Source organism: Solea solea, chromosome 6 (assembly GCF_958295425.1).
Source record: "Solea solea chromosome 6, fSolSol10.1, whole genome shotgun sequence".
Lineage (NCBI taxonomy): Eukaryota > Metazoa > Chordata > Actinopteri > Pleuronectiformes > Soleidae > Solea > Solea solea.
In genome coordinates, this window is record NC_081139.1 from 23,895,493 (window position 1) to 24,039,671 (window position 144,179).

General features: G+C 41.6%; 1 protein-coding gene across 5 annotated transcripts; it reads right to left on the bottom strand.

The window, feature by feature from the left end:
* Nucleotides 1–3,372: 3,372 nt before the first annotated feature.
* On the bottom strand, nt 3,373–98,867 carry celf4 (CUGBP, Elav-like family member 4). Of its 5 annotated transcripts, none has more exons than XM_058631442.1 (14): nt 98,136–98,867; nt 74,557–74,639; nt 27,262–27,310; nt 21,767–21,892; nt 20,894–20,973; nt 19,283–19,423; nt 18,703–18,841; nt 17,107–17,259; nt 16,748–16,858; nt 13,369–13,431; nt 12,943–13,023; nt 11,599–11,682; nt 8,628–8,821; nt 3,373–3,457 (listed from the first exon to the last, which is right to left on the bottom strand). In XM_058631442.1, exons 1-13 carry the CDS (start codon nt 98,410–98,412, stop codon nt 8,694–8,696), a joined length of 1,515 nt encoding a protein of 504 aa, XP_058487425.1. In that variant the 5' UTR covers nt 98,413–98,867; the 3' UTR covers nt 3,373–3,457; nt 8,628–8,693. The 5 variants fall into 5 exon arrangements, with proteins under 5 accessions (XP_058487425.1, XP_058487422.1, XP_058487421.1 ...); XM_058631439.1 differs by having other exon boundaries at nt 11,539–11,682; XM_058631438.1 differs by having other exon boundaries at nt 11,539–11,682; nt 12,943–13,020; nt 21,767–21,895.
* Nucleotides 98,868–144,179: the final 45,312 nt, after the last annotated feature.

Here is a 144,179-nt window from a genome sequence, read left to right on the forward strand (position 1 = left end):
CTTATTTCGCTCGACATGGAGACGTGAGCTCGGTTTGGAGAAAGAAGTGAGGGATTGCTCAAACAAACCATTAGGACAGCGGAGAGCGCGTTGACACATTTTTTTTCAATTGTCCCAGTGACGCAGTAGTAGGGGGGGTCAAAAGAGGGCACACAGTGTGGCGACCGGGGATACCAGACACATGACATTTAGCTGCAGAGTTGTTTTCTCAAATACAGCTCAGGGTTGGATGTTCAGGAGAGGCTTTTGTAAGGGGGGGAGAAATGACCGTGATGGTCATCTGGTCACACACAAACATAAACGTCCCCGGGTGTGACGGTGGTGTCTTTAAGTCTCGCCGGATTTCGGGAAGGTAAATGTTAAATTATTCAAGCTGTGAAAAAGGTTAGCCACCGACACGAGGGAAATGCCATAATGAGCAGTTTACAGGAAAACTAGTTGCGGCACCCAACAGGAAGCATCGTCTTCCAAAGTGTCATATAGCCTTATTAATATTCATATATATATATAAATATTCATTGAGTAATCCACAGCAGAAAATGTGTTGAGCCCCGGGTCCAATAAATCCAGGTCTATTGACCTTTTGCAGGTATGTAGTAGGTGTCCTTACCGTTTTGGTATCGACTATTATGAGAAACTGTACACTAAAACAATATGAAACTAGCCTCTGTGTTACAGCAGTTGTAATGGATAAATGGCTTTTCACACTTATTGCTTCATTTTACAGTTTCATTATGCTTTTATGTTTATATTTAATTGTATGACATATAACATAAGGCCAGGCGATATAACATCCTCTAAAGACGATAGGCTTCGTGTCAAGTACCAACAAGCGGGAGACGCACATTTACGGCCGGACGGGAGAGACTTCTCAAAGGGGACTCACTCGTTACGTTCAATGTTGAACCCAGGCGCTGGCCAATCGTTTCAGCGTTACTTTAGGTTGTCGCTTAAGTTTTGCTTTACGACTTGTTCCGTGGAGCTCCTCCGGGTAAAAGTTGTTAGAGACGATCATAGCGCCAAGTAAGCAAGTTGGCTGAGCTCTGCATACGTCGCCAGGGTCATTGGGCCGACTGGTTGCAGGTCTATCCAATCGTCCCGAAGGCTTGAAAGTCACCTTTTCCCAACACTCGATCTCAAATGAGAATCAGATGCAGTCTAGCCAGACTAACGGACACAGCCAGCACCAAAAGTAAAGCCTGCCCAATTTCAAGCTTTAACGTGACGCACACCTGTGAGTCCCCTTTCAGTCATTCAGTGGAAAATCAACATCTGCATCAATATTACATCACTTTCATCAAGCCCAGTAAGCACTTTCTGTCAGTTGCAAGTGTCACCTTCGCCCAGTGAATAGATATAGTGAGTACCTGTGCGACCAGGTGACCTAATGCCCTGCTTTTGTCTGACATGTATACACAATGTCTACCATAGTTCTGAATGCATTTTTCCCCCCAGAATACAGTGAAGAACAGTGGTCAAATGAAGCTGAAGCTCTCTACATGGCTGAGATATGACATGTGGTTGTGGCTGTGGTTTTTGACATCATAATAGCGCGTTGGCTGCTTGCAGTAGTGTGTTAGTGTGTGTGAGTTTGTGTTGTTGTTGTTTTTTTTTGTTCCTTTCTTTGTTTTCTGAGAGCACAGTGCTGGATGGCAGATTCTGCAGGTGGCAAGGCACACCCTGACATGGTGACAGCCCGTACGCTACATGCACTTTACTAAATGCAAAAGAGAGCAAAGGGTTGTGAGACGTATTCGTTTTGGTTCAAGTTTCAAAGAGAAGTTTGTGTGTGTGTGAATGCATGTGTGTGTGTGTGTGTGTAAGCTCAAAAGATATGTTTTGGAATAGAGTCGAAGATAATTGTCCTTTTCCTCTAAAAAAAACAAAAAAACAAACAAAAAAATCACTCAGCCTGATTCTCTTGAAGCCTGCTACTTAAGATGTGGCTTTTTGCATTTTCAGATAATATTTACACCGTACGTGTCTTCTCACACATGTATCTTTTAGCAATATATCGTGTGTCAGCATATAGCTCATCAGAGATAGGAATGCCTGCAGTTTTTTGGGAGCTGCCAGATTTTGCGATTCTTCCCAAGCAGAGCAACGTTTCAAACTCCAGCTAAAATCTACAAAAGAAGTACAGCTCAACATAGTCAGTAGCCGCTCTATATACAGACACACATATATAAAATATGTGCATATAAATACATATATTTGTTTGGGATTAATATCTATTGATCCATATATACTGTATATATATGAATACATTTTGCTTGAATGCTTGTTATACATATATATATGTACTGCAAATATAAACAAGTTCATATATTTCAAACGCTTCAGGATGTTGTTCTATCTATGAGGTTAGGATGTCAAGTTAAAAAAGATAAGGCTGTGATACGGAGCAGCCCCTCCCATGCACTCGCCCATCCCTCCCGAGACAAAACAAAATGAAAAAAAGAAAAAGAAAAGAAACACTTTTGAGTAATTGTAAACTAGCGAAGTGAGAGACCCCATTTGGTCACTGGAAATAGTTCCGCCTGTATTCAAAAAGCATATCAGCAATATATATGTATATATACATGTGTTGTATATATTCGAAATGTACACTTCTTTTAAGTGCAAGCCCTCAGCCAGCTCACACTGACTGAAAGGGATGCAGTGGTCCGAGTATATTAGAGCTACAAGTCCTCAGCAATAAAAATGTTTGGTCTTTTGGTCCCTAAAACAACTAAGGAATGACAGGTAAGACTCCCTAGAGACCGTTGCTATGGCTCTCCTTGGCAACGGTATCCCCTGGAAACGGACAGGCACTCCAAGCTAAAGATGGCCATCCCAAATCGAAGCCAATTTGTGTCCTAAAAAATAACACATTCCCTACTTAAGTTCTGTCTCTGGGAATTTTGTCCCTTCTTGTTTCAAGCCTTAAAAATTGGTCTCCAAAAGTCAATTGCCCCCAAACTCAAACCATCTTACAGAAAGATCTCCTACGGCAATCCTCTATTCAGTTTTTAAAAGGTTTGTTTTGTTCTTGTTGGACTTTTGACATCCATTTTCCCAACAAGTGTTCAGTGGGGTTGGTCATTGTAAGTAGATTTGATAAAAGTTTCTTTTACTTCCCGTTTGTTCAAGTAAAAGTTTTTGTGGTCCATAAAAGGTAGCTGTCATTCAAGCAGGGTTTTGTGGGGAAAGAGGTGTGTATATGTGTGCAGAAGAAAAAAGGATCCTGGGGCAAACCAGGCTGGTACAAATGCTCTCTGAGTTCCAAAGTTTCAGTACATCCAAAAAAAAGGAGGTGTCCTTGACTTGGTCATCGCTCTCTCCCTCTCTCCCTCTCTCTCTCTCTCTCTCTCTCTCTCTCTCTCTCCGCTCTGTTTCTGAAGCAGCCTCAGTGGTCCAGATGCTGAGTTTGCACTCGGGCAGCAAGAAGTCAACATAGGATTCAGCTCAACAAAACCTGGAAAACAAAAAAAGGAGTTTTTTTCAGTCAAGTACATCCAAGTAAAAGCAGTCTTGTGTAAAGTACCCTAAATGGATACTTCGACTTTAATGCCCCTTTTCCACTAGACGCTGTATCCATTAGTGATCGTACCTCGTACCTGGTACTTTCTTTTAGTACCTGCTCTGGTGAGGTTCCAAGCGAGCTGAGCTGACACTATGCGTGATGTCGTCAGACTGCCAGCATCACGTACCCTGTATTCCAGTCCTGTGCTTCGGTGATGGAGGAAGTACTAAACAAATACTTTTAATGAACTGACTCTAATGATTCAGTTACACTGAAAAACAACTGCTTTATAAGTCACGAGTTTGTGTGCGTTTCATGCAGCCGTGCAGTGATGACACCGCCCATGTTGTGGAAACACAACCAAACCGCGTAGAGTCGAGGCGGGGTGAGGCGAGCTGGGAGCGTGTATAGTATATGACATTTATTGTAATTAAGTATCAAAAGTCATTTTCTGAAGCTAATTCCGCCCTACGTCTTATCTTGAAAAATGCCAAGAACTGTGTAGAGATCAGCGGGAAGGCGAGTGTGGAGCAGTGCAGGGAAGTAACATCTGACACCAAGTTGACACGAGCCTCTCAATCGCTTACACCGCGCTTCAAGTCTTCAAGAAACGACAGCTCACACATTTATAAAAAGGGGGAGGAGTCTTGATCCCCCCCCCACCCCTACTAGATACCCATATACACTGGTTTACACCTGAAACAAAGTGGTTTAGGGGTTTAGTTACACTTAAAATATCATCATTATCAACCATGAGCTTTATTTTCTTTAACATGCACTTTATAGGTTTCCTTGAATTCATTTTTGATATTGTTGTTGTCCCAAGGACAAATCCTTGATCATTTATCCACAATTACAGGATTTGAAATTTAATTCAGAATTTGAAGCAATTCAATTAGGAAATTGCAAATTTAATTATATATTTTGTTAATGTTCTATGCCAGTTTTTTTTGTTTGTTAAAGTTCTCATCCTTGCATCACAGTACAAGTTAATATACCTTGATTGTACATTCAGACTCCCCACTTCTGGTGGTTTAGCGGATTTCAAAATAAAAGCTCCGCTTTATATACGAATGTTGTAAAAACATTTCTATACATGTCTATAAACGTATTAACATATATCATATTCAGGGCAGAACATTGAGTGTTAAATATTACAAATGATTACAATCTACTTTATAGTAAATATTGAACTAATAATAATATATAATATTATTTCTATATATAATATATTTCTGAATAATCACAGTCAGATTGATCAAATCATTCAGCCCCATTATCCAACAGGACCTCTTGGTTGTTTCTCTTTTGTTGTGTGTGTGTGTGTGTGTGTGTGTGTGACAGACCATTTGTGGTCCTCAGACGACACATGCACATTTTAATCGTAGTTTAGAAATGATGCTGGGAATTTACTTAAGACACACTCAAACCTTTTCCTGTAGTTAGAATAATCTGCACACAACCCTGTTGTCTTTATATAAACCCATCAATCTAAAAACTCTGTACCTTTATGAGGTTTTTATTGTTTTTGTGTATGAGGAAAACACACATATAGTATGCAAATGGCATGCAAATGCCAACAATTGTGGTTGTTTGTTGCAATTTCGAACACAAACTCAGGCCAGAAGAAAGAAGTCGTGGAAACATCGTCTTAGACACTATGAGTTGATTTATCGGAAGCAACTGTGCGACATATTTTGTGACGCATTCATATGAGATCGCACTATTCTTCCCGCAGTGATTTGCCTCGGGACACTGTCTGGCATGGTTCAGTTAGTTTGTGAGTGGGTGATAAGTTGCCCTTGAATGAAGTCATCAGCGGTGAATGAACGACACAGCCTAAACTCTCCATCACACAGATGAAGGGAGAAGACAAAGAGGGACGGCACAATTACCCGCCTGAGGGGTAATAAATGCTTCTCCCCGAGGAAGCTATTCCTTCCCTGCGCACTTCCCACTGATCTTTTACCTACAGGAAGACACACAGGGTCACCCACTGCAAAACTGTTCTTCAAGCAGAGTAAATGCTGCACACGTGTGTTTGCTTGGACTTTTACAAGTGACAGCAAAACAAGGGCACAACAACAAGAGATTACTGTTCTCATATGTATATGTTTTTCCCTTTCTGCCCTTGTGTCACTATGTCGCTATTATAATAATAATACTAATAATCATTGTCTGTATTGTGCTCAAGCTTGAGCACAATGTGCTTTCCAGATGAAAAGGAACACAACATTAATGAATTGAATTTAGAAGGAGACAAATCAAAAAGTCATGCACCCTATTCCCCTGAAGGACATGAGAACACATCGCAGCTCTGAGCACATGTTCAACTGATATTAGGTAATTATGTCAATCAATAAATAATCACATGTGCAAAACATAACGTCAAGACTAAAATGTCTACATTAGGAATAACTCGTATTAAAAAACAATACAAATGCAATAATACAAATCAGGATAAAACACCATAAAAGGGGACACAAAATATAATACTATGGTGAAGTGGCATTAATTCTTATACAACTGCATTTTCAGAAGATGTTTAAAACGATCGTTTTTTTCTTCTTTTCTTCTTTTATGTATTCATTTTCAGTCGTGTTCACTGTCATAAACCTGACACTTAAACTGCGGCATGGCTCCGGCACGGCTGCAGTTCCTCACTCAACACTTTGAATCAGCCGATGCGTTCACGTACTAAATAAATTGAAAAGTCGGGAACCCAAAAAAATAGATGGTTTTTCCTGCAAACGATGACATCATCAGTGGGCGTGTCAATGAAAGCCGGAGACACAACAACACACTGGTGAAAATGTACGAGCACAGTTTTCTGAATGAACAGAAGTTTAAAGTCAGAATTCTGAGTTTAAAGTCAGAATTCTGAGAATAAAGTCAGAATTCTGAGTTTAAAGTCAGAATTCTGAGAATAAAGTCAGAATTCTGAGTTTAAAGTCAGAATTCTGAGAATAAAGTCAGAATTCTGAGTTTAAAGTCAGAACTCCAATATGTTTTTCCTCTGTGGCCCTAATCCTCTTCCGTATCTTCGAGACTAGAAACACTGTGACACTGGCACTCCCTCATAATTTAGGCCACGCCTACTTGGCACAGGTGCGGGCAATCACAACAATTAGCCCACACCTGTTTGGAGGGAGCAATCAATCACGGGTCATCTGACAGTTGAACGTACATAGGAACAGAATATACTAACACGAAAAGGATTTCAAATGTAAAACTAAAGGAGAAAACACTCATATTCAGTGTTCAGTCCCAGTGAAACCTCCTCTTCTGGGGAGTTGTATGTTTTCAATACCAAAAAACCCAGAGAGAGGAAATCAGATCAGTTAAATTGTGCTGCTACTGTATTTTTTTTATTTTTTGCAACACAAGGGCAAGTAATAAGATATATTACAGATGTGGTGATTTAGGATTGTATTCATATGAGGATGTTTGAAGCCGTGTCCTCAGCTCCTTTGTCTTAGTTGTATCTATCGAGGTGTGTGAATGTATCCGGGGTGGATATGGTGTTTTTTTTTTTATGTAAAGCACTTTGTGCTGCATTTTATATGTATGAAAAGTGCTGTATAAATAAAGATTAATGGATTGTTGCAACAAAAACGATATTTACATTTGCTATAACAACCGCAGCAGCAGTTATGAGTAGATGTTAAAGTCCCTTGAGATGGTGTTGCAAACCATTAGGGTTTGTTCATTAAATACATCCGTGAGGTGACCATCAGATTGTTCTACACCTTTATACTTCTTACACAGTGGTTTTTGTTGTTCAAACCTTGACCCTTGTGGTAAGTCATATGTTGTTTGGTGTATAGTTGAACAGAGATCTTCTTTCTATCAATATATTATCTATTCTGTCTCTATGTATGTTAACCTCTCAAATTAGCCTTGATTGTTTGCTCCCTCCCAGCAGGTGGAGGTTAATTGTTGTGATTCCCAGCACCTGTGTCAAGCAGGAGTGACCTCGAAAGCCTGCCCCACACGAGAGGATAATTGGCCAGATTTCAGTCCCATTCTGTTCCTTCGGACGATCCTGGGTGACTTCCATTTTTAGGCGGATTTGAACAGATTATCTGGCCAAATTGTCCCGTCGTGTGAGTGCTTAACGGACGTGATTTTAACATCATCGGATGCATCAGTCTTCTCAATTACAAATCATTAAGTATTAAGCGTGTCTACGTTGTCTGTTTAATCTGAAGTCACGTTAAATCACGTGAGTTTCTGTGAGATCCCAAATCCCTGGAATCTCCTCCCTGAAATTGTTTGATTAAAGTTCAAGTGTGTCCTGTGTCTTGTCTTTGCTTTCTCAGAATTAAAACATTGACAATTTCGTTGTGTCTGTGGTCGCCCACGTTTTTAAAATCAAGTGCATTTACACTGCATGGCACAAAGATCCAAATTGGGTTTCTGGTCTTTTCCTCCCATGTGACACAAATCAGATATGAGCAGAAAAAAAGCACATGGATTGAAATATTGTCATGTCAGATTCAGGCCTCATTCATATGTGGGATTAGGAATCAGATGTGTGCGTTTGCATCTACAATCTAAAGAGGCAGATCTGATATATCATGCTGAGGTTTCATGTCTTTCAAGCAAGGATTTCTAACCACTTCCATTTACCACGCCCACCCTGTGGTTTGTTCCCCCCCCATGTGTTCACCAGTGTATGGTTCACTTTTGACAGACTGATATAGGCAACATGTCAGAATTGAGCACCTGCAGTGTAAATGCAGCCTACATTAATGTTGAACAAAGACAAAAACGCCACTAAAATCAGTAAAAAATTCATTCTTATAGAGAAAGAGTGTCCAAAACTTTCTACCCGTTTTCAGACGTGGGTGGACTTCCACATTTCCAGCCGTGCTCAGAGGAAAAACTTCATCACTATTCCTTACAAGTACTTTGTTTGCACATGATCAGCTAGTTATTGGGCAGCTGCAAATGCTTTATGACATTTATAAAAGGTTACTGAGCCCACATCAGGCTGTATAAGTGGGCTTGCCATTTGAACATTTGTCAATATAATATTGCATTTGTTGCGTAAGCGTTGGTTCAGTTAATCGCCCGTGAAAGTAGCGTGACAATGAAACACAGTTCCTCAAAGTCTGACCTGTCTTTCCCTGTGTGCGATGGCTGCCCCGGCCACCAGGTTGGCGGCGGCTGGCTGGGGCGGGGGCTAGTAGGGGCGGTTGGCATCCTTTGGCCTCTTCAGCTGCACCTTGAGGCGTTTCATTCCAATCTGGAAGCCGTTCATGGACTGTATGGCAGCCTGGGCACTACCTGGGTTGTCGAAGCTCACAAACCCTGGTGGGAAAGGCCAAAAAAAGAGGGAAGAAACATGGTTAGACGAAAGAGGCACGGACAGTTTGGGGTTACAGAAGAATGAATAATGGGGATGAGAGTCAGAAAGACGAGAAAAGTCTCTCGCACGAATGAATAAACCTTCACCGGCGTCATGAAATCCTGTCATCTGCACATGAAAATAAAAACAATGAACATCCAAAGTCTCTCCACAATAAAACGCACCACGGACCATAAGCGTGAATATACCAAAAAATATACAAAGACAACAAGAGCATTACAATAAACTCATGCAGTCAGAACCACAGCATGAACGTATTAATGGAAATCTAAAACCATAACATCGACGTTGTTGTGCTGTTTCTTTTATTTTTTAATGCTTCATTTATTTATATTTCCACTTGAGAGTGAAAAAAGGCATCACATCACAAATTAAAAAAATCTGCATCTCAAAATTGCAACATGAATAATACAACATTAACATTCTGTTGTATTAATGAGCAAAAGCTACTTTGCAAATGGGTTGCACCTGACGGACTCTCCATTAAATACTCTGCGCGATCCATTTGTAATTTTCCACATAATTATACGTTTGGATAAATTGTGCCGTCAGTGTCATAAAGTGAGACAGCGGTTCTTTATCTCCTGCACTGAGGAGGCTGGAGAGTCAGAGTTTGTGTTATAAATGTGCCAATAAAAAAAATATAAAAGTGATGAATTCCTTCCCATAGTGAACAGGTATTAGATATTTACATTGCATTCATAAAGGATTTAGAACTCCTTCAGTCTTCTCACATTTTATGCTGCAGATCGTTTAAAAAAAAATTTTTTCCTTCATTAATCTACACCTTTATATTCCACGATGACAAAACTGTATTAAAATATATTCAAAAGAAATTAAGTATTGAGTATTTTGTAGCCCTCGGTTCAGCATCAACACTTTGTCTATATCGGGCTACTGTAAATACACGGTGGTCCAAAGTAGAGCTGACCCTGCTCCTGATATACAAATAAGTGGTTCATGCTGGGACGATGATTTAGAATGACACACTGTGGTTCATTTGAGGCCTCACAGAGGATAAGTATTGCAGCTGCCTGCAGGTGGAAGGCATGATGTCTGCACAAGGGTATTTAAAAAGTTGCTCCATAAGGTTCGTAAATGTGCGACATGACCTGGAAGCATCTCAGTTCCAGCTATAATAAGACGGGTTTAATTTCTATCGTTTAAATGCTATAAGCAAGTGAGCTTCATTGCTTCATTTCACATCTCCTTCAGCAAAGGATACACTTGACCTTCCTTAATGACAGGAACGGAGATAATGTTGCCCCACAATCCAATACAGAAGTTTATAAAGCAGTGGCTAAAGTGCTATGGACAGGACTGAGGTTTTTTGGACTATTTGGATTTACCCTTAATAAATGGGGGATGAGGGCAAGAACACAGTGGCACTTCTGGCTGAGCTCCTGTGTGGAGATGGAAGAAAACCTGCAGAAATACAGCATCACTGAGCTGCCAGATGGAAGATGTGAAAGCAGGGGTCTCAAACTCACGGAGCATCTGTCTGGTCAGGAGGGGGCCAGTTAAAAAAAAAATACGACTGTCTGTTCGTGAGGAATTTCAGAATAAAGGTGTTTGTTTTGATACGGAATGAGTTGGGACAGAAACAACTCATTACAACTTGATATTAAGTGGTGGACCTCTGCTCTCAAGGGCTCCAGAGAGTGTGGCAAACATGAATCTAATGAATGGAAACCAGTGCTCAGAAAATCAGACTGGACCCAGGGTTCACCTTCCAGCGGAGAACGACCCGAATAATCACACAGCCAAATTTAGGATTCTGTGAGAACTTTGTGAATGTCTTAGAGACCTCGTTTAAAACCAGTCAAATATCTCTGGAGGGAAGGCAAAAAAAAGAAACATGGCTGTCTACCTGTCAGAGCTGGAGAGGCTCTGCAGAGAACAGTGACAGAAGGAAACCAGAATCCATGTTTGCAAAGCTGGCTGCAGCATACTGAAGAAAACTTAAGGATGTGATCTCTTCCAATAGTGCTGGAAGTACGTGGAGTATTAGTTCTGAAGACTTGTATCAAGATGACATTTCAGTGTTTCCCTTTTTTAATACATTTATTTTGAAACAATAAACAAAACACCACGCTCATGGCTACAGGATATGCTTCAGTTCCAGGAAAACAAATAAAAAACAACAACCCATAATTATCACACTCACTTATCTTTAATACATTTTTATAACTACTATAGTTTGGCTTTTTCATTATGGGACATTGAGTTTTTATGGAGGCAAAAACATTCATTTTAAAGATGATACCATAAGGCTGCAGCATCATAAAAAAGAAAAAAAAAAAGGTGAAGGAGTCTGAATACTTTCTGAATGCACTGAACAGTATATCGCTGACATAGTCATGAAAAATAAGAAATTAAGCAGAGCTTCAAAAGAAAACAGCTTGAATGATTGATAGACAAATCCAGAAATGCTCATTCTCCATTCCAGCTTTTGCACAACTGCAGAGAAATCCTCCAGTGTGTGTGTGTGTGTGTGTGTGTGTGTTGTTTTTAAAGCAAGGGTGTGGAGAGGTTAGGAAGGGGGGTGGGGAGTGGGAGTCGACTGCAGTAAAGAAGGTGATTAGTAAAAAAAAAAAAAAAAAAAGAAGAATAAGAATAAATAACCAATAATCTTTTGGTTTTGTTCATTTTTACCCACCAAAGCATTTACTTTGGTTTGTCGCCCGATCCACAAACACTTTGGAGGAGATGACATTACCGAAAGGTAGGAACATCTGCATCAGCTCTCCATCCCCAAACTCCTGAGGGAGGTGGTAGATGAACAGGTTACAACCCTCTGGTCCTGCACACCACAACACACACACACACACACACACACACACACACACACACACACACACACGGAGAAAAAGACAAGGAAAGAGCAGAAAAAGATAGAGGACAAAGGTCAGACAAAGAAAGAAAAGGGAGACTGTTCAAGCTTGACAGTGGTAGGAGGAGCAAGAGAATGTGAAATCACAAAAATATTTGTATAATAGTAATAATAATACTACAGTAGCTTGTAATTATCATGTTATTACATTTAACATTACATACATTACAGCTTGTTTAGTGTTTTTATTACAGTTGTCCACATTATTATTATGATTATCTATCACTGTAACATAAAAGCACTTTTACTTTGAAATGATGTGAAATATCATCAAAAAATATCTTTACTGCAATATCATGATGGGATATTGTCTTATAATGCTAAGCTCACTCTAAGGACACAGTCAATCACTGGTTTAAAGTAGACAAACTTTGGACGTATAGCATTTGTAAATGTAAGTAGCCCAAAATAAGTTGATTAATTGATCGATGGGAAATTAATCTGCAACTGTTAGATTGATAGATAACTCACACTCCGAGCCAACGTGGCAACAATCACTCACTGTCAACAGGCGCAGCCATTAATGGACAATAACTCTGGCTCCTTTCAACTGTTTGACAGTTTGAGCTTTAATGAAAAACTCAGGTTTAGTATTCACAGCTTTCAGGTATCTCTAATTGAATGACTAAATGCTTAAATGGTAACCCCTGGGACGCCACAGCTGTTCCGCTCATTTGTATTATGTTGTTTATTTTCCACAAGGGGGCAGTAAGGTCCCAAGCATTGCTGTCCCATACCAGGAGGTCATCCAGTTCAAAAGTAGTTTTACAGCTCAGTTCGAAACTCTGTGTGTAGAATTAGTGAAGTTAAAGTTAGGGAAGCTACAGCCAGCCCCCATACTCACAACATCACACCAAGAATTTCATTTTAAATTGATTTAAAGATGACACATTTGAGACACCGTTTCAGAGTGACGCACATGCATGTCATTCAACATGTCCTATATTATTCTTTCATGTGTCTTCACTGAATATTTTTGCTTTTGATAGATTTTCCCTGACAAGAGGTGAAATCATGCCCGGAAACAAAATGAGGCCTGGGAATTGCCGGGATATTTCAAAACGTGCCCGTGTCCTCCGTGGCTACATGAAAGATGAATGTCGAGGAGGTAAATATGAGTATGTGTGTGTGCAGCATATATGAATATTAAAGGCGTAAACGCGGTGTTACCTTCTCGCTGCTGCTGTGGAATGATGGGTGGAGGGTGGGGGAAGGCCTGGCTGATCTGGCCATATGCAGCGGGGTAGGCTGCTGAGACACACACGCACACACACACACACACACACACAGCGCGGATCAGATAACAGTCATGACCACTCACACGTACACTTGGATACGTATAAACAATGCGATATATGCAGGGCCACAGCAGGCAATTGATCAGGTAACAGACAATAGAGGCTGCGTGTCACACACACACACACACACACACCAGCAAGAATAAATTGATGCAGTGACACTGAAACACTTAATGTTACATGATCAAAATTCAAATTAAAACAAAAGGCAAAATCTTTATCTCGCTGCTTTCATTGCTCTCTCTCTCACACGCGCACACACACACACACACACACACTATGAGAGTGACAGACAGACCTGCATACTGCTGGACTCCTGTGTAAGCCTGCTGGAGAGGATCAGCTGCAGTGGGACTTTGAGCTGCTCCAGCAGAGACACAGAGAGGAGAAGAAGACGAAGGAGGAGGAGGAGGAGGAGGAGGAGGTGGTGAAGGGGAGTGTGGATGGTGGGATGATGGAGGGGTGCATGTGTGTGTGAGTTGGGCACAGCGAGACGAAGGGAGAATGCAGATGTGGCGAGGGCAGGCGAGAGGAAGGCGAGAGTAATATGGAACATGGGTGAGGAGGGGGAGAGATGAAGGGAGAGGAGAACAGATAGGAGAAGAAAAGCAGAATGGTTAGAGAACCGAATGGCGCAGCCTCAACTCTCTTCGTTTTCAGTGTGTGAGGAACTGAATTGAGAATTTCTTTCCCTCTTTTACTGGGCATTTTAATCAATGCGCCGTCTAAAGCATTAAAAGTAGAAAAGTGCAACTTTCAAGGGCCATACTTTACAACAAAGAAAAACAACACACGGCCCCACAGTCACCACAGGAATGGAAAAAAAGCGTCGTGCCTACTGGCTGCTACACACAAACTCTGAAGAACAATCGACGGAAACATGTAGAACACGACGAGCACGACACTGGATGCACCTGTTGCTAGGACGTCACATGTGAGAGACACAGATAATTATTTAAAAAAATGAGAGGTGAACATTTCTCCCCGCAGCCGAAACACACTGGGAACTACCACAGATGCTGCGCCACACTTTACACACTTTACAACCGCCCATCTGTACACAGAGTATACATGCACATCGAGTACACCACTGAGAACACACACACACATACCAAGAAACCCACCGTCACCAAAAAACCATAGAAATACTGAACACACCGTGGATTAACAGGACGGGCAAACACAGCTCAGATAGCCGAGGAATGACACGTACAGGCTCAAATAAATGCTCTGTGAAATGTTGAAGCCTGTGCCATCATGTTGAGAAATCATTTTAAATGAAGCAATTGTCACCGTCCAAATCGCTCTCTGCAAAGCTGTCAGAAAACGCGCATGAGTCAGTTTGTGAATGTGTAGACGAGATAGAAAATAAAGTATCTAACTCTATCTCACCAGGAATAAAAAAACAAATCTCCTGTGCTAAAGACAAGACAGTTTGTACGCAACAAAATGAAACAAATAACTACATAAATAATTAGTCTGACCTTATCTCTCGCTCCATCTGAATCTAATTTCCGTTATACCAGTGTCTGAAGTATATGTGAGGAAGAGGAGGATGATTAGAGGGCAAATTATCTTAGAAATAAATTTGCCTCCTGTGAAATGTCCATAGCTGACTTCACTGGGCCTATTTACACCGCTCTATTTTAACGTTTACGTGTTTCTTTGAGAGCTTCGGATTTTCTCAGGTGAACCGCTGCTGTAGAGCATGGACCTTATATACAGCATACTCAATACAATTTCAAAAGAATAAAATACACATAAAAAAAATCACATTATCAGCATTTTTCTATAAATTCATTGAGGCTAAACATCTACAACCAGATGTTTCTGCCTCCAAGTCGTTTAAGAACACTTTAACCCTGCTCCCTGTGCTGCTCTGGTGCATGCAGATCAGAAGATGTGATAGGAGCAGAATCAAGACGGTCTTATCAATTAAAATATAAATATATTAAACAAAACTCCACTTAAAATCCCATGTAGATACTTGAAGACAGATGAAACGCGACGCTGTGTTTTGCAGCGTGCTTCTGCTGCCTCTTCTGTCTCACTTGCTAATAGCTTGTCAGAAATGTGAAATGTGAAGAGAAGCGCTCGGCGTTACCAACAAACACACCTCCACGTTGTTCCGCTGCTTTATCCCCTCACTGAAAGTGTAATTATTAGCACATTTAGTGCAAGTGAAGTGAGGCGTTCCAGTGGGAGAACCACCACAGACTCCAGCAACGAACCTCCGTCTCTTAAATGAGACAAAGATAAATTAGCGTCATATAGACACAATCCAAGGTTTCAATGTGTGTGTGTGTGTGTGTGCTGTTTCAGCACATTTAAATAACAATAACCATGACGTCATGACACAAAACTGTCTTCTCAGTCATCTTCAGGTATGTTTTACTTTGAAAGTGGAAGTGGTATCCTCCAATCTCCAGTGGAGGGAACACCTTTGTGTGGAGAGGAGCTCTGTAATTGAAGATTGTCTATAGTATATCTTTGGGACAGTTATGTTAACAGTGAGGTTTGACAAAGAGATATGTTTTATGTGCTTAAATATTTGTGTGTGTGTGTGTGTGTGTGTGTCCCTTGCGCCAGTGAAACAGCTCTGAGCCATTGGTCACATGACTTCTAGGAGACAAGTGTCTATGGCACACAGAGATAGAGAAAAGCACCTCATGCTGCTGTCAAATTAAATACAATTTTAACCTTTATAAAAAAGAAATGACGTGAGAATCAAGTGTAAATATTGCGTTGGTGGCTGTGGATAAAGCAAAGTGTAAATGCTACTACTGTGAAATCACAGGGACGTCAGCTGCGGCGGTCTGAACGGCATCCTGAGGACGAGGACACATGCATCCTTAAACATCGACAAATGTGGTTCTGGATCAGACCTGAGGACACATTCATGACCTGAACTGGGTGCGTTCAGACCTGATCAGAGTTTAAGAATTGAATGGCTTTGATACCTCGAGAGTGGCGATTTGGTCGGTGCCATGTTGAGGTTTGATAACCACAAATTCACAGATGTCACTTGCAACCAGGCACCTATTGGATGATACCCGCTGTCAATCAAACCGGAGTCTACCCGTGCCTCTAAATGGGCACATACCTGGCATCTTGTGCCATTAAAGAAAACCTGAAACTAGTGATTCAGACAAGTAACTAATGTCCCACTGACTTCCATTCAAATGTAGCAAAGTAGCCCCCTGCTGGCCATTCAGTATATTCTTAATTACAGGTAAGTCTCAACTGGCAAATGTTTTATATATGGTCTATTTTCTCAGGTTTAATTTGTTTGCCACATAATGTCCTTTTTAAATATTTAAAATATATAACTTACAATGCGGGGAAGTCAGAAGGTTATGAAGAGACACACTTAAATCACTTAGGATGCATGTTACTAAGAGTCTAAACAGAGCCAGTACATCGTGTTCTGCTTTGCATGGTAAATGTTTCCCCACCCTCCACATCTACAAATCTTTTCTACACATTCACAAACTTCAATTCCTTGTGCAAGTTTACCCAGATTAGAACCACACGCTTCGAAAATGATTTCCCAACATTATTTTTACGAGCTCAAGATCTTATTTGAGCACATTGATTAAGAGGGTGGTGAGGTTGGGAGAGGGAAGAGACGGGAAGGGACAGGGAGAGGGAGAGGGAATAGGGGCAGGGAGTGCTACCTTCAGAGAGAGAGGAGAGGAAGCAGCCACCCTGAACCCCAAAACAACTTCGCGGAGCCACGCCCAAGCCGTTTTTCTCCGAGTCCTCCCTAAAAACCACCTCCTGTAACACTGGGGAGACAAGAGTGTAAAGAAGAAAGAAGAAGACAGTTTTTCTTCCACCTCATCACAAACAGAACCAACAAGGTACCGACCACGGCTCATGACACAAGCGCATATTTAGGCTCCAGTAGCCGATAAGCACCTCTGCCAAACACTCATCTCCTCATGCACACTTCCCTGTTACAATACATATCTATTACATATCTATCCATCTCTTTTTTTTGTTGCATACATATCAATAGATTTCTCAGACTTACCAGGGTAATGGTGTATTCCGTTAGTGAAGACAGCCTCTGCAGGCGGCTGCCCGTTTGCCTGGGGGGGCGGCATGCCAGTAAAACCATTTACACTAATGGGGGAGGGAATGCTGGTCACTGTGGGGGCACTGATGCCTGGAGGGGTACTGCCACCTGCAGCCACGGGCAAAGAAAGAGAGACACAGCAGCATTTTCACTGATTTCCTTTTTTTCCCTCGACGTTGTGGAGAAGTTTTACTTTGACCGGCTATCCACTAACTCTGGGAAATGTCAGAGGAGCCGCTTCAGTGGGTCGGTGAAGACACTAAATGTCAGGGGTGATTTCTCGTCCCAGTGGGGCCTGGTACTGTGACACAACAGCTTAGCCGTGCTGTATGAGCAATGTGAATACGGCGCTGATGATATCAAACGGGCGCCAATTATGTCTCTGCCGCAGATGATTGCGTGTGTCATGCCACAAATGTGTTGTGTTCATTCCTGCGACACATGGGGAAATATTCACAGCGTGGCTCCTTCGTCGTGGTTTAAATTCACGGCCCGTCGTCCCCTTTTCCCTTTAACTTCACAATGACAATGAGTAATTAAATTATTTACATATTACATTTTTGCTGGGCAAAAGGCTTTTCGTCGGGGATTAATATCTGATGCATATGCATGTTATGGCGGTGCAGTTTATGCTGACGTCTTAAGATGTTTCATTTAAAATTCAAACTACTGTGTAACCGTGAGAAAAAAAAAAAAAAAAACCTCAATTTCATTTGCAATTATTTGCTCTAATTCATAATTTCCAGCTATTTTAGAGCAAGACTTTGCCCTGCCTTGCTGCAATGGGGGCAATTCTGGAAATGGACTCTAATCCTTTCACATTCCCAGTTGCCAGATCAGCGCGCGAGGCTATTGTTGTTCTCCGTGCTGAACGCAGAATGGAGAACATTAATGACCTGTGCTGAACAGATAATCGCGACACACACTCAGAGTAAATGTGAGGACACAGTTTCATTAGATTTAACTCCACAGATGGAAATATCATGGGTTTCCTGCCCCTTTAATGACATTAGTTTGCCGCACACAGACGCAGCAGAGACTCAGCAACTGAATGGAAGTTGGTTTTTTTTTGGTTTTTTTTAATTTGACAGCATAGTTTAGGAGTATGTTTGTGTTCTGGTTAATTTGTAGCAACAATTCTTCATTTTGAATTTAGTTAAAGGTCCAGTGTGTAACATTTATGAGGGTTTACTGGCAGAAATGTAATCAACCAATGTATATTTGTGTATAATCACCTTAAAATAAAAATGGATTGTTTCATATAGCCGTAGAATAAGCCTTTAATATGTACTTATGGTAAGGGCTTTGCTTTACAGAGGCCGCCATCTTGTGCCAGAGAGTTGGGTAAGATTGTTTAAATTACTTTCTGGTATGCAAAGGATACTGTAGTTCCATGAGATGCCACTAATTGTTACACACAGGACCTTTTATTGAAAGTTAACCTTCAAGTTCCTTCCTTGTAATTGCACTGCCAGCTTAAAAAACAAGAACAACTTTGGACTGGAGTAAGAAAATTGCCTAAAGTCCTTCCACCTATTATCTAGTTTTTACCTGACGTGGGGGTCAGTGGTGCTCCTGGGAGGCCATTGATAGTCGCCATGTGCTGCATCTGGGCGGCAGCGAAGGCTGCCATTGGACTGAGGTAGCCTCCCTGGCCGACAGATGCCATCAATGCTGCCTGCTGCTGCACCTGTGCAGGGGAACAGATGGAGTTGTTAGGACGTTGGAGAATAATGAAACTCATGAAAGGAAAGAGGAGAGAGAGTTAGAGTTAAGACAGAAGGAACAGGGAAGGAGTGGGAGAAGTAAAGTGAACCAAATAGAGGCAGGAAACTGAGTTACTGAAGTACAGAATCCCATGATGTGTTCTTTTTGTAAACCACTAAAATCTAAAATCTAAATCATGACAAGAGAGAGTCTGAGCATAATATAACATTTCATTGTATTCTATATATTAAAGGCTGGGGGAAAAAAAAGACCCCCAGAATATCTCAATGGGTCCAGACCTTGTTTTTAGGAGTGATCATATCATAGGATAGAGACGACTTTCCCTTTAATCTTCATGGTGCATTGAATGAATTAAAGTAGAGGGAAAAAACAAAAGAAAGAGATGCTTTGCAGGGCGTCTTGCCTGAGCGTAGGCTCCGTAGGCTCCAAACTGCAGGGCCATGGGGTTGAAGATGCCCATCTGACCGGCCATCTGCTGCATGCGACGGATGGTGCGCTCCTTATCCGTGTCGGCAAACTTGACCACCAGACTGGAGGAGGCTCCCTGTGCACCCACACATCCAACCACCCACACAGACAGACACACCAAGCAGCGCATGTTAGTGACAGACACAGGACACAGGCCTGTGTTTGCTCCTGCACACATCCTCTCCTAAATAAACAACAGTGTCCATCACAGTTGGGAAGTAACCAAGTACAAATACTTGTACGCAGGTATCTGTGCTTTATTTGATTTACTTTTACTCCTGACATTTAAACACAAATATTTGCACTTGTAAGGCTTTATCACTTTATCCTCCACGTGAGGGCAAAGTCATCCTATAGAGAGGAACAACCACTCACTCTCACACTCACACTGCAGTTAACATAATCTGCATGTTTTGGGACTATGGAAGGAAGCTGGAGGAATCTGCACACAAACTTGCAAACTCCACGCAGAACTGGGATTTGAACCAGTGACCCTCAACAATCCTAGCCACTGCACCACCATGTGCCCCCTTGGGAGGGGTATTATTGATTGTTTTTTTTATTTGGTCTTCTCTGATTGCTGCCTTCGTAACAGTAAGACTAATTTCGGCCTACACAGATGATGACCTGAGACTTATTAAAAATAATAATAACAATAATAATAATAATATTTTTATTATAGGGAGGGAAAGTCAACTGCAGATTAAAAAGAAAGTGTCACTGACAGCAAACTGAATAAAGAAAATAAGCAGAACAGACTCTTTTCACAGGTGCATATTTTTAATAAACAAAGAAAATATCCTTTTTTTTTTCATTCTGCCAAGCTATCAAAGGAGGCATCGTAAAGTCAAAGGGTCATTTTTGCATTTTACTTTTGTACTTCATGCTGCAGTGGGTAACTTTTGTTGTTGTTATTGTTGTTGATGTTATTATTCTGCCACTGTTTGGTCTCAGTGAACCGAAAACAATTCAACATTATTTGTACGCCGCTTCCTTTTATCTAAAAGAAATGGGCTTTGTCAAGCAACGCGATCCGACCTGACCCAGGGAGCTTTTGTGCGTATACAACAGCAGTGCAGAAGTGGGTGGGGCAAGAAGCATTTCTCCTGTCATACTCCCGTTTGACGTAAAACAAATCACAGCCAGCGACATTATACTGAGAAACACAGTGTTGGGAGCTGATGAACTTAATCAGCATTGTGTGAACTGAATTTGACATTAGTTTGAATGCAATGGAAAGCAATTAGCTTATATTTAACATGTATGCACTACAGCTTTAAGCCTGTTCCTTCTTCTGCTTGAGTTTTTACACAAGTATTCATACTTCTATTTAAGTAAAGAATTTCTTTTGCCACCTCTGGTGTCGGTTACAATGAAATACCTGGTATATAAGGGGACACATTTCCTCACAGGGATTAATAAGGTATAGCTTTACTTAAGAGGGTAATTAAGTGCTGTGTTACGGTCTCTCTGTGTGACTCACCTCTCACATAACTCTACATGCTCACACACACACACACACAGAGTTACTGTATAATGTACTCACAGGCATTGTCTGGCTGCCGTGTAGTGCACTGATGGCTGCCTGAGCTTCAGCGTGAGAGGAGTATTTTACAAATGCACAACCTGGAGAAGCAAATGAGTGCAGGTTAAAAAAAGAAAGAAAGAAAATATAACAATTACTACAAAACATTGCCAGAAACAAGAAGGGAAAGCTAATTATTTTTTTTTTCCCTTCTCACTTGGGATACACTTGCAGCAGCGGCAGCAAACATTTCGCCCTCTTGGCTGAGATGGTTTGCATCAGTGGTGATCGACAGTCAATAAGTGAGCTTAAAACGTGCCTCTCTGACACCGCTAACGACTCCGGGATCGTCCGATGTGACTGAGAGCGCCACGGCATTCTGGTGTCGCTTACAATTGACAAGCCCCCGTTGATGAATTTGAATGATCAAGTTCCCAGTAATTATTGAGCTAAAGCCCACTTAGCAGAGTAAGCTGGCTGATGAGGCTCTGGTAATGGAGCTTCACGGACGAATCAGAATGATCAAGCCCACTGTAATCATTAGGCTTAGTTGTCATCGGCCTCATTGATTGGTTGCTAAGCCCACTGATGAACTTCATGCGATGAACTTGTGTCGACAACAATTGTCTGGCATGACATGAAGCATGATGGTTAGTTTTTTTTCTTCTTCTCTTTTTCAAATTGCCTGCTGATGATCTTAATGAACTTCATCTATGAAAAAAAAGTAGTGTTCACAGGAGTGCACATAGCCTGCTTTGACATCATTCAACGGGTAGAGTTTAAGAAAAATCTTTCCAAAAGTCACAATCGTCGAAAGGTCAAATCATTTCTGTGCCGCGGCCCGTGAAGAAAAGCGTCTCCCCGGCTCAAAGTCATAAAGCGCCGGGAACTCACCTTTGCTGTTTCCGTCCGGCCCTCTGAGGATGGTGCATTCCTCGATGCTGCCGAAGGCCTCAAACAGGCGCCGCACATCGTCTTCTGACTGTTGCTTGTTGAGCATACCCACAAAGAGCTTTCTGTCTTCTAAAAGGAAGAGGGAATAGGTCATGATCAGAGGACGAGCAAGGCTTTATGATATCTCACATAAAGACACTGAATGTTGAACAGAAAGTTTTGTGCAGCTTTAGTTTTGGTGCAAGGAAATACAAAATACAAACTTCCACTTGAAAAGATGACATTTTATTCACCCATTCATTGATGCAAAACATGTTTTTTTTTTCTCCTGAGAAATATCTGTAGCTGCTTCGCGCTCTACCCTTTTCAGCAAAATAAATGTTCGCCCTCGCCCATTTGTTGCCTCTCACATACGGTCCACATAGGTTGATCAGACCTGACAGCACCAAAACACTTATGCTGCAGGCTACAGAACCAAAAGCAAATATTTGAAAGACGCTCAAAAACTTCGCCGACCCGAGACCAACTGTGGAGCTGAGAGATTCCGCGGTTAGTCAGCGCGGATGACCCCCCTGCGCGTTACACATAATCGTTTTAGCTTAAATCCTCATAAGCTCTATAGTCAAAGGCCAAAAGTTGTATTCAAAAATTCTAAATCAGTAAAAGTCTGGTATTTACGGTGCATAAAGTGAGCGAAGTAAAATTTGTTAACTTTAGGATCAAATATTAATAGAACTAATGATGCAGAACTCGCCTCGCTCAGAGACTTCCTTGAAGATCTATGGCAAAGTACAATTTTAAATAGAGTCACTTTTGTCCCTTGTGCATTAAAAAGCATATTTACTGGTATATACCGTACATTTTACATAATCATTTTGTTTATGCATATCAGGTCTGTAGCTGCGAGGATCTTTTGTACAGTTCCTGCCCTGCAGGGAACACTGTTGGCACCGTGCCCTCAGCAGACGCTCTTCATATTCATTAGTCACCAAATAAATGTATGTTTGCAACCATGTCTTGGAGAAATAAACACTGTTATGGGCTAATATTTCACTTACAGTCAAAAAGCTATACTGTCACGTCATTGCTTATAGCTGCAGAGCCCCAGATACTGTCCTCTATTGCACAGAGTGAACGTTATTCACTTATTTCTGCTCATTTATTCCAGGCACAAAGCCACACCTGTGATTTCACAGTCTTTGTAAACAATAATAGGTTTTTGCTTTTTCGCCTGTTATTTGTGGACGAGGGGAAAACCCTCCTGATGGATTTCACAATTCTCGTTATACTGTAATACACAGAAGAACTACTAAACTGTATGTACACTGCTATGGTAAATAATAAATGCTCTTTGTCTATTTACCTTGTTTAAAATTAAATGAGCAAATACAAATAATAGAGAGACAAAGACAATATACAGTATATATATATATATATATATACTGTCTTTGTATGTATAAATATACATATATACATATATACATATACATACATATACACACATATATACATATATACATATATACACATATATATGTATATACATACACACATTTTATGAAAAGTTCATAAATCATTCACATTTCATTGGGTGATTACCTTTGAAACAAAAACAAGTTAAGAACAAATAAATATATTAGTAGTATCCCTTAGTCAGAGGTTGGCCACCAAAACCCAGGATGAATCACACTTTCTCCCAATTTTTCTGTATCTTAGGTAAAACATCAGGGTCAGAGTTAATTTCCCAAATGTTATGAACACACAGCAACGAGTGCTTTACATTAAGCAACTATTATAAGTTCCTTTTACTGGACACTTCTGAAACATTTTGGTATCTATCACCCGAAAACAGTGTAGCACTTCATGCTCGACGATCTATAGGTTATTTCCACATGCTGCCGCCAAAAGGAATTCGAGGATCATATGATGAACAAAGTCTATATGTGCGGGCCTACATAATGAGTCTGAGCATTAGTTCATTAGTGTGACAGCATGACAGCGTGATTGAGTCACTGAATAAGTGTTTGTGGGGAGGGGGGTGGGGGGTGGGGGGGGGTGCAATCGTGAGGCAGATGGTGAAAGCGTGTTAGTGCACAACATCAGCAGATGTGTGAGTGTGCAGGGGCCGTCTGTTTCTACGTTACACGGATTCTTAGCTTTGTGGGAATGGATGTATATGTTGGGAAATTAATGAGCCTCGGCACAATTGCCTACGCGCTCCGCGGCTTAACAAGTGTATAGGTGTGGGTAAATATGTGCGTGCGTGAGTGCATGCATGAGGGTCTGCTCCTCACTGCCTGCGCCGCCTGACAGGGTGTCCTTGCAGAGTCAACAAGACTAATCTGTGCTCTGGCCTTGCTTGGGGTGGGTGGGTGTGTGTGTGTGTGTGTGTGTGTGTGTGTGTGTGTGTGTGGTGGTGGTGGGTGTTTACGAGAGTGGAGCACACATCACAGGTGGAGGACACACGCATATGCACACACACACACACACACAAATCTTTGTCTGTTTGTCCCCCCCCCCCCCCCCACACACTTCCCACTCCGTCCCACACATCTACACATTAATAGTACACACCTCATTGGAAGCCAAAGTCTACAGTTCCCAAGGGAGGACACCAATAAACATTACATCTTTCTTGGGGAAAGGACACACACACACACACACACACACACACACACACACACACACAAATCAATATACAACAACAATGTAAAGCTCTCTCTCACGCAGAGACGGCGCATGACAATGACTCCCCCTGATTTCCCTGTACTGTAATATACAGAAGCAGCAGTTGGACCAAATATTAGATTTTATAATTCAATTTTTTATATCTTTTTTGCAGCATTTTTTTTACAATAGTATTTATCATCACCATAATGTTATCAAACCCTAACCCTAATCCATTTCACAGTCTATTTGTAGCTGATTACTTCCTGTGCAGCTTGTCCACAACATTTCATTACACTGCATATGTGTATACAGCAGTTATTATTAAATAGAAATGGATTTTGTATTAAATGTATAACATGGTTTAAGGAAGATTAAATCAATGGCTGTCAATCTCAGATTGATGGTAGCTTTCCGAAGGACTTTCCCATTGTAACTCTGCTCTCAGGTGATTTCCTTTAAAGGTCCAGTGCGTGACAAATGCTGAAATCTAATGGCGAGTACTGTACTCAGGAAACAACTCCTCCTCTCACACCCCGGTCTTTGTCTTTCTCCTTTGTTTGTATATTAACTTCAAATCCTAGGTTTGGCAACACAACATGGCAGGAAGCACGTATAAAAGGCTTATTCTAAGGTTACAAAAACCAACCAAATTTGATGGTATTAGTATTATTATTTTAATTATGCAAACATACTTGTAGTACTTACTTAAATGTTACACACTGGACCTTTAAATCATTGTTCAAGGCCCAAAGCTGTCCCATTTGTATTGTTACTGTGTGAGAAATGAGTCCTTGAAGCGTCTGGACTACGTTACTTACTACGCAAGTAATATTTAAATTTACAGCTCTACTCTAATAACGTACAATAGATCTACTAGTGTAATAACAAATTGGTGAGGAGAAATTTTATTGCAGACAGAGAACTTTATACTTTAATTACTTTTTATTATTGATACTCTTTTTTTACTGGTAGAGTTTGGAATGTAGGACTATTATTTTTAGTTTTAATGGTGCTCCTAAAACCTGAGTAATATCTATCTGCAATTAGGCTATTGTTTTAATGCCTGCAAAAAGAGATAGAAAGACATTGTAGAGACAGAGGGGTGGAAGTGGGCTGAGGACTGGAGTTTAGACCCAGGATGCAGACAGACGTCCTGCATTGCCCTCACTTTCCTTCCTCCAGCTCGGTGCTCGCTCCGTTCCATCCCACTCCATCAATCATACTCACAGCTGCACCAAACTAAATAGAAGAGGATGTCGCACCATCTCGCTTCTTTTCCTTAAAGGTTTTTTTTTCCATCGCGGGCTCACACCTCTCTTTCATGCCCTTTGCTTCTCCCTGCTTATCAAGCCACAACTCCTTGCATGCTCTATTTCTTCTTCTTCTTTCTTTCTTTTTTTTTTGCACTACATCACTCTGGTGCCAATTATATTCACCACTGCAAAGTTTGAAAGACTTCAGCCAAAAGACAAAAAAAAACACACAAAAAAAAACTGTTCAACTACATCAATCTTCTCTTGTACAGTCCATTGATTGGTGTCAGGAGTGGGTCACTCCATGTCTAGACATAGAAAATCAGCTTTAAGTTGTCTTAGCTGTCAATACAGCGCGACATGCACGCAAATACCTCACCGGGCACACAAGCACACACTCGTTTACACAGATGTGTCATTAGAATAAAATTACTTGATATGACCTTGTGACATGAGTCAAATAGGATTTGCTTTGCTGCAGTTATTAAAGCTGCAGTGCACAAGTTTGTCGTGATTTTTGCTGTTATTGTGTTACGTTATGTTATTATTCTGACCCTGTTTGGTCTATTTGAATAGAAATGATGTAATGTTATTTGTATGCCGCGTGCTTCGTGTGAAAATTGAGCTCCATCAAGCAAACCGGACTGAGGGACAGAGGGAGCATTTGTTCCAGTGTTGGGCCCAGCAAACAGCGGAGCAACTGGGTTCCGTGAGATGTTTTTTTGCATGCTACTGTGTGTTTTTTCAGACATATGTGCGGTGATGTCACCATGTGAAGATCTCAACGCCACCGATTGAGGAACACGGATTAAATAAATCTGCTAAATTTATTTTTCGGGAGCCCTGAAATGCTACTTTTTGAAAACGGGTCTCAGAGTGGGGTAAACTTGAAACGCCTCCCTTGCGTTTTTGTTTATGCAACCAATAAGCTACTTAGTGAAAACAATGATGTCATAATCCCACTTCTGTCTTGCGCTTGCATTCGTAGTCGGCTTGTCTTCGTTGTCATCAACTTTTATTTCCTTTCTTATTCTACCCCGGCTTTCTTCATTCTGTTCCGGTGACTGTATACATTGTAATTTATACTTAATTAGAGCTTTATTTAGAGTCACTTTGTAGGGTTTCATTTGGATGAATTCACATCCTGAAACGATGCAGCGTTTACAGAAAACGTTCTGTTTCTTACCTTAATCAGCATTGCGTGAACTTATTTGACGGTGGTTTAAATCTAACAGACATTTGTTGACACACTACAGTTTTTAATGTGTTTGACAAATAGCAGTGATCTGTTTTCCCTGAACAAGACACACAAATGTATCCCTATATGTGTGTTTCAGGGCAAATGATGAAACTCCCAAGAAGCTAGAAGCAAGAGGTTGTGTCTACTGAGAGCGACGCTTAACATGCTTTGTTCTAAATACTGAACAGACTGCGTAGAGGCACAGGGCTTTGTGTTTTCGGACAGATAATTGTGAGGTTGACATGTGCAGGCAGCGTGTGTGTAGGGCTGGAAAGAGGGAAGATACAATAAAGCCAAGATAAAGAAAATAGGAAGGAAAGGGCGGACAGTACCTCCTCGACTCTCACTGTCTGCTGGCTTCACCTGGATCGGTCTGTTCATCTGTGACAGAGATAGAAAGAGAGGCAAAAAAAGAGAAGAAAACAAGAGACAAAAAGCCAGTTACAATCAAGTCCTCCTATAATGACACATGTTTCCACCCTCCGCCCATTCCGAAACAACTTTTCTTTTTTTTTTTTTTAAATTCACTCAGCCAAATTGTGCGTAAAGTGTATTGAAAATCTCCAAAGCTGCACTCATAGCCATTGGGGGAAAGCTGGTTGGGAATACGGGTTTGATCTGAGATGAAAGGAAGGAGAGAAGGGTTGGAAAGACGGATAAGCAGAGGGAGGAAGGGAACGACGGATAGAGGGATGGTGGAGAGGTAACTCTGGGTCAGCAGAGCTACTGTGACCATGTATCATCTCTGTGGCTGCTTCTGGATCTGCTGTCATGATTCATGATGCGGTTTATGTGGATGAGACGGATATGACACGAATGCATGCGTGTGGGACAGTGCATTGACTTCCATTGAGACTTATCCCCAAGCCTTAACCCAAACTAGTTCATACTAATCCTAACCCAACCACAATTAAAATCCTAGCCCTAAATCTAACCACTTACTGCTGCCATGTTGATATTGTCAGAGAACTAGTGGAGGGAACAGGAGCTGAGTGAGCACAGTAAAAAGGACAAATCAGAAACCCCCTGGAAGAAGTGGGTGTGTGTTTGCCTGTGTCTCATTTGCATATAAAGGGGCCATGCACAAAACCGAGCGTTCTGAAAGGGGCGGTTTTGGCAGGGTTATTGAACTGCTATGATGCTTCATCCTTATGGTATTTTGACCAAAGCATGTCACAGACATGTTCATTAGGACACCAGGGAACTATTTTAACTTGGGGAAATAGGGTATAATATGTCTCCTTTAATTCTAACCCAAACAATAAAACCATATACTGCCCTTTTAAGGTGTGACAGAACATAAAAATGTCATCTTTTTTTTTTTTCTTGTAGTTTCTTTGTAGTTATTTGGTACACACAGAGATGTACAAGGACACACACATATTTCAAATTCACAATTCTAGATGCTGGCTCTTTAGAAATGAGGTTCTGACTCATTAGGACCAGGTCTGATCCACTGGTCTCCATGAGGACAACTGGTCCTGACAAGATCCTTAGTGTTTCTGCCAGAAAAAAACCTCCTCAAGAGGCAACAAATTGAGGACACACACACAGGTTCTGGTGTGAGCTGTCAAACTCCTCAGCCGTACTACAAAATTTTCTTTGCGCACACACACACACACACACACACACACACTCCTTCTCTGTCTGTGTCCCAGTGTGTCCGCCGCCAAGGCCCTCCTTTCATTTCAGTCCTGCATGTCAAACCTTCCCTCTCCACCTCTCCACTCTGCTAAACGTTCGGCACCAATCAATTTTTAATAATGCCAATCGCCACGCTGCCAGGAGGAATGGAGGGGGGTGAGTGTGTGTGTGTGTGTGTGTGTGTGTGTGTGGGGTGAGGGAGGGTGGATGGTGATGTGAGGAAAAGGAGAAAGCTAGAAAGCTGAGGGTGAAAAGGGAGGAGGGGGAAAAAAGGTCAAGGTTCTGTGTGACGCAGCATCATTGTTTTGCTAAATGTCATTAAATCTTTTATTCCGCATTTGCTGATACAGTCATCATCTTAATGAACGCTGGAGCTTTCCAATGATTCACCAAAGGGAGGAACCTTCGAGCACGGGGGGGCAGCGCTGTCACGACACAAATGCAATTAACGCTCGGACCTTCACCCCTGTCTGGAGCTTTCCTGCTGCTAATATTAAATCTTCATAATACTCCAGAACACTTATTTAAAACGAAGTTATCCATTCCTCGCTCTCGCTCGTCTCCTCCCTCCGTTGGACAGCTGAGAGAACCCTACTAATGTTTTTAATGCGCGGCGATGCATTATTTATCAGACCGTCTGTTGATATGAAAAAAGGATGAGAGCGGATAAAAAGAGGGAAGAAAGGGAGTTAAAAATGTGTAAAAAAATTATAATAAAAAATAAATAAAAGGTAGGAGAAAGGAAGAGCAGGAAAAAGAGGAAAAGAAGCATTTGAATAAAAAATGGGACGGATTCGGAAAAGAGTAAGAAGGGTGAACCCAATGAGGGTGAGAGAGAGGAGAAAATAATAAGAAAAAGTAAAAAAAGAAAAGGGGGGGGGTAAGAGGAAAAGGGAGAGACAGAGTGGAGGAATGAGGAAAAGAGGACATGGGGGAGATGAGGACATAGATCAGTGTATGGGACAAGGTCAACCCAGTGCTCCCAGGGGAACCATAAGCCTGCATACATATGAGCGCTTTTACCGTGACCCATACAAATGGTCTGGCCTCAATCTGACCTAATTGTGTTCCACCTCCTGGTTTTATGTATGCAAGCGCTGGTGTTAACCTGCACAGTATGTAATGACACTGACTTTCTGAGGTCCCGCTTAATTCACTTAGATCTCCGTGCTCTCACATTTTAGGGCTTCTACAGATTTTCTCTACAACTTTTTAAAGTTTATATACAGAAAACTGCAACACGCTCCTCCTCTTAAATCTTAAGCGTCTTTCACGTTAAAATAACAGGGTTTTTGAACTTGGGTGAAGCCGCAAAAAAAATAGGCCATTAATATCATTCTTTCTCCCAGTGATCGTTCAGAGCTGTGGTGTTTTATCCTAAGGATACTAAGGATTATTAGTGGTTATCATTATTATTATCATTATCATCATTATTGGATATAACACGCCAAGATCCTCCAAAATGACTAATGATTAAAACAGTAGGCTGAATAGGCTGCTGCCTCCCTAACATTTATGCTTCCGCTCTCTCCAACTATTACTTTTTAATGTTTTCCTTTTCACAATGAAGAAAATTTACGTCGCACTTCTGCTGCGACGTGAGTATGAAAAATATCAGGGAAAAGTATATATCAGTATCAGTCATCAGATATTGGCAAAAAACAAAAACAACTACAACTACAACTAAAAACAATACCATGGTACTGTCCAAGTAGTTAGTATTTTGTATCTTTTATTTAGTCCTCTACTTTCACTAGATCCGACCATGCTGAAATAAAACATATTGGGCACTGCCCCAAGTTGTAAAACATAAGGTTCCCTGCAAACATTAATAGCTAATGACTATGTTTATAACTGTGTTGCAGCAGAAATGACACATCCCAGACAAAATGTAAGCAGATGAAGACAAAATTAGCACTTACGTTGCTATTAATGCTGGTGTAAGTTGATAAAAAAACGACCTGCCTGGTGGTAATTTGACACAGGAGCGAATGCCGATTAAATACAATTCCCCTGGTGATTAAACAGGTTTTTGGACCAGTGGGGATGGTAGTATTAGAATTACATAAAAATAAAGACGTACTCATACCCCATGTTGTATGTTTTTAGCTATGAGGGAGTTTTTTTTTTAAAACTACAGTTTAATTTTGCATTTTGTTTAAATATTTATTTCAAACATCTATAATCTATTACCCTCCTATATTAGCCCCCTTAATCCCTTATTTTGTCTGTAGTTGTTCAGCAGAAACATGTAAAGTGTCTCATAGTATTAACTAGCTACACTTCAAAATGATGCTGAAGGGCGAAACCATTATTTTCCTTTGTCAGACAAAAGCTGAGTGCAAACTCCATGTGCTCACTATCAGTGCTCTCCGTTATCCCTTGCACATAAACTGCTTCCCGGTCAGTTTTTATCATCCTGCTCATAACAGGGTGTGTTAGCACCAGCCCACTGGACACCTGATCCCAAAACAGTTGTTAAACCCAGACGCTGACTAGCATGGATAGCTCCCCGAGGACGTCTGTGGTGGAGTTAGCCAAAGCCAGATGGCAGCATTGAGCAGTGGAGGCAATGCAACATACACACAATACAACTTTACTTACTCTATAATGCTGCTATGAGAATAAAATACCTTATATATATATACATACATACACACATATATATATATATATATATATACATACATGCATATATATATATATATACATACACATATATATATATATATATATATATATACATACATGCATATATATACATACATGCATATATATATACATACATGCATATATATATATAGCGCTTCACAAAGCTTACACACACACACACACACAGGCTTGCCTCACACACACAAACATGCATACTCACAAATTGGCCTAGGCATTCAAGCCATGGAAACATACAACAGAAATCAAATTAGTAAACATGCAGGCTAACACAATAGATATGTAAATGTGTCCTCATGAGCCGACATGTGCAGTAAATTGGCTCCTCTCTCAGAACACCTCACATGTAGCATGCTCTGTTTTTACCCTCTGCCTCGTAAACGTGACTGTCTATCCGTCCGCACACCCGCACACACATGCACACCCGCACACACATGCACACTCGCACACACATGCACACTCGCACCGTTGTTGCTGAACGTCCACCTCAGCAGCCGTGTGTCAGAGTGGCCTTGGTACGCCACATGATCGACAGCTCAAAAAGAACTGCGGCCAACACGAACGCATGGGCGCACGCACACACACACACACACACACACACACACACACACACACACACACACTTGCTACGCTTCTCTGTTGATTATGTAACTCAATGACAGCGCTCTGCCTCAGTGCTGCCATAGATTCCCTGCTAACTAGAAGCTGAGGGAATTCATGGTCTGCATGCAGTCTGCGCTGTACCAAACTGGTGAGTCATTCTTCTGAATCAGTCTAGTACGACCCAAATGTCTATAGCGAGGCCCACAAGATTAGCTCAAAACAGCATGGGACTATAGTTTGCTTTATTGGATTCTGCCCCTGAAATGGGACAAAATTGAAGTCCTCGATCTAAGTTGTGCTGCTTATGGTATTGATTCAGCTGCGTACCAAACCACAAAAGCAGCGTTGCGAAAGCGGCGTTACAGTGACAACTCTGTGGGATTTTTTTGATTTTTTTTTCATTTTTATCCACTGAATTTCTGTGTTGTTACCTTGTTATGTCAAATGTGCTTCAGATTCAGTTTATTACCAGCGCTAGCCTCCCAAGCAGCGCACAAACAAACACACGCTGCACAACACTCGCAGGGAGAAGACGGCACACAGTCACTCACACTCATATCATTCTCTGTGACACAAAAAAAAAGAAAAAAGAAGAATATTGAAAGTGTGCTTTATGAAACGCGGGAGACAAGGTAGGGTTTTCTCATTTTCACCCTTGTCTAGCAGATGTGTTGCTGAGAGAGAGAGAGGGAGGGGGACAGGAGCGACGCAGGCCAGGTCATTTCATTATCACAGTGAGAAAGCACTCCATGAAACTCTCCCAGGGAAGCAAGGAATGCCTTTATAATGTTGCCCCGTCTTCTATTGTCAAAACTTGCTCTATTTTACATTCTGCAGCTGCAGAAGCAGCTTTTTTTTTCCCCTTTTACTGTTCTGTCATTCTGTCTTCGTTCTATTTGAATGTTTTTTTTTGTGCTCTCTGTTCATCCATGTATTTACTGATTCTTAACTGTCATGTATTTAAAAAAAAACAACAACAACAACAAAGAGACATGACAGATGTTGAAAAGTTCTTCTCTTGGCATTGTTCCATGTAATTACATATTTGGAAGTAGTTTTTTGTTGTTGTTGTTGTTTTTTAAAGCTTCTCAGCAGAAGCAATTCCAGTGGGTGTAAGTGTAACCAAATGCCCACATTCATACTGTCAAATGAATCATTGGCACTCGACCCAGATCTGCTTTCCGAAAGTATCTCGGCGCGCAACGCACAAGACTCATCTTGGGATGGAAACATGCCAATGGAAACATTAGCTGAACAAATATGGTCACAACCCTGAGACATTTTTGGGAAACTGGGTCTTTGTATGGAGAAAAAAAAAAAACCCACCTGATCGCAAGAAAATCTAACATTTAGCACATGTAATAGATTTCACTGGTGGTCACAAAGAGGACAACCTATTTATAGTATTGATTTTTACATTATTTCACAGATGCCTTAAGATTGCATAGAATACCTCCCACATTTCACACAACGCTCCTTCACTAAAAATAAATTTCCATTTCATTTTGACTTTTGCAGCCTCTTGAGTCACCGAAGTATTTTTACAAAGGGCAGCTCACACCCTTTCACCACTGTTACTGTGCCACTGCAGACTGCAGAGAGAAGTGCTGTAATGTGACTAATGGAACCGGCTTGTGCGAGGCGGTAAGTTATTTCTTTTTCCCATGGCACTGAATGTGTTCATCAGGGGTGAAATTCAGGTCAATCAGTCAAAAAGCATCGCCTCACCTCATACTCACTGATCCTCTTAGCAAGTGCACAGACTAATCTTGGTAACAAACATTTCTTCCAGCCAAACAAGTCACTTAGAAAGCAGAACTAGAGAGGCATTGTGTTTTTTCTGTGAATAACATCAAGGTTAGGAATATCTAATAGTCTAACGCTAACTCATGTTCTATTCAGGGGTGCTGCATAGAACATGAGGCGCAGTGACAACATGTTTGTGCAGTTCATACATGCACGGCAAAATATGTTTTACGACACACTGACATCAACATCAGGCTTGTGGGAAAACTAGGTTCAAAACAGGGCAGCACACCTTTGACACACGATGTTGTGGAATATCGAAATGACGCTATTTCAAAAATTAGGCCTTACATTAGCTATACGCCCTTTGCGGTAATCAGCTGACTATAATCTATTTGTCACACACCAATCACAAACACTCTAAAATCCAAATGTGGTCCAAATGAATAAATAACACTTGTCCTTCACGCATTTCTTGCTACACCAATGCTGCCTCACACCGCTGCTGCTGGCATAGCTTTGCTACCACTAGCCCAGCCTTTGTTGCAATAAATGTTTTTTTATTATTATTATTATTATTATTATTATTATTAATAATAATAATAATAATAATAATAATGCATTATCAATGTTGCTGACTGAATTTTGTTAATGATGCCTATCAGGACAGGGATAATGATCAGAAGTAAATCACAGAGTCCAGCTTTAATCTTGTCTTCGATATGAAGGTTGGTGTATGTGTCTGTGGGAATATTCTCCATCTGCCGTGGTCTCAGCCAATCATTTGCTACAGTGGTCATTGTTGATGACACACCAAAAAATAATGCAATGAGAGTGAGGGTTTTACTTGTTCAGATGATCAGTGAGGAGGATATAATGAGATTTCGAGGCAATGAGATGAAAGTTGTAATATCCGTCAGATTAAAGTGACCATTGGAAAAAAACAACAACTTGCAAATCGATGTTTTCCTGCTATGGAAAAAAAACACAATCTTCAGTCCTTCCTTTTTTATCTTCTATATATTTTAATGTGATTGTAAAGCACTTTGGCCAAACGTGGTGTTTTTAAAAGTACTTTATAGCTACAATTCGATTGGACTGGATTGTTACCTATCTTCAAACAGCTCATTTAATGCATTGCCCACCCGACTGTGACTTTTCTGTGTCATCCACTACAGTGGGTATTTTTCCTCTCTCCTTCCCCTGTAGTACTTCATCTTGACATACGGAATGGCCAAACAGCAAACCTCTCTTTTTGATGTTAAAGGAAAACATATTTTAGAGAGATCAATGTCTCTGTATGAGGGTAACGAGACCTATAAAACAAAACATCCCAACCCCTTTTTTTTTTTCTTTTGCTGCATTCCCTTCTGTTTTATCCCTTCTCATGTTTACTGGAAAAACAGAGGTGGGCAATCTGTTCCACGTCAGATCTGAGAGGCTCTGGCCCAGTTGTTTGGGCTGGGACGGGGATGGAGTGGCAGTGGAGTGCTGCAGTCAGGCCGAGTGGACGGGAGCAAAATAAATAAGAAAAGCACCCAGATGAATTATGAATTGGCACAGACTGTGTCATCTTTGGCTATTATGCTGCAGCTCGTGGAACAACGATGTGGCAGCAGTGTCCATGATGACATGTGACATGATGACAAAGATTAATATGAGCGCAAATGTTTTAATGACTAGTTACACTGTCATTTACTAGGGATGGCTCCATGTTAGTTTTTTGGTGTTTTGTTGATTGTGTACCGATACTGATATCAGTCCAATAGAGCTCCAGACGTCACATGACTCAGTTTGCTCACAGCGATACCATGACGGGCAAAAACGAAGTCAAAAAGAATGGGGTGGGCTCAAACTGTCAGAGTTCATGGCGTACTTTAAATCCACAGAGACTGTTCGATATTCACGAAAACTTGACAGACTGAATATAGTTGCCTTATACTTGCCCCCCCCCCCGCATGCTTTTTCCGAGTTTGGAGAGCACATTATTCCAGACCTGCAGTATCCTGACAGTAACTTCCCTTCATCTTACTTACAGAGAGTCAGTGAAAATGTACAAGAGACTGGAGGGAAACAAACGGACGCAATCTGGCTTTGTGACAAACATTCATCTCTGGAGCGTACCAGCAAAATATAGCATTGTTGTCACTGGAATTGTCACGTAAGCTTAACGCAACTGGCAGCGTAATGTAAACAACTGCTGGGTTAACGTTGCTGAGCAGAGCAGCTCTTGGTAAATCTAGTCTGACTCCGTTATTTACCAAGAGCTGACCACAAAATCTGTTGCTTGTGGTTCAGTACTGTGTCTTCTTCTTCATTTCATAGCGGCGTTTCACCTGCAGCCGTCTCTCTGGAACTTTGGGGTTCCAGTAAAATGCCAGTCTCCGTCTGTTTTGGCATCCTGGGGCACAACCTCTATCCACCGTCTTCACTTTAATGATGAAAACAGTGGGCAAAGTGATGAGTTTTCTGACATCGGGCCTGATTTGTGTGTTGTCTAGTATATATATGTCTATAGAGGTGAACAGTGTCATTGACTGCCAGAGGGTGGTTGCTTGAACTCAGCTAGTGGATTTCTATACAGTCTTTTCACAAAATTACACTTATAGTACCTTTTTTTCCTCCATATAGCTCACATGATCACTGCATTCTCTTTATAGCCTGTGCTTCATGAACCATTTTCTTTAGATTCAGGCCTTGGATTTGTAAACATGTCCTATCAGAATCTGACCAACTGTTCCACATTTTATATTGCAAGTGATCAGAAATCTGATCTGTGTGTGTCCATATTGACATTATCTAGTCCAGTCTTTTCCACTTGGATTTCTATAGTTAGATGCCACGCCCCGGGAAAAAATGGTAAATGGTTTGTATTTATATAGCACTTTTTTTATATATATTATTATATAGCACCATTCACTCACTCTTACATATAGCGCATCTATGTACAGCACATTTTCTATCACACGCCGTCAGGAGCAACGTGGGGTTACGTGTCTTGCCCAAGGACACATCGGCATGTAGACTAGCGGAGCCGGGAATTGAACCCACAACTTTTGAGTTGAAAGACGACTCACTCTACCACTGAGCTACCGTCGCTCCCAAGAGTAGTGTAAACAAAATAAAGACAATGGACGATAGAAATCTGTGGCCGTTTCTGTCTCAAATGGTAATGCGGAGCCACAGCGCCAACTTTCTCCTGATTTTTGAACTAATGTCTTCCATTGTGTCCACTTCTGTCTCTCCGGATCCACGTCGTTATTGTTGTTGTCGTTCGAGCCAGCTCATCACGATCATTTACTAGATGTTAAATAAATTTGAATGACAACAGCGCCCACAAAAACGTTGTCAAAAAGCAAATCGAACAGACATTATTTCCATGTGATCCTGAAATCATACGTCTGAGGAAAAAAAAAAAAACACTCACTGTATTTCTCTGCTTGTTTCCATATGCTAATGCTCGCTCTGTGGTGCGGCTGTCCCAGTGGTGTCTGCTGAGATCACTACGTCTTCACAGAGGCAGGTGAAAGGGAAACACACACAGCGATCTTAAAAGGAGGCAAGCCTCGCTGTTCAACTCTGATCATCACTGATTCCTTCGTGAGGATTCCTTCACACGCGCGCACCCCCACACACACACACACACTCACACACACCTGAGCGAGGAAGTTCTTCATAGCCAAATCAAAATCATCTCCACTCAAATGCAAAACACTTTTCATGTCTTCCCATTTATCTCTTTTCATTCCTGGCCCCATGCTGCTTTTGCTTCCTAATTAAAGACAATTTCTTTTGTACAACAAAGAATGCCGTCACTCTGAAAATACTTTTCTCAAACTTTGTGAAGACCTGGTGTTTGTGAACGTCGTTACAAAACACAGACAATCTTAAAGCCGCAAGTTATCACGCACCCCCACCGCTCCTCCTCCACTCCCTTTTCTCATACGCCCGCCGTTGGTTGAGAACAGCATCGCTTTTTCTCACAAGCATTGTTTGATCCATTTCACACCAACCCACCTCTTCTTTTTTCCCCTCCTGTTTTCTTCTTCTTTCACTCACATGTGATATGGTGTGATGTGGCGTTCAAGCAGTTTTGAACGAGAGGTTAAAATGCAAATGTGGAGCCCTCGCTGTTTTCCTCACTATTTTTGCTCTGCATCTTATTATTTCCCCCCCCTCGTTATTCTCCCTCAACTTCTCCTGTTCAGATTTATTGTCAAATACAGTAAATGAGTGTGAAAGCTACTTTTTTTCTCCCCCCCACTGCAAGTTAATGCATAATACAGTGTTTTCCTTGCCTCCGCTGTCTTTTCAGCGCTCTGTGTGGGTAAGAGTCGGTGTTGAATGAGAGGAGACAGGTTAACACTTCTTGTTAATGACTGAGTCACAACACAACTGCATCACACAAAGTTCCTCTGTGTCCCCGAATGATTTTGACCAAAATCCCGCTAAAGCCTCACACTCGAGGATCGTCAATATCACACCTTTATAAACCTCACTGTGCAGGTGAGACAAACATATTGATGCGTCGACAACGCCGATTGAGATAGTGTCCGTGAAAAAGCACAATTCACCTGACTGCATGCACCGTGAACACAGACTGAATATCACACCACAGCTTGACCCAACGGTAAAAGAGACACGACACCGCTGGAGTGAGAAAATAAGAAAAATATAGGCTGCAGTGTACGCACACACACACGCACACAACCCCTTTGCGATAGTTACATAATTAGACGTACTGCACCTTGGCAATCAACAACTCTGATGTTGCCATGGGGACTTAAGCTTTGACTATAAAAAGAAAGGATCTATACGTGGAGGCGGCTGAGGGCGGAGGTGCGGAGCGAGGCAGTGAGAGAAAGAAAGAGGAGGAGATGCAGAGAATGAAAAAGTGTGAGAAAATTGGTGTGAGAGAAGTAAAGGTGTCGCTGCGGGCTGTGCAGCTCTCATTTAATGTGCGAGCGTGTGCCTGTGTGCATAGCGCACCTGCATGTACAAAACCTGTACGCGGGTGCACTTAAGCGCATGTCGGCGAGCCTAAGAAGAAGAAAAAAAAAAAAGCGACAAGGACAAAATGTGATGGAGTTGGTGAGCAGGTGAGAGGAAGAGAGAGAGAGAGAGAAAAGGAAAAATAAATGCTAACAAGAGAAAGCCTTACCCCCCCTTTCCCTTTAAGCTTACTTCATTTCTTGGGCTTTGCAGCATATAATAAAGATTAGGCAAGACGAGAAAGCCATAAATTCCACTTTTCTCTTTTCAGAGGTGAACATAAATCATGTCTGGCACTGGTGTACCATCACTTGGTTTTTGCTTTTCACTTAATGGAGAAAAAAAACCAAAAAAAAAACAACATGTTAAAAAGTTGTCATATATTCAGAGCTTGGCAGACTGCTGTCACTTCTATCCAACCCCACCACTGTTGTCCTTTTCTCCAGCCATCACTGAGGTACAGACGACGAATGGGTTTCCAAAAATTGCTGCCGAAGTATTCATGAGCTGCATATCACTGGACTCTGCGTGTGTGTGTGTGTGTGTGTGTGTGTTTGAGAGAGAGGAAGAGAGTGAGTGCTGACTTGAAAGCCCTGTGCATATGAAAGGTACCTTGCAGCATATGCAGATGTAAATATAGACACAAATACGAGCACGGGCAAATAAACAGTCCTTGGCGAGGAAGTGTGGTCGCTCTCATTTTCCAATTTTTCACTACACATGCACACGCATGCACACGCATGCACAACGCACACTCCCATCTCTGTCTCATGAGAAAAGATGCTATTGTAATGAGCTGTCACTCACTCATGCCCTTGTATTGGAGAAATACAGGGAGAGAAACAGTTATGAACAACAACAAGAAAACTATATAAAACCCTTTGTTCAGTAATGTCTCCAACAAGGACACATGTGAGCATGTGTAGGGAATGCACTTTTTTTAAATCAAATCAATATTTTCTGTTTTCTAATAATTGGAACAGGACAAATATGTAAATGACCACTCCTAAATAGGGATTTGGCTGCATTACAACACAGCGGAGGTAATTATGAAGAGCCAGCGGAGTAGATTTGAAGGAAAAGTCTGACAATCTGCAACAAGCACAGGCCAGTGGACAGTGCTGCGGAGGCCCTCTCTCCAGAGGAAAGGGCTACTTGAGCAAATAAGCCTCGACGAAACCACATGTTGATTAGTGGGCTTTAAAGGCCCTGATAGGCTTTTTCATTACATTCTCACAGACAGACTCTCCCATCATTAATTTATAGTCTTATACTAAGCTACCTGGCCGCTGGCTGTAGTTGTATATTTACCAGACAGACAATTGACTTTCATTGATCTTCAATTTGAGCTCTCAGCGTGAGAGTGAACGTGCATTTCCCTAAATGTTGCCGTAGTTGAGACTCAGCTCTGTGTTGTTCTTGATTGTCTATATTGCTTTTATTTATATATTTATTCAAATCTATTGAAAAGTGATGGGTGTCAAAAAAAAATACAATCAGACTCTGAATAGACATATTTTATCCTCATCTTTTACTCTCCACATTAGACATTAAAAACTGTATAGACTTGTTTATTTCATTACATTGTAATAGACCATGATGCATAAGTCCATGTGTTGCCAATGATGATGGATGTAGTGCAACTTGGGCCAAAGCTGAAGTCTCTACTTTTCTTTACCAAGTTATCTGCACGGCCAACTATTGCCACTCGTAGACTTTATGGACAAAGTTTTCTGGTTTGAAAAGTGAAGCCTAAGATGTAGCAGTTAGCCACCAGGGGGCGACTCCACCAGTTGCTAAAGAGAACTCCACTTGAATGGAAGTCGATAAGAAATTATCGACTAAGATTTACTTATTTTAATAACCTATTGATATCAATGTTTGTATGCATATTTAATTGTTTTTTTTTTGAACGGCACCCCTGTGGTACTTTCGTCCCTCTCAGCCTGTGTACATATGTACACAGGCTGAGAGGGACGAAAGTACCACAGGGGTGCCGTTCAAGTCTGTGGTGTCTTAAACCCCCGAGAGACCTGTCCTACAATTGATTAACTTCCACACTACTCTGCTCTCTCCAAAACTCTGAGATGAGGCGACCAAGACAGATATAGTGAGAGATCAACTCTCATTTTGTCACACGCTCCTCTCATCTGCATATTTCCATTAAAATAATCACTGATTCTACACTCCCCGGCTGATTAAATATAGAAAAGACGGGAGGAGAGGACGAGGAGGCAGAGATGAGCGTTGGTAACAGAGGAACAGAGCAGATCCAAGGAGAAGACGGGAGTTAACAGTGAAGGAGTTCGGAGGAAGTGATTCAGTCAAATCTGCCAGTTAGTCTCCGCCAAAGAAACAACAGGGAGTTTTTCACTACAACGACTTCACTGGCTCGCAGCTCCGGCCCAGGTGGGCAATGCGAACGTTCTCTCAATCCCACGCGCTTACGACTTAAAAATACGCACACGCATGTGAATGTGAATACGCGCAAAGTGGCGCGGATGTATGCACACACACACAAAGGTAATGTGCCGACACAATGTCAGGAACAAGACATACTCAGGTGCAGAGAGAATAAAAAAAAAAAAAAAAAGGAGAAAAGTATTGTTCGTCCTTTTCAAGCTCCAAGGACAGAACAGTCAAATGTCAGTTCGTGTCTCGTCTTTGTCTTTTATTAATCTTACTCATCCTCATATTCACACTGATGGCTTCAGCTATTCAGTGGCCTGTCATAATGTCCCCGCGTTAATGTCACATGCACGAAAAATCAGAGGAGATGGAAAAGGAAGACAGGTGGCCATGAAAATGAATGGAGCACTGAAAGGGAAATTGAACTGTGGTTACCATAAGAACTGCAGTTTTCCAATCTTTGTTTTTTTTTTATTATACTCCATTTTGCACTGGAGGTAGATTGTATTTCTTTCACCCTTTATTTGTCTTTCTTCATTTACACCCGTTTCATTTGTCACCCTCCATTTGTGTCTTCCTTCCTGCAAAAATGAAAGTTTCACAGGGGATAAAAGGAGGGGAGCGGAGAAGCTAAGTGCGAAAGTTTCAAGCAGCACCGCCAGGTTCATTCCAGGGAGGGTGAGAGACGAGGGGAATACAATTTCATTATTGATGGAGGAAACGTTTCTTCCGAGTGAACTTGTAAAGTATCTCCAGGTGCCTTTCCTTTGGAGCAGAGGCAGACTGGGTTAGGAAAGGGAGTGGAGAGTATATGAATGAGGAACTTGCAAGAAGGGAAGGAAAAGGTGAGATTTATATCGACTTCCTATGTCTTCACATTGCCTAGTTTTGGATTAGAGCCATTTATTACTGCTCCTATAATACAGTCAAACCGGGGGATACAGGTCTTTAAAGGCATCTTCAGTGCACATCTAAATCTTTGAAATCGGATTTTAAAGGACTAATAAAACATCATTCTTCACCAAAAGTTCAATTCATCAGCATTTAAATTGACAGAATCAACTTGTCTTGTACAAGTTACGGTTCTAAACAAAAGTACACAATATACGTTTCTCAGTCAACTCAATCTCATTGGTTATTGCGTAAATATCAAACAAATATTATTGCGTAACCTTCACACTACAAGATAATTTGGCCAGATAATCAGTTCAAATTAGTCTTAAATCTGGCCAATTATCCTGTAGTGTGGGGCAGGCTGTTTTGCCCATTACAAGAGATAGGGATTTCTTGAAAATGTGACTTGTTTTTTAATCAGGGAGTGATTCTTACCAAAATTGAATGGGAACATCACCTGGTGATCAACTACCCATCACAGAAATTCAGATCGATCCATTAAAAATGTAGACAGGAAGTTGAAGGACGAAAGGCAAAGAGTACTGATATATTGACCAGTCACTGATGTCACCATTCTTATCTTTTTGTCATTTATGTCAGGTTAGTTCGCAGGTCCATTGCATTTAAGCACCCGCAGGGAACACCTGACCCATCGTTTGAGTTCAAATTGAGTTATTTAGCGTGTTCACAAGATGAGGACATTTGGATATTACCCTGCCATGTTTAGGACCGGTTAACTCTTGTTTTCTGAGAGCTCAGAGTTCAGGGTGCACTGTATGTTGTGATTACAAGTTCATGTATTCCACTTAAATGTAGCAGCAGACACAGAAGATTGTTCAAAGCATCCTGCTGCATGTGTATTTGCTAGTAGAGCTCAGGTACTACATATAGTTCTGTTAGCAAAAGAACATACTTATCTGTACTTGTGTACACCTGTACATCATCAGCCACTATCCAAGTACTGTTCCAATTCAAATGTACAAGTTTATACTTGCATACTTGGGTATTGAGAAATGGCCTAGATGTAACTACAGCTGATACGGTCTCTGCATTTTCTTGCTAAGTTTATGACAATTCCTTTTATTTACTTCTTGTTTCGCTTTGGTGATAAGATCATTGAAATGCTGATGGTTAATGGTAGTACACCAGGTAAAAGAATACTATGAGTTTGTTACCTGACTCAATATCTTAAGTTTCATAACATTAGCAATCGGCACCATGGGCAAAGCCGTCATACAAGACCTAGTATTTGAAGGCTGTAATAGCAAAACATTGTGTGGTGTATGTAAATGTGCAACATGTTTTATTTATTAGGAATTTCACTTTATGCTGTGTTGGTACTTTAACTGTTCCCTTACTGCATGTCATGACAGTGTACTGTTTTCAAGCAGAGTAGCTTCTGCTTTTGCCATTCTCCCTTGGCACCAAGTCCTACAACGCTTTGATGTATACTTTTGGAGGAATGGTGCCAAAGCACATGCTGCTTTTTAAATTTATCTCACCTTGCGAGGCAGACCCCTGTTTCATCTGGCATGAAATGACTCAAATGAACTTGGATTTTCCCCAAATTGAGCTTAACCACATAAAAGTGGATATGTCCATGCAGCCACAATAAACCTGTGACACTGGCACTGGCAGAGTAAAACCAAAAAGAGTGTTCAGTTTACTCGGTGATAGACACAAACAGGGTCAAAATACAGTACCCAGGGTTCAGTCCAATCAGGCAAACAGATCCAAAATAAAGCAGACTAGAATCCAGTGGTCAAAGCAGTAAACAGGTCAGAACAGGCAGACTAATGAACTCGAGAATACTGGACAGATGGGAGTGCACAGAGGACAATCAGAGGCAGAGGTAAGGTGAAAAAAAAAAAAAAATATATATACACATCTGAAATGACAGTAGTGTTAGTGATTCATATTATATCAGAGAATAAAAACTAAGAATTACTGTGAACTGTTCCAAAAAGTCAGCTATAATGATGCAACAGGGTGAAGCCCACAAAAGGTTTAAAGTTCAAATATGCATGTAGAGAAAGAAGTTTTAGCTTTTTTTTTCTTTTTTAAATATCTCAAACAGCAAACAGGAAAATAATTATGTTTCCTGTTTGAATCCTATTGCCACTGTCCTACGCACAAGTCTCTTCAAATAACCGTGCAAAGTATGTATTTGTTATTTATAAAGGTCTGGCAGTAGCTTACGCCATATGATATGCCCACCGATTGCTTACTCTATAAGACATAAAGCTATAACTAGGAATTAGCAGCACTGAACAGACCCTCGCACTCCCCATGCATGTTGGGGTGTGGAGCAACCGCAGTTGCCATTGGGTGGCTCTAGAGAGAGAGACCACCAATCATTTCTTTTGTAGAGTATAGCGAAAGTAGACCACAGCCTGAAAGCTTCGTGTAAATGAAACAATGTTTTTTTACTGAAGGCAGATATTCTGTTTTGGCTTTGCAGGACTGATTGGCCCTAAAAAGAAGATGAAAAGAATAGAGCCTGCTGCATGCTATTCCTGCAAGCATACCTTTGGCCACCACCATGGTATAACTCATACAGATCAAAGGAAGGCGAGAGTGGTGTCTGTCTGGGGGGAAGCCTGCTGCAGGATTAGTGGGGACAAATTGTTTTTTTTTTTATTTTAGATACTTTATAATTTCCCTAAGGGGATTAATAAAGTATCTAAAATGTGTAAAGTACTACAAAGATTCATCAGATCAGCGTAAAGCTTGATGAGATCACAACATGTCCTGATGTGTGATGCAAGTTTGTTGAGATTTCGCACAAACGTGTGCTCAAAAGGTAAGTGAAAAGTAAAAAAAATAATCCTTTCACTTACCTTTTGTGTGCAAAATAAAAATGCACACAACATTAAAACTTTCCACACTGAATGGCTTGTTTGTTATGTAGTCATGCCTTTTCTGAGGGAATGTGACAGACTGATTAACTAGGATGCATTACACCACAATGTAAAATAACAGGTTTATATCAAGGGGCCAAATAGAACCTGTGGATGTCTTGGCTGTGAGTGCTGAAATCAAGAGTTACATCTATAGCATGTTGTTAGAACTCCTTAACCTTTAACATCCACCCACTCTGAAATCTTCCCCCGGGATATCCCATATGTCAGGGATAATGTTTTATGTTGTATGAGCTAAAGTTAAAGTGCTTATGCAACTCTGCAGTGGTGCTGCCTTTATTTTCATTACCTGTCAGGATAGGTATTATGTCATTCTTATGACAGCGCTGGCCAATATGTCAGCCTCTTTAGGCTGAGTGCATCCATCTGTGTTACTATATATCTGACTGTAATATCTTGCTGGCTGTTGGCCAACTGAATCTTGGTTTGCCAGGTTGCTACTGTATCTCACTGTATCTCCGCAGCTCTAATGGCGATAGGAAAACAGATGCGTTGGCCAGCTTTTTACACCCATTAAAATCCACGAAGAGAACCGACTGACCATTTTGTACATTTCCAAGAATTTCTGTGGGAACCACACTCCAAATCCATCTCGCAATGCACAAGTTTGTACTTCCAGTGGTTACAAAGTCATTTAACAAGAAGAAATCTGTAAATATCCAAGTGAAAACCCAGTGCTTGAGAATGCTGAGGCAGAATGACTGATTTCAGACGATAGTTTCTCCCCAGCATTAAGAAGGCCTACTGGCCCTTGGGAGCAGCATGTCACAGCTAGAGAAACTCCTGCTGGGGCCACTCTGTTGAGGTTTTCAGCCGGATCCCAGGGGGTCCCCATCACCACTTACTCGTTGAAACAAAAATCAATGGCTTAATGATCCAAAACAGGAAATAGAATGAGAAAAAAAAGAAAGTCCCTAAAACAACAAAATGTCTTTTGGCAAGGGACATTCTGTCCTGAGCCTTTGTGTGTGCGTCTGTTGAAAGAAATTTGCTGGGATGGTAAGTGAGTATGTATGTGTGTGCGTGTACATGCACACATAGCTTTGAGAGAGTGAGCTTTCCCTAGCTTAGTGGCGCAAAACATATTGATTTATTGATTGCCTGTTTCACCCCCTCACCATCTCTCCCTCTCTCTCTCTCTTTCTCTCCTCTCCTCTCCTCTCTCTCTGCCTGTTATAAAAGGCTCCCGGGACTCGAGACTGCAGCAAGGACTAAAAAAGGGACGTGAGTTTTGGAGAGATGGAAGAGGAGAGGGAGTCCGAAGGAGAGAAAGAGACAGAAAGCAACAGAGGGATGTCCCATTTGAGAGTTGATCCAGCAGCCTTTTAACCAAGGCCCCTACATCATTCAGATTTATGAACTAAGGTCACGACCAAATCAAAACCTTGACCCGTCTGTGACGATGCCGATTTATAAGCACCATGTGGTGGGGGGTATTCTTCTCCTTGGCCTGGCTTCCCTGTGGAGACAGCTGGGTGAGGACTGGAGGAGAGGCTCGTTGTAATGTGTGATTAGTGTAAAGACAGTACGTGCAGTTTGATATCCTACCCTTGGTTTGTTGCAACTCATAGTGCAAAAGAATGTCCCGCGCCATTTAAAGCTGGCTGTCTCACTAGAGCAGAGCAGAAAGGAGCAGATCAAAATTCCAACCCTGTGTTCAAGTCACTATAGTTATTAGCATGCGTGCTGCAAACCCTTACTTGCCCAGTTGAGCAGCCATCCTTGACAAACTGCTAACCAATTCCACAAAATATCACTGACACATAATGACTCTTGGCCAAACAGTGGTGCAGTGACTAGCAGTGTCACCTCACAGCAAGAACGTCACCGATTTGATTTCTACTTCAACAAAGGGCCTTTCTGTGTGATGTTTGCATGTTCTCCCAAAATTGGGGATGGATAGGTTGTTGGACACTGTACATTGACTGTAAGTGTGAGTGTCAGAGTGAATGGTTGCTTGTTTCTCTACGTTAGCCTTGCGATGGTCTGGCAACCTCTCCAGGTTGTACCCTGCCTGTTGCCTATGTCAGCTGAGCTCCAGCCCCCCCAGTGACCTAGCTGCAGGTGGAGGATAAAGTGGTAGAAAATGGACGGATGGATGGATAATGACACTTGATGGGATCTGCAAATGTGTAAGATGGGAAAACAGCGAGCTGAGCAGTAAACAGAAACATGAGTGTAGCTAATAGAAACACGTGTCACCATCGATTTGTACCCCCCTCCAGTTGCTTATGACTCATGGGGGATGCTTTTTATAAGCATCCCGCATGTTAGCCTAATGTCCCTTCCTAAACCTTGTCTCTCCATAAATTATGGACAGGATGAAATACGAGTCCCTGTTTGACAGCCCTTCATTTCCCCCTCCCAGAGAGACCCAGCGCAAATAAACATTTGCTGTTTTTCTTGCTTGTCCTTCTCAGAACAAGAACAAAGAAATGGACCAACAATTTGCCCCCAAAGATGAACAAAAACTGCAAAGTCACTGAGACGGCAAGAGAGTGAGAGAGGGAAAGGGAGTGACAGGAAGACTGAAAAGTAAGTCTTTTCATTTCCCCCTCACCAGTTGCCTACTGGTTGTCATGACAACTTCTTATCCTGGGGCCGGTCTGCTCCCTCCGGAGGCAGCTGGAAAATCAGGTAGGGGAGGGCTAGCGGGACCAAAGCAGTTCTATTCTTAAATACACCGCATCAGATAAATGCAATTACAAACCCGAGGAGGGCCAGAGTCTAATCTAATAAAGTAGTCATGGTCCACGTGGTGAAAGCCTGCCACTTACATGAGATGGCACAAACAGGCATTGAGCACTGCGGCCTCTCCCCCCGTGGCTCTCACTGACCCCCCGCCAGGTCCTGGAAGGGACTGTAACATCCTGATTAATCTGTTGAGTGACTGGGACTAAACTTTGCAGCAACCGCCGTCTACTCAACGTTTCCTCTCTATTGTAGAGAAACGCAAAATATTTCTGTGATGTTCATGCATGAAAAATCTATTTCACTGAGCCATTACTGCACAGCGTCACATTATCCTGGTTCCATGCACTTAAGCTAGATCGAGAGTCACGGAAAACCTGTCCACTAAGACGGGTTAAAGACTCCGATTGAGTCCCGGACCTCAGCTCATCATCAGCAACAACTCACTTCAGATTACAAATGAGAGATCTGATGATGTCGACTGTGGCCAAACTTTCTCTAATTAAATTCACAATGGTTAAAAACACTGCAATACTGATTTGTCTTTGCCAAGGGAAGTCCACTCTGCCCTTATTAACGGAAACCTAGTGAGGAAAGGTTAATCGCACAAAGCGCTCTGATAGAAGTGACGGTGTAATCCTATTAAGCTTGTGGAACCATGGTTTACACATATATCACTTAAGCTGCACGTCTATCACTTTTTCCCTCGATATAACTGTTCTGTTACTTCTTAAAAACCCCAGCATTGCAGGATATTAATGTTCTAATTGTTGCTCTTAAAAATCAAATAATGGAACTACCATCTTCTGGAGAGGGACAACTTAATTCTCCTAATTTCTCACAAATATAACAAAAATAAACAAATCAGTTCAGGAAAGGGACACGTTTTAATTATGCAGATTTAATTTAATACCAAAATACATGATAATTCTAGGGAGACGCTCAGTAATTATGCTGTAGAACCGTAGTTCTTTATCTCCCTCACAAAATATTTCAATTCATTCACATGCTATCTGGTTTGTCCACACAGGATTTCAGTGTTGATGTGAAACATATATTTGCCAAACTTTCAATTCTTGTTGTGTTGACCGAGATGAGTGAATTCCAGTCAGGACTGACTGCTGATTGATAAACAGACACACGACAAACACAGTGGGACCGATTTGCTTAGGCTTTTCTACCTTGTTTCAAATGGATTCTGTGCCTGGAGACATGCAGGTTATTTATCAAACAAGCTCAGTGGCCTGGAAGAGCAGTTTGCTTGTCATCAGAAAGCCCACCGTGCATGTAATCGCTTTCTCCTTCACGGGAATGCATTTAGAGCACGATCACAGGGGAAAAAAATATAGACCGGATCAGTCCATAGTCTAGTGGCTTCACTGATTGGCACACATTGAATGTATACTCATATATGTGATAGTTTTATTATTGCTTTTGAACTAAAATCATTGCCCTCAGACTGACACTTTTGTTTGTAATTTAGGCGTGTTGCTCTACAGAGGTCACCATTTTGTGCCACCATGTTAATATGGCAGCTTGAATGGATGAACCAGCCAGTGTTTGGCCCACAAAGACCTGATGCATACACAACAAAAGAAGTAGGGGAGTGGCAATGTTGAGATAGTTGTTACAGAGAGTTTTTATCCTTTCTGGTGTGCAAAGGCCACCGTAGTTCCCCGAAATGCTTGGGAAAGGAATGGGTTAGCGTGGAACCATTAAGCAACTTGTGTTTTGCGTACAATTTCATCTTTCAGTGAGCAGAAGTGTGCATCTGGTTTTCTAAACGTGCCAACTGTCTCAACAGCTCAAAATATGGCATATCCAGCAAACGCAGCTGCATTTGGAATTAGATGTCTCTTGAAAGACGATTTATACTCTCCGTGTTCACGAGACCGAGCAGACCGTACACGCTGACTGCACAGGCTCAAGGTAGCACAAAATCATGCAAAGTGGGTCCAGGTATGACTTGGAACCACAGGAGTGTATGTGCAGAGCTCATCTCTGCAGACAGAGGATGGGGAAAGTATGGCGAGGCAGCAATTCCCCTGGTATTCTGTTGCAATAAACCGATAGGATACAATCACACCGTTGATGAGTGTGCTTCTTTTAACAGCCTATGACAGCAGAAATCTCAGTGAACAACACAGTGTCACATTTTCAGAGTGCACTTGATAAGTTATGCAAACACTTGGCTTAAAACAATAAACTCTTTTTTGAAAAAGGGCTTGAATCATGAATACAAGTAGTCAGATAAATATGACCTCATATATGAATTTCTTTATAAATGCAATTGAAATTCTTCTTTCTTTGAGGAGCTGCAGGTCCTAGCAACTAGAAAACGTGGCTATAATTGTGGGTTTTTTTTTGTTTGTTTTCTTCAAACTCCCTAGTGTGTATGTCGCCTCCATACTCTCTGTGTAAAGTACAGAGCACACAACAAATCACTGTGTGCATGGCCACATAATTTTTGCCCTGAGACCCAGGGAGCAGTATTAAAATACTGCAATAATACAGTTGGATCTCTGGTTTGTCTTGTCAGAGACTGTGCGGTTCATGTGGTTAAGGAATGTGCACAATATACGCTAAAGAAGACAGGTCTGGGAACTGGATTTTGACAAGACCTATTAATCAGTATAGTGCATTGTCTTCATCGTCGGATAGTCAGATTTTGAGAAAATTGTTGAAGCTTTAGAGTAAATGAAGCTTTGGAAGTTGATGCAAACATTTCCTCCAGGAACCATAGTGTTTGATTAATAGCCTTCTTTTAAAAACCTCAGTCTGTATGAGCAGTGTGGGGACAAGCTGTGTCACTGCACAGTCTGATGGATTATTAGGACAATGCTGTGCTATGGAACATATTATTGTATTCTGCTACAAGACTGGTGGAAAAAAAAAAATACCGGTATCTATCAAAAGAAGACAGACTGGTTCATCAGAAGTTCACTCCACGGCAAGATAATGAGCCAAAACATTAGAGGAAAGAGCAGCACAGTCTCCACACTTAAACCATGTTGAGCTGGTTTGGAAGCAGCCAGGCCAAAGGTGAAGGCAGACACATCTTCAAGTCTGCAACAATGTTAGGAAAAACACTATTATTTCCATTGTTTGGCAACAGAATGAGTTAAAAAAAATCTTTTGTCATTTATCTAAAAAAGAAACATATCCAGGATGTCTTGCTTTTCCTTTTTGGTGTCTTCAATCTGCAGTGTTAAGTACAGATGTTTTTTTTTTTAATTAATATTCCAGCATTTTATTACCAAGAAAGGCAAAATTGTGCAAGAAATTTTGTTTCTGGTTTTAAATACAGAATAATGTCGAGTGCATTAGCGAGAAGTAACATCCTATTAAGTGAAAAAAAAATGTAATTGTAGTGAGATGTTCCCTCTCTTAAAAGAGGTCAACTAAAGTGTAGCTTAGGAGGGGAAATCGCTGCACACAGCTGGAGGAATGAAATAAACTTTGTTTGCCTCTGCAGAGGATTGAGAGCTGACAAGAGCTGAATGTTATTTTACTGACAACTATTATGAGACTGATTTGAACCAAGGAATTTTCAATAGAGACTACAAAAGCTGCATAGGCTGAGGGGTGCAGGAGGAAAGCACTCGAGGGAAGGAGCAAAAAAGCAGAGAGAGCTGAGGCTGACAAGAGATGATACATGCTTGGTAATAAATGAGAAATAAAGGGAGAAGAAAATAGGAACAGCCTTCTTTCCCCCCAGTTAAAAGTGAGATGCATTGTAGGCCTCGGTTGAGTTATGTTCAGTTTACTTTGAACACATTTTGGCACACCATATTTTAAGTTTGTCTTTTATTTTTACACTTTGAGAGTAAAATGACCCTGTGCTTGCTAATTTTCCTATGAAGTAATGTAATCAGTAATCTGTGCGCAGGAGGCCAGGAGAAGACAAAGAGCTCCCAACATGTGGGCTCGATGAACTTGCTCTCTTGGAACCTTGCCTGGGCAAACAGGAGAATGAGCTTGTAAGGTCTGTGCATCAACACACCCGACACCAGCCAGGACTCCGGTCTGAAACACATGTAGGCTCTGGCAGGGCCTGAAGCCGGAAAAAGCAGGTTTTGATTAGGGATGGGCATTAGAATTTGATTATAATAACTTGATCAGTTACTGTGTATATTCGTAATATATATTAAAAAGACACAATACAGGTTTTTATCAATGATTGCATTCATAAAAACTAATAAAAAAATCATTATACTCTATTATCACAAGGTGGCAGCAGCAGCAAGCATTAGTTATTGGACTTTATGGGATTTAAGAGATTTCTTGAATGCATCTTAAACTGCTACTCTAAGCTCAACACACTGTAGATTGCCCTGCAGAAGTGATGGATATTTACAAGGGTCTTTGAATGCATCTCATGAGCTACTCCCATTAGCTCAACACACTGTGGACCCTGCATTACCGTCACTCGCTCTCATGCACTGGAGTTTAGAATATTCAAATATTCTATGAATACAACCGTTAAATACTCACATTGAAGCACATGAAGGAATAAGAGTTCTGATCACATGTGGACAAGGTGGAACACAATCCATTGTGAATGTGTCCTCAGATTCGATCAGAAAAAAACACATTGGGAAGTGGTTTGGGAACAGTGTGTGTGTGTGTGTGTGTACACAACCCTTCCACAGAATGCATTAGAGCCCGCCCCTTCAGTGGATGTTCATTGACCTGCTGCAGTGAACTCATATGTTAATCTATTATTTGTAGCAACCACCCTAATAATAACACTGATCGTCACATGATTTCTTCTTCAGTGGTTCCCAACGTATTTCATGTCACAGCAGTGTGAGTAGAGCTTTGATTCACTCGGCTCATCCAGACTATTTTCTCTCTCTCTCTGTCGCTTAATGCACTCAAAATGATAAAATCATTCTTTCACTCTCCTGTCGTTGTGTGTTTCAATACAAGTGCATGTGCCAGAAACGATCATATGGTGATCATGCTTTGCTTTGCTAGTCTTGATGACTCAAAGCTGCTTTACGCTACTGTTTTTGCCATTCACCCGTTCGCAACTATTACACACTCACACATTCATCCAATTCCAAAACTCATTCATAGATCACATCTATGTGCAGCGCATTTTCCGTCACTCATCTTTCATACATCCATTCACACAGGACAGGAGCAACGTGGGGTTAAGTGTCTTGCCCAAGGACACATCAGCATGAACACTAATGGACACTGGACTCGAACCCCACTTCCAGTTGAAAGATTACTCGATCTTCCACTGAGCTACTGTCGCCCCATGTAGTCACAGGAGATGCATCGCAACACTGACTACTTGTGATCCCATCTCTCTGGACAGACGCTTAATTCCAGCTTATAAGTGTCAGCTGAGATTGGCACAGCACCCCTACGACCCTCCTGTGTAGGATAAAGTGGTAGAAGATGGATGGATGGTGCCTGAGAGTGACATTTTTGTTTTTTAGAGGTCTGATATTCATTCATTCATTCATTCATTCATTATGTACCAGTTATTCTTTAGTATGGTCACAAAGGCCTCACAGTCAACAATTCACAATTCAATCACTTTCACAAAAAGAGTTTATGTCTTCACTGACACGAATCCTACAATCTTTCCTCCTACCTTCTCACCTTTCCTCTGCTCCTTTCTTCATCTCCTTTTGTCCTCATTCTCTTCTTTCTCATGCCTCTTTTCTCTGCTAATGAGCAGGGTAATTAAGGTTGGTCCAGGCCAAAAGGAGAGGGGGAGAGATAGAGGGAGAAGACAAAATAGGAGGAGCGGAAGAGGAGACCCTGTCTTGTCTAGCCTGGTGCTCCAGATAGCATTAGTTCTCTCACTTTCTCTATCTCTCTACCCCACCTCTCTCTCTCTATGACACATAGCCCTACGCTTAATTAAACATGCCTCAGAGGGAGGGAGAGAAAGTGTGTTCATGTTGGAAAAGAGGAAAGGAGAGGAAAAGAGGAGTGAGGGTGATGTAAATGCAATGGAAGAGGGCAGATAAGAAGCTGGTGATGGAGTGTGAGTGAGGGCGGTGGTGGGTAGGGTGAGGGGAAAGGTGGGGAGATATAGGGCGAGGAGGCTGAAGGGTGTGTGTGGTTAGTGAGCGAGATGGAGATAGAAGGAAGAGCTGGAGGGGGGGTTCAGAGCGAGGTAAGAATGCTGGAGATGAGGACACGTGCAGAGGGAAGAATACATTTGGTCTGATGAAGGCAAAAGGGAATTAAAGACTGAGGTAGAGCGCCGGGAATGGGATTACTATAATGGATGAAAATAATAGCGGAGCGACTCCCATGAGAGTGTGCCGTATACACTCTAGAGAAATCTAAGTAGTGAAAATTGCACCAAGAAATAATTTATCTGCATTCTCATTTCAGGACACAAAGCGAGACAAAAACATGACAGCAATCTCAAGCCTTGCTAGCGCCCAGAGGCTGATGAGTTTACAACTCATCAGTCCAAGTGTATCACGTTCGTGACACGGAGTGAATCCGGCATGATTTGAAGTGTGGAGCACGCGGCAGACACATCCACTGGGTCCAACAAGTCTTCCAAGACTAAATGACAAAATATGTTATGGCACACGGACAATGTGCCTTCCAAAACTGTTTCAAATCACTGCTGAGGAATAAATCTGCATGATGTGATGATACAATTGGTTTAGTTTGGTGAGATTTCAGCACAATTGTACTGTAATGTGGTTTATGGAAAGGTAGAAATAAGCCAAATATTCTTATATTGGGTTACATTTTCTTGTTTTAAGAAACATAGTCTGCCAATGTGGTAAGCAGCTTAAACTACTTCGTAAATGTAACTACTTCCAGACTGAAATGTGCCTTAAAGGAAAAACAGGCCAAAAACGTATCACAAGCAAAGAAGAAATGTTGACTTAAAATGAGTCTACCTTTATTTGATCAAGTTGACTTCAAGGATGTACTGTATACTTTTTATAAACCTTTTTAATTTCTTATCTTTGTACACGCACCAATCTGTGATGATGAATTTAACTTGGCAGGATTAGTTGGAATTAGTTGGCTTGTTAGTGGTAATTAAAGCTCAAAGTAGTAGTATCTTAAGACAATTTTGTGGCCGAGACAAAATTTGATTATTTTTCTAATGCAAAATGTGATGATTTTTTTCTATTCAGAAAAAAAAATATATATATATTACCAATTTCCCACAAACAGCCATTTTTTATTCACTAAATTGCACTGAGGGTGCAAGTCAAAGATCACCTCAGAACAAACACTTTTGGGCCGTTAATTTGTGTTGCCATTGATTGTTTTGTATTTTTTTCCACTTGCCTAAATTACTAATTGATATTTTGTCGTTACTTTGTGGGTCGTCACGATAGACAGTCTCCGGGGTGTACTAATCTACAGACCAAATATGACCAAATTAGCTTGTTTTCTGGACTTTATGGGTCACATGTGGATCATCAGTTGTGTTCAAATGCTGTATCTGAAGCCACCACACGGACGACTCACACAGAAAAGACTCAATGCAGTTTTGAGGCCTATTATTTCCTGCCACGAAGGGACTCAGACCAAATGTGCCACAAATGTAACATTTATTGAAAGAATAGAGGTCAGGATCGTCCCCTGCGGCGCAAAAGTATCTACAGACAAAATGTATAGAATTACAGCAATTACTCAAACCCAGCACTTCAGGCCACTTTGTCGGGACCTCAAGTGCTATTACGGGGACAAAAAAAAGGAATGACCACCTCCATATTTCACTCCACATACACTGGCTATTCGATTTATAACCCTGTTAGATTTGAAATTGATTTTAAAATTATATTGCTAACTTTTAAGGTCCTAAATATGTCTTAGATTTATTGACCTGGTATTCGCCCTCACGATCAGTGAGATCTGTGGATGGAGCTCTGCTCGTTTCTCTCGTCAAATCTTGTAGTAATGGTTATTGGAGCACCCACATTGTGGATGACCCACTGCAATTAAGACCCACTATAGCTCCTTAAATGGCTTTTTAAAACGTTTGTTGTATTTACATTGAAAAATCCTGTTTAATGCTTTTTCATCTGTGTGATAGCGTTTACTTTTCTTGATTCCTCATCTTCACAGTCTTATTTATTTATAAAAATTTGAATTTGAAGCACTTTTGACACATTATAAACAAAAATGTCCATCAACTTGATTAAATATCACTATGTAAATTTAGGGCAACAATAAATGCACCAAAATGTGGTTTGCTGTCATTTAAATATACCTTCCAAAACGTATGAGTGGCAACACGCTGCAGACCCATGCCAATTAGTGGGCTTTTGCTATTGTCAATAATAAACCAGGCTAATCATGTCTCTATTATGAAAGTGTAATCACATTAAGGGAACGAGAAGACTGGTTTCAACCTGGTGATGACGACATGCAATTAGAGCGCAACTGTTACCGTATCGCCGGGATCATATCAATAATTCATCACCACCCGCATTATGTGTTGCCAAAAGATGACACTCGGTGATTAATAAGTCGATACACGTATGTCTGTCTGCTCGCCAAACACTGACAGCTGATGCCACATAATTGGAGGAAGCCATTCCCACAGTTCTAAAGACTGGAGCATTTGGAATATAACTAAATAAACCAACAAAAAAGAAACACAAATAGTTGTGGATTTAATTAGGCGAGTATCCGCTGCTTGTTGTTGTTAATTTTTTGCAAAGGCACAGCGTTTCGAGGTTGACTGTTTTTTTCTGCCAATATAAGAAATCAGTGCAACTGATGACCAATATATGATGCCAATTTGTTATAATGTGGCATGATGTGTTTGGGAAATGTTCTTTTTTTCATCTGATAAAATACAATAGTTAAAATAACGTGAATAAATGTCCCCGTTGATGGACCTTGTTATCTTTAATATAACGCTGTGTGTTTATTTTTGCATTTGTCCATTATATGCATAAACTAATGAGTAAACTTTTGCATGAAAGAAACATATTGAGTGACTGAGCCGCATGTAATAAGTTTAACCTACATAAATAAAAATACTTTACTAATTAAATAATAATTGGCCAATGATGGTAAAAACTGGGCCAGTTCATCAGCCTGACACTTGGTGAAAAGCATATACATACATTACACTGCTGAAAAACATCCCAGCTTGTGACCGCACAGCCCAAACACTCCAATGGAGTCAGCCTCCATTAAAAGCACTTTATTTGTTTTTGCTTCCAGTGCTTTATTATGTAAGTTTATCTTCTGAAAACCAAGCATACTCGATGAGTCAAGTTTGGCGGTAAATGTTTCTTTGCTCAGGGCATGAGGTGTAAAAGAGGGAAAACATCCATTAAAGAGCCCAAAACATAAAAAAGCACTGTCAGCTTCCTCAGAAAAGGGAAATAGAAACTTTCTCAAAGTTTAATTACAGAACAGGAGCATTGTCCTCAAAGACTCAAGTCTCAACATCTGGGTTCTGAGCAGGAATTCTATTCTCAGTAGGCGAAGACAGGCAGAGAAAATGGCTTACACTTTCAGATCCTCAGCATGACACAGAAAAACAAAAGGACAGCAGGAAGAAGGGGGAAAAAGCAGAGTGAGACTGCGACTGACAACGGAGTGTTAAACTTTAATGAATACAGCCCTTCAGACATGATGTAATGAGATCATGAGAAGGAAAATAACAAAGAAATCCCAACGAGACGGAGAGTGAAGTTGGGGGCGAGAAAGGAAATAAATGCGGTGTCATTGCTGTTGACTCATCATTCAATGTGTAAACACACCGGAATGATAATCCACTCATGCTGTGCAGTATCCAAAATCTCTGATGGCAAGAATAAAAGAGCATTTCTGTGGTTAGCACATAGAATGTATATAAAAATGGATGTGGCCCTCTGATTTGAAAAGTGAAGTCTACAGAAGTAGCAGTTAGCCACCAGGGGTGCAAAAAACAACTCTCTTTGAGTTCGGAAATAAGCATACTTCTCACTTTTTTGATAATGTCAATAACATTTTCTTTTCTTTTACGCTCTTCAACGTCACATGATGGGGGTTTTACAAATGTTGTTCCCATGTAGAGTAAAAATGACAATAAAGTTAGTGTCATTCAATAGGTGCCTTGTTGTGGGTCACGTCTGTTGTGAAATTGATTTTGCATCCATAAGACAATGTCCATTTTGATATAAAGTCTTCAATACCACAGCAAGTGCCTCAATGCAGTATAAAGTGAATACATATTATATTGTTTCAGCAGCTAATAATAAGCATAATTATATCAGGGGAAGGCTAGATTTTCACTCTCTCTCTCTCTCTCTCTGTTCATGTGAATAATCAAAATGCATGTATCTATGTATGTATTCTGTCAGATATACATCAAAACTGCCGTAAAATCACACATGAGCGACACGCATCCAGTGTGAAGCAGGCCTATGTTCAACATGGCAAACTGAAGAAGATATGGTCACAGTCCTGCGTCATGCAACTGAATAATGACCAGGATTGCTGTTGCAGAACATAATGTTGTATAACCTCATCTACTGTACGTCATGACTTCATAGCTCATCATTAGCATGTGAATTCTAAAGGCGTGTTTTAAAAAAGGCCACTTGACTTTGACTTGAAGCTGAAATTTGGGCCAAAATTTGAAGAAATTTCCTCAAGGTGTTCCTGAGACACCACGTTCATGAGAGAGAGAGAGAGAGGGAGAGAGAGGGAGAGAGTATGGAGTGGACACATTCAAGCACAGAAAACCAGAAAACATAACGTCCTTCATAAAAAACAGCATAAAAACATAATTCGCTCAGGGGCAGGTAGGCTTAGAAAATGAAGCAGCTCTCTTTGCCTTTAAGGAAGAGTCAACATCAGTTTCTTTATGAGATTAGAGGGGGGTAAAAAAATCTATGATGGCGACTCAGAGATGCAGATTTCTCTTGAACTGACTGAACTTTCATTTCTTAGCCGCAGGCCACACTGACTTATATTATTATTTTGGACCAGTGCCTGGATTGAGATGCAGTTATTCAGATGTATTGCTAAGTACTAATGTACAGTGGCTCGCCGGGAAAACTTACTCAGCATCAGATGCCTTATCGTTGACATGTTGTCATTATTGGTTAAGTATCTTTGAGGCAGCTGTAGCTTAGCTGCAACACTAACACCAATTATTGTGTCGTTGTGTTTAATCTAGTGATGCAGTGCAGATGTTGCGTGTCTCTGTGGACACTGTCATGCTCTTAGACACTGTCTTAAATTCTATTGAGTGTTTGCTTCACTGGTGTCAGTTGTTAATTTGCCGTTATCATGTTTGGGATTAAGGCATGCTGCCGTTAATCTGGGCAGAGGATTGGTGACAAGGCTTAAAACGAGTCACTGGGAAATGCAGTGTAAACGTAGCACCGTCCCGCTACCAAAGGTGTCCCCTCCCCCCTCCCCCCAAATCAATTAAAAGATAAATAGTAATCTTAGAGATTAGAATTTAAAATGTACCAACGTGAAGAAGCAGACAGTTTAATTATTTGTGTGCAGACAGAGCTAGTCACAGCAGCCAATAAAGGAGAAAATATACACTTAGGTAGCTTACCACTAAGTGCTCCTGCAAGAGCCATGTCAAACTTTTAAGTCCTTTACTGCCCAGGAATATGTGGTACTGTATGGTAAATTAATTATTGGTTGGAATGGATCCGTGCCAAAGACAACGTTGTGGAACAAAGGTGTTAATTAGGTCTGCATGTGCTGAAGGGCTAACAGAACTCCAGCCATTGTGTCCTGTACAGGTGCAAATGTTTGGCTAAGTATTTCAAAATGCTCTGCCCTTTTAACGCAAGCCTCGATTAAACAACCTGTCAAAATACAAATGTTGGTGACCATCTATTTTGTATTTATATAGCACTTTTCTGCACTACTCTAGCTGGAAATGGAACCCGTAGCCTGCCAGTTAAAAGACGACTCACTCGACCTCTGAGCCACTGTCGTCACTGGCCTTTAAGTCTTTGCTCTTTGCCACAAAGTGCCGAGACTCCATTAAGGAGGTCGAGTCCGTGCATCTTTGGCCATCATTTATTCAACAATGGCAATTAAACTCTCCCCCACCCAAAGACAGCATGTGGTACTGAAACCTCTTTTAATTATTGGGTAGTAATTAGTTCCTGCGAGCAGTATCATCAGGTATCATCTCTGGTGCCGTTTTCGCAGCCAGTGCACGTCTGAGATGACAAAAGGAGACAGACGAAAAGAAGAGAATCATCTCTGTAACAGAGAATCTGTGTGAGTTAGAATCCTGTCCAAAAACGTTACAAGGTTGTCCCACGAGAAGCATAATCCATCAAAGTGATTTTTCTTCTCTCTCTCTCTCTCTCTCTCTCTCTCTCTCTTTCACCCCCTCCCATCTTTGCAACGTAATCATTTTCCTCTCACAGGGTGTGACATTCATAAAGGATGCTGGTGCAGGTGCCGCATCTTGCCAAAGTTTGGGATGAGTTTTAGAGGTGTACTTACAGTATCGGAATTGCCAGAGGTGAGTTACAATACTCCTTGTCATACTTACCCTCCGAAATGTCCTTCTTGCCTAGTTTCTTTTTCCCTGCTCTTCTTCATTTCACCCTTTTGTCCTGTCCACCATTGATCCGTTCAGAGAGGATCCCTCAGCTGTACCACATCCCTGCTCCTCCAGGATTTATCTCTATATAATACATATTAAGTTGATCGCAGCAAATGGATGGAGTTGAACGAGTGGAAAGGAAAACTGAGGATCTCATTCAGAAGATGAACTGCTTGATTGAGAGACTAGATTGTCAGGGTCTTGACCCCCAGTGAAATAGTTACCAAATAGTTTGGCCAACTGCTAAGGCCACGCCACCACATCTGACTTGCATCAAATCCTCAGGAATCAGGATTAAGATTATCGACATCTCAAATCTGTCTTGAACTATACTGGTAGTAATAAATACCAGTTATGCAGCAGGCGAAGACTGTTCTCAGTGAAACTGTGCAAGTCTTTGTGCTGCTTCTTCGTAGGTAAGAGTGTGTTCCTCTGTGAATTCTGTTGTGTTTTTCCATGGCAGGAACGCAGATGTTCAGTCCCTTAAACACCTTTGGTTTCTGCAAAACATCCTCTATGCAAAGTTTCCAGGGAGCCCCAATGGAAATGTTGTTTACTTTTACTCTTCATATATATGCCGACAAGCTGTCTGAATATACAAACCTTATCATCACATAAACTTTGTAAGTCGGGCTGCCACCCCCCCCAATCCCCCCCAACTCCTTGCAGATCCCTATTTCAATAATGACCCAACAAATTCTCATTCTGTTGACGTGCAAGTGCAACGCAAGTCAAAACTTTGTCAAATACATAGACGGAGTTAAAACACACACACACACACGACCGCTGAAGTAGAAGTACGGGAACAAGGCGGAAAACAAACATCAGCTGACACGTTTGTGGCACATTTGGTTCAGACAGTGTGATTCCCCTCAGGATCTGAGAGAGTGGTAGCAAAGAGAGCAAGCGTGGGAGAGGAGGGCACGGAGAGGAAGAGGGAAAGAGGGCTAGAAACAGAGTGAACACTGTCAGAGCAATTGTTCTTCCAGGTGGAAAGGTGACAAAAGGAAAGTGTGAAAAGTATCATAAGAGAGAGAGAGAGAGAGAGAAGGTTATTGGAGAGAAGGATGGAGGGAGGCCTGAGGTGGAAAGAAAGGAAAAAGGTTGCAGGAGAGACCGTAAGAGAGTGAAGAGGATATACTCTAAGGATTTCAGATGGTCGTAAGCCAGTCGAATTTTCAGTGTCTGCACACAGTACTCACATAACACATGACTTCACTGAGAGAAATAGAGAGCAATAAAGTCCTTTCGCTTGGTTGTCGTGTGTATGGCAGTTGTTGGCGGTGCAGCACATGTCCTCATGGATAGATACACACACTCTAGTTTTATAGTAATTTTTAGTAATATGATATATATCATAGGTGAAGTCTGTCTATCTATCCATCTATGGTTCTTTTTTCTCTGTCTGTCTGTTTGTGAGCAGCACAATCTAAAAAAGTAAAGGATGGTTCTGGATGCAATTTTCTGGGGATGTAGGTTGTGGCCCAAGGACGAAACGATTTGATTTTGTTTGTAATCTGGATCCAGATCTGGATTCCAAAGAATAATTACACTGTGGGAAACTGAGCGGCCTTGGCAGAGGTTTTTCTTCTTTAAGTGCTTTTTGTACTTTCTGTACTTTAGAAATGTTTCAGTTGTGTTTCTCTCTCTCTATAACACAAAAAAAAAAGTACCGATGATACCAATAGTTGATGCTCCTATAGCAGCATCATATCAGCCATAATGATGGTGTGTCACACACAGTCTGAAAGTATAAACACACACTTTCTGTTGCCTTCCTCTCTCATCCATACATGCACACTCTCTCTCACAAAACACAGAGGAAGGAGCTTAAGTGGGTGAGTCAGAGGGACGCTCTTCCCGAATCTCACACACACACACACACACACACACACACACACACACACACACACACACAAACACTCACCCAGCAGAGGTGAGGCAAGCAGCAGAACCCCTGCCTGGTTATATGGAGGGACAGAGTGTTCTGAGTTACTGCACGGCGCAGCCACTCTCCACAGCAGCACCATGCAGAGTCCATAAAGCATGATGGATGACCCATCATCATTTACCTCTTTGGTGACTTCTCAATGCTGTCACACTCAGCCAAGCACATGCAAGCGAGGTGAGACACACCAAAACAGACAGACAAGCAAAGGCAAGAGTGTAACGACAAAAAAAAACAAAAAAAAAAAAACACAACAAAGGCGATGCAGACAAATTGGTGTTAAAGGAGGATTAGAGAGAGTGACAAAGGGAGGAGAAAGAGAAGGAGAGAAAAGACAGAGAGATGGATGAGGGTGCATCTTTGATGTTTGCAGGGATTAATGCACACTCTGTCACATAAGCAAACACTTGTCCACACACACACACACAAACACACTATCACAAAAGAACTGAAGCATCTCCTGTCCCGTCTCTCATTTTGATGACAGCAGCCCACACACGTAGAGGCTGTATTTAGAGCATGCAAAATCTCCTGTCTCCTCCACTCGTCTCTCTCCTGCTCCTCTCCATGCCACAGCAAAGGGAGTGAGAGCGAGACAAAGACAGAGAGAGAGAGAGAGAGAGAGAGAAAATGAATGAATGGCAGATGCAAAGTGATGACAGTGAGTTTAAATGTCAAAATGGGTGAGATATCAACAATAGGAGCAAGAAAAGTGAAACAAAGGGAAAGTGTGTGTGTGTGTGTGTCGGGTGGCAAGAACAGTAAATAACTTCCATTAGAATAACGCAGCCATGGAGCCAGAGGGGGCACAGGGCTTGCAGTCTGTGCTATAGTGGAAAGTGAAGCACTCTGTACATTGTGATGATGCTGGATTTCAGCTTCTGTGCTATTTTAACCTCCTGATCCTGAGGCTGTCTTTCATTCACTTGTGTTTCAGCCACATATTATGCCATGGACTCTATTTTTATTTTCAGTGGGGCACAGTGGTTTAGGACTGCACTTCTGAAAAGTTAAGAGAGTCACAAAAGATGCAGACCTTATTTTCTGCAATAAGTGAATAGTACAGTACATATATTGCTATATAATACCCTTCAATACCAAAACAATCTTTACACAGTGTGCAAGCACATTTTGAGACGAACGTGCAATTGATATTGAATGTCTTGCTCCAGATTTGTTTTTAAAAGCACAATTCACTGGCATTATCTGGCAATTTATCTGACATTTTATTCTTATGATTGTCAATACTTGAATTGATTTGAAACCTAGGGTTGTAACACAGGCTTTATGTAGTAAATCATTGACGTATCCGAGCTCAACTGAAGATTATCCCAAATGTGCCATGACAGGTTCTATTTGTCAGACATGAGAGAGCTTAACATGTGGGGTTTATATGTCCTGTGTGCACGCTCGCTGATGGGGATTTCACCGAGTGGATGAATAACCCGAGTGAGAATCTCCACAAAAAAAATGGAAACAATCACAGATGAGGTTCAAGTCAACATGCAATAAGAATTGTTTCTGCAATAAACATGAAAAAACATTAAAGGAAAACTCTAGTGATTTTACACAAAAAGTCTATTAAAAAGGCTTGGGGAGTACTGCTCTGTGTGTGGAAATAAATGTATAAAAGCCTTTTGTGGCTGCAGAGGAAGCAGAGTAAAGTGTGATAAATTGTCTGAAGTTTTGTCAATTGAGTCAGCGTCAGTTGGGGCTAAAGACTTCAAGTGCTGAAGAATTAAAGAATCTCGGGTGTGGAGTCGAGCCTTCATCTCTGCTGCAGGCTTGTGGCTTGAAGCAATAGCAGCAACTACTGTAGCGTTAGCCACTAGCAACACACTCAATACTCTGACCAAACTGTTGGCAGCTGACTTGCATCATTAATAATGTAACTGCCAGAATTTGACAAGAAAAGACACAGACATTGAATACAAAATGCATTGTTCGTCAATGCTTATAGCCATTTAATCCACCTGCTCCTAAAAACCAACATTTTCACTATCGTTGAGTCGACTAAAATCACACACAACAGCCACAACAAACAATAAATTGACCCAGTGTGTAAAAACTAGTGACATCTATTGGTGGGACTGCAGATTGCAACACATGGAGAACTCCATGCCTCTCTTTTCCATGTGCGTCACAAAACTACGCTTTTTTGCGTGGCTATCTTACACTTCAAAATGCAAATCGCTCTATGGTTGGGTTGTCCGTTCACTCTGCTGAAGAAACATGGCAATGCAAGACGGAGGCCTCTTACATAGCAAGGCCTTGCCTAAAGAGCGTAAGGCTCTTTCTAAGGCAACAAAAAACCAAATTAATTTATTTTAAAGTGATTCTACACTTGTACAAACACACTGTGCTTACTCAGTAGAATTCAATATCTGCCAATAAACCATCCTAAATGTTGCACACTGGACCTTAAGAGCTTCACATGCACTTTAATTAAAAAAATACAGTGTTTTTAATGTTATTTGTGTCTGGAGTATTGAAGGTGTTAATGTTGGTTGTGGGTGATCACAGTGATTTACTGTTACTCTTAAACCAAAGCCAGTAGGGGAAAACTCCCCACAGTGTTGCTGTATAGTGCAGGACACGGAAAGGAAAGTGTTTCCAGCGTACAAACAGAAAGATAGCAAACGTGAGAGAGAAAGAGCGAGTGGGGGGGGAGGGAGGGGTGCACACTGCATCTCTGGACAGTGCCTATTGATCGCCACCCAGCACACATCACCACAACTTTCACAAATTGCTATTGAGAAGTGACCTGTAATGCAATTACTGGCCAATCCGGGGCCTTGGCTGCCATCAATTATTAAAAGCTGCCTGAGTCGTGGCCCCCGCTATCCAGCCTCGGTTGGTGCGTTGTGTCATTATCACATCCCCCGGCCACCAGCTCGCCAGCTGCTACAGCTGGGTCTGGAACAAGATTTGTGAGCGCCGCTTCCCCGCTCCGATGAACATATCAGATAATGTAGGCCAAATGAAGAAATTGAAATCTCTGTATTATATATTCCGGGGGCTACAGTGAAGGTGAGGTGGTGAAGGTCACAGAATGAAATGGTTTGTGGTTCTTCTTGGCGTATTATTATCGAGCATGAGAATTGTATTTACAGTGGAGTAAAAAACCTCTTTGTAAAAGCTGTGGGGTTAGTTTATGCTTCACAAGAACTTTTAGAAGTGGGAAAAACAACATTAATATTGCAGCGAGACTCACCACCGGGTCCTAGTTTTAAAAACGGTAATGCTGTCAACAAAAGCAATGGCTACCGTTTCTACCTCTAACCTGCTCCGTCTCACTGTCTTTTAATCATCTCCTGCATATTCCCTTATTGCTACACTGTTAGCACTTCTGTTATCACTTATACATTCCTTGAGTGGTTTCTGCCATCAGGGTTATGATGAAAGAAGACAGAGAATACAGCTATGCAAGCATTGCATGATAATTGCCCTTTGCTTTGAACCGACACAATCATTTTTCTTTTAGTTGTTCTCATTATAGAAGCGCTTGTTTAAAGTGGGCTTGTGATTCCCCCCCCCGCTACAGTCACTGTGAAATAATGTATTTCTTATATAGCATAACACCAAAGCAGCATTTTAAATGACTGCAACCAAAGACGAAGCATTGCAGAAAGGAACTTCAATATCAATTTTGAAACACTTGAACAGTTTTATTCCAAATGACTATGAAACCATTTTTGAATAATGTTCATTGCAGTAAATGTCCAATACAATCATTTTTGTTGGGGACGTGGGAAAAAAAAGTGAACTAATTTCACACTAGCGGTTTGTCCGACTTGAAACGCTCCATTTGAAAAAGTGGAAAACTTTGATTAATAGAAAGATCCGCAGAGCAGTAAAGAAAGATATAGTAGCTACAAGAGGGGGGAAAAAAAAAAAGTGAAATCACTGAATAAAAATGTTCTCTGCTGTTTAAAAAAACCCCGTCCTGCACTGACATCTGAGGGAGAGACAGGGGAGTAGAACAGAGTAGTCAAGCTGCACTAATGCATGACAGAAAGGAAAGGTATACAGTATGGACCATTATATTCTCCAACGATCAATAAAACACCGCTTTAATATATAAATTACGTTATAGGTGTGACTGATTTATTGCATTTTATTGTTTTCAGTTATCTGTTCTCTGTTCCTCGACATTTAATGTGCACGGTAAATTAACTGAACAGGCTCCAATAAAAAGATCAGACAACACTGCACTTACTGTTGTGGAAAGATGTACGGTACTGTATGTGTGTGGGGCTGGAGGGCATGGGAAAGATAAGGTGATACAGCAGTGTGACATACAGCTACTCCAGCTCGACAGAAAAGAAATAGACTGGCAGAATATTTCAAGGCAGCTTTGGTCAGGAAGCCTCCATGCAGCAGGAGGAGGTGAAACTATGGCAATGACAAAATGACTATCACAACCCGCCTATGATGCTTAAATCTGTGGAGTACACGCATGACCAGGGCTGAAGCCGGGCACACAGTGGTTAGGACGCTATTAAAGCTTCTTTTGGAGAAATAGCTTCAGCCGCAACAGCCCATACCTCTGCGCTTTCCCCCAGTGACAGTCCAAAGCAGTTTTCTCATAAAAATGTGGAGTGTATCAGGTCAATCCATTGTCTGGAGTTGACCTTTCAGACTTGTAGCACACAAGCGGGATTTGTCTCACCCAGACAATTTCTCCAACTACTGGAAATACTCCATTCGGATTAGACGAGTTGCGGTCGCCTACATGTCATTAACATGCTCGCTCGCTCGCTTGCTGCAAATCCTCTGGACAGTTTGATCACACGTGTGATCAATGCTACATTGAACAGATGTTTCCATCCTGATACAGTTTGGTTTGGAATGGTAAAGCCCTGGGTCACGCTTGCATTGCAACTAAGAACACTACCTTTACTTGGCAGGCAGAGTGTGGGCTGAGCCCCATGGCTGCGTCAGCGAGATACATACAACGCTATTTAAAATTGCCTCAACTTCCATGGGATATTTACGCCCGTGGCAAGGCAGTGACATTTTTCTGTCGCCCAATCAGCTGACTGTCTTACTGAACCATTTAACTCTGGTACCCCAAGGGAAGGGTGCCAAAAATGTAACTGTAGAAGCTGGTTACTTTGGTACTATTTCTAATGGAAATGCAAAAAAAAGAAACCATGCAATGCATGTACCAAACTGAACTGTTCCACTTGATGGAAACCCAGCTGTTGTAGTAGGGAGCTGGCAGAGTTCTGGTCAAATAATGGTCGGTCCATGAGATGTGTGCGTTTGCATTCTCGCAGCTCCTCCATGTAATGTCTGGATACACACTTGTATATGTTGCAGGGTTGCATCAGTCAGTAAGTACAGGCCAGTTGAGTTCATGAAACAGAAGTTTTCATCAAACTTCCTTTTTTTAATAAAAAAAGTGAGCAAACTGCCAGGAAATTATTTGCCTCCCTCTTTCCACGCTGGTTTATACACTGAAGAGTCCCAGTAGTGGCATTAACACTTGTAAATGCTCAGTGAAGTGAGCTACTGAGAATGAAGACTCATCGGTGCGTCGTAAGGCTACGCTTTTGTGAATCAATACAACCTCAGGGGAAGGACAAGTTGATTTTAGACAGCGACAATAACTTGAGCCAGCATTCGATGCTGGAAAGAGCTATGATGCATCTGAAATTTCTGAAGTGGGGACATGCTCACAGACAGAATACAAAAAACATTCGAGTTACCCAAGTAAGAGCACTTAACAGAGGTGTTCATGTTGTCCAATCCATTCTTCAGACATCATATCACACTTTTTGGGAATATTGTTGGCTGAGGGCACTTTTATGTCAGCAGTTTGTGGTACATTTATCTTTAATGGTGTATAGTATAGCATTGAAGTTACAGTATAACTTGCATAAATGCATAAATGTATCATGACTCGACTTAACGCTAAACAGCACATTATGCAAAATTATTTTTGAATCTTATAAACTGTGCAGTCCTGGCCAAGACTCTAAAGTCCCCTTCTTTAAAATGAGATTAACATCAAAAACGTAGGTTACTGCAGTGACACAGCATGCTCTATAAAATTGCCCTGTAGTATAAATGTGTGTAATTTCACATTTGGATCATCAATCTATTGACCCAGTGGGTAGCATCATGTGCCACTTCTGAAATTAGTTGGATTACTGGACTAAAGGGAACTGCTGCCTGCAGACAGATGAATCTTCCTCATTTGAACAATCTGCTCGAACTCCACTTGGCAATGGGAGGTTGTAACATCAGGCCTCAAGCCCAGTGATAATAGAAGCATTCAGACTTATATGACAAAGACGGTGTGTAGGGTTGTTGTAATCCTTGTTGTAATTATGATACCATTCATGCATCTCTCTGTATGTATGGCCAAAGGTATATGTGGGCATCCAAACATTACATTCACGTGTGACTGCAAAACACTATATTTTAGAAGTGTGACTATTTAGACCACATTGGTAAAGGTAAAGGTGAAGTGCTTCTAGCTGAAAGAAACACAACCTAAACAAACCTGACATTACTTGTCACCCATTGCATGAAATGGGTGTGCATGTTAGATTGTGGGTTTCAGAATGTTATGGCACATTCACAGGTGAAAGCTACCAATTGTACATTGGAAAGATGTTTTATGTTTTTTTATTTCTATTAAATGCTATCTAGCTATCCAACAAACACTTCAGTTTCTGATAGTTTAAGCCCATATGGCCCGGGCACCATGTGGTGCAAGGCATCAAACAGTCAATTAATCAATTCAACCAAAGTCCTGGAAGTCAAAGTGCTGTTATCATAGCCCCCACTCCTCTTCTAGAAAGGATTTTCACAAGATTTTACCAACCTTGCCACTGTGATTTGCTCCCATTAAGCCACAAGTGCATTCGTGAGGAAAGGTGTTGGGTGGTGATGCCTGTGACTATGATTTTTGATGAGGTCCAGCTATCTGCAGTCAAGATGTTTCAACACCAGAGTGTTAAAATCCAGGCTGGAATCCCTCCGGAAAATGTTACTACAAAATTGGAAAGCCGAGTTTTGTCCGTAACAATGGCCTGAATGATGAATTAAATTATCAAAATGATTTCATAGATAGATGAGACTATAGGTAAAAAAACCTTTATGGCTGACATGGTAAAAGTTCTGAGCAGATATTCAGTTTAGCGTGCCATAAATGTGGAATGAGGTGCAGTGCTTATGTCAACTCCTTTTAAATGAGCAATGGCTTATGGGGAAACTAACCAGTGGGGTAACTTCATCACTCAATCAGGGACAGATGTTGGCTGGTATTACTGTTGATGTTCAGCCAAAAATTTTAAACAGAACCATGGGCCGCTCGTTGAAAGGTGCAAATATCTGGTTCCCTTCAAAGCTCCATCATTTTCATCACCCGACTAAAATTAACATTGCATGCTGTAACATTAGAATATCCCGATGAGTTGAACTGAATGAAATCAGTGTTACTCTGGATTCGTTCCAAAAACGACTTCCTGTAATTCTTTCTGGCTTCCTACTGTCTGTTTTGGAGACTCATTTGAATTTTTATTGCAGGCTTATGACCTGCCAGATTCAGGGAGCATATACTGCCTCACTTAAAAGAAGTGCTCCAGTTTTGGACATGGGATAGTGTTAATTTTCTGTTGCACTGACTTCTGGGTGTGAAGAAAACAACCTTTAGTATTCTTAAAGATTCAAAAAAATTGTCTTGTAATAAGTTTTTAAGCCGAAGGGAGGTAAATGTTGGCACACTAATAAAAGTTAAATGCAAAAGAGTGCAATTAAAATAGTTTCAATGAATAAAGAATGGCGTTCAGAAATCATGTGACTGCCATTTTCTGCATTTTACAGCACTGGAAAAATAAGGCAGCAATGGTGGGAGAGCGGAGGTATGTGTGTACTGTTGGGGAAACCAAGTTTGTTGACCTATAAGCAAATGTAGCTACAATAACAGATGGGAAACGGCAACAAACCATCACCATGTATCAGGAGATACTGGTACTGTATATTTATATTTTTTATTTAATTTTTTTTAAATAAGGGTGATTAAGATTGTTGAAGAGGGGTTGACTGCAGCATTGTTCATGTGGACATGCAGCTAAGCCTGCTACACACTGGCTGTACCACTTATCTAAATCTACAAGTAGGAGCGGACTATTGTGCTTGTGCACGCTCAGGGGAAACAAAGTCATACCTGAGCACCGCCGACACCCGCCCAACAAACACCCCTCCACCCGCTTCACCTGAGGAGGCCTGGCAGTTATCGACCAACTTTGGGCAACTTATTGAGAAAAAGCTGCCATGAAACTGGGTCGCAGAAGCCAATCAATGACATGGATTTCTTGCACTGGCATTTTCTCAACTGAGGGGGGTGGAGGGGGGGGGGGTTGATAAAAGAAGCAGACACAAATCAGTCAGTATGGAGGCACCCGACTATTCCTCTCCTCCCACTCCTGCCATCCACCCACCCTCTCCAAACGTGCCTTCATCAGCCCCTTCCTCATTCCACCCTCCTTCTATTCATTTGCTTCACCGTCTTTTCTCATGTTTGTTTGCCCCCGGGCTGCAAACTCTCTATGCATGATCTGTGTGTGTGTGTGTGTGTGTTTGTGTGAGTGAAAGAGCTCTGAAATGATGCATTGATTCACAGTGTTCTATATTTTCTCATCTGGCTCACTATTACAGTGCAAGTCAATCAACTTCTCTCTCTCTCTCTCTCTCTCTCACCCCTTTTACTTTCTCTCTATCCCCCAATCTCTCCCCCTCTCTATCTCTCTGTCCATGAGTATCAGAGTATCACATAGTGGAACGGAAATGTTTACAAGGAGTGTTGTATCGCTGCAACAAGACAATGCTTCGGAGTGTCGAGTTTACGTGATGCAAGTATCAGTTGTGTGCACCCGTGCATGCTTGTGTGTATTTTTTTCATTTATACCAGAAACACGCTGCACCGTGCAGTATTCAAGAGGGCATGCTCCTTGTGCACACTGTGTGGGGGCATATGGTAGAATGGAGGCCTGTACTGTATATCTAAGTGTGTTTGAGTCAATGCCAGATCATTTTTTTTTTCACTTTATTTATTTATTGCATGTGAAAGTATGTGTGCGGGAGGATCTGCTGGTGGGTGTTTGCACCCTGTGTAAGCTCGGGCTCTGCAACTCCACCCTGTGACCCTCATGCACGCACACACAGGCACAACCACACTCACAAAAGCACATCCTCCCACTTGTGAGGATTTTTGCCAAAATCAATAGAGGCTTTTTAATGCCTCTTGCTGTAGTATAAGCCTGAAACTGGAGCGCAGGATCACAAATACACCAGCCAAGGGCCTGACGTTTGGGACGCGCCCCATTTTTGGCCTGTCTCACGTACCATCTTCCAAAAAAAGACAATGAAGGGATAAAAAAAAAAAAAAAAACAACAGCCCTCTGTTTATCAGCTCTGTTACTGTGGACTTGGAGTATTGAATCTCCTGAGTTGCATTTCAGAAATTTCCCAGTTTGGGATCAATAGAGTATGTCTATCTTGTTATCACAGTTACAGACAACAATACAAATGAAAAACAATTCAAAGTTGTTTCCAAAACCAGAGGCACACTTTTCCATAGATAGGAAAAAATAAAAGGAACCTATTAAAGAAACTTTGCAGCGTAGTTGAAAGTGTTGGTGCGTGTTGACCCTACTCATTTACTAACCAACGGAGACCGACGCGCACAGATGCATGCGTTTGTAAATGGGATGCAACAGATGTAGTTCCTTTATCCATGTTTCTGGTTGGTGTGTTCAGGGGTAGGAGCTGTGGTCGGCAGCCAAAAGAACCATTCACTTGGTGCCGGTGTGACTTTAATGGCAGTGCTTATCGTATTTATGGCCATTAAAGGACTCAGATAAGGATCAAGAACAAAGAGACACAATTAAAGCATAATTGCAATTCCCTGAGCCCTTTGTCTTTTTTCACACAAACAATTTAAGTAAAAGTGGGTCTTGCTTATCCAGCCCAAAAAAAAACCCTTGGGGCAGTCAGTGGACTGGACATGTGCAGAGAAGGTCTGCTCACTCATGCATCCATTCTTCCAGAGAGTGTTCTCTGTTGTGCTGGTTTATCACTCAAATGTTTCTCCCAAATGTAAATTAATGTCCTCAAACTATGCTCTGGTATCACAGTTTCAGTGCCAGCATGGTGGATTTAATTACATTAGCGGGTATTTATTTTCCTATAGCATAACCCTCTGTACTTGCACTTACTAAAACGGTAATGGAATGAAGGCTGTGAAAACAATTTCTCATCCGTCGTGAGCAGTTCAATGTCAGTGTCACTTTAATACCAGTATTTTTGCTTGTCACTTGTTTATCCAGTCTCTCCTGACACTGCTCTCATTCAGTTGTGCAAGCACACTCACACACACACGCACACTCACACACACACACACACCAGCCCATAGTATTTTGTCTGAGCTACACCAACAGCCTACAGCCATGCTTACAGGCCATTTCCACTCGGAAGCCAAATCCCCTCTTCTCTCGGCTCACCTGGCAACGAGAGAAAAAAGGCTGCAGAAAACTTTTTAAATGTAAGGGTAGGGGAGCAACTTTGACGATAAAAAGCACATCAGGACGTGAAGTGAAGGGGAAAGAGGCTTTAAGGGGGAGGGGGGGATTTCATTTGCAGGGTTTTGGGTTGTGTTGGCCAGCGAGTGGGGGATTGATGGAGGATGGAAAGAGGGGGAGAAAAAGGTAGGTGGGGAAAAAAAAAAAAAGAGGGTGTAGTGCTATAAAACGTGCCACTGCCTTTCCCAGGGCCAAGTCCTCGCTCTGTTTCTAATGAACTCATTTATTCTGTTTTGCTGGCTTTACCTCCACCAGCAACAAAAGACAGTCTCCTGCATGGCCTGCCTCTCTGAATGCACCGCTTCAGGGTCTGTGGAGCATCTAGGTCTGTCCTGTGCCATTACTTTTGTTTACTTAACACTCAACATCGATCAAATGCAAACCTGAGACTGTCCTCTACTGGCAAAGGCATCGCTAATTAGCATTTCCTTCTAAAACAACGTTGATCGCAAGTGAGTGATTGAATGTATTTGCTGTTGATGCATTACGAGCATGCAAAGCCAAATACAGTCTCTTTCCCTTGAAGATGTGAAGACAGAATCCTTAAAAAGGGTTGTTTTTGTGCCTGTATATTCTGGTCCGTGTCAAACAATAGCAACAAAGGCAAAAACATCAATCGGCAGCACATTTTGTGAGAACACAAAATCGCATTCTGGTTTAGGCCAAATATTTAATCTCTCCTCCTCTCCCTCTCTCTCTCTCTCTCCCTCTCGCTCTCTCTCTCTCTCTCTCTCTCTCTCTCTCTCTCTATGTGTGTGAGTATCTGCCTCTCCCTCCCTTCTGTCTTTCTGAATAATATGCCACTGGGAAGTTTAAAAAAAAGGAAAGCATGGATCCCCACTCCTCCGCTCTTCTCAGCTGCACGTCTGTGATGTCATAATCACTCACATCAAAGGGTGTGCGCTCAACACGGCGACTGTCAGCTTCCCTGGAGGCGTCATTAAAAACGAACAGAGCAAACTGAGCCAGGCTTGACAGAGACGCATCAAAACTTCCCAACATGCACACACGATGCACGGGCGGGGTGCATGTACCAAGTCAACGTGCACGCTCACACACACACACACACACATATGCTTGTGCATGCACCTGCATGCACAATATGCATTTCCGAAACATGCATTTAAACACAAATATGTAACCATTTAATTAAATAGTAAAGAAAATGCTAACCATTCATTACTCCTCTCTCTCTCTCTCATGCACACACACACACGTGATACCTAACACTCAAATATCTGCCTCTTCTCAATGACTGTCACTTCTCCCTCCTTTTAACATGCATGAGTAGGAGCTGAGCGTTAAAAGCGATGCATCCAGCTGCATCGTACACGTGAGCACTAATGCTCGCAGCATCTGTTGTGGAGACATGCACCTCCATGATGTACACCCATGTTGTCGCCCATGCAGGGGCCACAACACAGCGCGTGCACATTAATGTACAAATAGCCAACAACCGCCCGCCCGCCCATGTTTCATCCGTCTCTGTCTATCTCACAGACACTTGCCCACACACACACACACACACACACACACACACACACACACACACACGTGCACAAGGCACACACTCATTTACACAAACGGGAGGAAGGACTATAAATAGTTAGCCTATGATGTGATGCTGTGTGTGGTTTCTCCCCATGGGTTTGTGCGTGTGACAGTCAAAGTGAAGAACGAGGGAGGGAGGGGAGGAAAAGGGGGGGGTGGGGTGGGGACAGGGGAGGCAGAGGAAGAGGGAGGGGTATTTAAGAGGAAGACGGGCTGTGAGTTCATCTCTCATGCACAGCCGTGATAAACAGTACACGACAAGCGCGGTGAAGACATTGGGTCGCCTTTGATTTTATATAAAGCATTATACTCAGAAATCAGTGTGTGTGTGTGTGTGTGTGTTGTGTTTGTCTGTGTGATTCCAAAAATGTATTGATGTAGGATTTCGCCTCTGGGTCAACATGGCGTGTAAGACTTACCCCTGGCAGGGTCTTCTGCTCATGCAATGCATTCTGGGCTTTCAGGGCCGACTCTCTGGCACAGTAGGTAAGGAAGGCACAGCCTGAAATACAGAGAGAGAGGGGTAGAGAGAGTTATGTGGTGTGACCTGGGAACAGCAGCCATGTGGTGGGGGGTGGGACTTCAGCAATCATCAGCGAACAGTCAAAATACAACACACACACACACACACACACACACAGCATGCCTGCAGCCACAACTCTGAAACTCTGTCTACATGGTTGCACAGGGAATTTGCTTGTGTTTGCGAGTGTGCGCCTGTGAGTGTTTCTGCACAATGAACAGCATTTCGGCAACTGAATAAACTGAATATTCCTGTGTATATAAACACAATCCATATTCTCAGCCAGAGAGAAATGAAAGGTGGTCCAGGGGGAAAAAATTCTGTTGCATACACCAGCCACTGCCCCGCAGAACACACTGCATCTGAAAGCGCTTCCTCCCTGACAGTCTGAAATCGTAGTTATCCATTTGTCCATCGCACTGCTCTGGCTGCTGTGACAGCAGGGATAGACGTTTCACTGACAGCTTCTCTCTCTTCCTTCCCACCCCTCTCCTCCCTCTACCCTTCATTTCAATGTCTCTCTGGTCCATATGTTCCAAGACTACCCACAATCCTCGGTTTTGTTAGCACCTGGGCTGACATGTGGGGGTTGGAGACGCGGGAGGCGCGGAAGACGAAGAAGCCGTGGGGAATGCAGAAGCCGTTCCCTCGCCGTCCCCTGTTGACAGTGAGGCACACGCCACTGTCACAGCGCTGACAAACTGTCAATCTGCAGATCAAGGCTAATGATTCATGTGTTTGACAGTTTAATAAAATACTTACAGAGACAATTGCACAATAGGCTGCGGTGACATGATTCAGTTCCAGGCAAATGTTCCTCTTTCTGAATATTTTCCCTGTAAATGCCCTGATGCAGACAGTCAAGTAAAATATATGGTGGCAAAGTAAATGTATGGATTGAAAAAAGCTCATGGTGTGATTCATTTGCTAATATGAACTGATGAGTAAGCACTATATTTGTAAATCACAGAGGAGTATACATGCTTCAATGCAACTAAAGCCTCTTTCACACTCAAATTAGAAGCTATACGCTTTGGAACCCAAGTGTACGCGCTAAAGAAGGTTAACACCATGATTAACACCATTGCAATAGCTCGTGTTTGTTCTGCCCTGCAGTGTTCTTTCACCGCTGCGTCACCTGTGCGTGAAATGTGATGTTACAAACTAGTGTTGTTTTGAAGGTCTCGTCTCGGAATCGACTGCATTTTTACTCGGTCTTGTCTCGGTCTCGGACAAAGCGGACTCGGAAGACTTTTTGTGCATAAATACCTCCAAAAGAAAACACAGAGCAATGTGTAAATTCTGCAAAGCGACGCTAACGGAGATGGCTGGGACCACGTCCAACTTTTACTGCCTCGGTCTTGGTCTTGTCTCGGTCTCAACCCTTCAAAGTATTGGTCTTGTCTCGGTCTCGACACCTCAAAGTCTTGGTCTTGGTCTCGATACACTGTGGTCTTGGTCTCGACTTGGTCTCGGTTTAGGTGGTCGTGACTACAACACTATTACGAACACACCGGAAACACAACGAGTTGGAGGAGAAGAAGAAAACAAGAACAGCACTGGGGAAGGATGAGGTTTGCTAGCCTGGCTAACACCAGACTGCATCTCCTTGGAGATTGACTCCAAATGTAGATAAGAATTGTAGATCAAATGCTTTCAGTTGGTCAGACCTACAACCAATCAGACCAATGATCCAGGAGATGGAAAACATGTCAATAATATGTATGTTTTCTAGGGGATGACTATCTAGTAACGGTTTGTTTGGCTGCTGGTCTACCTCTGTCTCTGTGGCTTGTAATTCTGTTGTTTTTGACCATTGTCACTCCACAAATGGAGTCTCTACTGGTGTATGATCGTCAAACGCTCTTGGATTTTCTGCCGTGGAACAAGTTGCGTTTGATTATGATGGACAGAGAAACTTTGCCCTCACTCCTGTCAGGGATCCCTGCTCACCTTTACCGGGCTTCAGTTCCACCCTCCCGGCGGAAGCGTCACCGTCGCCGCGGCACACGCAGCGGATGGCTGGTAAAGCTGAAGGTCTACCTGGCGTGCTCTTCTACCACTTCCAGATTTCACGACGTCACATGGATCCCGGTGATGCCTGTCGGATACCGATAGCCGGCTTCGATGAGGTGTTTCCGCCGCCCACCTGCTCTCCCCGACTCCGCCAGCGCGGGGTAAATCCCCGCACCCTGACGCGGCTGTGCCGGGCTCCCCGGTCCGAAGAACGCCAGGTTTTGCCTGGTAAAGGCTAGATCGCTGGCGGACTAAACTTTTTATCCTCAGGGATTTCTTCATCTCCCGTGATCTGGATTTTCTCTGCGTGACAGAGACATGGCTGGGTGTCGGTGAGTCCAGCTGGTTGCGATTGTTTTAATTCCCCGCGGACGTCCGGCAGACGAGGAGCTGTTTATAAAAACAACTATAAATGTAAGCAGCGCCCTCTCCCGTCTTCATTCCCCAGCTTTGAAATGACTTTTTAAATGACTTCTCAGAACTTTTGGCTGGAATTGTTCCAAACTATGATGGTGTTGTTATTATTGGTGATTCTAATATTCATGTGTGCTGTCCTGATAAGCTTCTTTCTGGTGAAGGACTTTTTAAACCTCATCGACCACTCTTTTAATCTGGTTCAGTCTGTGTCTGGTCCCACATATGGACATGGGCACACTTAAGATCTTGTTCTCTCCCATGGTTTGTCTGTTTTAAACCTGGAGATCTGTGACAGTGTGCTTTCTGATCACAAGGCTGTACTACTCCACGTTGGATTCTCCTATTATCCTACACAGGAGTTGAAATATCTTATTTATCTCTGTTGTACAGCACTTTGTTTCAGCTGTTGTTGTTGTTTTTAAAGTGCTTTATAAATAAAGTTGGATTGGATTGGCAAATGCGTCATCCTTGCCAAACGTGTCTTCGGAACGAAAGCAAATTGGTGTCCGATTTGACTAGATTCACAGAGGCTATGTTAAGGGCTATGCTAAAGGCATGAAGATGAATGTGCATCTCACATTGCGTCAGAAAGGACTGACGAAAGGGAATCTGCATCGTTGCCGAAGATGAAGCAGATGAAGAACAACATTTGTCATTCGACCCATTTTAATTAAACACATTCCTACTGGTCAAAGACCTTCTTGACCAGTGAAAGTGGTTATAAGCATGGTTTGCTTTGAGAATGAAGAGAATGAACATTAGATAATTATGACAGGCCCCTCCCCCCCAACTCAAACACTGCAGTTTATAAAAAGCACACAACTCTTACAGCTCTTCCCAGTTGTACTTTCTCTTTGTTCTTTTTGCATACTGGGGGCTATTTATTGTTGAGAGCAGCACTATGTGCTGTATGCAGAAGCAGCATGCCTCCCATCCTCTTGGCTCTATGTCTTTAACCCTGGGTCGTCCTGATGGCGGGACGCTGGGGAGCTCCGCCTGTTGGTGTTTTTAATTAACGGGCTTCTCTCTCATTAGGCGAAGTGGGAGCTGGCCGTTGACAGCTTGGCTACCTCCTCATCCTCTCCGGGCCTGTCGTGTTAACGCTACATGCCGGCGTCGTCCCACAGGAAACACACACACAAGCCTCTGATTCACATGCCTAACACTCACTCACATTTGGAGTATAGATCCCCACCCCCACTCTATTCTGTATATGCATGGGTGGAGGATGAGGAGCGGAGCATGACAGGCTCACGTCTAGTTTAATACGTAGCCCCAAAGCAAAATGAAATCTGACCATTGGTTCAAAATTATTGTTTCATTTTGTTGACATTAGAATCAAAGGTTTTTCCAGTGGAGATTATGGCTATCTCTTTTATCTAGCCATAAATCAGAAATAACCCTTGAGAATGAAACGTTCTACAAATCAAGCTGTGAATTTTATATATAAACACACCCCTCAGTAAAAGTCTTTGGTGTACAGATAGTAATTAACGTGGTATATCCTTCTGAAGTGGAGATTTCCAAATGAGGAAAAATACTATTTTTGAATAAAAGGTCTTTGAAGATAGAGTAAAATTCAAATTACTAAGATAACTTACTATTTACAGATGGGAGTATGAGGTTTTAGCATCAGAGCCTCTCAGAAACCATACGCTAGAAAAGGAAAACACGCAGAACACAACTTCTTCGCAATTTTTAGGAATTGTAATATTTAGCTCTGGGGAGTTTCAGAAAAAAATACTCATCTGTTATTTGTGCATCACCTCACTTAGAGAACTCAGCAGCCAAATCCAGACAGGTCACAGGAGAGCCAGCTTCCATTATGGCTGCGCCAGGGATCAGCTTATTTCTCTGGGGTCTTGTTTTTCACACAGTGCAATATTCCAGGCGAGCCACAACCTGGTCAATTTTGTTTGCAGTTTTCTTTTAATCCAAAATACTAACTCAACCTTGAGATTATTGCCTAATTTTTCCATTCTAAACTCTTTTTAGAGCTCACAGGTGTGACTGATTGATCAGCTCCCTTGCCCCTTCACTTCCTGCTCAAGTGAAAAAGGGCTGTTCGGCCATTTTACCTTATTTTCTGACACAAAACGAGAGCTAAAATATTTTAATAATCCACTCCAACCTCAAAATGACTTCACAAAAGTAAAAAGAAAAAGAAATGGTGAAACGTGCAAAACATTCTTGACTCTTCTACTCATTTACTATTATCCATGCACCCTCAATTGCAGCACATTACGTTCAACTGTTATAGCCGGGGGCATCCTGTTGACCTCTACATTTAAAATGCTGACATGCATTTCAGCTGTGGACCTTTGTTACATGTTTTTCCCCATCCTTCCTCTGTCTTCATACTACGTCAGCTCCACTGTATCATGCATGTGACATGGTAAAGGGAAATAACACAAAAGGCAAAATAATGCATTCATTTTGTGCGTACAAAAATTGCACACATGCAGAACTAGACCTTCTCCTGCTGTGTGCTTGGTAGGGCATGGCTGCCCAAACTCAATATATAGATGTTGTATACATTTATCATGGACACTGATCAACACGGTGTAAGAACTGTGACTGGTTTTAATGTAATGACTGGTAGGTGGCCTTCTACTTAAAATGTTACTGTCATAGTTGAAAAATGACCCTCATCACACCCCCTACCCATGGTTGCTCAGATGGGAGTATGTTGGTGTGAAACTAGCAAAGGCACTTTTGTGACTCTCAGTGCAAGTTAGGGCCCATCTGCATATCTAACAACTGAGCAAAGACAGATCATGTAGTCAAGGTTTCACATAGTTAACAAGGTCACATCTCTACAGCAGTCATTTAATGAAGGCTGGTGACAGTTTCACCACCAAAGCTTGTCTTTCTTCTTTCTCCACCATTAGGTGTTCAGAGTATCCACCATTCCCTTGTCTGCTTTCTTTCATCTCCTTACTTTTTCTTCCTCATATACCCATCTCTCTCTCTCTCTCTCTCTCTCTCTCTCTCTGTCTGTCTGTCCCCCACTCTTTTTCTGTTTCTCTCTCTCTTGGTTGGTGTGTGTCCCTTTAGGGTGTCTGCAGCAGTTGAGATAAGAAGCGAGTGTAGGACACAGGGGGATGGTGTTCACAGAAGCTAGGTGATCTTATCTACTTTCTCTCCCTCTCCCTGTCTTACTGAGCATTCCTCACTGTTGCTGCTTTACCTTCTGCTGTTCTCTCCCCCCCCCCCCCCCCCCCCCCTTTCTTTCACAGATCCCCCTGCTCGGCTGTTGATTTGAATTTGAAGTGATGGGAAACCAAATTGGCAGCATTGACAGCAGAAACAAACAGCTTATCTCTCTCTCTCCTGGGCCAATACGGGTCTTAGTCAGATACTCGCGCTGCTGCCAGCATCTGACTTGTAACAATGATGATAAATTGAACGTTTGTTGACTGTCACTTTCTGTGTGTGTGTATATGAGAGAGAGAGAGAGAGAGAGAGAGAGACTGAAAGAGGGGGAGAAAGTGAGAGAGAGTCTGTGTTAGCATCTTCACCAGTCAGCCATGACATTAAAACCAAGAGGGTAGTTTTAATGCCAAGGGTGATTGGTGTTTTTCATTTACTTTAGGACATTAGCCAAGATTTTATAGCTTTTCCTAAAGTTACGCCCTTTAATTGTTATTTTTCAAAACAAAAATCTAATCAGTTTTAAGTGAATATGCTTAACATGTTAGAGAGCAGATACCTCACGCACCGAATGTCAAATAACATTATCTTCCACTTCGTCATGTTTGTGTCCACTGAGTAATATAGGATATTTAAGAAAGTAAATGTACTATATGCTCGAGCTCACCGTGTCTGTTTGCCATACACAAGCAAATGTTTAAGTAGCTGCTAAGTAGGGCTGTCACTTTTTCCCAAAAATCAAGTTTGAATGAATTTATAATGACCCATAAACACCCACACACCAGTCCCTATTACCCCACAAATGTCAAAGTTTTCATTACTTTTTACTTTATTCTGGTATTAAGAGTATTCAAAACACACAGAACTCAGTAGAGCAGGACGGACTAAACACTCCTTGAACGGAAAATCACTGACAACAGGAGGAGCTCCAACAAGTAAAATATAATTATGGTACATCAACAGCCCAACTTAATTTCTGATATTTTTTTGCCAGAAACATGTGTATCAATTTGATTGTTTTAATTCATTTAGTCTTTTTTAATTTACAATAATACCCACAGATGATGATGAGATGCATTAAGAGTGCCAAGATGTCCAGGGCATACACAGCTCACATGTGCCGCATTTCCATCATGGTATGGTTCGGTTTAGTATGGTGTGGTACTGTTCGGAAGGGTAACGTGCTGGGTGAAGCCGATGGCCGCGTCAGTATGAAATATGGCATGATGTCGTACCAGTGCGATGACATTGAACGCAACACAGGACAGTTTGTGGCAGTGTCTCAACAAGACTTGGTAAGACGTGGTACGGTCCAACAAGAATTCGTACTACGGCTCCACCTGGACCATGGAAAAAAAATGGAATGGTTGGGGCCAAGTATTGTGGTACTTTTCTTAATGGAAAACTGAACTGTTCCAATGAAAACATGGCAACATGTGCCCTTTGCTGGATTCTACGGGATACTACGTAAATAGGTGCTGATGAGATACAGCCTGCATTTTAAGCCCTACTGCTGAGTCATGGTACCTGCAGTTATGTAGGGCTTCTCTATTCTTTACAATCACTCAAAGCACTTTGCACCAAGAGTCCAATTCACCCGCTTACTCACACATTAATGGAACAGTGCTTCTATAGATGTGACCACTTTCTATCACCCATACACTTATATAATGAGGCTACATCAGTGGCAATTTGGGGTTCATTATCTTGCCCCGCAGCTAATTTGAGACACAGACTGGGGATCAACTGACCTTCTGATTAGTGGAAGCCTCTCTTCCTCCATGCTTGAATAATGCTGATGAAAGCCGCAGAGTAAACATCAAGCAGTAGCTATGTCTTAACACCAAAGTTATAAGTGGAAAGAGTCTAAATGACTGCATAGCACCTAAGGGGAATGATCTCCATGGAGAGACAAGAGAGACTTTTCACATTTAGTCAAGTGAGACATATAAAAACAATGATTAGAGCTGCTACATGCCTTGGTGGGAATGTTGCATGTCACATACATAGTCAATTGTTCCATCAATGAATGAAACCCCACTATCACACTTTAGTGCCTAAAGACAGTCAAATTTAAAGACATTATGTCGCAACATGTGCCATTTGATTTGTGTGTAAATCCATCCTCAAGTCATTAAAACTCATTTATTCCCAGAAATCACGATCTCTGTGACCTCAGTGTGAGGTACAACATCTCTAGATGGGGCCGCTCCAGTTGTTCACTTGTCCTCTGAAACTAATTATGTTTTTACTAAAATCATAGCTACTAATGCAAATTGAGTTAGTGCTATTCAATGTTATGTGAACACATGAATGATTTTTACCAGTGTGTATTGCCTGATGCCACCCAAACCTTTGGGAGAATGTTTTTGCATGGACTTATCTAATTATCCAGTGCCCATTAATTCAGGGATTGTACAGGCTGCCCCTCCCCTCTCTGTCCTTTTATTTTCAGCCACAGACAGGCAGAAAGTCCTGGTCCCAGTGATCATTTAAATATTTCAGAACATCTTGGTAAGAGAGCCTAAAAATTAAATTAAAAATCTTTATCCACAGCGCTGCTGTAACTCCACGCTGCATAGCCCTGGAACTCTGCCTTGAAAAAGTCTGGCATGCAACTCTGTTTGAGGCTGTAAAATTTCAGTCAGTCAATAGAAATCTCCACTTCTCCCACTGCCTCAGTTCTTTTAACACTTATCTCTGCCTGAAAGGGTTGGACAAGGACAGCATTTGGTCAATAAACAGAAGAAGGTTTTTTTTTCTCACCTTTTTAAAATATTGACCTTAAGACAGGAACGTTCTAATTGGATTTTTGTGAATGCTACGAGGCTTAGATAACACCTTTTCATTCAATCTTGAAATGGGTCCGCGTAAAGAAGAAAACTCTTGACTTATTGTTTTCGGACAAGTAACACACAAAACCTTGGTCTTTTACTCATGCAGTAAAAACAAGTACTGCTAAGTGCTGTATGAACAGAGTTTCTTAATTTAAGACACACTTGCCCTTGTACTAATTGTGCTTTTTAAAATACAACACACTGAATGTGGTATATATATCGTTTTGTGCTGTGAGGAATCGTAATTCAATAAAGTCAGCTGCAGTCACTCATATTCTCCTCACCTTTGCTGACCTTTCAGATCATTACTCACCAAGGAAAGAAACAGACAGAGGATCGTGGCTATTTTAGGGGACGTGGCCAAGGGCTCCAGGAACATGCCAACTTTCTCCCTGTATCATCTTAAAATCTGTAATTGGCAGCTATAAACCCCGATTAAATGAAAATAATAAAAAAAAACATTATAGAGAGAGAGAGAGATGAACTTTCTTTCCAAATTAAGGATTTTTTTCTTCACAGTGTGAAACAGGCCTTAAAAGTTCAACAGCTGTTTCAAGGATTAATGAATGCTGGCCTTGAGTATGATATTATTTCAGTGAGTGAGGCAGAACAGTATTATGAAAGATAGGTGAATTCATTTATAATGGAGCATAGGACCAGTCCTAGTTCTCTTATAGGCACATCCCCTAGTTCTCCTCTTCAGTGGAATAAGGATTGCGCTGCAAAAACAATCAAAAGTCAATAACCAGAGATGATGGATCAAACTTCCAACTGTTACTTTTATTCTTAGCACATTCTGTATACATTCTGTCTGCTAGCAGTTAACTAAACTCTTTGAGATGACAATATGAAGTTATTATCTTGTATCCTGGGTGAACGCTGTGTTTGGACTGGCTGGGAGTTGTCAAATAAATTCTCATAGTTGGGCTTGTTCCCTGCACAATTGTTACATCACCTTGCCAAATTAGTGCACACCCAGGGTTTGAACTGTTCTTTCAGCAATGCAGTGAAAAGTAACCTGAATAAAGCTCAAGCAATGTGTAGGTGACTACTGTGGGAATAAAGACGACAAAGCACAAAATAAATGATCAGAATATTACAAAAACAAAACAAAAGTGCTGATTATATATCCTGAAAACTCAAAAACCAAAAATGATATGGACTAGAATATTTCAATATTGGCAAAATCCATTTGAAAAGCATGTAGTAATCCAGCAATTACAGGTAGGCCTATGTCATGGTCTGCTTCTGGACATGAAAAGAAAGAAAATAAGTCCATAACTGAAATACAAAAAGTAATAATCACAGAACTTTGATTGCAATCACTGATGAAACTAAATCTGTCATTCTAGGGGACTTGTGAGGACAAAAAAAGCAAGTCTCTATAACGTCAATGATTATATTTTAAGGTGAAGATATATTGTATTGTTAGGGTTGGATTAAGGTTTGGGTCAGGGAAGTAGTAGTAATGGTTAAGGTTAGAGTCAAATGTAATGTCCTCTGAAGTCATGGAAAGCAGACTGTGTGTGAGTGTGTGTGAGAGAGAGAGTCCCTGAAGATAACAAGTCCCATCTCTCGTCCTGCTTCCAGAGTGGCCGTCTCTAAGCTGTGCTAATCGATTGGCGAAGGAGGAAAAAGGGCCAGCTTTAATGTGTTGCATGTGAAGGATTTACTGGAGAGCAGAGCCACTGAATCAATGGAGTAGAAAATGCATCATTAAGACAGTGTCCCACCAACACACACACACACACACCACCACCCCATGGTCCCTCGAAGGTCGTGACAGAAAACACACTCTAACATACACACTTGTCCATGCACATAAAGTGGACTTTTCATGCTACAAAGTAAAACACCTTTGTTAAACAACACTTACCGAGTCCATAACAGTTAACACACATTGTGCTTGAGCTCACACACGCATACTCCCAGTGGTGAACACACACACACACACACACAGTGTCTACAGCTGTCCCCATTTGTCAGGCAGGCCAATCACCTCACTCTCATCCTACCTCAGCCATTTTGTCGGGAAATGTTTGAGAGACCCAAATTTGGCTTTTCAAGATTTGAATTATTAAATGTGGTTTGGGAGCACTTTCATGCCCAAATTACAGCAGTCTGCGTATAGTTGGGACCTTTTAAGTGGAAAAACCTCAGAAACAAATTCCCTTTCTGAAAACCAGACTGCACAGCACTTTAAGGTGGAAGGTTTTCAGCTGATTTGGTTTGGTCTCGCGTACATACTCACAAGAGCTTTACAGTAAAGGTCCAAACATGTACCAACACATGTATGTGTCCCGAGGAATTACATACGTCCGTATTGGACATTTCTGTACGTCGAGACTTATGATATGTTCCGTGCCAATACAGAAAGTGATTGAACTTATATACTGTAGGCAGTGAGGCATACATTTGGCTGCTCAGGTCGAGGCTGTGGGTGGATTTGTATGCACGGGACTGGAATAGTAGGTGAGTCACTATACCTCGACTAAAAAAGAACAATAAGCTGTTGTTTTTTTTTTTTTTATTGTAGGTATGTGTCAGTAAAAACAAAACTTGACATAGCAGAGAGAGCAGATGAACTAAAGCTTCGCAAGAAACTGGCAGCAGACGAAAACAGCAGATTAGTTAAGAGGCTGTAATCTGAATGAAATTAATAAATTGAATGAACAAATGTTGTCTATCTCCATAGATAGATAGCTAGAGTGTCAGGCAAGGTCCAAGCATATCCGATTAATCACAAATCTGTCTGTAGACGAGTCATGTATCACGAAGGAGACAAAGTGCTTTACTTCTGTCATGGGAGTGGTCCCGTGTCTCGTCCCCCTGGTAAAACACTTACAGGATAAACACTCCCATTAATATTCCTCTGTGCACCTCTCCTCTCGACTCCACTCTCCTCTCCTCTCGTCTCCTTTCCTCTCCCTGCCCTATTATCCTGCCTCTGCGGACATCCTGTCCTGTCCCGTCCACCTTGCCAACCTGCAAGACGGCGAGATGAGAGGACGATCCGAACTCAGAAGGGGGAACATGAATCATTACACTTCCTGTTGTTGCATGCTGTCCGGGGAAGGAAGAGCGAGGACGCCCCCGGGTCTCCAATTGATTCCGGAGACTTAATTGGGTTTATTAGCCAAGATGTTGGGCCCCACGAGGAGGCTCCCAGAGGCCACCGAGCCCCCCGCCCCACCCTCCTCCTCCTCCTCCATCCATTCCCAATCTTCTGAAGGAGAAAGCCTGCGTAATTGTTTTCCCTCCATCTTCTGTGTCATTGTCAGATGGGTCCTACGGGATTATTAGCAACCCCAGGTCCCTCAATAATTCATCCAGAGCTATTTATACACAGATGGAGAGTCCTCTAAAGTCTCCCCCAGTGAGCTTATCTGACGCTTAGACAGACAGACAGAGAGAGAGAGAGAGAGAGAGAGAGAGAGGGAGAACGTAATGTAGAGAAGCAAAGCTACAAAGAGACAGAAAATAGGAGAGACATACAAAGAGAGTATGTAGAATGGAGAGAGGGGCAATCACAATAAGAAATGCAAAGACGGGCTATGTAAGTCTGACAGTATAAGACAGTGAAGACGGCGTGTTAGGTGGACACAATGACAACGTTTCTGGTTTGCATTGAGTTTCAAGGTGAAACTCTCATCTGCTTTGTCAAAGTGAACAAAAGCACCATCCCGGGAATAGCAGACCCTCACGCAACACACATTAATGGCTTTTAATGCCCCTCCCACCCACCCCCACGCACCCACCCACACACACACACACACATTTTTTTCCTCCATTTAACTGAATTAAGATGTTTGCAAAGCTAACATGGACCAGTGGTCGCTACGGAAAAGGACAGATGAAAGACGTTCATGGATTTCCATGTGCGGGGTAAACAGTAATCCGTCCTTCCGAACGTCAGAGCAACAACACAGCGAGCAGCCATTTCTTAAATCACCTCATAATTCACTATAACAACATTGACACATTAGCATATTAACATTAGCATGTTAAGTAGCTCCTAATCCTCAACAGATAGCGGTTGGGCTACACAAAGCTGCATGCATTCATGTTTTTAATAGCTTTGGAGATACCTGTGTCTTCTTGCCTGAGAGTGGAGGCGACATTTTGTTGTTGTCAGACTAATGAAGCCTGTGGCGCATTAAGTTGATTTTCAAAGTCCCCTTGTTGGCGCTCCAGCCACAGATAATTATATATATTCATCCCCCCTTGGCAGTCACTTTTATCCAGCTCATTTTGAAAGCTTGGCTTCCTCGTGGACAAATTGGGACATTGAAAGGCAGATTGGAGTGATAGTTTTTTTTATTTTGCATTGATGGCACATGAATCAGGGCAAATATAGCTATGGGAAGATTTGCTTAAATTCCCTGTGAGATGTCTGGCATTTGTCTGTCAAATGGCAAATAGCAGCACAAAAGTTGTGCCATTGTCTTAAATACAGCCTGTTTAAAAGTTTTGCAGTATAAATCCAGCTCAGCTCCAGGAAAAAAAAGAAATTGCAGAATGCATATAAATAAATTTATATACATGCTTGAGCCAGAGAGTTTTTGTTTACTGCTCAAAAAGTCTACGGCAGCTCAGTTAACTGAGTTTTTAAATAGAAATTAAGTTAAGTTATTAAATTAATGACTTGTGCCTTGTTCCTTCTTTGCTGCCTACTTTTCTTATTACTTTCAAAAAAAGAAATACTCGTGTGGATATTCAGTTTTAACTTGAATTAAAAACTTTTTATGTAATGCACTGTTTGTGAAATGAACTTCTGTTGGCTTTCAGTAGAGCACAAGCCAAATTAATTGCTGCTGCCCACTGTGTCCCCATGGTTGATGAATGATCCATGGAGGAAATTTGTTGTTTTCTCATCACTGTGTCCACACACACACACACACACACACACACACACACATCAAAGCTTTATCGAAAAGCCAATGCTCACACACTCATTCATGTGTGCACACAGACCCTTGTGTCTCTATCTATACACCCCATGAAATCAGTCCACACCAAAGTGAAGCCGGGTGTATATAGGTTTGGCCAGGATTCCCATCTCCTGTTCTGTGATTAAAAGAGCAAACTAATAGGCTCTGTCTCATTGGGAACCTGCATGGGGCTGGGAGAGACCTCAGAAGCCATTAAATTGCAAATCTGTAATAATTTGCTGAAGGCTTTCTGTCCAGATCATTCCCTGGGCTGATTTGTGCAGCGAGGAAACACTTTGAATGGCCCAGCACAAGCCCAGCTGAGGCCACCGGCACACCCGGCCAAGTTAGTCTACCAAAGGGCACGTTCCAGTTTCACTAAGGGCCAAATTTACTTTGCAAGAATCCATGGTGCAGAGGTGTGCTGTGCCCTTTTCATTAAATGTGTGCCTGCAGTCTGTGCAAAATTAGAGCCTGATTTATGAAGGCAGCCACTAATCATGCAATAAGCAACTAGACTGGTCCTCTGAGAGAAGTATAGCTTAAAAGACACAAAAAAGATGCAGGCAGTAGACAATTGAATAGAAAAAGGTTGAAAAAAAGTGTCTCGCAATAACACTTAACTATTTACACATTTGTTTTATTATCGAATTTATTACGTGCATTTCCAAAACATAAAATAATAAGGTGCGATATATTAAAGGGAAAGAATCTAAATATTTTATCAAAACCAAAATGAACTCACCACAGCAGTTCAGTCAATGCCACATTAAAGTTCAGTTTTATAACCACAATATATTACCATTTTTTTCTGCATTTGGTGTAAGTTGGAGGAGAAAAAGCTTGCTTTGGTTATAGATTTTCACCTGATTAAATGTAGCTGCTCTTCCATAGGTTAACATTTGTGTGTTAATTAAACTGTGGACATTGTTAACCACATTTTTGTGGCAAATTATCTGCGACGCTGCAAAACTAATCATCACCTATACTGTATAAATCCACCACAATGTTCATTGTCCACACTTCACTCAGCTTTTCATTGTACAGAAGTTCACAGCCAGAGTTTTGTTTTTCTGGTTTAAACTGGTCAGATAAACCCAGCAGAGTTTTGATCATTATTAAGTCACTGTGAGTTTGTGCTGTGTATGTGTATGTTTTTGCTTCTCACAGCCTGTTGGTCAACTACGTTGTTTTAAATGTGGTTTATAAATACATTGGATTGGATTCCACTCTATTTTTGATTGAGAACAACTTGACATTTGAAAGTTTCTGGTTTTCTGGCTTTGCATGAATGTTACTGCAGCAATTCCAAGCTTGTTGTGCATCACATGACAAAACTGCTTGATTTTAATCAATTAACAGTAGTATTGAATATGGCTCTTGGGCTATACATTCAGATTACCAGGTAGAAGTGACTTCTACCTGATTTTTATTTATTTAATTTTTTTGCATTGATGTGACTCAGATCTGCTTTGAGATGAGCTGTGCGGACACAGAAATCTGATCATCAATTTCAATTTTTAAATCACATTTGAGTCACTTCAGTATGTGGCCCTAGATCAGTGCAATGAGAACAGCCGTATTAGAATCCATGCGGCTTTTTGCCTATACACCTAGACGATGACAACGTCATCTGCAAATAGCTGAATCTCACACACAAATTTGCTGCTTCAGCTTCTGTTTCTTACTTCCCCCTATAAGGGTCAATGGACGTATCAATCATCCCAACAGCAAAAGATAAACAAAACTGAGATGAACATACATCCTAAAGCTAGTACATGCTGCTTAAAAATGGGCTAATAATAATAATAACTTTATTCATTAATTAATAAATGAAGCTCAGTGTCAGTGTCCGTAGTTTTAGTATAATCTGAAATGTATTGCATCAGCTGCTGCCTATGCATGTATTATTGTATATGTATGTGTAGTATTACACAAACACTGTCGACATATGCAGTAAATAGAACCCTGCACACGACTAATTGACAAATATATGGTAAAACCTGTCCGGTGTGCATGTCATCAGAGATCCCTTTAACAGGGAGGGCTCTTGCTTATTTACCCTCAGGATGGCTGGGAGCTGCAGTGGTCTCATTTTGCTCCAATCCCAGGAAGGTCATTCTCCTTCTCGAGCCATGATGGCCACAGAGTAGTGCTTAAATCTGGCAAAACGCAGCCTATAAATTACAGCAGAGGACAGAGGGGTCGGAGCCTGGCATGGAACTGGGCCAGTAGCTATCAATCTGCTGAGGGCCAGCGAGGGCGACATCTGTCTCTGGGACTCCCTCACTCTTTCTACTTTTTCGCTCAGTCTGTCGTTTTCCTTTCCTGCTTCTCAGGGTTTTTTTTTTTTTTATCTTTTTCCCTTCCTCTTGCTCACTGTGTGCCTGTCATTGAACAATCTCTCTGCGCCTCCATTTTTCGTCTGCACCTGTCTTAACAATCTCCGCTCTCTTTCTTTTATACTGCTCTGCCTCTTGATATTCTCTGTCTGTCTGTGTGCCGCCACCCAATCCCCCCCCCCCAACCGATCTCTCTTCCATGGATCTCCCTTGCCTCTTTTCACGCATTCTCTTACATCACCCATGTTTCAACATCTCTCTAATTCTCCCTCCCTCCCTCTCTCTCCCTCTCACTCTTTCTCTCTGTGTCTTGAGCTCCTTGTCGTTTTACGCACTCTTGCACCATCTCCCTCTGCAGCGTTATGTTTTGGTCTATCTGCTCTCCAACAAGCAGGATAGGATAAAGCCTTGTTCTACTTTCTCTCAGTGTGATGCCGGATTTATTTGAATGGTAATATCTGACAGCAAAAATCACTGACCTACACAGTTTTGGGAGAATCAAATTAGAACACTATGGACACAGCTGGTGTGCAGACACAAATGCAAAGTTTGAAATATGAATTTTAAGCAGATGTGATTCCTTATATATCATTCAGAGCGGCGCATTACTTAAATATAATTTGAAAGCATTACAAAGATCCATGTGACATATTTCTCTTACAATCTGCGGCGCTGACTCCAGGAGTCAAAACTTGTCAAACCTCATCAACAACAGAGATTTCTGTTTGGTTATTGCTTCCGCCATTCATCAGAACATCTGCATGACATATTAATGCCCCAGAATCGAACTTGGCCCTAAACAACTATAGTCCTGTCCTCCTTTTACATGTCAACATAGTGCATTTTTAATTGGCTTAACATGAAATAGTCATGAAGGAAGACGGGCACGTTGAATCAGGGACACTCAAACCTGGCACTCACGGCACCGAGTAGGAAGACTGCATGTATGCATATGAGGGAGGGCTCAATGCTGTATGTCTCTGGCCCTGACAAGTCACACACGCTCAGCAGTCTTTGGCGTGCCTTGGGACAAATAGTACACAGCTCATGTAGTCCTTGCTTTATAGTTTCCCAGCAGGCAGACCCAGATACGTCACTCTGCGTTACATTTACCATCTTTGGTTGAAAATAAACATCAACAATTCAACTGTCTTTGAAACCTAACTCTCAGAAGATGAACAATTTGTTTAGTATAACTGATATTGTTTGAAAAAAAAAAAAAAAAAAAGTTAGTTGACAATGATTTGCTTATTTGCAAACCTCCGCCAGTACGACAGCGCAGTTTCCAGATCTAGATCGTCCAAAATCGAATCATTTCTTCCTCATGTCATGACCTACAACCCAAACAATGTCATCAAAATCTGTTTTTGGGTTGTGGGGGGGACATAACCTTATTTGCAAAGGTAACAATGTTACAAATATAATTTAAAAATGTTTCATTTCCAGGAAAAAAAGAAAAAAAAAATCAATGCTTGCTTGATTTTATTATATTAATGGGTCACTGCTCCAATTAACTAACAAAGTTTGGTTCCTCTTTTTAAATTGCTGCTGTGTCATGCTTCTCTTTCTCCACGGAAATAAGCCTCTGCAGTCTGACTGCAACTGATGTGCATATATATACTGGGGGTTGGAGTCAAAAATTATAAAATACAAAAAGTCTTACTGTGAAATTATTAAAGGTTACCATGATAAACTGCTGATATTCATATGCATGTGGCACGGTGCAGCGCGACGTACACACACACGTCCAAAACGCATGCACACTTGGACGTAGACACTCGGATAAATTGTACACTGTCGGCCACATACGCTGTACACACAGAGATATTGAGCGTGGATATTATAATTTTCACATTTACCATAATGCCTCCTGACTGTGCAAAGCTTGATAAAAGGAGTCAGCAGCTCTAATCCAAGAAGGCAAAACACCACTTTCCAAGTTCACACACACACACACACACACGCTCACACAGAAGATTCATAACATTTTGACTGTTAAACAAAGGAAATGCCCTGTGGTGGACTGGCGAACTGTCCAGTGTGTACCCTGTCTTTTGCCCTATTTCAACTGGGATTGGCTCCAGCGGCCCTGCAACCCTCATGTGGAGGATAAAGCGGCAGACAATGAATGACTGAACAAAGGAAATTGTGTTTAAGCCTTTTACATGAGCGACTGCATGTCGAGCACAGTGACGAAGCTGCGGCAGAAAGCTTCAGAAATCAAACTAAATGTAACATACGGCATTTCATTCTCACAAGAGACAGAAATGACATGTAGTTAAAAATACTACATGTAAGTATTTATAATGTAATATGTATTAATACGTTAAGCAATATAGACTCCATCTGAAGAAACAGAGCAAAACCCCACAATAACATGTAAGACTTTGCAACATTTCAAAGCTATTGCATTAACCATCTCGACAATCTCAGCCACCACAGTTTGAAGCAGGGGGTGTGGAAGTGGTATTAAGGCTGGGATAAAGGATTGAAGAGGCCCAGAGCGTCAACCTTTTAAATATTTACCACAAAGCACAATAACGCTTAGCTGACGCAAGAGCCTTGAAAAGTGAAAATATTTACCTCTCCAAGGAGCCCCCTCGGCAAGAGTGGCACACCATGACAATGAACGCACTGGGAAATTGGAATCCAGCGCAAGCTGTTTGGTCTCGCTTTACAGCGAGCGTTTGAAGCGGACTTTCTGTGTGTGTGTGTCTCACTGTGAAAAGTGCTGACCTCAGCAGCCTCTCTGACCTGTAATGATAATCACAAATCATCAGCGTTGTGCTTCGCCACAGATCAGCACTGCAGTCCACAGCAAGCCATGACATTGCCATGTGGAACCGTCGTACTTTAGGATCTACTGTATGCTGAGCGGACACTTTCGCTATTCACACAAAAACTTTTCTGCGAAGCTAATGGTGCACGGAAAGCCCAAATGACTTTGAGTTAAATCAATAGTGATTTTGCATGTACACAGTTGGTATGTGCATAATTTATGTGTGCACCAAACTCTTGCACCAATGAGAGTGAACCCAGTTCAATGAACAACAAGCGGTTCAGTCAGTCTGTGGGGAATGTGGTGAGATAAATGAGTACGTTCAGCTATCATTTTACTTACTCTCTTGATCTATGTAAAGGGCAGTGGCTTTAATGAGAGGACCACTGAGGTCAGAGGGGCCAGAGGACTCCACCTAGCTGTCAGGCGTCGTGACTCCACCTGCTGTTAGCATGCTAATCCTTGCAAGAGTTCCGCGAACACTCCCTCCTTTGACTTGGTGCGGTCATCTCTCACTGTGACTAACTGGCTTCCTGCTTGGCCATCAGCCGGCCCCTATCCGACAGTGCCCTCCAATAATAACGGACAACAGAATCAGTGCTGCCTTGACAACGGTCCTCCTGACAAATTAGGCTCACTGTACTCCCTGCACTGGCCCCGCCTCTCGTTTCCCTCTTGTTGCTTGGCAGTTCTGGGCTCTGCCAGGACGAGCGGCGTGGTGGGTGCTGTGTGGCGCGCTTTGGGGAGTGTACTTTAAGAAACGACCCCCTCTGTGACACATGTTGCCGTTCTCTCTGACAAAACACTCAAACATCGATTGCGATGTGTCTCTTCATAGGAACTGGTCACAATGTGGGGCCTGAGTGTACATGCTGAGCCGAGATGAGTGGAAACACACACACACACACACACACACACACACACTAAACCAAATGTGAGAGGAGGAGAGAGAAAGATCCCGAGGAGAGGATGATGCAACTGGAGTGAAATTCTTCGGCCGGAACGCATGCTGCATTAACGCAGACCTGCAGGATGAAAAAAGAAAAAAGAAACACAAAAACAACACACCCTTGCCTCTTTCTGTCCTTGTTTGAAACCGAATTTGGTTTCATCCTTGTGGTTTTTAGTCGTTTTTTTTCGACATTACTTATCAAATGTCAACGTGACGTCTTATTACCTGCAATCTAACGCAGTGTGGATTTTTCATGTTTTGTGGCGTCATGACTTCTTGGTCTCCGGGATCTGATCTGAAACATCTTCGCTGACACATTCGGTTCTAAAAGCTGAAATATCAAAAACCAAAGGGTTTCAGCAGGAACCATAACTCCCTTTATGACCTGCACAGATTATAGCCGCCATCTGTGGCATGAGCCATCTGCAGTAGGGGTAAATTTAAACAAGATTACTATTGGTCATTACGCTGCTTCCACTTGTTTGGTTTCAAACATATTAAACCTGATGTGATCATATAACCATTTTCTCAAGTATTGATGTGAAATTATGGAATGGTTTAACAGCTAAGGTATCATCACTAATCACCAGAGTCCTTTTCATAGAGTGGGCTGGTGGTGTCTTAAATCTACAGTGCATAACCTCTGGTGATTTTGTTGATGTAGTTATTCTCCCTTTTTGGTCTGTGTGAGCAGAAACAACGCATCCTCATCTGAATAAGGCTCTGACAAGTAACACCATCAGGACTGACTGAGGGAGCTTTTGTGTGTATACAGTGGCAGTGCAGGGGAAGGTGGAGGAAAGAAGTGCCGAGTTACTGTTTTTTGAGGAGTATAATTCACTTCTGAAACTTTTTGTGGGCCCTTATTTCGCATTTTCAGCCATACTCCACCCCTTCCACTAGAAAGCTGACGATCTAGAATCAAGCAAACCAAAAGGAACCTGCTTTGTTGACATCGCTTGCTGAATAATCACATCACTTAATTAAGTCTCCACACCTGCTCTGACTTTGAACAACTCCTTGTCTTTGTAGCTCCTTCAAATGACAGAGCCTATGGTGAGAGCTGCTGCTAATTTATTCAATTTGGACAAGGACAAATATATTACTCTTATTAAATCACCGCCAAATGAAACAATAGCAATAAAGCAAACCTGGTGACACATGCATTTGCATTTGTGGGAGAAGAAAAACTGTTGACGAGGAACCACCTGAAGATGTGACAGCAGTAAATAGTAATGGATTATCTCTTCATTTATTAAATGGCTTCCTCATATCATCACTGCACAATTGCCCCAGTGGTTATTACATGAAATCAGACTGATGAATAGTGCAAGAAATCATATCTGCACCTTTGCCTCTTCAATAGATCCCCACCTCCCATGCTGCATTGCCAGGGAGAAGAGAAAGAGAAAAGGGCTGGCTCCTTTGTGCTAGCCATGCCTCTCAGCCCCGTTGTGCTTGGTATAGCAGCAGCAGCAGCCGGTGACCATTATAAATGGCCTCTATTAGCATGGCTCGGTCGCAGAGGGGAGAGAAATAAAATCATTGGGAGAGTGTAGGCTTGCGCTGGTGTCCCTTCACCCGCTTTGAGCCTCTACAGAACCCTGTCCCTTGCTCCCCTCCTGCCTGCTCCCTCCATTCCAAGGGGACAGAATCCTAAAGACTAGATTACTAGTGATACATGGAGTCATTATGGGGAGGGTTATGGCAATAGTATCACAGGCACGGCTGACAATGGCTATAATAGGTGTCTCTTACTTCAGAGGTAGCATTACCATAGCAAAGGTTGTTTCATTTGGCTTGTTGATGTAGAGTCGAACAGGAAGAGGCCCTTTTATTACCTGATGCAGAATAAAAAAGCTCGGTATTATCTCGCTGAAAGCCGTGCCTATTTCTTTGCAAAAGTGCTACATCTCTTTGGGTAAAGTTAAATGAACACAACAGTATCCCGAGATAAGGCATTACATTGTTAGCGGTGACAGCTACCAACACTGTGCTGTTTGAAAAGGCACAGGTGGAACAAATGTGAAAAGGAAATGGCATCGACAATGTCTGGCTCAAGCTGAGGCTTTGTACGTCCACAGTCATTACAGAACATGATGTACTGTCACGGAGAAGGCGACATGTCAGTGTGAGTACATGGCTGTTGGAGGACACATTTTTCTTCATCAGTGGTTAGGATGTTAAATGCCCTGAATTTTACATGACAAAACAAAAAAGGCCAGGAGCATAAATGAGATTTTGTTTTAAATATATATTTTTTTCTCTCTTAGCACTCTGTGTTTACATTTGTCTCAAACTCTCACTGTGATAAAGAGTCTACCTGTTCAATGCAATGCTGTGCAGCCTTCAATAAAACCAGTATGAGAGGCAATGTACACAGTCAGTCAGTTTCCCTGTTATTTGTGGGACATGTTGTCTTTTACAGCTAATTTGGGAATCTCCTATGGAAACCTTCAGGACGGCGTTAGGAGTCTGTGGAGGGAACGCTGCCTTCAAACATCTTGCAGTGAGCCAGTGAGCCGGTGAGGCGGGGAGTAGCTAGTGCCTCCAGCTAGTTAAAATATGAGCGCAGCGGGGGCTTGCTAATGAAAGCGGGGGCCCTGCCCGGGAAACAGGGCTGTATATCGTGGTGAGGAGACAGTTCTTAGAATCAGCTGGCAAGCCGTGCCTATATAGTTCTGGGCCTACTGGTGATTAACCGTCCAACAGGGAGTCGCTACTACAGCTGGGCTATTAATAAGAGATAACCCCCACCCACACCTCCTTCCCCAACCCCACCCCCCTCTTTGGCTTGCACCGTGCCTGCAGACACTCTCCACCCGCTGGATTGACTAGTGTATCATAATCATTCACCGACACATGGTGCATGTCACAGACATTGTTTACATGGGGCAGAGGAGGATGCTTGAGGTGTAGGATTGTCTGGGGGAGGGGGGGGTGGCGTTTGGTTGTGGGGGTGCCGGTGTGCAAAAAGTGATAATTCATTCTTAATGTACTACTTTGTTCCTGTGGGAGATGTCCTGCAGGTACAGCAGATCAATTAGTGACCTCACATTAGATGGTGATTTGCGGAGAATGACCCTTCCCTTGAGAGTGGAAAATAAAATATAAGGTTAAGGCACCAAGATTCATTTTGCACCATGATGTGCAAGGCTGCTCATTAACACTGACACGTTAAAAAAAAAGGATCATGTAACAGAGTCGTGCCAAAGTTGATGATAATCCACTGGCATCAATACAGTAACAAAGAGATCTGCAGCGTGTCAGTCAGTGTTACAGGAAAAGTTAGATATAGACAAAAATGGACCTGGGTGATAAATTGTACAGTTATGAATTTGACAAGAAATAAATAAATGCGTAAAACATGATCTGTGCTTTGTGGTCAATTTTTAATCTTCATGGATACATAGTTGTGATTATAAATATATTCATTCACAGGCCTCTGTCTTACACACGTGCGCACACACGTGCACGCGCGCGTTCGTGTAGCAGCGCCCCCCCCCCACACCCCACGCACACATACACACATACAAATGCACACACCCACCCACACACGCACGCACACACACACACACACACACAGTGTGAGAGAGTTACGGGCAACAGAGTGCACAGAGCTGCGGGCAATGAAACACAGCCTCCCCGCTGTATTGCAACGTGGAAACGTGATGTTAATGGCCTGGATTTAGCGCTGTAGTGCATGAAAACACGTTTACAGCAGGACTGGACTATAGACGAGTGATTACTCCTCCTCATATCACCCTACATAAATTCCTGCCGTCGTGACTCTCCGATTCGTGACACTCATGCTTGCACATGTTTTTCTCCCCTCAATTTCAGCACCATGGACAGGTCTACTAAAAATATCACTTCTATTTCCACAAAGGTCTTTCCTTCAGGCTCCAACACTACACAAATGTACACAATTTACCAACAACCGTGCAGTTGTGCGCATCAAATCATGCGTCCCCACGCTCACCAGTATGTGACAGCTTACACACTGACAAAACCACAGTGTAGTTGTGTCACTTGGAGAAAAACCCACCTTTGTGCATGCCCGTGAATCGGTCCTTGAGCACGGTGAGCTCGTAGATCTTGCCGAACTCCTCGAAGAGGGGCCGGAGGTCCTTCTCGTCCAGGTTGCGCGGGATCTGACCAATGAAGAGTTTGATGGCATCGTGGTCCTTCATGGGGATGGTGGCCGGACAGCCCGCCGGACTGTGGCTGTGGCTTAATCCGTTCACGAGCCCGTTCGTGCTGGCGGAGACCACACCGACACCGTGCACCGTGGCGTCCACCTGCCCGTTGGTTAAAGTTGCCATCTTCGCACCGGCCAGTGAGTTGGGATGGGTAAGAACGGCAGCAGATGATGGTGATGATGGAGAATCGGTGTGTTGTTTTAAAAAATAAAAAATAAAGGAAGCTGGTGCAAGTCTTGGTCAAAATTTGGTTCCGAGACCAAGTCGTGCCAGAGCTGATTCCGCTCTCGTCCTATCAAAGCCAATATTTACATTGATGTGAAAACACATGTAGCGTTTGGCGAGGACGCATATCAAAAGCGCGCATGCAGAGCCGTTGGTCCCGGTGGAGGCTTTGATTCCTTATATTTATGTCCTACCCAATAACTCGTTCATTGATTTCATAAAAGAGAGACAGAGAAAAAGAGAGATGGAAAAGGGGAGGGAAAGAGAGACGAGAGAGAGAGGGAGAGAGACCAAGAGCGTTCACTGTCTATTTACACCCACGTTCCCTCGTCCCAGCTTCTTGGCACCCTTTTATTTTTTTTTGCATTGAGGAGTCGGTATGGGTGTCTTCTCGGTTTAAACGGACGGGGCAGGTTCATTCTCCTTCAGAACAGTGGGGAGGTTTCAGAGAAGGAGGACCGCTGTAGACTCGGCATATGTCGAGGCAAGCGTTTTCTCTTCCCCCCATTTTCTTATGCTAAGACCGGGTGGTACATTCCACCAAAGGGGAGAGGGTCTATAAATAGAGAAATATAGAGAATACGGTCCTTTGTGCTCTCACTCAGAGCAAATAGCTACACATGCATGAAGTCAAGAACCCAATACTCCTTGAATGGCACACGCACACACACATACACACGATTCTCATCAATTGCAATAAGCTGTAAAGCTGGTGATGACGATTTACACTCGACATGTTTCGATCGGTGTAAAATTAAACATCCACTGCAGAGAGGATGTGATTGAAAACGGTGGCTGACGCCGTCAGGAGGTTTGATTTTGTGCTTAAATCACAGATCGCTATTGTCGTTTCCTCAGCAGCAGCAGTGAACGGCTGCAGTCGCTCCTGGATGGTGGACAGCTCCGTGGTGCTGAAATGCGGTGCCACAGCAGCAAAAACTAAACTACATCGACGGAGGTTTATGCTCAAACGCGGGTTTGTTTGTTTGTTTGTTTTGTTTTTTTGCCGCCTCGAAGGTGTATTATGAGCTTCATCTGCAAATTAATTTGCAAAGGCATGTCTCTGGATTAGATAGTTTGATATTCAGAAAGGGGAAGACTGTGAGCACCGCCGAGTGGCGTAGAGAGGGGCCACATGGAAGAGCGCGGGGAAAAGATTACACTAAAGTGACAATAGAGTGACAACCTTCGTAATTGCGATGTCGGTGGTGCCTAAGCTTTCTCCAGGTACTAAAGAATTATGAAAATCCTCCAGAGCTTAATAGGTTCGTCTCTCACTGCAGTGCAAAAGCAAATAAACAACTATTTTCATTTGAAAGGAAGAACATACTCATTATTTCTCTCATTAGGTTAATGGTGATCTTACCTGTAGGCATCAACCACACATTTTCTAAATAATTTCTCTGTTGGCAGAGGTAGACTTTAGTTTGAGGTATTAAAAACTACACAGAGAGTAAGTGAATTGTATGAAACTATACAACTATGTTATGTGTGTGTACTTATATACATTTTTGTGAAGACAAAAAAACACAGAGGAAGCCCATCTTGAGAACGTTAGGATATATTTCGTGGTACAACTTTAGAATTTGTGTTTGGATTTAGGGTTTAGTTTGGTTCAGGGATAAGTATTTAGTTGTGATGGTTAAGTGGCTGGGGAATGCATTATGTACATGTACATACTTTGTATGTGCTACCTCTTTAGGACCTTCATAAACACTGACCTTGTCAGGAACAGTAGTCCTCATGGCGACCAAAACCTGGTCCTAATGAGGCAGAATCTAATTTCTAAGAAACCACTTTACATAAGTCAGAATATTTGTACAGTTTAAGGTTATGGTTTGACATTGACTGGTTATGGTATAGGGATAATGCTCTGTTCAGGCTGTCCATATGAATGGAAGTCAATGCAGTTTCTTAAGAGGGATCGTTGTGCAAACCCGTGTGTGAGAGTGGATTCCAAATGATTCCCAGAAACTGCATCCCATATCAACATATCATCTTCATATACAATCAACATTACACCTTTACATCCCATTCAAGAGCAGCATGATCTTGAATGGGATGGTCAAACCAAATCTGTGAAGAATAGTGGGAACAGAACAAGGTGAAGGTGGACAAACTGTAGGGTTAAATATCCAAAGTAGGTAAACTCACTAATGTCGTAAAGCTTTTTTAAAAAAAAAATATTTTAAAATATATCAAAATATATTTCCAACTAGACTTAGCGCTCCTGTATGGCGTCAAAGTGAGTGTAGATTATTGACTGTGGTGTATTTATTTGGGGACTTGTTGTTTATCTTAATTCCCACTGGACTTTAACTCACTGCAATTTATAAATGATAAGAAAACTCCTATTCATACTGAGTTTGATGAGGGTCATTTAAACCGTAGTGACACACTGCCTGCGGTACATGAATGAATAAGACATAAGTCTGTCTTTTAATATGGAAAACATGAACTCATACTTACCTATGCTTTCTCAACCTGTGATCTCACAGACATGCAAATGACCCTCAACACACAAAGAAAGAGAGAGAGAGAGAGAGAGAGAGAGAGAGAGTCATGTGTGTTTGCTCCTTCTAAAAGGGAAACACAATGAAGGCAACAATAGAATTTATACGTAATGTCATATTAAATTCATAGCCAGACCCAAAGTGTAAAATATAGGTTACATAAAGCCACAAGGCACTGAACTAAACTCAAGTGATGATCAAAACGAAATGGAATAGTGGTACTCCAGTTATGTTCCAGTATCTTCCGTTAAATCATGTTCCCTAAAGGCCTTACACTGTAGCAGCCACATCCAAGGCTCATCATGTTGACCTATTTTTTTCCATTTTTTGGCTACGAGTCGCACCCCCCCCTCTGCCTAGACATTAGCCAACCATTAAATAACAAAAGCGACACGCACAGTACCTCTCTCACCTCTCTCTGCTCCTCTGCCAGCTAAATGGCCCGGTAATGTCATCCCGTTCTCACGGCATGACCGGGCCCCAGTGGGGTGGGGTGGGGGGGGGGGAGTTGGGCGTGGGGACTTGGCTTTCTTTGGCATGACACCGTGCTCTGCTCTCCAAGCTTTCCCCTGGGGCCACACTCCATTCACCACGGCAGCCTCGCCTGCGCTCACGCCTGACTTACCTCTGGCAATATTTTTTTTAATACAAGGGTGAGATGGAAGGGCACAAATCATTGTAATTATGTTCAGTGAGTACTGCTGTGATGATTGTGTAAGGTATGGCGCCATGATGGCTCCCACATGGTCTGTCGTGTCACACAACCTGCCGGTTAGCCGCGATGAAATGTTTTCAGTGTAGCCCGGAGTGAGATGACTGAACACATTGGACTGGTAATAATAATAATAACACTACTAATAATAACATGCAATTAACAAGCAAGATGTGTAAAAGTGTGTCTCTTTGCTCCTTAAATAGTCCCAAATTCAGTCTATTGGGGTACTCAAATGTGACTGCCTCATACTTGCAAATCATTTGTGCCCCCCACTTTACTGTGAGGTAAAGGCGCCTAGGTCTACCTAATTTCATTCATCCATTCATTAATTGTCTATCATGTTATTCTCCACATGAAGAGACACCAACAGGGTGAAAGACAGGGTGCACCCTGGACAGGACGCCAGAACCATCGCAGGGCTTACACACTGAGATGATCAACCATTCACGCTCACATTCACACCCAAGCCTGATTAATCTCTATTTTTTTTTTTTTTGAAATGCAATATATTCTTTTTTTAACCAGTATAAAAAAGGTGGCCACTTTATTAGGTACACAGGTCATCTCATAAAGTGGCAGGAGAGGCACCAGATGTGGTTTCCTGCTGCTGGTGTCACGTATTGTGAGTTCAGAGATGTTGTTCATATACCTTGATAGTAATGAGTGGTTATTTGACTTACTGTTGCCTGTTTATAATTAAACACATGTGGCCATTGTCTGACTTCTAATATCAAGGGATATTTTTGTAAATAAACCTTAAAGATATTTAGATCAGCAGTTTCCGACATATTGGTACCACCAAGCATGTCATTGTGATGCTTGGTTCAAACTTCAGCAGGTCACCTTTACCACGTTTAACTTTCCCAAATGCATTAGGTTGCTGAATTTCTGGTAATAAGCACTTAAACAGATGCACCTAAAAAGTCATTAGTGCATATATGGTCATATCAAATTACAATAATTGAAGTGTCTTCAGTTAATAAGTAAAACACTGAAAGTGTGCCTCTCTCCTTGGTGCTGAAACTAACACAGCAATGGTAACAAATACAAGCCTCTGTCCAGGGTTCTGAAGTTAATGCAGGGCAATACTGACAAGTATCGCTCCATTAATGGGCCTTTGTGAATTCCAAGAACACTTAACACAGCTCAAAGCCAATGAGAAGGCTCTGAGAACAAAAGTGCCAATGACCAAAGACAGCCTGCTTTTTTCAAGATATTCTCCTTAGCTCCTTAAAAAGAGGTCACTTCAACCGCCCAGCCCAAAGCCACCCTACCCAAAAAGAACATCTGCAGGCATACTATTTTGCCCTTGAATTATTGCTCCTTTGCTTGTCATGGCTTCAATTTTCTGTTTCAGCACTGTAAACGGTTGCAGCAAGCAAATAAATGAAAAGGGAAATGAAATTCTGGGTGGCCAAGATACACAAATAGATTGATAATCTGCATGGGGCACCATAAAGGGCTCTTTTTAATACAACCTATTCTGCATAGTAATGTCTTTTCTCACCTCTCCTTCATGTGGGACAAAGTTCTAAATCTCCTGTAGCCTTGGGACACACAGGCTGTATATCACCGCCCGGTAATTTAGGGGGAAGAGTGCAAAGGAATGAGGGAATGTCAGGCACATGATTTCATCCTGAGAATGTTTAGAGGGACGAGGAGGGCAGGAAGGTCCCCTTTAACTTGATTAGTGCCATTTTGTCAAATATCCGAGGGGGTGTGCCAAGAAAAAAAAAAAAAAAAAAAAAAGCCTGTATGCTGTCTTTTAAAGCGTGGAGCATTGTTCACATGTACAGTATCACTGTGACATGAGGATTTTATGGGTCACGTGGATTTATTATTATTTTTTTTATGAGCGCATTAATAAAGAAGGGTGTAGAATTATGCAGACGCCTATACAAACATATCTGGGAGATAGGATATTTCATAATATCCAAGGAATAAAATGTGTTTTATTGGGTCATATGTGTGAGTGAGTTATATAGTGTTTTTTGACACTGGGATCAGAGCAAGTGTATTTCTATCTCCACATACTCTAAAACAAATAATGCAACAAATGCTGTCAGTACCACTTGTTTACCATTAAAACTATTGGTAAAAGGAGATCTGTGGACTATACTTGTTTTTTTTATCTATGCTGCTGCTGGAATCTATAGGTTTATATGTACGGTATGTCCAGTTCCATAAAGTCCACATTTTACAAACTGTAAAGACGTCACACTTCAGTAAATAGGGAAAATAGAAAGAATCTTGCGGAGAGAAAAAAAAAACGAAAAAAACTGGGAAATTGCTGCATAACACTGGCCACCCAGGAATCCTAAAATGAGCACACAGCTGAGCTCAAAACAATAGTGACAAGATGCTATGGATTTCATTAGAAGAAAGCCTGTTGATTTGTGAATTGCAGAGCCTCTTGGGAATCTCATTCTGTGGAGCAATGAGGTGTGTCTGTCTCTGGCCCCCGCGGTTATACCTGCGCTGCATTGGAAAGAGATTAGTGCTGTGACATTTGACATGGGTGGGCGTCTCTGCTTGTGCTGAATGCCAGCTGCACAGCCATGCTGTCAGCTCCTCTCTTTGAATGACTCTCCGCCCTGAAAACACAAGCGTCTCGACAAACAGCAGCACCACAGGCTCCAAGAGTCTCAGAACGCTCACCTGTTCAAACAAATCGAAGAATGCTCTCACACTTTTTAGACTTGTACACTTTTGAGTGAGGAACACAGGAATCAAAAGATTTAAACTGATATAAATAGAAATGTTAGTTAATCACTAATATTGTGTATTAGTTTTAATATGGCCAACCACAGTTTTAATATTGTATGTGTACAGTTAGGAGGAGCCATCCTGTGCTGGCTTGGACCTTGAGAGTCTGCTGACTTATGTTGATGCAGACTTTCCTTTCTCATAATTTAAACTGCCTGCTTTTGTTCTTTAAAGTTTTTGGATCTGCTGTCTGCATGTGAGCTGTTCTTCCCTTCAAATCTATGAGTTTATATTTTGTTGTGTTTTGATTTTGCTGTAAAAGTCATGTTTGTATATGTTTTGTCACCTTCCATACAAGGACTACATGTAAATTAGCCAGTGGCTAAAATCTGGCATATTTATGTTAATTGATGTGCAATGTCCTTATTTAAATAAATAAATAAATAAATACATAAATATTGAAGAAAGGAGTAAGGCTCATTAGATTATTTTGTATTCATTTATTTACCATTAATCATGGGAAATTCATGTGCGTGGTACCATTTTAGGTTACTTACACACATGCTTTCACAGCATGTGACCTAATTCTGATGCATTTCCATACAACCATGTTATCTGATGTGACAGAAACTGTCTTCAGTGTCTGGCTGCTGTCCGAATCATGCTGCACCAAAATCCCATTTCCACTACAACAGATCAATTCCACAGAGAGGTCACGAGGTGAGGTGAACTCTGACCCCCGGCTTTGTTGGCGCACACTGATGATACTCGGAGGGCTCGACCTGGTTGTCAGGGTGATGTGACACCTCCATTCCAGATGGGCAGCCATTTTGGGGCCAGAGTTTTCTGGCTCCTCTGTGTCATTAATTGCTCTGAGGAGAAAAGTAGGACTCACGGGGGAGTGAGGTAACACCTGGTATTCTGAATGAAAAATGTCTTGCGTAAGGATGAGGTGTAGTGTATTTGTCACTGCCTCTCTCTCTCTGTGTGTGTGTGTGTGTGTGTGTGTATTTGCCCATTCATGTGTATATTTACATTTCTAAAATTAAGTTACGGAGGCTTTCATGTGTAAAAACCTACAAACAATAACAAATATAAGCTAATTGTTAGTGTATGTACTATATATACACATATATAAAATAAGTAGTAATTATGATAATAAAGGATGTGGCCTTTTACACTGAGCATATCTGGAGGCTTAGTTGTTTTTATTGTTTTTATAATATGAGGACTTCTCTCATATTCTAATACTGTGCAACATTACACAATGGATTTTCCAACAGTTTTTGTTCTTTATAATTCTTTAAAATCTTACTTGTTTATTATCTTGTCTTCTGTATTGTTCCATATCAAAGCAAACACTTGTGTTTTGAAATTCTGTGAAATATTCATTGCGATGGGATGGAATATCATGATATACATTTAAGCTCATATTTTCACTCCTCCTCCTCCTCCTGACCAGACTAGATGCTCATTTGAGTTTGAGACCCCTGCACTGTGGTCTCTCATCATGCCGTTGTGTACTGGTGTCACACCTTGTCATTTTCTCCTTTCTTCAGCAGTTTTGTCAGTTTTTGAAGATTCATTTGCCTTTGACAAACATAATAATGCTAGCATCATTTCTATGAGGCTCACTTTTTTTTTTTTTAACCACGACTCATAACTTGATGACGGAAATCTTTTAATTTCCTTAAAGCCGTCTCCTCACAGAAGGCTTTAAGACTCTGCGTTTGGCTGAAGTTCTTCACAATAAAATCCCAGTAAGCAGTCTAATTATAGCCGTAAAGGAGAAGTAGTGGTGAATATTGACGGTGCAGTTAAAACCCTGGCACAGACAAGAGGCTGTGATTGCATACAATAATTTGGCATTTGGTGAGAGACAAAAGAGGCTGCAGAGAAATATGTTTCAACTCACCAAAAGAAAAAAAAGTGGGATGACATAGTGGGGGATGAGCTTTTGCAGAGTTAGGTGCATGTGCATTTCCAGGTCTCCCATGACACTCTCCGGAGTGATGTGCAGAGTCTTATCAGCCGGAGAGAGAAAGTGTGTGTTACATTTTTCGTCTGATAATGACAGATGAATGGATTCAGACAGACAAAGGGACGACAGAATGATGGAGGGGAGTTTGTTAGATAAACAGACAGGTGGAGCGATAGATAGATAGATCAGTTTCACTGTACTGTCTGGCAGTGAAGTTTGAATGTGTTGAGGAGTGTGTCTTTCACCGTTGTCAGTGTGTAGGCACTGTGAATAGAAAACCCAGCCTGGATGAGCACATTTGAGGTGATTGTTTGAGCTCACCAACACACACACACACACACATACATATGCACATCCACAAGCGCACACTCAAGGCAGGCTGCACGCATGGCTGCTCTTTAAGTTCAATTAGCATGAGAATGCTTTTTGATGAGATAGAAGGCGTTAAATGCAAGCAGAGTGACGGAGAGGAGGAGTGACTGCCTGTCTTCCCGTAATCCTGCATCCAGCTCTGTCGTCTCTCCTGCCAGGTAGACAGACTATGTAAATACCGAACCACCAATCCTCCCTGTCTGACCCCTAATTTGTGTTTAGTATGCTGCTGTGAACTTTAACATCTTGCTCGCTATGTTCATACTATTCTTTACTCAGCATGTGGACTCGGCGGGTCAAATTAAACAGTATTTGTGTGAGCGGTGCATACAAAGTGTAGGAATCCATCAGCCAACAAGGCCGCGGCGTCTGCCCTCAACTTCTGCGGACACAAACATGAAGGGGCTTCCTGGCAACAGCTTTGCTCAGGTAAGGAAAGGTCATTAATAATGAATACTAAATCAGCATCTGAAAAAGGTTACTGTTTTCAAACGCCGCACTCTCTTCCTTGTACCTCTGCCGTAGCATTTATTCTAGCCTTTTCACTTTCCTTTCACTGTCACCCCCTTTTGTTAGAGGAAATATGAGCTGTGGCTTTGCTCCGGTTCTGTGGGGGGGCAGAGAAGGGAGATGAGAGGAAAATGGTCGAATAGTGTGATTCATTCATACGCGGATCAAGTGTGATTGCTCTAGAAGTGGCGTCGGGTTATTTGGTTTGCTATAGAGCTCAATGTCATTGTGTGAGGTTTTTCATAAAAGGGTAATGCAGTCCCAAAACAGAAAAAAGGTGTGTGCATATGTTAGAAAGTCTATAAGGAATGGTGGGCGAGCCTAAATATCTTAGTCAGGAGGTGGATACGTATTATATGTTTTTCTATCACCATTTGTGACTCATTCTATAGCTGGCAGTGATACACATATGGACGACATAAAGCGTTTTCCACACAGACATACATTCATTACAAAGAGTGATGCGGACACAGCACCCACACTGTGTTGTTGGATAAAGGGAGTGGGAAAGGAGTAAGCAGTGTTACAAATAGATTTCCAGGAAGGCGTTTGAGCCCAAGGAAGGAAAATCCTTGAAGGGTGTGAGCCTTCAAAAAAGGCAGACGACAGCACATGGGTGCGTTTCCACCGTCCTTCCCCTTGCCTCCACATTCACTGCAGACAGAACAGGAAAAAGAGGCATATTTCGTCAGTTTGTTCACAAGTTATTTGCCTAATCTTCAAATACATCACCCACATCTTCCCTCAGAAATGCTGTACTCTCACTCACAGCTTCCATGTGATCCTCATGGAGGACTCCTGGAGGACATCATGGTGTCATGCTGTGAGGCTGTGGCCACATATGTGGTATACCACATGGTTCCCCTGAGGGAACCGTCTGATTGGATATGGGTGCTGGAGCCTGTCGCCTATCTGTGAACTCTCCCTTAATCTGGATATAGTAAGCCCACGGGGAAAGACACATCACAGGGGCTTGGTTCAGTGTTGACTTCACACTATCTCTTTCTCTTTTTTTTTTCAACTCACTCATGCAGCTGACAAGAAAAATCTAATAAGAGTACTGTGTTAAAAATGGTCAAAAACTGTCTGCAGTGAGATCACATTTTACATAGTGTTTCTAATCAGGTAAAGGAGCTGCTAATATACAGGTGTTGCTATAAAAGTAAAAGTTATGTCAAGGAATCTTAACATTAAAACCACTCACCATGACAATTGTGGTTGTTCACCAGTTAAACTTGGAGATTTTGACCAGTTGTGAACTTTGTCACAATGTTTAACATTCATTGAAGGTATGTCAGTACGTTTTAGAAGGGGTAAGTGAAGTATAAGACATAGTAGTGAGTGTAAATAGCAAATTATCACAACCAGCAGGTGAACATCTGCGTCAAAGTTCATCCGCCTTCAAATGTGTTACGGCACAGATGGAAACTATTGTTGGCTTTTTTAAAAGCAAACTATAGTGTGAGAAATGTAATTTTCTCCTTGTGGTGAGAGAAAGAAATGTGATGCACTGCTCTTGTTAATTACTCCGACCTCATTACCGGGGTGTTGAATCATTAGGAGGTAGGCAAGTTTTAACTGGGGTGTTGCTGCTAGGAGACGTTTCCAAGGCAACTTTTCCCCACACAAATGCACAAAGAACATTATTGTTACTGTATAAATAACTCTTGGCAAGGCAAAACAAAATTTACATTTTGGATTTCCTGTGCAGATATGAATGATTATTGTTGCATCAATTGCATCCCTTACGTATGTCCCTTCTACGTGCCGACATCTAATGGACACAGGTGTTTCAGCGTGACTGTAGCCGAGTGACCTCTCCCTTTATGTCCGCACCTCATGTCAGGCACAGGCAAAAGCAGCGCTTCCACGTGTGCATCGATCTCTGCACCGCAGCACGCTGCTCATCTCAAACACCAAAGGGAACGCACCTGCCTGGAAGTGTGTCTCTGACACAAGGCCTGCAGGGAATCTCTGAGGCGTGTTGTGGAATTGATGTTTCCACTCCTATTCATTTATATCCAATAATGTAAGAGCCAAATGAATATACATGTGGAGAAGGGCCTTGTGCTTAAAAACGAGTGATGAAATGACAGATGTGACAAACGTGAATATAATGGTTCAGTGACTTCAAATGGTAAATAGGTGAGATCATATTTTATAGTGCTTAATAGCTTAGCTAATTTATCAACTTTTAGAGTTACAATGCTGTGATGATATAACTTTAAAAAAAAGTATTTTTTTAATATTGTAAACCATGTGGTGCCTGTAAATCCTTTTATTGGAAAACTGACAGTCTTTTCCCAATATTCCGTCTTCAGTAAAGTCCAACAAGAAACCATCTGCAATTCCTGTAAAAACAATGGCTACTGATAATAACATAAAACTGCTGTTTTGTTTTGATATTGTTACACCACCAAAGTTAGGCCTTGTTTGGACTGCAGAATCTGATCTTACAGACCAACTTAAAACACTGTGAAATCGTATCTGAGCGACCAAGATGTTCAGATAGAAATGGATCTGTAAAAATCCGATCAGAATCACATTCGAAATCACCTCTGCATGATGTTTGAATCAGCTTTGGACAAATTGGATCTCATGTGTTTTTTAGCTCTCCAGAAAAATCAAGGTATATACAATCTGGATATACAGTACTTAAAAATCCAATTTGGGCTGCAGTCTAACCAAGGCCTTAGTAAATCACCCACCGACTTTTAAGCTACTTGTTGGACTGTTATGCAATTAACCTTCAGACAGTCAGACAGACATTTCTTGCTTGGATATTATTGAGTGTCAGAAATATTATATAACATCAAAAGTCTGGCATTGTGAGGCTTGTTCAGATATGGTTACGTAGCTAACTTCCAGTTCCACATCATGAAAAGGCCATGATGAGCCAAGACAAACATACAGTAAAAGGAAGGAGGAAACAGGAGGAAACAGACAACCAAACAAATAAAAGGTGGTGTTAAACATGCTGAAACTTCAATCCACGTCAGAAACTCTGACAACTTAAACAACAGAGCCTGCCAATTTCATCAGTGACAGGCTTCCTTGTTTAACGTGATTTATGGCAATCAAAATTAATACGCTAATGATTTATTGATGTTAGATTTCCTTTGACTTCAGAATGAGCCGCCTCATTTTCATTGAAACACTGAATATGGGCATCGTGTTTGTTTGTAATTCTTCACATGAAGGTAGGATTAGGCGAGCTAATGTGGTAATCAGCAAAACATCATTAGCTGAATGATGCCGTGTCATATGGAATATTTACATCAATCTCCATTATCCTTGTTAAATGGAGTGAGACTGGGAAAGCATGGGTATTACGAGATCACTACTTTGATTGAAAAATAACACGATTGACCTCCGTCACAGAGAGGTAAACAGACACGAAGAGACAGGTACAATACAAAGAGACAACGACAAGGTCAAGACACATGTACAATGGTGTTTTTAATCCACCTCCTCTCCTTCCATTCTTGTTATAGCAACAACACAGACAGGAATACCGGCAATAACCTTACAGTTATATTTTGTAATTGGAAGGGACCTAGTTTGTGGATAAAAGTCCTTATTTATATGCCTGTTACATTTCATAAAGGATCTAGGATGGAAGATCTGCCTATTTGATATGATAGAGATTTTTACTTCCTGATTTATTGGGGCTTGAGACCAGCACTTGGTGTACACTGGATGTGCCCCCCCTGTGGCTGGGGTCAATTAGAGTGGCCAATTAACAATTAGCAATGGAGATTGGGTACCTTGCTCAAGGGTATTCCAGCCCTTGACCTCGACCATGGGCTGCCCATATTATACAAAATGGAATGTAAATTCTAATTTACATATCTACAGGTATTTGTGGTTCTTTTTTTGACATAAATGTGGATATGTCTTTGCATTAGCATCATTTCCATGAAAGGCCATGCATGTCACACGCCCGATGTCCTCATAGCTGTGACAAAACACATTGCAACAGAGGCAACATTGAGTATTTCATTGTTCCAGAAAAGAAGTTCACCTCAAATATGTGTGAACTACTTCACTACCGTGCTATACAGCCAATGGCCACATTATCAGGTACCACTTATGGTGATTGCAGACATCAAATTAGTCAATGAAATGGCAGCAACTTGACCCATTTAGCATGTAGACATGGTCAAAACAAGACCTCCAACCTAAGCATCAACATGGGGAAGAAAGGCAATCAAAGGTGACTTTGACCATTAATGGTTGTTGATGCAGGGTGGACTTGTTTGAATATTTCAGGAACTGCTGATCTACAAGGATTTTTAGCACACAAGCATCAAACTGGTTTTAAGAGAATGGTCCAAAAAAAAGAGAGATGAAGTCCAGTGAGTCATCAGTTTTCTTGGCAAAAATACCTTGTTGATGAGGTGAGAGGTGAGAGATAAGATGGTTTGAAATGATCGGAAGTTACAATTACTAGCAACAGTAACTCAAATAACCACTCACTACAACCAGGTTTTGGAGAAGACTCCTCTGAATGCTTAACATGTCAAACCTTGAAGCAGCAGGAGACCTCATCACCCCATCCTGACACTTTATCCTGTGAGTCCTGTGTACCTAATAAAGTGGCTGTCAAATCAAACACAATCTCAAAGAAAATGACCTTATAAGAAAACATAATTTGAGAGTGCTGTATATCTGTGTTGTGATGTAAGACAGGGTTGGGGGTACAGACGAACGAGCCAAAGAAGCTGATATGAGGAGCTCATTGCATCAGAGTGTTGAAGAACAGACACTAATGAAAAATAAGTAGCCCCCTCTTGGTATGGACAACAAATCCCTGCAACCCACCAACCAAAAACTGCTCCAATGCCAACCGTCTGGTCTCAAGCTGGATAAGGATTAATGCTTTACCCATACATGGAATTCCAAAGAAAGGAAATTACCATAATATTCAAGAATGTTTTCTGTAAAATGGCCCTATTACTGCTATCCTATGGGCCAGAACTTTTCTTGTCCAGACCAATCCCCGCACCGTCTACCACCTCTACCTGCACCTGTGGCACCTTCCTCTGTTCCAACACATGTCAAATCCAAACCCAAATGTCAATAGTAATTTCAGCCAGACAGGGAAGAATGAGAATAGCGCGAGAGTGCGTGTGCGTGTGTGTGTAGGGAGTTGAGTTGTACCATAACGGACATGAAGAACAACAAATGAACAACGCCTTGGGCAATATCAAAGATGTCAATGGAAGGAGATTTGAATGGCGTGATTATTACTCATGTCAATTCTTGAGACAATGAGTGCTCTAGGGCATCTACCTCCCTATCTCTCTCTCTCTCTCTCTCGCTTTGCTGTTTTTTTTATGTCATATCCACAAGTTTCAAGGTAATGACTTTCTGTTGTTTGGTGTAATTGAATAACGGGTGACGCACACGTGTCGCTCAGCGGCGTGAAAGTAAAACCAAACGTAAAACCAAACTGTGCCGACCACGTTATCTTCCTCACACACACACAGACTGTGGGGGGGGGGGGTTTAAGTGTTTACTGTGTAAACACTTAAAAGAAAATGATGGCGCTGTCCTGTAAATATCTCGTCAACAAGTATTGCCTGCTACCGAGAGCTTGTATTGAAACACATAAAAGTCCCACTGTGGGGTGACATGTTCATGCTCTGCCATGAAAACAGGCGTTGTGGCACTTGATCCCACACCCGTTGCATTCTGCTGCTGTACTGTAAATCGACCCGCTCACTAAAGCACCAGCTGAAGATAGTCTTATCTTTTTCTCCTGGTGAACCAACATTTGCTCGATTCTACTGTGGTGTGACCATCAGCTGTGTTGTTTTTATGTGTGTCTGATTGTGTGATCATTGGCATATAGACCTTTTTTTTTTTCACAGCAGACATTTGTTGACATGAACGAGTTGGATAAACACAAAAGTGTCAAGATTTAGTGCGAGCTACCCTGACACTTGAAATATAGCATAACCCTGGCTCTCTTAAACCATAATGTTACTGGTAAAACATATCAGGATGTCTTCCAATAAAGCAAATGGGGAAATGATTGTTTCTTCTTTGATTTACTAAGGTAATATTTTTGAAATAGCAAAATTTCAAAGTTTTTTAAGCCGTCTGGCTGTCTTCTAGCAAACCGCAATCATTTTTTCATTTTTGCTGGCGACAATTTTATATCTTTATGGGAAAACAATCTTTTTAAGTGACTGCATGAATAACATCCAACGCTAAATTGGTATTTTGGTAAAAGGGCACTAGAGAAAATTAAGAGGGCATTTGCAGGGAACAAATAGGCTTCACACGTTGTGCCACTGACAAAGTAAGGAGATAAGGTCTGGAGATGAACAAGCTCATTGTTGGTTTTGGTTTTTATGGCATTTCAGTCATGAAAGACTGAGGGTTGAACAAACATTTGATTGGAGGCTGGTGGAGAAGGGAGTGGAAGTGGGTTGCAGTGTCATCTGAAATGAAAGCTGACTGTGGAAGAGGGAGAGTAGAATTTATATTTCAGAGCAATAATGTGGTTGGCTGTAGTGTAATCTGACAGGATTACTCAAATTGCCCAACATCAGATGAATGGAAGATTAGAATGGAAGATATAGGAAGCGAGAAGATGGTCAATTCATGACTTTCATGACACAAAAGCTTCATTTGTAAGCATAAGAAGATAAACGGCATGATGTTTGACCATTTATGGGCAGCACAATTCTAAAAACATGTGGAAAAGCATCCGCATTTGCATGAAATCTGTTTGTGTCCACCTGAGGAATCTAAATTGAATATTCTCGCCTCTTCTTGCTTCACCGTCTTCTAAAATATTGCATATATTCAGCACTTTCTTCACCGCAAGTTTACGAGCTAATTATTTAACGGTATGTTCTTGTCCTCAGCCTGGGAGTGAGCAGGCTGTGCCGAGTTTATCAGAGCTTCTGAATCAGCTGTGGCTCACACCTGCGCTGACGAGATGAGACTGGTGAGACTGAATCAAACAGTAAAGCTGCATGATGTAAAAACCAAGAGAATGAGTCTCGGTTATAACCATCTGTTGTTTTGTTGCTACCAGTGACTCCTTTCTCTTCATTGTAGTCAATTGAAAAATCCTGATTTCAGCACATTTACACGTGTGCACGATGTAAACTCTCGGGTGATGCTGTGTACTCATGTCCTCTGGGTGAGTGTCTTGTTGATAAAATACCAAGACAGGCATACTGAGAGAAGCATTGCAAACAGTTGACAGGCACAGACAGGAAAACAGACATTTAGTCAGACAGTGAAGACAACAGACAGACAGATGGACGGTGATGTGACTGGTGAGACGATTGATACATAAGCTGGTAGAAGTGGACAAGAAAACAGAGAGACAGTCGAGCTTGACAGAGTTAGATGACAGGTACATAAACATGGAGGAAGACACAGGTGTGGATATACAGTGATGAAGGAATTCACTCATAGACCAGCATAGAGGCCGGCGGACATGAGATCCATGTCCACATGTTAACTCAAGTACAGATTCCCTGACAGCCAAGTAAAACTGTTTTAATTGATTTTCATCAATGTTTTCTTACTCCTTTTGAGAATAAAACAACAAAACAAGCCTCAGAAGTCATTATTTAAAATTGAAAAAGAAAAAAAAAAGTATTGTTTTTGTTATACTGATCCACTCTAGCTCTGGCTCTTTATTTATAGAGAAAGAGAGAGAGATCAGTAAATAAAGTGCTATAGTTTTAAAGTGCTCTATTAAGAGAGAGGTGAATCCAGCCGACCTCTGTGTCATCCAATTTGGGCTATGCTTTAAAGCACATGCAGGCTCCTGTGCATTCTAAATGAATGGTAAAGGTAAAAATGAGGGTAAAACTAAGTCAGCACAACAACAGCACAATATATAACAAGATATATGTCTGTGTACCATGAATCCTCCACATGAAAGAGTGAGGATGAGTGAGACGAAGTGAAAAATATGGAATGCTCTCCCAAGTTGTAAAAAGTAAGGCTGGCTAAAAACCTTCATGGCGAACAGCCATGCTAACAGCCAGAAAATAAATGCATATCTTAGCGCTGTGCCGGAAATTATGCCAAAATTTGCACCACTGCCAAAAATAAAGCAGAGAAAAGGGAAACTGTGTGCTCACCTGGGTGTTGCATTCAAACTAATGCCAGTTGGAGTTGAAGCTGATAAAAGCCTGTGTGCATTGCAATCCTTTGACCAGGGAATGAATGCAAATGAAGCAATTCCCACTGGCAACAAAATAGCCTGAGTTCAAATGGATGTTTTGACCAGTGGTAATGGGGTATGAGACAAGCAGAGATGGCTTTACATGACCAGGTCACGGTCATTGTGGGATGTGAAATAGTCAGTAATTTTGGGTTGACTGTGAGCGTCCAGCTGGAGAGACTCTGGGACAAAGGAGAGGGAGAGTGTTGCAAATGAGCAGGTGGAGAGAACCACACACACACACACACAAGCAGTTTCAGACAGCATGCGTAGCAGCAGGCGAGAAGGACCAGAAGTGAGCCTGGGCAGGAGATAAGATTCCTGGGTGGCTTTGCCATGGGCACCAGTCTGCAGAGCACAGCAGCCTGGGGCAGAGGGTGGTGGCACTGGGGGAGACGAGGGGAGGCAGTGTCGCCGTTATCAAGCTGGTGCAGGGGCTGGGCTGGTGCAAATGGGCAGTCTGGGAATCTCACTTCCACTCCTGCCCTCCTTCCCTCTCTGATCCAGCTGTGGTAAATGAGACAGGGAAGAAATAGAGCAAAGCAAAACAAATAAGTGCAGTTTTTGTTTTTAAAAGAGCCCTGAAAATGGGGGGGGGGGGGTTCATATTTTGGGGAATATACATCTCTTTGAGTTATGTTGTTTACAGATGAGTGAGGGACATAATGTTTCTTTGCAACCTAACTTAAAATAGCTGCTTTTGCGACTGTGAGGAGGAGGAGGAGGAAGAGGAAGCGAGGATAAAGGAAGCGACTACACACAAACAAGTTCAGGCTGTGAACTCAGTGATTCTTTGATCACAATGATGTGCTGTGTTTGGAAATGTTTACAAAATATTATCCATGGCATTAGAGGCGGCTTTATTTGATTCTGAGCAGAACCGGATGAAAATAAATACCCACATATATATTCCTATACATCCTGCTCCCTCGCTACTACGTTTGTGATCCATGGGTTTGCCTGCAACTGTGAACAACTGTGTGTTTTTGCAGTCTCCATAACTATCTCCCAGCATGCAGACAGTGCATGTGTATGTATGTGTCTGTGTTCACAGCAGGCTCTGATCTACTCTCTGTACGTGCGGGGTCTAAACAACGTGCAGCATGCTGCCTCACCAACAGCTCTGTGCAAAGCAGCGCTGCAACACATAAACTCTGTCACATGTAGAGTTTAAGCAATAACTCCCCTGGCATGAATTAAATCTGTCATTCACACCCACGGTTATCTTCCAAATACCTTTCTGGATTCTGTTATTTTTGTTCAGAGGATATCTGAAAATATTGCATTTTAAATACAGGGCACACACATGGGGATCTCCAGCTTTGGCTTAGTTTAGACAGTGCTCTCTCCTCCATAATCTGACAGGGTACAGTTTGTTTTCAGGACTTAATGTCCAGTCAGTCTGCGGAGGATGAGAACAGTCTGTTGTGTGGGTGGTTTTCAGGAATAGTTCTTGAATAAAAACTATACGGATGACTCTGTGTTTATCCTTTTTACTGACCTCATCATAGCAGTGGTGAGACAGACACCTAAAATATATTATCATGTTAATCAGTACTACTAATACTACTTCACTAGTAATGCCACGTATTACTTCATACTTTAGTGCATAGTTTATTTATTTTTTAAATATAAATAAAAGTCAAATCAATGTCAAATGAACTCACACATTGGTGATGAAGTCTATCAGCGCCGCACAACTCTCTATATTCCTCAGAATAGCGGCGTTTAGATCTCTTAGTGTGATTCATTTTAGGTTTCAAGGATTCAAGACAAACAACAGGTTGGTAGAATGACCGGAAATAATTTGCCCACACAGAGTTTCAGAAGTGAGCGCAAAAAAGCCTGGTCCTTCAGCAGTTTGATGGCATAAACGTTTCTTTTCTCTCGCGTCTTTCATAATCTCACTGATGTGCCAAAATGAAATGTTGCGGCCGCTCAGGGAAAACGATATTCAGACCTTTGCAGTTACTGCTGCTTTTGTCACTTTGCGTCAATTCCACTCACCCTGCTGCAGCATGATGGCCACGGTTATTTAATTAAGTCAAAGAAAAAGAGGAAAAACACATTTGTTTTTGTTCAGGTGAGACAGCATTTTAAAAGTGGGTGTTGACAATGTTGTGACATGGAAGGAGATACTGCCGAGTTCTGACAGAGTGCTATTTGGATGTCAAGAGGGAAAGCTCCGTTCTGGTGGCTTCCTTCTGAATTGGAACCTCTGCCTATAGAGACACTAAATGTGATTAAAGCAACTCATGGACTTCATCAAAATTCAGTGTCTTCCTATGCTTTTATTTACTATGAAACATGTGCATCAGCCCCTGCACCAGCTTGATAATTAATGAATGCTCTCATCACATGAGGACATTTTAAATATGTCACAAAAAGATAATTGTGACTAAATTACTACATATGTGTGGAAACAATCTGAGGACACAAACAGAGTGGGTAAAGATTCTGTCCACATCTATCTCCTTTTTTAACCGTGTCTCAATCTAGCAGTGATGAAGCAGAGCCTCCCCTGCCAGACACATGGCCAATTACAAATTAGCTAGTTTGTCGGGGGAAAATCGTAATCAGGCTTCAAGAGGTGGAGGCCCTTGAAGATTAATTGGAAATGGGCCCCCGGTAAATGTCAATGGCAATCAAGGGTTTGTACAGCTCTGATTGACTCTATACACAGACCCCACTACCCCTGGATAAGCTTTCGCTCGCCGTGACATTGCTGGCACCACTCGCTCACCCTCTCCTTCTCGCTGAAAGGAAGCGAGGACAGGCACAAAAGAGGCAAGGAAAAATGGGAGTTGTGAGACAGTAATTGGAAACCAAGGGAGGTAAGAGAATAAGAACGTTTGACATTTCCAACCTTCTTGCTGGGCTCATGTTTGGAGCGTTGGTTATGATTTGAAAGGCTCCATGTACGCTCAGGAACACCTTAAGAAGTAATCATCCATGTTGCAACCAGGGGACATGTCAAAGTCATCATGAGGGTTTGGAAATAAAAGCTTATGTTGGCAGCTTTGTTCTTTGCAGCTACATGTTTCTTAGGGTTAGGGTTAAAAATGGCGACCACGTCTTTAAACATAACAAAAATAAAATAAAGGTTAGAATTAGTAAATGCTGCAATAACGATTTACTGTTAATGTAAGTAAACTTTTATGGTTAAGGTTAATTAAGGTATTCATTTGTTTACCCGGTAATAACTGTTAAATGTTAATGTGAGTACTGAATAAGTATTATCTAATATAATTAAGCATTTATTAACCATTGTTAACCTTGTGACCCTTACTGTAAAGTGGGTCAAGTATCACTACATTAACCGTTAGTAAATGGTTATAACGGCAATGCAATTTGAATTAATGTGCCCTTATTTTAAAATGTTACCAAAAAAACAAAATGTCTCAACAATACACACACCAGAGAGCAAGCTGTTGGCATTTTTAAATCGATAAAAGTACTTGCTGATTGCTGACACTCAGCAGCTCTGGCTAAAGTGGACTTTTAATGAACATGGTCTAACTGATGCCCCCAAATTTGAATGTGGGGCTTTCTGACCCTTGGATGACACCACAGGAACAGTAGGGAGGCATGTTATGTTTGTTTTTTTACATTTGTGGTCACCTGCAACCCTGAAACTCCATTATTGTTTTGTGGACTCAGAAACTTAACCTCCACCAATATAGCAGTGACTCCATAATGAGTTACTCTTCATGGGTGAACTACCCGTTTAACAAAACCCTTTACCCTGAGAACCCTTTGAAGAACTAAAACACTAAAACACAGCGTATATCACAGCAGGTGAATACACAGTTTATTTCATTCTTTACATCTGTGCTTCTTTGTTTTTGGAGATTGATTTTCTAAAAAAAGAAAACACCTTCTCAAATCTCCAAATACACAAAGCTAAAGCCTGACAGGTCTGCTGTTTGCTACGCCGTGGTGCTTAGCATGTAGAAAATTGTTTTTATTATTATCTACAAACTTTAATTATATAATGTCAGTGATTTTGTGTCAAGTGTCATCCCCTGTTGAGTTTGAATAAAAATCGCTTTTAATTGGACAAACAAGCAGTTGTAACTCCCTCATGTCTCTCACAACTCTTACAGTAGTGACACCGCAAGCGCATAATTTACACCAGCATCCAAAATGTTTGAAGAACTTTTATTTTTTTCGTTCTTTTTTTTACAGAGGTGGTTTTGATGCCTGAAGAGACATTGTCAGTATTAGATGCTTAGGAAGAACTGTCCTCACTGTCAGAGCTACCTGTCTTCCATGCTCTGGGATTTTCACCTGCAAAGAGCCAGTGCACCAGCGAATCCAAGCATGACAGGTCAGCCAGGGTTGGATGGCATCTCGCGTCTCACGGCCAAAGCCGTACTGTAGTGACAAACGCTGTCAATATATTGACTGTGTGTCAAAAAGTTGGAAAACAAGGTTCTCTTACACAGCCCAGCCTTGTCACACGCAATCCCTCCACAGTAAATTAAATTCCACTCTCTCTCTCTCCCCCTCCATCTCCGCATACCCTTGCAAATTTCTGTTACCGAGGCACAAAACACCCGCTTTAGTCGATTAGATGCCTCCACTGACAGGAGGAGCAAAGTCAAGTGAGCGTTGAGGCAAGATGACTAATGAGGAGGGAGTGACAGAGGAGGAGACTGAGTGTTACGTCAATTATTTCATCAATACTGGCAGTTCATCAACCCCCGAACAAACATTAGTTGTTACTAAACAAGATTTTCTGGGTTACCAGTGCAAGGGTGGGGGGGGGGGCAGTGTGCAGTAAAATAGTGTTTGTGAGAAATTAGCTGTCAAAGAGAAGCAGCTGCCCAGATCAGTCTGTGACCATACTCCTTCTTAAGGGAAACATGAATATTATTTAAGTGTATACAGGGTATGACGTGTGACAGAAGGATAGCGACAAAAGTGAACGGGAAGGTCTACAAGACGGTAGTGAGGCCAGCTATGATGTACGGCTCGGAGACAGTGGCACTGTCTACAAGACTGGAGGCGGAGCTGGAGGTGTCAGGTATTGCTGAGCTGAAGATGCTGATATTTTCGTGGAGAGTGACCAGGATGGACAGGATTAGAAATGAGCATATTCGAGGGGGCAGCTCTGGTTGAACGGTTTGGAAATAAAGTAAAGTAAAGAGAGGCATGGTTGAGGCGGTTTGGTCACATGCAGAAGAAGGACAGTGAATATATTAAACACAGAGGACAGTTAGTGTAACGGAAGAGGACACACATTTTATTTGTGTATTTTCAAGAGGGAAGTTGAACTGTTGATAACAGAGTCACCTCCTTTGTTCCATCAAATCCATTTGGGTCTGTATGGAATCAGTCATTGCATATGTCTATTACAATAACTTGTTATTATTATACTTATACTAATATTAATGCTACATTTCTATTGGAGAATCTTAAAATGTTTTTTTTTTTTTTTTCTGGTGAGTTTTTATTATTCCCATAATTGTTTTTTCTAATCAGTTCTTTGGATTGTGTCATTATATTCTTAATTGTGTAATACAATTGTTATTTTTTTTTTCCCTCTTATCAGCTGAAATTGAACCTGAGATCTTGGTATCGTGGTATTTTATTTGTTCCCCTGACACATTTGGTTGTAGTAAGGGGCCTTATTTTATCATTCTTCTGCTGTTCTACTGTTTTTATTGTTCCGTGTTTTACTGTTTCACCTTTGTACTGCTTTATTTTCTCCTATGGAAAGCACTTTTAAGTGCTATATAAAATAAAAGTCTGTAGTATTATTATGTTTTTTATTACACTGCATTTATATGCTAAAAGGATTTACTTGTTACTAAACCCAATTCAGAAGTACCATTATACCAGTTCTGTTTTTTTGTGAAGACACTATGTGCCAGCATCAGTAGTTGGATATACTCTTAAAGTTCTTGAAATTTCAAGTTTATCCCCAACATTTATAAAGACTATTCTAAGAATATAAAATAACACAAAAACTGTTTTCCTCCACTTTATTTTCTTATGCCTGGCCCAAATACTCTTCAGTACATATATGTCATAGTTTGAAGCTGATTATTTTTAACCATAACTGTGGTATCTATGTATAGATCATAGTGTACCCATGTCCTTAGAGAATTTCACAGTTCTCTTTGATGACAGCAGGCAGCACGACTTGGAAAAGGGAAACAAAAGCAAAGGAAACAATACAAAGAAATGGAGTTCCCAAACCCAAAGTTCTCCGGTACTAATGAGGACAGACCTTGTTTCTGCTTCCTCTCTTTTAAAACCACACTGCATTTTTTGGGCTGTTTGTGCTGAGTTTAGATGAGAAAGTTCAGAGTTTGTTGGGGTGTTTACTTTTAGATACAAGTCAGACATGTTGCTGAGGGTTGACAGGGTCTGGGTCCAAGTCCAGGGCTGGAGACAGGGTGTGTGGACACATTAGCTTTAAAGTGCCTTTGTGTATCAGATAGAAAAGTGCAGCCTTGAAAACCTTGCATCTCTTCAGCTTAACTTGATTGAGAAATGACCGCGCTGATGTTGGGCTGTTTGGTTTTGTCACATTATCTGTGAACAGGCCTCAGGCCATTGTGTCAAAAGCTGTTTGCAAAATAGGCAGATGGAAATTTTAAGAGTCCAGCTTTTAGCATTATAAAAGCATCCATACAATCAATATGCAACGCTCGGGCCCATTACACTACATATGAAATGTGGCAGCTGTGTGGCACATTCACCAGCTGAGGAGGGAAATGCTGTCTACTGCTAAGTTTACTCCTGACCTCCAGAGACTTATCCAGTGTGTTGAAAATATGCCTTGAAGGTAGGGTGGGAGATGATTTTCTGGAACATTTGTTACTGAATTGCTTAAAATCCTCTTTACAACCTGATTGTTACCAATTTGCATCTTCACAAAAATGAAAAATGTCAGACAGCCATGGAACAGGCCTGTAATAACACCATCCAATCATATTGCACGGCCCGAACAAATTAATTGGATTGCGATGCATCAATCAAGCTGCCATCCGACTCCCCTCCCCCCTCTCCCCCCATGCGCGTACCTCTCTTTGTGCATTAATTGTGCATGCTCAGACGACAGTGCCAGATCCTTATGCTAGATTGCTAAATCCAACAAAAGAGTTGCAGCAATGTTATGGCAGAAAAGGTGGCAACAACAGGTGTTGGCACATAAAGGACGTTTTTTGAGAAAGCTACTGCAGAAAGGACCTCAAAGTGATGCCATGGTGGCCCTATATCGACTGGACCGGTAGGTTAACTTTATGTCTTTGTGATCTTTTATATGAGTATTTATTGTTTTTCATCATCACGTTGTCAATTGAACAAGTATCCAAAAAACTTCAAAGAAAAGCAGTGGTTGCACTAGTCTTTTTGGCTGTCCTTCATTTTGACAGATAGGGTTGTAAAAAATCCACCATAGTCTATTTTTATCCGTCATTTTAATTATTAAATAGCCAATTTAATAGTATTTAATTTTCACAAACAATCCCATCAACAACAGTTTCCAGGCACAGAACTTTATTCAATGCTAATTTTTGGCAGTGCAGCGAGAGGCATTTCGCATGGTGTGGAGGTCGGAAATGATGCCCAAATGCTGCGATCTTATATTGATGGATGGAATATTTTCCAGTGGAGACTCTGTTTGACTCACTGAACTGAAACACAGCTGAACGGGTTGTGATTCAACTCAGTATACACTGTTAAATCATGAGATTTCATAAATGTCCTTTTTTAATGTTGTAGCTTAACACACAGTTTCATGTTTTTTAAACTGATCGACAGTTCTGTGTTGTTGTTGGATTTGTTGAGGCTGATTCTGACATTTTAAGATGCTGAATCACTCAGGGCGCACGTTCACTGTACTAGTTCGCTGATTCATGCACAGTTCGTTCAAAGAACAAATCACTTTATGTACCAGTACAAATACCGTTTCCTAGCAGTGAGAGAACCTGAGAGCTTAACGGGTTGTGATTCAGCTCAGTATCTCTGGCTTTCAGCAGTGCTGTCGCTAAATACCTCTGTTAAAAATGGATAGATATTAATATATTAATATTAATTAAAAAAATACAGCGAATATTACAAATCACTTATTTTACTGCAGTGGACCAACAAAGATGTTATAATTTTCCACCTTTGCAACAAATACCTTAAAGGCAACGCAACACAAGCTGCTTGAACCCAGAGACAAAGCCAGTTTTCTTCTAAATCTCTAAATTTAAAGGGTCAATTTGCTGTGTGGGTGGGAATAACACACTCATGGCCAGAAACACTTTATCACAACTTCTTCACTTGCTGGATTTCGTGTCCGCTTCAGTGGAGAAGCACAAAAGAAAAATAGTTACATTTAAGGTCAGACTTCACTGAGCTACAATACTCTAATACATCTGCTGCGGTTATATTAAGACAATGAAGGTTTTGTTTACAGAAAGTAACTTGCCGTGAAACAGATGAAAAACAAAGTTTAATCATGGTTTTAAAGTAAAACGCTGCATGTCTGAATTCACTTACAATATTTGTTCAGTCGTCTAAGGCAACAAAGATACACGCCAACTTGTCATAGTGCACAGAAACACATAACTGGACACCACAGAAACACATAACATGTAGTTTCTTTACATATTGTATTTCCACAGATGTGTTGTCTGTAGGTGCTCAAATCCAATTTTAGATTGTCTTTTTGTGCCACTCTCAATATGTATATACATAAAAATGTGTGTGGCACCGCTCGCTGCACACCACAGAACAAAGCGTATATCAGTCTCATATGTCGCTGAGTTTTTCTTTCCTTTCCACCACAACTTGACAGCGTGAGATGATGCTCCTCCATTTTCCCTGCGTCCATGTTTGAAAGCCGTGCCGCACATACGCCTACGTGCGTTACCAAAGCAACTCATGCTGATCGGTTATTTCTGTACACACTAATCCAATGTGATTACGCACAGTTAACAGTACAGATCGTCTTCTTTAAAATCTATTTTGAGAACAAAATGATTTCCTTGCAGATTCAAAGTAGCCTTACATGACTTTTGGGCCTCAAGCAGTGGGTGAAAAACACTGCAGTTGGTAAAGGACATGTGTACTTTTCCTCAGAGTTTTGTTGTGTCAGAATAAACAGTCTTGCATGAAAAACACACCACAAGTTGATTTAGATCCGAAACCTGTCTCCCGTTCACCATCGAAGGACGTCTTTTACATCATTGAGACAATGATGGCACGGGAGGCTGCTGTAGGCGAAGCCCATGAGCACAAATGTCTGAAATACACAGATATACTGTAACCGCTGAGGTGGAACAATGGGCCTCGTGTACACCGATGCTAGAAGTTGGATGCAGACGATTTATAGAGAATGGGTGTCCCCAACTGGGCCACATGTCCAAGTGGAGGGGTAAACACACCAAGGAAGGAATGACCTCAATGAAGTGATTACCCCCTACCTCACTCCCAGTTTCTTTATACCATTAAGTAGGTATTTTCGTATTGATACATCTGTCAATGGTAACCCTTTTAAAGCCCTACTTCTAATCCCTTACACTGTGTGTTTTTATCATTCAAATAAAACAAAAACAAGTTTGAAAGTCGCCCTAATGAATGTGCTTGATTTTTGTGCAAAAAGATCAGTTGATATTTAGGTAAATGTCTCCCATCGGTGATATGCCCTCTTTGTTACTGTTTCAGGCCCTGCATTGTGTGATGTACGTAGACTCGGCCTACGCAGAGTTGTAATTACTAGCAGTGTTGTGGGAACTGTACAGTGTCTCTCTGCCGTTGCCGTGCGATTACACGCAGAACAATGAGCGAGTAACATTAAGTTAGAGGGTAAATGACATGATGCCTGATGCTCGTTCCCTCGCTGTCAACAATCCACTCAATTTCCTCCTCATCTGCGTTTGTGACATTTGTTCATTATTCTTTTTTGCAATGGAAACACAATTAAAATATTTATTCACATTTACGTGGATCAGACACGTGACGGCACCAAAGCAGGGAGTCATGATCAAATCAATTGTTGTATGAACAAAGATCCGAATGACGATCAGTTTAAAGGAGCCCTCTTATTCGAAATGAAATTAGTTTCAGAATGGGCTGTATCGGATCAGAGTTTTGGAATTTTAGCCACGGACAATAAATGTCAGAGTGTAAAGCAGTGGTTCTTATAATGACACTACTAAAACTGTTTTTATCTTACCCTTTGTTGCTAATGCTGATGTGTGAGTCTGACAGCAGGAGCAGCATTGATTGCCCACTACCCCTGCCAGAAGAAAGCTGCACAGAGTTTGTATACAGAGGATGATGTCCAGCCCCATCCACTCCCTCAGCCTCCTTATTTGTACACACAGGCCGCAGCGGGGGTTTGATCGTGGACAGGAATTTTTGTGATGATTATAGATTTTCCTTTTCTTTCTTTTTTTTTGTTTTCCTTTTGCAGAAAGATTCAGAGCTACAGTCAACAACATGTCTGGCTAAAAGCACCGAAGCCTGATGCTGATACAATGGAAATGTGTACGGTATTAGCCTGAGCTATGCTTCATATATACTGTGTTTATGAAATGTGCCCCACCCTCAAATTGGCTTCCAGCTGACAGTTAAGAATTGAATAATTCACTGACTCTGTGAAGTGGTGACACTGGTGGCAATAATAGAAAGAACAAATCAATCAAATTACCATTCAGTGATAATGGACTGCACACAGGCGGGCAAACACATGAGACCCCCTGCAGCTGCCCATGAATGGGCTCCTCTCATGCAGCACAGAGCAAGCACTTTCCTTTTTTGTGAGGATTTCATATGCAGAATACAGGGCACAGATTGGGCTGCACTGAATTGAGTAAAATCTCAAAACAGTTGAAGGCACACCAGGCTCTTCTCCACATGATGTTGAGCTGTTAGGCACACAGTGAGCCCCCCCACCCCCAAACTCCCCAACTCTAATGGATTTTTCCCCTGTCGATCACTGTGTTTCACAGTCAATCCTATTGAATCCTGACCTTGTTGACCTTATGAGTCTTGACTTGAAATCGCAAATGTTGATTGACATTCACAGTGAATTTATTATTTGTATTCAGAAAAACAATCCAACGTGTGCCAGTATCGGTAAACTAACTTTGCATGGAATGAATGACTGAATTTCTCAAAAATCAGTGACTGTAAAGGGAAAAAGGCTAAAGGCTCATGGCTTATTTTTGACCTAACCTGTACTAATCGAATAACCCAGAATATCAATAATACTAAAAAACTCAAATTCAAATGTTGAAAAGCAACAAAAAACAACAACAACAGAGCACAAGGATTAATTTACATTTTCTTAATATAAATGATAATTCTTTATTATTTAAGGTTTCACAATTTCAACTCGTCTCTGAGCTTGCTCCGTAGTTTGACTCCAAACACGGAAACTAACTTTGCAATGTTAGAATATAAACAACCCTCTTACATTATGAGTTCTTACATTATGAAATGAAACATAAAACAAATATACTGGTGTTGTTTTTTGAGTGTGCAATTAATGTATGAATTGTAGTTTCCATAACTAATATTCACATGTTTTCGAGACATACACATAGGTCGTATGCAGGAATTACGACCTATGTTTACGTTTTCAAAACCAGCGCCCCTAGTGGTTGTATACATGACAGCAACCACTTCCACCTTGGATACGTATATATACATATATATATATATATATATATATATATATATATATATATATATAGATATATAAATATATACAGTATATACATATATATACACACACGCTAGTACATTGGGATAAGATCAGAATGTTTATGTTGCACAAAGAGACAGAAATGCTTTCAGTGGCTCCATGCAGGGGCAATATAAAACACAGAAACTAAGGTCAGGGTTATTGACATCTACATAGAGCAACTTCACAATAGGACAAGCCTCTTACTAATGGACATACACAAAATAATTCATACAGGGTGACACAGAAATTGATCCCACCTCTGCCACCAATTTAAAGATGTGACATTTCGATGAATGTGAGAGGAGCTTTTCAGAGATTGTTGACTTACTGTATAAAATAAATAAATAAAAGAATAACTGGGAGTCACACTCATCAAGTTGATTTGGGCATGGACATGGTCCAAAAGCAGATGGTAAATGAATATTTTGAAACTGTGTTTCCTTTCATATTCCGGATGGAGCTTGACTGTCTGATTTGTGCCAGCAACAACTGCATTTTAGTAATGCTGCCAGATATATTACAAGGAGGAAGTGGAGCAGAACAGCTCTCTGGCGGTGCAGTGTGGACATTATGCAAAAACCATAAGAGAGCATATTAGCTAGTCTATCGGCTCTCCTCAGAGATGCCTCCGCCAAATTGTCTCAGAAGTCGCAGTGAGCTCCCACTGAGCCCAAGAATGGGTGAATTTAAATCAGGCTGACAGAGTAGCCTCCCTGACATTTCATATTGCTCTTCCCACTTTCTAAATAGGTCTTTTATTCCAAACATCATAGTTAAACGAGTGTCAACACAGTATATCTCTTAGTCTGCGCTGCAATACCACATCCTTGATCACAAACAAATGTGCCTTGATGAAGATGCATAAAATCTGGAAAAAGAAAGCCATAGTAGTTCATTGAAAGACATTCGGTGTAATGTCCCCATAACACTTGACATGGGCACGTCTCCGACAGAGCACAAGTCAGACCGGTTGGAGCAGGGATGTTGACGACAGCATATATTCCCAGTAATAGCCTTGATGTTTGTTTTTAAAGAGGCCGTGGCAGCGCATGCCATTATCGGGCTAATGATGTATGATTGTCATCTCACACATTGCAGAGTTAATTGGGCCTCTGTGATCATGCCTAATGGCTTTACTAGGGAATTATTGACACAATGATGTGGGCCGACGTGCTACAGGTAGGTGAATAAATAAATAAGCAAGCCCCCGCCACCCCCACCTCTTTCTCCCCAGACGCGAGGCTCGTCAATCTTAGCAACTGCCTCTAGAGCACCCTAGTCAGTTAACATTTTAGAAAATGGCTGCCCATTAATAATAAAGGCATATTAACATAAGTGAATTCTGCTGCGGTGTGGGATTCAGTGGAACAGTTATTAAAGTCCAATTTGGCCCCATTAATAATGCATCCACCTTTGACTTTCTGATATCCAGATTATGTGGTATTACTGTGGCTATACATTATTTATTAACCACTTTCAATTGGGGACCTTGATGACTTCTAATTGGTAGGTGGTGGTGCCATTAAGTTGTCCCTGATGAGACTTGTCAATCAAGATACATTCCCTCGACCTCAGTGTCCAACAAATTTTACACACACACACACACAGACACACAAACGTGCGTGCGTACACATAGAGAGAGCCAGGTGCCAACAGTGCCAACAGTGCCACTGTGCGGGACAGGGGCAAAGTGGTCCACCCCACAAACCCCGCTGTGCCTCAGAGGTCTGACTCCTGTCCATCATAACTGTTTGAAGTGTTGCAAAGGGGAGGTTAAACGGCATGGGGCCTGCTGTTAGAAGAGCCATGGCTTTAAAAGTTAATGGCTCCTGTACTATGCTGAATGACACTGGAAGGATGAGCGATTGTCACTGCTGCGTCCTCTGGGGGCTTTTTTGTCAGTCACTCACACAGACAGACAGGCAGTGGCCCAGTCACCGCCATACAGCAACAGCCAGACACATACTGTATGTGCTCTATATGTATAATATACACAGGGGGGGAAGAGCGTATATGCAAGTAGGAATATACCAGACTGCATAATAGATATTTGTGTGCATGCAAACTCATCAGGCTGGAGAAAAAAAAACATAAAAAAGTGTGCCATAACTTTTTCTGAAGACACAACACAGTGACAGTGGATCCAGCTAAACTTTTGGCTATTGCAGTCACACTGAATAGCGCATGATTCTGTCCAGTATGTTGAAATTTCACTGCACGGTATATCAGCCCAAACTAATTTGAAACTGAATGACAATCACAAACTGACGGACATTCCTGCTGCACAGAAACGACTGAGTAACAGTTTGTGCACAGCAGAGCAAAGAGAAAAGGGAAGAAAAAAAAAAATGAGCGTAAATGAATTCTGCTCCCCTGAGTGCTGGCAAGAAATGGAATCAAGATAAAAAAAAAAAAGGGGGGGAGGAAGTGAGATATCTCGTTAAATACACTGGAATTGGATACACACAGCAGCACCACACAAGGCAACCCTCTCTCAACACACACATACGCACAGGTTTGTGCAGCTATTCTTCTTAGGACACGGCATTGACGTCCATTCATTTGGATGGACTTAGCAAAGTGTTATCCCTAACCTTTAACAATAACCAGTTCATGCCTAACCCTAACATTAACCTCAGCACAATTCAAATCATAGCCCTAAACTTAACCAGTCCCTCAAAAATGAGGACCTGCCTCATTAGGATCAGGTTTTGGTCTCCATGAGGACTACTGGTCCTGACAAGGTCAGTGTTTACGCTAGAAAAGGGTAGCAAATACAGGCACACACATATCAGAACCTTTTTACACAGAAGCTGGTTTAGGTTACGCTGTCCAAGTAAACTGAAGTGATGCACATGCTTAAACAGAAATGACACAGACATGATTTACACACTAAAATATTTAGGGAGCTACCTTGGTTTTAGGATTGCTATTAAATCTAAACTCAACAAAGTAGATTTCCGTGCAAACAAGAGGGACCTTGTGTTGAATCTGGCAAACACCACATCCCAAAAGCTGCAGTAGCACCAGCTGTTTGGTGTGTGTGTGTGTGTGTGTGTGTGTGTGACTCAGTGATGCTCAGCTGTTCACAAAGATGGATAATGGTGCAAAGTGAACTTCAACTAGGATTTCAAGGCCACTTGGGTCACTTCATACATTCTGGGTCTGTTTGCATCTCAGGTCATACAGTTCAAATAATGCAAAAAGCAATTGCAGTCGTGAGCGTGAGGAACAATGGATGTTCGGAGCTATACTCTCACACAAATCAACATATTATTATACTGATTTGGGTGCAGTGGTGGCTCAGTGGTAGAGCGAGATGTCTTTCAACTGTAAGGTTTAGGTTTTCGATTCACAGCTCCACTTGTGTCTTTGGGCAAGACATTGCTCCTGATGACTGAGAAGGATGAGTGATACAAAAAAAGGGTGCCGCATATAGATTTGCTGTATGGATGTGTAAGTGAATGAATGAGTGTGAATGGGTGAATGTCAAAACTGGTTATCAGTACTAGAACATCACTACATGAATAGAGAACACTTACTTACATCTCTACATACATGCATATCAACGTGGTCGTGTCAAAGGGTGACATTCCTCTTCATCTTCAGCTTTCTAGCAGACGCCAGAAGGTCCAAAACTGAACTGTTCATAATTTCCTCCACCTTGACTAAATCCCCAATGTATGATACTGTGGTGATGTTTTGGTGATGTCCTAATAGGACAGCTGACTATCATTTGGGGTAAATCAGAGTCTCTTTAATGAATATGTATTTTATTTTTTCTTTATTTATTCCACAAACAGTTTAGATTACTTTGTTTTTCTATAGAATTTTGCAGTTCACGTGTCACATTAAAGGGTTTAAAAAGGGCTCATTAAACAAAAAAGCTGGCATTTTAACACGGGTGTGTACACATTTTATATCCACTGTATACCTATAGATGCCACATGATTGCTCTGGCTCAGTGCAGCTATACATCAATGATGTAGCCTTATTGGTTTGGGAAAGACCAAATCAAACAGACGTCGATGGGGGAGTTGTGTTTTTTTGCTGAAAAACCAAAAAATGTTTACGTTTCTAAATTGTTTTTTATGAGTTGTTTTCATATTCACTTTGCAAACATGTCTCCAAATACTGGTTTGATTGATAGGCTGTAATCACTGTGCCTCAATGTCTAGCAGTGATTACAGCTTATCTATAAAACTAGAGGCAAGTTTACAGACCTATTCCGTGTTGGCAGACCTATGGCGTCTATGATTTTAAGTGCTTGTTGTGCGACTGGCATAAATTAGGACATGAGGGTGATGGCAGCGATTTGCTGGTTTGAAATGGTTTAGGCACAGTAAGTAACCTGTCTTACATCTGTTGGGAAAAGGTCATGCTCCTTGGTGGCCTCCTTAAAGCCCATGTGGTGGAATTCTATAGCAGCAAATGTCTTGCTGTCCTTGAAAAGACATTAGAATGTCCTCATAACCATCTGCAGAAAATCTTCCACTATTTGATGTGGAACTGTGGTCTGCTGCTTGGTGAATGCTTTGTTCCACACCACCAAAAACACTTCACCCTCCCACTGAGATTTTTTTCTGTCCAAACTAGTAGAAAAAGCTCAATTGAAAATGCAGTGTAATTGTATGGAAACTGAGACAGGATTGTCTGAGCAATAGTTGCACTATATCTATGTATTTTTACTTCTTGTTCTCTGTCGCCAATGTTATAAATATTACATTTTATTTTTAGAGAGGTGATAGACTCATTTTTTGTAATTATTATCCAAATTGGTTGTTTGGTAAATGTTAATACACCCATACAGAGTGAACTACATAACATCACCTTCCTAAAATAATGGTCATTAAAATAAAATAAAAGTAACTAACCCTAACCCTCATATTTATGTCATGTCACTTTTATGCCCCATGGAGCTCCAGAGCCCAGTCCTCTCTCATAATTACTATTACTACTATAACAACACATCAATGGTAGGGTAAAACCTACACATGCTTCCCTTAGTCTTCCTGGAGCTTCCCCCTCAATTTCAAAGTTCCAGGACCTTCAGTCAATGAAATGCATCATGACTGTTGAGTGTCATCAGTGAAGAACCCAGCAAAGACGAGCTGGAGGGAGAATTGAAGAGAGATGCACATGCCTCAGCATTAGTTAGTTTTGTCAGTTATGCTTCATTAAAATTGTTTAAGTCACAAAGGCATGTTCAGAAAGTAATTTATTCCTCTTATGTTACATAATTGACAAACAAAACAAAATTGTTATTAGTATGTCGAAAGTCATCTATTGTCATAACCTATAATAAATATCATATATTCAACATTTGGTTTGGTTTTTTGCGTTTCCTGAAAAACGGCCATTGTTTTAAGACGGTGTTGATACTATACAGTGCATTAATGAATGTATGAACTGTATGTATTTTGGGGGTTAGGGTTAAGAAAGATATTTAACTCTTGTCACATTAATGATGCACTTAGCATATTCATATATCTATGGTATGATTAATGACTGTTTTTCATGTTTAATTAATCATCAACTAATAGTTTGTTAAGGCCTTATGAGTGACATTATGGCAAAATGTTATCATTAATATTCATGTCCACTGAATATTCATGTCCATCCATGTCCATCAGTATGCCTGCTAGGTGCCAGTGGAAGGCCAGCACTTATAATTGGCAATCTCTTCCTGTTGGTTGACAGTACAGAAGAGTCATTTCCTTGCATTCAAATATGCGAGTCGCACAAAGCCGGCTTGTCAACTTTCCACTTCATTACAGGTCAAGCAATAGACTCATTTCTCTCAGGCGCGTCGCTCCCATAATTGTTTTCTACCTCTCCGTCCGTGGCCAATTTACATGTGCTTCCTTGCTAAGTGCAGAAGAGACAGAGAATGGAAAGATGAAAACACACCTGCTTTTCACTTCCACTCAACATCCATTAACAACTCGACACATGGAATGCAAAAAGTAATATACTATGAATTTGGTTCCCCTTTCTGGAGCATTTGCTGTGAGGTAAATGATACAGTACGTTGAACGGAGCTGAGAAGTTGATAGGAAATGATGGTGTAGAACTGAGAAGAATGGGATAAAAGCAAGATGTGGAAAGGTATGAGCTGCATGCTGAAATACGTCGAGAATGAAAGTGAAGCATTACGGTGAATAGAAATGAGATATGATTGCTGTAAAATGGAAGCAACATGATTCATTCAGTCATTCGTTTTCTACCACTTTATCCACCAAATGAAGGCTGCGGGGGGAGCTGGAGTCAATCCAAGTTGGGGGAAAGGCAGGGTACAGCCTGGACAGGTCGCCAGTCCATCGGAGTGCAAACATACAGAGATCAACAAACATCCACTCTCACAGTCACACCTGATCTGCCTGTTTTTGGACTGTGGCAGGAAACTGGAGAACCCGTAGAGAACCAACAAGCACACATATGCAAACTCCACACACAGAGGCTCTCGGTCACACCGGGATTAGAAACCGGTGACCTTCTTGCTGTGAAACAACAACACTTGCCACTGATTTTAATGGTGAAACTGTTGCAGACAGAGAGGCAGGAAAGGAGCAGTCGGAGACAATAAAGACAATGATCATTTATGTCAATATCAATGTAACAAAGGTTCAGTATACATTGATATCATGTTTATGCACAGTGCAAACATATTTTGAGATGTCGGATGTTGCACACGATTATTGTGGATGTTTTGCCTCAAAATCTGATTAACTATTTGTTTTCTGTTTCATGAGCTGGCCATATTGTCCAGCACTGACAACAAAATAAAAAAAATGTTTCCAATTGTATGTATTGTGTTCCTGTTATGGAGCCACGGGGTCAATCTCTCATTCATGTAATTCACATGCAGCCACATACAAACATCAGCTGCTTTGTTAGAGCTTTGTAATAGCGGCATTGAAAGCGTGCAGGTGCACTGATACTGTGTTGAACTGATTTTAGAAACAAAATATTTCTTCAGCTGGTTCAACCAAATGTTGCACTGTAAAATGGGGAAATATGGCAACACAGTGTGACACAATTAAGGGCACACATATATATCAACTACAAACCAAAACCACTATCCTACAAAATGGAAAATGCCCCGAGTCCACCCACAGGCTGCCACTAGGAAACCCTACCCAGAGACAGCGTTTGATTCATGGATTAGTACATTTTATACTTTATATTAACACTCATGAAATCAAATTATTTGCAACTTGACTTGAAAACAAGACAAATAGAGGCAGTTAAAGTGGAGCGCACACACACAAAAAGTAAAATCACAGGTTCACCTGCCCCCTGGCATATACCCATATTTCAAAATAACAACCACATATTTGGTTCACACCAAGGCAGCAGCAGATCTGTGTGTCCTCAAGGCACCGCTGCTCTGAATTTGAAATAGCTGTGGAAAAAAAAAAATAAAACCATGGGCAAACCTGATGTTTACCGAACTTTATTACATCTATCTATCAAGTCACTTCAGCAAAGTGCCACAGTGTGTCTGTGCTAAGGTAAATGACTATCACTTAGGAAACTAAAACACCTTTTATATGAATGATACAGTACTAGCACTGAGTTTCTTAGTGAACTATGTTGCAATATCATATTACTGTTAAAAATGCAACAATATCAACATCTTTGGCTGTGATATGAGTATTATGGTGTGGTCACAACAATTAGGCAATTTGCTTAATTTGAACTATTTGAACCCGAGCTGAAAATTAGCATGATCCAATGTTTCAACAGTGAAATTCACATCCAGCTTCTACTCTCCACATGAGGGTTGTCAGTTTTCGGAGCCAATGTCAGCTGGCATATGGCAAAAAGGTGCACTCTGTACAGGTTGCGTTCAATTAACCTAACACCCAAGTCTGCATGTTCTTGGAATGTGGGAGGAAAACAGAATCCCTGGAGAGAACCTAGTCCACACAGCGAGAACATGCTCAGTGGACCTTGGTCCAACCAGGACCTTCTTGCTGTGAGGCACTAATGCTATTCACTGTATCACCGTGTAGCCTATATCAGATGTGCACACTTCAGCTATATGAAAGACCATGAGGCAGTTGGACTACCCATTGAGTGCTGAAACATGTGTTACTTTATTTGATGAACACATGAATGTACATTCATGTGTTCATGTGTAATGGGAGTAAACATCACTGATTCTGCAGCCAAACATACATTTTTTTGTTGTGTTTAGAATCTAATCACGACGGCATCTCTCATCCTTAGGTCCATCTATGTGTCTTGTCATGTTAGCGCTCGTCAGACTGAGACTAATGATGACTAATGTGACTAATGGCGACTTTGTACCCAGACACATCCACATATTGTGAGTATTTTTGAAATGTTCCAAACCCGCTGCCACCCTTGCTTTCCTCAAACTTCCCTCACAGTCATTTGCTGAATTGCTCCTTCACAGACTCTAATTTCTGATGAGGGTGAATGAACGCACTGCTGACGAGAAGGACAGTCAGATAGCTATGAAGAGGACACAATAACCAAAACCTAGCATTAAACCAAGTGTTTTACCCTTTTAGTTTGGTCAAAGTGACAAATTTATGTTGTGTCAACAGACGATAACTTGATCGTATGACATATAACTGTGCAAGGAGATTGTTGTCCTTTTTTATCTTTTAATCCATACCAGTTGTGTATTTTCATTCCCTTATCATAATCTTCTCTGTGAGATTTGTGCCTCAACATTTTGAAATGATGTTCACGATGCTTTTACAGGAGCCCTCTTGTATCATTCGCTCTGTCTCTCTGCTTTTATCAATCTTCATCCATCCAAGAGGCATAGCGCTGTGATAATCGTGCCCCCTCGCTTCTGTAAACCTCTCTCATCCTCTTTTCATCCCACACTCCTCCTTTGTGTCTCAAAAACCCCATTTCTTCGCGCCAACTGGCAGCGGCAAGCGAAGACAAGTTTCTCTTATGTCACCCTACGCACACACTGCACAATATTGCTAATTCACCTCAACAACAATTTAGTGCCGTTACCATAAGTGTACGGCATGTTCCCAAACAGCCTCCATCTTGATTGGCACCGCAGTTACGCGAAGAAATGTGCTGACAAACAGAATCAACTGCAACAAACCTCCCAAATCTAATCTGGTTTCCCGGAATGTAATAGCACCACATGCATTTATGAACACTTTGACTAAATGGATGTAAAAATCTGAAAGAAAAAAAACACCTTGGTATATTTCTTCAGCGTTGAATGCTTTTAAAGTTCCTCTTGTGCATTTTATCATTGACAAGCATGTGTGAGTCTCCTTTATTGGTGTTTAGCTGAAGAAAAATAAATTGATGGAAGCTTTTCATTTTCCAATTCACCTGACCACAAGGCTGTTTTTCTGGCTGTACTGCAGCGAGACCTTCACAAGGCTGGGATTTTAATTGCTTCTTTGCAGGGGGGCTCGTCTTGACAGTGTCTCACATCTTTTCTGTCGCGGAGGAAAAAAAAGAGAGAATTCTTGGAAACAGCGGCAAAAAAGGATTTCTCCCGATGCTTGATCTCCCCTGTGGAGTTTGTCAAACAAAAGAAGATCCTTTAATTTGGTCACAACAGGGGACAATCCACGATACTAGGCACGCACACAATCTGGCAAGAAAAGTCAGTGCTCCCCCTAATGTCCCAGATGAGTTGTTTGACCTCAAAAAGTTCACGAGCATGACTGTGAATACAGTCGCTTGTGTTTGACAGTGTCTTTGATGACAATGTCATCTCTTCTTTTTCTTTTTTTTCTTTTTTTCTTTTTACTTTTATGACGTGACACAAGAAAGGGAAAAAACATGTGTATTTCCTTTACGTTTTCTGATGAGCTGTGTATTTCACTGCAGCACAGAACGTCTCGAGTACTGTGGGATTTCAAATTTTCTCCTCACTGCTAGATTCACACCTGCTCTTTGGTCTTCGGTAAGTCTCCATGGGAACTGGCACACAGGAAATTGTTTCTCATAACCAGAGCATCTAAGGTGAGAGGGGCTTAAGATCCCGGGGGAGGGGGGGGGGGAGAAAAGGCTCGAAATAGTGCTGGGGGATTCAGAAGCTACTGACAATCACAGTGATGCAACAATGTTGTGTATTTGGCAATTTCACCCTCAGACTGATGAGTTAAAGCAAAGATCGTTTGTTTATTAAGAGTTTGAGATTTCAGCAGGCATGCGAACACACTTAAATATGTATGTGTGTGTGTGTGTGTGTGTGTGTGTGTGTGTTGCCTCACAGCAGACTAGAAGGTCAAAGAGGTCCCTGATTCCAATACCCAGGTTCAACCTGGACCTTTCTGTGTGGAGTCTGGATGTTTGTATGTTCTTTCTTCCTCCCACCTCTCTGTGAGAGAACAGTGTACCATCACTGTCTCATGTGTACGTATAAATCTCTGTGTGAAGTAGATTTATCGCGCTCTCATGTGGCCGTTTTTCTTTTTTAAAGTGGTCTAAGGTGCTTTAAGTGCCCAGCAGGGGCTGCTGCGCTGTGGGGAATTGGAGATCTCAGCGTCCCCGGGGGATCTTGATCCCTCTCTCATCCATCTCCGGGTGCACCTGTGCGCTGTCTTGTTCAAAGCTTCTCTCCGTCTGTACTGAGAGCCAAGTGCATCCCAGTTAGTCCAACTCTGGCGTGCACTTTGCCATGTGTTGCTTGAAGGGCTGATATACAGTGGTGTTGACAGAAGTTTAATTTAAGGGGTTTTCAAGCTAAAATTGGAAATTATATGGAATACTTTCAAAAGTGAAATCTGCATTGACACTGGTTAAAACTTGGGGAGACAACACACAGGGTGGTTTGGCTCCTGGCCTGATAATGGTAGTCAGCCAAAACAGAACTGAAAGTGGTGTTATTACAAAATTTAAAAATCCACAATCCAAAGGCTTTAAAGGCATGAAACCTCCACTGGTTTAAGCCTTCATCCTCCATTACAACGGCTGAGAGAAAGTCATGTGATCATACTGTACACGTGTGTTCATGTCATTTGCCAGTCTCACCAGATTCACGGGCAAATTATCTGAAATTATCTGAAGAAAATGCACATATCTGATCATTCATGTGATTTATTCCATGACAGACCTATCTGACAATATCTGAATCCATGTGGGGTTTTTTCCTGCTTACACCTTCATGGTAATGTCTATATTTTTGTCACATGATCTGGACTAGGTCACGTGCACCATGCAAAATAAAAGCTGGCAAAAATGATCATCAGTTTCTTCAAATCTGTTTTTTTTGAAGAAACTGTTCTTGTTGTTTTTTGATACTTCAATAATGGCTACTTCAAACAAGCTACTTTGACTCATCATGCATTACTATTAGCTGTCTGTTTTCTCTTTTTGCCCACTGCTTCACTCCTGGTGTCTTTTTTTAGTGGAAAGTTACCATCCTCATCCAAACACAAGGGACATAATTCCCATTTGGATACTATAAAGCTTCATATCACTCGAAAACATTTCTATGCAAGTGAGGAAATCCAAAAATGGACAAGATGTGACTGAAGCCTTATAGTTACAAATGAGCAATAAACCAGAGTGTATACCTGCTCGTGTTTTCCAACAGCTACCATGAGAACTTTGCTATGCCAGTTTTTCCTGCATGCACTTACAGGATTCATTCAAGCTTAATTGTAAGAAAAGCATTTTGTGGTTCTGTATCTGTGTCACAGCCATTTGAAAACCTTTCCTCTGAGCAAACAGCTGGACATTTAAGATCCTAATGGCAGAAAAATCTATGATTTTTCACTATAAATTCTCGTTTGATGCTGTCTTTGATGGACAATTTGCTTCAGATCCTGTTGATTCTTATGGGCTGAACTGCCAGGGGACTGAGCCTTTTGCCCATTCTGTCATCTCTGGCAATGAGCGTGAATGTCAGACATTATGCTTGATCAGCTATGACCACTATTTGCCCTCAGGGAGTGTTGATGAATACTTAAATCACATGCTTTGACTGAGGGCTGCAGCTCCGTGCATCAGCTCCCCAAAATGTATTTTTTTTCTCTTCATCTCCGTCACTCTCACTTTTCATTTCTCCTTCCCCCTGTTTTCTCTCCGCTTTCTCTGTCTTCATCTAAGAATATGATTTGTCATGGTGTCTGAGGGAGGAGATAGAGAAAAAAAAAAATGTTTACTTCAGGAAAAAAAATGTCTCTAACGTGTCTTAATGTATTCTTTTAAAAGGATTGACGCAGTGGCACAGAAAAAGATTAATTTATCACGCCATCAAGCACAGGAACAGCTGCAGAGAAAGATGGGTGTAAATTGCGAGTCGCTGACAATGCCTGCGTTACAGATGGATTTCTCTGTCTACGTCTCATATTGAGATGCCGAGTGTATGAGAAAAGGGGAAGGGACGGATGGAAGAGGAAAGGGGTTAGTGGGAAAAAAGCTATTTTGTCAGCTCTCGTCCAAACTTTGTGACGGGGGTAATTTTGATCCATTAGCTCTCAGCTGCTCGCCTTTTTCCTCCATCTTTCTCACTTTCACAAAATGTGCCCCAGGGAGAAATATCTTTGGCCCTAATGGAATTTGTTTTCAATGCAAAATGTGCATGGATACATATCTGTCGGATGCTTTCCCCTCCCACCATCCCATTTTGTTGTTTAAGTCGGTGTGAAATTGTATACAGGTGTGTGGATTTTTAACTGAATCTCAGTCTGCTCAGTCTTTATCCATAGTTAAAAGTTTTATGCCAATTCCGGAGAAGTTTTAGGAATGGTGCCTGCAGTGAGACTGCCGAGAAAAGCCTGGAAGATGGGAAAGAGGCCAAAAAGCCACCCCCGCAAAACTGGGATTGTGAGACGGCAGTCTCAGGCAAGATCAAAGGGAAGTGGGGGAGAGAAGAGGCTGAAATGCTGGAGAGCCACCTTTAAAATCCTATCACTGGCTCAGCAAGCGTGGCAGTATTTAAGGTGATATTTGTAATATCTTTGTCCCTCAGCCCACACAATACGAAACAGAAGCAAATGCAGCCGCAATGCAAGTGTTTATTCAAATGTTTAATTCATGGAATTCTATTTTGGTTAAGGGGAGTTTTTTGCAGGGTGGAAGTGAGGTAAGTAAACCACAATGCAACTGTTGTGAACACAAAATGGAAATCGTCACAGTAATACCATAGTCACAAGTACAGCCTCTTAGTGGTACATTACATGAGACGTGTGAAATATGGCATGTCATTAGAGAATAAGGAATTGAAATGCTCTGTGCTTAATTGAATTACAGATGCCACTTATAACAATAGCACTTTTGAACTAATCTGGCAACCCTGGTGGCAAATACAGTGAGCTGTAGCTGTGGTATAGGGGCAATGCTGTACATTGTCAAACCTAAACAGCCTTGCTTCCCCTCTCAAAAATGTCTTGACAAGAGAAGAAAAGCAAGGGTCTGCATGGGACATGAGTTTGGATAATGTCGATGGCTGAAAGCAGAAATCAGTTTGACGACAGATGCCAGTGAGGGTATTTTTCTCCTGGTTCCACTTATATGTACCATTTGTACATATAAGGCTCCTTGTTTATGCCTTTTGGAAACTTCCTGGCAACCCATGGAAGCCTCCATTGAGGAAAGCAGGGACGATGCTCTTCAGTGTTTTGAATTATGATTGCAGAACCAATGTTGAATTAAAGTACACCGTTTTATGTACTTATATAGCCCCTCCAACTGGACTAAGATTGTTATAAACGCCTTTTGGAGCCTCCTCAGAGTATGTCTGGCCCTCTTGCTCTTCTTCGTGCAGCTTCTCCAGGTTAAAGCTTCTTCATGTAGAAAAGATAATATGGCCTCAATCAAAGTGTACTCCTGGACCACAGCTCAGAGGTGCCTTCCTTCCTGTTGCACCTTCCGGGAAGAAGCAGGACCTCCATTAACTGAAAAAAATGTTTTCTGAAAGAAGGATTACTCCACTGTCTATTGCTCCATCTCTCCTCCCACACAGCCTCTCCAGCTCGACAGACTGACCACCCGTGTGGCACACCACTCCGCCGCAGACCTGTGGACCTGTTCCCGAGATTTCTTCGCTTCAGATTAGAAATGCCAATTATGTCTTATCAAGACCGAGGGTCAATAAAATATTGAAGCAACAGTGTTTACTCCGATTAAGCCTCCAAGTGCCAGATAGAGATTATGGGACAGTTCAAATTCTGGTTTGGCCAGAAATAGGGGCACTGTTGAATTATGGATCACACACCGAGCCTCTGGGAATGCAAAGAATAGATAGGAAGGTAATCCCAGAATGCTGAGGGCCCTGAGAAGGAGGAGGGAGACAAGAGCTGATAGGAGAACAAGTTAAAAAAAATTCAGGGTGGATGAGTTAGGCATCTCTCCGTAGTTTCACCTGCAAATTTACTATCTGTAAACTTCTTTGGAAACCCTGCTTTAGCTCCGCATCACTACTATTCATTTAGATTGCTGAAAATCCAAATCACATGTGGCTATGCACTTATTTAATATATACAATCACATTAAAGAAGGTACTGACACGGCGCCATTGTCACACTGGGATTATTTTCAGGTAGCTAAAGTAAACGGTAAAGAAGCTGATTAAATAAAGAAAACATACTGTCAGCTGGCAATCTCTCCTAGTTCAAACATAATTCAATTTCACCCATGAAAGTAGATACCAGTTTTAATTAAACTCCTTTTAGCTCTCTTTGAAGGTGCAATAGGTGACAGACCTCAATTATGGTGTACTAATTAAAATAAAACACAAATAAATAAATAATTTAATTTACTGGGAAGAAGGAAAAGTGTTGGACTCATAAAGCCTGTGAAGTTCGTGCTATCTCATCGTTCCCATTAAAAAGAAGGGAGAGCAGCTAAAATTGAAAGTGACGGTGGAGTCTTTAGGAGGCGGCCTGTGATTTCCAAATTATCATATTTTCCGAGTCAATAATACAAAGCTTATGATAGTGCTAGCTATGCTGACAGGCTTTAATAAGATAGGGTCGCTGGAGCGCAGCAGACCAAGGGCCAAGCAGTTCTGTGTGTGTGTGTGTGTGTGTGTGTGCGTGTGTGTTGAATAAACGTTGCATGATTGTGAGTTTCGTTTTAGGAAACTTCTTTTTTGGCGCACACATAAACACACATGTATGTGTCTATGTGCGTCATGTAAGTGTCGTCAGAGGGAGGAAAAGTGGTTTGCCAACAGTCTGTTCAAACTTAGAGGACGTAAATCCAACAGAAGACATAAATCACGACTCTGACTCAGATCCAATTCACGGATTCTTACAGCATTATTTTCTCTACCGTCTTTGTTTACGACCTATTTATCATCCACAAAAGCCACAACTTTTCGAGTTTACAAGAGCTGCTGTATGTGGACAAAGTGTCATTGTTTACCGGTTTATTTCCCCAGCGCTTATTCCTCACGACCGTAAAAACGATGATATTATTCCCTAATAACGTCGTCAGAGTTGCATTATTTTTATTGACACACTACGTGGTTATTTTACAGCGTAGATGTGATGTGGCCACTCAACCTGTGGAAACTTACCCAGTTTGATTGCTAATGAGAGTAACCCCGCTGCTTTATGTGCAGTGTAATGTGAGAGTGAAACAACCTGAATGTTGTGAACAGTTACACATTCTGCACAAAACTAGTCTGCATGGATGCATCACAACTTGACACAAGGCCATATACTGTATGATACATGGGCTTCAGTATCAGCTTCCTCACTGATAACATAATAAAATAAGGGGTGGGGGGGGATAACAGGTCCATTGGGCTCAAGTGTAGACCCATCTTTAGGCCTCTGCTCATTGATTTCCCTGTTAGTAATCTCACACTGATGAAGTGAGTGGTTACAAATATTCATGGCTCAGTGATTACCTCCATCCCAGCCCACCCACAGCCAATTTAGAAGTGGGGGTGAATGGGGCTGCTGGGCTGGGTAGGGAAAACTGTGATGTGGAAGGTCAAGAGGAATAGGTTTAATGGTTTAGTGGTAGTGGGGCGGGGCTCCAAAGTTTCCAAGCACATGGAAGGAGCATGTACTGTCTGAAGAAACATTTTCTGGAATGTGGAATAATGTTTGTGCCACGCAGGCTGGTCTGAGTCTTTCAAAAACTGCTGATCTACTGGGATTCTCGCGCACAACCGTGAAGAGAAAATATCCACTACGTCGCAGTTCTCTGGGCGAGAGTGTCTTGTTGATGCCAGAGGTCAGAGGAGGATGGACAGACTGGTTTGAAATGATAGACAGGCAGCAGTAACTCAAACTCGTTACGACCAAACGAAGCAGAAGACCATCTCAGAACATGAAGCCAATGAGCAGCAGGAGACAAAAGCGCCACACCTGACACTTTATTGGGTGTCTTTTGTACCTAATAAAGTAGCCGGTTAGTGTATCTGCATTTCAGTATTCCTGTATAAGAAGTAATCTCTCCAACTGATAACGCATATCTAACCTAATTAGGTAGACTGGGCTTGCACATGCAAGTGCAAGCAGGAAAGGACGATGAGGGAAAAAATAAGATCATGGATTTCTGTTCTGAAACTGACGAGCTTTAACTGAAAGCAAGGAGCTTTTCTCCTCAGTGATTACCACCCTCTCAGATCCTCAGATGGTGGTTTTCTGGTAGTACTCCAGGTCAAATCAGCAGCAGGTGAAAGTGCATTTAGTCACTGTGGACCTGCCCTCTGGAATGCTTTATTTATTATGTAGCTCTATTTTTTTTAGTATTATTATTTTTTTTTTCTTTTTAATCAAGCCTTTGAGCATTATTAATATACATATGTTTGTGTATGTAGGTAAAGGGTGTATGTGTGACAGTATGTGGAATTGTTTTTGCTTAGGGGTGATAGTATAGTGTACATGTTTATCTCCTCTTTGATATAATTTTGTGACATTGCTAGATTTATATATATATCTATATATATATATATATAGATATATATATATATATGTATATATATATACATATATATTTTTTTTTTTAAATATAAAGCACATTGGGTGTCTTTGTGATGA

Excerpts from the sequence above, each read along its gene's own strand:
- celf4 (XM_058631437.1), bottom strand. The coding sequence starts at position 98,412 with ATGGCAACTTTAACCAACGGGCAGGTGGACGCCACGGTGCACGGTGTC. Across the intron at positions 16,859-17,106 it reads CGGAATACACCATTACCCTG|TGTTACAGGAGGTGGTTTTT; the intron begins GTAAGTCTGAGA and ends TTGTCTCCCCAG. Across the intron at positions 8,822-11,538 it reads AAACCAAAGTAAATGCTTTG|GGTTTGTGAGCTTCGACAAC; the intron begins GTGGGTAAAAAT and ends CTTTCCCACCAG.